The sequence below is a fragment of the Diadema antillarum genome, unplaced genomic scaffold (genome assembly GCF_040938485.1).
Source record: "Diadema antillarum isolate AM-2024a unplaced genomic scaffold, OU_Dant_1.0 scf00000003, whole genome shotgun sequence".
Classification (NCBI taxonomy): Eukaryota; Metazoa; Echinodermata; class Echinoidea; order Diadematoida; family Diadematidae; genus Diadema; species Diadema antillarum.
Window position 1 is genome coordinate 1,799,795 of NW_027270892.1, and position 121,896 is coordinate 1,921,690.

Here is a 121,896-nt window from a genome sequence, read left to right on the forward strand (position 1 = left end):
TTCCTGTTCGTTTTATGATCCAAAATTTTAGCATAATGTAGAAGAAGACTTGCTCTTTCAGAAAATATGGAAGAATCAAGATAGGCTAGGTCGACCAATTTCACCTATTTTGAGTCCTTACACAAAATCAGTGTGTGCAACTTTTTGTTCGTTTTACAATATTATTATTATGAGTTCCCACCATGGAAACACACATAGTATCCAATGAGACATTTTTAAAAGAGTATCATACAAAGTGTGTCTGTTGTCACTAAACTTTTTTTGTATGTTTTATTCACAAAATCAAAGACAACAATATAGTACAAGCAACAAAAGATAAACAAATGAATAAAAAACAGCATAATAACAGAAAATATAAATACTGCAGCATGAATAAAAAATACTAACAACTGGACTGCAGCCCGATGGTAAGAGAGTAATAGAGGAGATTGGGCAGGACCCTATATAACCCACCGCCAACTACCCCAAGAACGAGTCAGGTGGGCGGCCGACCAATCAGCCCCGCACCTGCCACGGCGCCGAGACAGATTAAGTTATATACATGTATTATACGAGAATATGCAGTGCAGGCATTGTGAGAAATTTATAAAGAAACACACTGCATAATCTACGACACTCTCCCCATGTACACTATTTTACGTGTATTTTTACATAAACAGAATCCATCACGCCCACTCGTCCAGTACAACACAGAAAAATCAGCCGCCCAACAAACACGAACGAAGAGCCGCCGACGGCCAATCACAGGAACCTACCCGAAATCTCAGAGCGGAGATTCAAAACATTAATGCTCCGGGTGAACGGGAGTCAGCCTGTTAAGCATTACACGCAACTAATATGATATATTAGTACAATAAAAATATACAGTACATGTATATGAGAATAATAACGGCGATACAAAACAGCATGTTATCAACTCTAATGGAACATACATGTGCAGGATTCCCACTTAAAATAAAAAAAGAAAAACAATGAAAAGACATTTTTAAAAAAAAAACATAAATAACCCCTTTAAGTAGAAGTATATGAAGAGGGAAAATGATGTACCCTTAAAACTTTTCCTTCAAAAGTATACTGTTGGTGAAAGCCGGACTGAACAAAAAAATCAATAGATAAAGAATTCATGTGCTTGATAGCAATATCGGTGTTCATATGTTAAATCTTCATTAATTTTCTGAAATGCATGGGGAGTTTGTTATTCTTTTTGGCGATACTATATTTAAGCTTTTTATTAATAATAATAAAGGTTTTATAACCTTCAAAACTTGGTGACTTATTTTGAAATTTACAGATATAAATATAATATTCAAGTAAGAGAAAGAGAAAAGTTAGGAATTTGTCAGATTCCAAACCAAACAATTTTTTTTTTCAAATATAGAGACAATTGTGGTTTGTCCATTTTTTTTAGCGACAGCCTTAATAGCTTCAACCCAAATGGGTTTTACAACAGGACACTCTATGAATAAATGATTATAAGTTTCAGGGGCAGCTTTACAAAAAGAACAGTTTGGGGAGTGATTTCTTTTGAGTTTATACAACAACAACAACAAAATCATTTAATCCTATTGCTCTGTGAAATAACTTTATATAAAAGGAACGAATACGCATACTAATAGTGCTTTTAAAATCATTTCGATGAATTTTTTTCCCAACTGACCTGACAAGGATAATAAAAGTCTTTCCAAAAAGTCATTTGTTTTTCTGGAAGATATGATTCTAATATAACATTATATGCATATTTTGGGACTTTGTGAGATTTCAAAAATTGGTTTCTTATTTTGTCAAATATCGTATCTGAGGTTAGGTCAGAAGTAACCAGCCGATTAGATGGTATATTTTTCAATAAAAAATTGTATTCCCTCCTATCCTGTTTACTGATATCATAATCTAGTACAAGTTCTTCAAAGAGTTTATAGCCAGGATGGGGAGGTTAAGTAAATCACTAATATACACCATTCCTTTGTCAAGCCAGTCTTGGTACAAAAAATAATATTTTGATTTTGAACAGACAGCCTTATTGAACCAAATGCACTGGCAAAAGCCTATTGAGGAAAATGTTACCTTGAAGTCAGCTTTAACAAAATTCTCTCTGAATGTAAAAAAACCATGTGGTTAGTGATTCGGCCAGTTGACAGGATGTTGTCACTGAACTTGTCTCCACTCTCTTGGCTGATTCATGATCAAATTTGGGTGTCCCTGCTTGCCAGGTCTCAGCAGATGCTGTCAGCAGCCTACAAAGAGATGTACGTCGTGTCCCTGGGCAAGTTGTCGGCTTCTGAGGATCCAGTGCCCGACTAAAGGACATATCTCGCCTTTCACCTTGACGACAGTCGCCTTGCCAACTGCGGCAGACAGCGGAGAGTAGTACGATGTAGTTAATCAATTAGTGGGGCTAACTGTGATGAAAAAGGAGAAAAAAATGTGCTTTACTGTGTAATGTGTGCATTTGTGTGTGTTTTGTCCAGTCAGGCTGAATGCACAGATAACAACTCACCCATGGGTGGGACTATGATGGCTCTTTGATTTTGTAGTTCCCACAAGATAGTAATGAGAAAAACAGTTACGTTTGTTCAAATGTACATGGAATCTGACTTTTAAAAAAACCCAATAACTGTAAGTGATTGATTTGTTTGTTTTTCTCCACAAAAGTTGTGTTTGTCGATAATGATTGTTTTACAAGGCATAAGTTAGTCAGGTAGTATTCCTCAGGAATTTCACCTTTATACATGGAAGAGAGTACATCGGTGAATTTGATTTTGTGTGTGTGTGTGTGTGTGTGTGTGTGTGTGTGTGTGTGTGGTTTGCTTGTCCTTTATTGGCTATGCATAGATTATCCCACCTTCTGGTTTGAAGGCAAATTTGTATTACTGTAAAGTCTTTTCTACATGTATGATTTTACTACATTTTTCTGATTGCTAATCCTGTAGAAACAGGAGCAAAAGATAGTAAAGTTGCCTGATATTGCATGATATTATTGTGTGGGTTACAAGTGTTCTATCGCATCTCAATAGGTTATAACATAATAATTACTCCAAACTATAAATACCTCTTTTATAGGACATCTAACCATGTCATGATCACCAAAGCTTGTTTTCATTGTCAAATCATAAAGGAATTGATACCCCCCATCGAGAGATCTTGGGACCAGGGTATGTTATAGTCATTAAGTTATATAAAGAAGATGATTCATATTATCATACCAGTTGTCAAAACAGTAAAAGACCCATCTTGGGATTTTGTATTACAAAGACTGAAAATTTTTAATTCATATATTGGGCATTTTATTGTATCAGGGCTCTATTCCATAAAAAGATGCAAGCAATGAAACACAAGCCAGAAAACCAACCAATCAGCATAGGGTATTCAGAGACTTACGTTTGATTTTCTGACTTTATGTTTTGATCTCATCTTTTATGCAACAGAGCCCTGACCCCTTATTGTGTGCCTCCCTCGCATCATGCCCTATGCAGTTCTGATGCCCAAGAATAGACAGCAGAATGGAGTGAAAGAAGTTGGGGGGGGGGGGGTTGCTCCTTATTGACTACTGCAGCTTTAAGGGTTGGTATGGCTTTGGTTAAGATGGAGATTCAGGTTTTAACTTTGTGTGAGATAATCAGAAACCTCTTATATATAATATTAAAGAGCATACAATTCTAAGATGAGTTAAAGGGTTTATATATTTGCCTAAAACAATAAATACCTATGTTAGCCTCAACCATGTCATGATCACCAACTCTTGTATTTCATTGTCTTCCTAAGGAAATGAAATCCTCCTTGAGATATTCTTGGGACCAGTGTATTCTGTAGTCATTGGGTTACATGTATATACAAAATAATTTATATTATCTTACCAGTTGTCAAACGCGATCAAAAACTTGGATTTTCGTATTACAAAGACTGAAAAATAAATTTTGTTGTACTGGGCATTTCGTTACTGGAAGGTGGATATTTTTGTGTGAGTAATATTTTGCGCTTGTCCGGGTAAGATGAGTTTCGCATGTTTTAAATTCCGCGGACTTGACACAAATATAGCAAGCAAATGTAATTGCGCGCTTTTATTTTGGCGCTGGTTTCTGGTTGCGCCTAGTCTGGGCTCCGTCCCCTTTTCCTTGGTGCGACCAAGAGAGGGCGCAAATTTTCTTATTGCGATAATCGAGTGACTGCGCGCTTTTCTCGGGTATCGCAATCCTCGGGTGTCACGCCCTCATACGGCTTGTCGCGTACAATCACGGCTACGAGTAAAAAGAGTCCAGAAGCTAGACTAGGTTGCGCCCCGTCTACAGTTCTGATGCCAAGAATAAATGGGTGCTGTTCGTTATTCCGAAGGTTCGCTATTCCGAAGGTTCATTATTCCGAAGGGTCGTTAATCCGAAACACGCAAATTCCTTATACCTACAGGTTCGTTAATCCGAAAATTTGTGGCGCTATTCCGAAGGTTCGTTATTTCGAAGATTTGTTAATCCGAAAATGAAATTCGGAACAATGAATCTTCGGAATAACGAGCTGTAACCGAATAAACAGCTGTAATGAAGTGAAAAGGGGGAGTGGGCTGTCATTCCTTAGTGACCACTATTATAGCTCTGATTCATTCTGTACATGGTATAGAATTTTGTTTGTTTGTTTGTTTGAAAACTCATCTCGTGAGTTCCAGTGCCCTCACCATTCTTATGATATCAATTCAAAATTTCAATGCTAGGAAAGAAAGCAGGAAGCAAAGAGTGATGCAAAAACAGAAATGGAAGTAGTGGATATTGTATAAGACAGGTAAACTAAGGACATGCATCATTTAGTTATCTAAATGAAATCATAAATTTGACTGTGCAACAATGTCTGAAAAAGGCAGCAATATGCATCAATGATGCGCAGTGCTAGAATAAATGCCCTTCTCTGTTTGCAAGAAAGCAGTGCAATTCAAAGGATAGTTATGCTGCTTTAATTGTTTGCCTGTTTTTTGTATGGATGAAGTTCAGGTCGATGGGCCTCGGGGAGTGAGTCTGGGCAAGATCAGGTCAATGAGAGTACACCCCGTTCTTTGTGAGAAGTGATGTAGGAGGTTTTCTGTTTGATTGTTTGTTTGTTTGTTTGTTTGTTTGTTTAGAGTGCCTGCGTGAACTTCAGCTCGCTCATACGTGATCGGTTATCCATAGTATGTATGTCCCGTCTGTGGGACAAAGTGCTCTATCTACTGAGTATTACATGCACTTTACAGTGCCTCAGCTGATGGCATCTTTGTTGAGTCTGGAACCAGGGACATCTTGTTCATGCAGCAGACACATATATCAACAGACCCATTGCCCTATTACCCACTTGCATAAAACATTGTGTACAACTGCAGTGACGCGGAGTAGTTGTGCTTGTCAGGTTATGAACAAAAATGCAAAGGATACAGCAAGGATTCTTCCAGTTACTTCGGGAAAGAAAAATGTTAAGAAATCTTCAGTGAGTATAAATACATTCATACAGTATTGCGGTGTATTGATATCACTACCAAGATAACTAGAGCACTCGCACAGGAGACCCGTTCGAGCACATCCCCCGAACCCGTCTCCCATACCCCATCTGGATTACTTTTTAGGCCAGCATGTTGTATAATATGGCAACTGTCGCAGGATACAATAAAATCTGACGAGAAATAAGGTTATATATAACACATACAAGGAATATGACATGTCATCCTATAAAAGTTTGAACAATGAGAGCGCTGGCAATGACAACTTTTGTTACCTAGAAAAACTCCCCATAAACCTCAATAGCAAGTTCGAATAAAATCCGACACGAAATGTGGCTGATAGAGCATGCACAAGAAATGTGACTGGCATCCAAGTTGACGCACTTAGGGCACCATCCACCACCCACAAACTGTTGTGTCCTATATGTACATGTAGAATGACAATCCGTTCACTGATCCTCAGCAAGTCTGAATAAAATCCCATGAGAAATGAGGTTACATGTAGTATAGCACTTACAAGAAATATGACAAGGCATCCTTAAAAGTTGGAACAATGAGGGCGCTGTCAATGGAAACTTTTGTTCAATTCAATTCAATTCAATTCAAAGTTTATTTCATTTTTCGACAAAACATATGTTTCACTTCCTTTGATAACAGAAAATAAGGTAAATAGAACGTAGTGGAATGAAAAGACTGTACAGCAATTGAGGACCTATAGTAATCATACATTGTAGAGTAAAAAAGAAACAGAAGTGATCAAAGTGAAGTACAAGTATACCGTTGCTTAAAGTGCGACAAATGGAGGGACCCGCTAAAAAGACAGAGCTTATGTGGGCCTTGTAGTATGTGGGCCCCTCTTGTTACCAAAAGTAACCCCCAACAAACCTCCATAGCAAGTTTGAAAAAAAAATCCGACAAGAAATGTGGCTTATAGAGCATATTGTGATAAAGGAAATGTGACATGGCCTCCAAGTCGGAACACTGAGGGCGCCGTCACCACAAACTGTTGTGTCCTTCATGTAGAATGACCACCCATACACCTCCTTAGCAAGTCTGAGTAAAATCCAGTAACAATCATGTTATTGCATAAATAAGCACTTTTGCAAATTTTGACATGATCGGGGTGACCTTTGACCCTGTAAAAGGTAGAACAGTGAGGGCAGCATTATCAATAGGTATAAGTGTATGGATTTAACTATACGTGTAATACATTTACATACCAAATTTAAAAAAAAAAATCGGTTAAAGGGGAAGGCTAGTAACCGATCAGTGGGAATCAGTGGGAATGCTGAGGGATGATTGTTCCAATCCTTGAGGGATTCATTTAAGAGTACAATATATATCTACTGTTGTGTTATTATTTGCTTCAGAATGGTCTCATAATCAGGTAATGTGCAGATTAATGCCCCGTCACTGACCAGGCACGCTAACCTGGAAACATTAAACTGCACATTACGTGAATATGAGACCATTCTGAAGCAAATAATTTTCAGTCAACAATAGATATATGATGAACTCTTAAATTAATCCCACAAGGATTGGAACAATCATCCTTCAGCATTCCCACTGATTCCCACTGATCAGTTACTAGCCATCCCCTTTAAGAAACAAGGCCGGCGTCGCACATACAAGCAGACCCTGTTAAATTTACTTTTTCATGTATAAAAACGGAACAAGTGAGGGCGCCACCACCAAAAAAAAAACAAACATTAGGCATCTTCATTTCACTGTAATGCACCTTTTTGCCAAATTTGAAGAAAATCTGATAAGAAATGTAGCTGATAGAGCGCACACAAGAATTGTGACATGGCATCCAAGTCGGAACACTGAGGGCGCCGTCACCACAAAATGTTGTGTCCTTCATGTAAAATGACCACCCATTCACCTCCTAAGCAAGTCTGGATAAAATCCGTTGAGTAACAATCAAGTTATTGCATGAAAAAAAAAAACTTTTGCAAATTTTGACATGATCAGGGTGACCTTTCACCCTGTAAAGGGTGTTACAGTGAGGGCAGCATTATCAATAGGTATAGGTGTATAGATTTGACTATAATGATACATTTACATACCAAATTTGAAAGAAAAAAAGAAAATCGGTCGAGAAACAAGGCCTCACAAGGACATACAAGCAGACCCTGTTAAATTTACCTTTTCATGTATAAAGACGGAACAAGTGAGGGCGCCATCACCAATTATACTTCTTCCTTTCACCATAGTACACTTTCATGCCAAATTTTTGAGAAAATCTGATAAGAACTGCAGCCAGTAGAGCGCTCACAAGAAAATCTCTGCGGTGGACGCAGGTACAATGTATATCAAGTAAGCCAGGGTTTTGTTACTTCCTGATACATCCAATGTGTACATGCTTTCGTTTGAAGTATACAATATCCTGTTTGTCATTAGAGGAATCGGCAAACGTTACCAAATGGCAGAGAGCTGGTCACATGATTTTCAAAGGTCACATGTTTCCTGCAGAAAGTCACTACATAAAAATTTTCATATAGGTGTTTGTTATTTACATGTATTTGTTATCGTCTTTTTTGACTGATTCAAGTGTCAGAAATCTGCATTGACTAAGAGGTCCTGATACAGTGGATATTTTTGCCCTTGCAAAAAAAAAAGGGGGGGGGAGGGAGTGCCCTGGCCATCCTCCCCAACCCACTTGGTGCACCCAAAACAGTACTGATACATTAATATCACATTTTACATAAAAATAATTACCCAATTTAAAAACAAAATCATTAAGAGGCACAATAAAAAATTAAAAATTTAGACAATTATTTCAATATAGTTTTCAAATTAACATATTATGTGTAACTTCCAATCTTTCTAACTCCATTAAGATATCAAAGGGCGTTTTCTATATAACAAAACTATTAAAAAAAATGATTTTATATGTATCTCAGCTCATGAATGGCTTGCATATAACCTGACTCGCATATGTTTCACTTCCTTTGATAACAGAGAATAAGGTAAATAGAACGTAGTGGAATGAAAAGACTGTACAGCAATTGAGGACCTATAGTAATCATACATTGTAGAGTAAAAAAGAAACAGAAGTGATCAAAGTGAAGTACAAGTATACCGTTGCTTAAAGTGCGACAAATGGAGGGACCCACTAAAAAGACAGAGCTTATGTGGGCCTTGTAGTATGTGGGCCCCTCTTGTTACCAAAAGTAACCCCCAACAAACCTCCATAGCAAGTATGAAAAAAAAAATCCGACAAGAAATGTGGCTTATAGAGCATATTGTGATAAAGGAAATGTGACATGGCCTCCAAGTCGGAACACTGAGGGCGCCGTCACCACAAACTGTTGTGTCCTTCATGTAGAATGACCACCCATACACCTCCTTAGCAAGTCTGAGTAAAATCCAGTAACAATCATGTTATTGCATAAATAAGCACTTTTGCAAATTTTGACATGATCGGGGTGACCTTTGACCCTGTAAAAGGTAGAACAGTGAGGGCAGCATTATCAATAGGTATAAGTGTATGGATTTAACTATACGTGTAATACATTTACATACCAAATTAAAAAAAAGAATCGGTTAAAGGGGAAGGCTAGTAACCGATCAGTGGGAATCAGTGGGAATGCTGAGGGATGATTGTTCCAATCCTTGAGGGATTCATTTAAGAGTACAATATATATCTACTGTTGTGTTATTATTTGCTTCAGAATGGTCTCATAATCAGGTAATGTGCAGATTAATGCCCCGTCACTGACCAGGCACGCTAACCTGGAAACATTAAACTGCACATTACGTGAATATGAGACCATTCTGAAGCAAATAATTTTCAGTCAACAATAGATATATAATGAACTCTTAAATTAATCCCACAAGGATTGAAACAATCATCCTTCAGCATTCCCACTGATTCCCACTGATCAGTTACTAGCCATCCCCTTTAAGAAACAAGGCCGGCGTCGCACATACAAGCAGACCCTGTTAAATTTACTTTTTCATGTATAAAAACGGAACAAGTGAGGGCGCCACCACCAAAAAAAAAAAACATTAGGCATCTTCATTTCACTGTAATGCACCTTTTTGCCAAATTTGAAGAAAATCTGATAAGAAATGTAGCTGATAGAGCGCACACAAGAATTGTGACATGGCATCCAAGTCGGAACACTGAGGGCGCCGTCACCACAAAATGTTGTGTCCTTCATGTAAAATGACCACCCATTCACCTCCTAAGCAAGTCTGGATAAAATCCGTTGAGTAACAATCAGGTTATTGCATGAAAAAAAAAAAAACTTTTGCAAATTTTGACATGATCAGGGTGACCGTTCACCCTGTAAAGGGTGTTACAGTGAGGGCAGCATTATCAATAGGTATAGGAGTATAGATTTGACTACAATGATACATTTACATACCAAATTTGAAAGAAAAAAAGAAAATCGGTCGAGAAACAAAGCCTCACAAGGACATACAAGCAGACCCTGTTAAATTTACCTTTTCATGTATAAAGACGGAACAAGTGAGGGCGCCATCACCAATTATACTTCTTCCTTTCACCATAGTACACTTTCATGCCAAATTTTTGAGAAAATCTGATAAGAACTGCAGCCAGTAGAGCGCTCACAAGAAAATCTCTGCGGTGGACGCAGGTACAATGTATATCAAGCAAGCCAGGGTTTTGTTACTTCCTGATACTTCCAATGTGTACATGCTTTCGTTTGAAGTATACAATATCCTGTTTGTCATTAGAGGAATCGGCAAACGTTACCAAATGGCAGAGAGCTGGTCACATGATTTTCAAAGGTCACATGATGTTTCCTGCAGAAAGTCACTACATAAAAATTTTCATATAGGTGTTTGTTATTTACATGTATTTGTTATCGTCTTTTTTGACTGGTTCAAGTGTCAGAAATCTGCATTGACTAAGATGTCCTGATACAATGGATATTTTTGCCCTTGCAAAAAAAAAAAAAAGGGGGGGGGGGAGGGAGTGCCCTGGCCATCCTCCCCAACCCACTTGGTGCACCCAAAACAGTACTGATACATTAATATCACATTTTACATAAAAATAATTACCCAATTTAAAAACAAAATCATTAAGAGGCACAATAAAAAATTAAAAATTTAGACAATTATTTCAATATAGTTTTCAAATTAACATATTATGTGTAACTTCCAATCTTTCTAACTCCATTAAGATATCAAAGGGCGTTTTCTATATAACAAAACTATTAAAAAAAATGATTTTATATGTATCTCAGCTCATGAATGGCTTGCATATAACCTGACTCGCTTACAAATGCATACAAATGATGTACAAGGTGTGTGTAGATTTAGTGATTCCATATAAGCCATATTCCCTTGCAGTATTTCACATAAACATAATGCATTGACACAATTAACAAAGCAGAACACCAAAAAAAAAAAAAAAAAGACCGCAAGACAGTGTGCAGCTGATCCCATACAATGGGATCCCATAAAAAGGCACATAGCTTTTTTGGAAAGTCTTTGTGTGCAGGCTTTCAGATGCTGGTACATGCAGATACTTTCATAACGATAACTTGCAGCCATTGATATTATGGGGTCATCCCACGAGACCGACACCCACGAGTCATACGGTCTACGAGACCGACATCAAAACTAGGTCCATGAGTTATACGGTTCACGAATCATACAATAACAGCCCATGAGTTCGACACTACGCACAAAAGGCTCACGAGACCGACACTACGCAATAAAGGCTCACGAGACCGATAGTACGCAAAAGAGGCTCAGTACGAGACCGACACTAGGCAAAGAAAGCCCACGAGACCGACACTAGGCAAAGAAGGCTCACGAGACCGACACTAGGAAAAGAAGGCTCACGAGACCGATAGAATGAACAGCGCCATCTACATATCAATTACAAATATGTAACTGTTCAGGTAGCCCGACCAGACGCTGTAATTACGTCGCGCGAATACACTGGCGCGACGTACCTACGTACAGCGACTGGGCTGTGTATAGTTACTGTTCAGGGTGTTCCATGAAGGGGAAAAGACATACTGGCGGGTGCAATTTCGTCACGCTATCGAGCGAGAGAGCAGTTTTGTCACTCTACGGGGGGGGGGGGGGGGGCGACATTGTTATCATAAAAAAAAATAATAAACTTGTCCACTTCATGGGACCCCCTCAAAAAAAAAATATGTTTGAACAAATAATAGAGGACAAGAACGATGTACAGTGTATATGGTTTAATTTTAGATGCCATCGTGCTATTTTTATTAGGCTTTCCTAATTTCTAGATAGACGGTGGACGTCCCGTTGATGCAAAGTTGAGTGGTGCATGTCAAAAAGCAGATTACAGTGATGCAGAAAATCGGCTCCGAGAAAGGGGAGATGGACTTAGGTGATGAGGAATATCCATCTCAAGGTGCAGAGAGGCAGTAGTGTCGGCAGCCATTGTTGAGGCAAGCTCGAGCGTGGTTGGAGTTGGAGTTGATGTCGTGTCAGTCATGATTGCTGCGTTGTTGTTCGTAATACGGGGTCACCAGTTTAGCGAGTGGTAATGATGATAATTGTGTAGTGGTAGCAACACCTACTCACTAATTAATTAAGGTCGAATACACTATAGGAAATGAAGACATCGAGCACTCCGAGCGTACGTACATTGTAGATTGGATGGTTTTATTAAATCGAGTTGTGGGAGCCAGTCACTGATGTGACGACGGTGAAATTTTGATACACTCTGCGTGTTTACATCAAGAGCAGTCGGTATTTATACATGTAGAACAGCAGAGAGGTGACTCACCTCTCTGGTATCAGACAGTGAAACAAGTGGTCAGTGTTGACAAGCGGTTACCTTGGAATTGTTTTAAAGAGAACCAGCGGGGAGGATATATGACCCACGGAGAGAGGAGGAGAGAGAGTGGGAAAGACGGAGGTATCGGAGCGGAGAGAGAGAGATTGTGAAGAAACTGGAGAAAAGTTGAGCTGCTACAAGCCTTCTATGCATAGTGTCGAACTCATGGGTTGTATAACTCGTGGGCTCATTTTACTTGATGTCGAACTCGTGGGCATTATTTACTTAGTGTCGAACCGGAGTCGTGGGCTGTATAATTAGTGGGTGGTATGACTCGTGAGCTGTATGACTTGTGGGCTGTATGACTTGTGAGCTGTATGACTTGTGGGCTGTATGACTCGTGGGTGTCGGTCTCGTGACGTGCACCCTAAAATCTTGGTATGCGAACATGTTTTTACATGTACATGTATTAGCTAAAAATAGAAATTTTCCGAAATTCATGTATGACATACATGAAAAATTGTGAGGGTATGACATCATCAACTCGCTCATTTGAATATTCATAAAGACCGCATGGTCAAGAATTGTTTTCCGAAAAAATATAAAATTTCACATATCTGATTTTCCCTATTTCTTGTCCGATTTTTGTATCGTTCTGTATGGAATAGTTTTCTCTTTCTTTTAGAGTGTATTTATTTTAGGGTAGATTTCCTCTTTGAAAAAAAAAGAGAGAAAGGAGGCCGTCTTCGATATGAGGATGCAATATTCTGTTGTTTAGCATCGTACAGCGGCATTTTTTTTCTCCGACAGTCTGTATAGCTAAACTCCGAGGGCAGTAAACGCATTGCAAATCATCGATCTGCTCTTTTAACCTTCTGCAAATGTGATTCTGAATATTATTTCACTTCTCTTTAGGCCCAATAGACAGGTTCTGTAAAGTATTCAGATTTTATGCATACTTTCTTCACAAATATTGCCCGTAACAACCTCAAAGCTTGCCGGAGGCTTGCCCTAACAATACCTAGCAACAACTATGTGAATTCCTGCCCAAAGAACGTAATTTAGGCAGGAATTGATCACTGATAAGATAAAACAATGAAGACAAGTAAGCTAAATTTCCCAAAAACTCGAATGGATGATCATATTTCACCAAATGTATGTAGGCCTATATCCCTATAGATCAGGCGCGCCGGAAGCAGTTTTGGATTGGGGGGGCAAACACTGGAGGGGGCTCAAGATTAGACCATGCATAATAGTTACACAATATACACATACACACACACACACACACACACATGCACACACATCTATTATATATATATATATATATATATATATATATATATATATATATATGTATGTATATATGTATATATATGTAAAGTGGCGTACGGTGGGTCGAAACATGGGGGGAACCATCAAGTAATTTTGACGGTCTGTATGCTTGTGCGTGTGTGCGTGAGCAATAATGGGACTACAATACATTACGGAATGTGATACATTCAACAACGCAGTCATTGAGGAACATTGTAAGTTTTCCTTACGTGGATTATGGACTGACGGTGTGAAACGATCGACAAATTATATACTGTCAGCAACATAAGGTGAATGGCATAACAATAAAATGCGAGCGAGCGAAGCGAGCGAGCTTGAAAATTTGATATTCTACAGTTCCAAAACTGGAGTTTTAATTGTAGCTATATATTTCGCTTTGGAAATAAATGGGGGCGCATCGGGCGCAACTGCTGGCAATTATTTGCAGCAACATTAGGAGAATGGCATAACGATTCAATACGAGCGAGCGAAGCGAGCAAGCTTGAAAATATTGACATTCTACAGTCCCAAAACTGGGGTTTGTAGCTATATCTTTCACTTTGGAAATTGATGGGGCGGTGCATCGGGCGCAACTGCTGGCAATAAACTGGCAGCAACATTAGGAGAATGGCATAAGGATTCAATGCGAGCGAGCAAAGCGAGCGAGCTTGAGAATTTTGACATGTTACAGTCCCAAAACTCCCGTTTGTAGCTATATCTTTCGCTTTGGAAATTAAGGGGGGGGGGGGCATCGGGCGCAACTGCTGGCAATTACTGGCAGTAACGTTAGGAGAGTTGCATAACGATTCAATGCGAGCGAGCGAAGCGAGCGAGCTTGAAAATTTTGACATGTTACAGTCCCAAAACTCCCGTTTGTAGCTATATCTTTCGCTTTGGAAATTAATGGGGGGCGGGGGGGCATCGGGCGCAACTGCTGGCAATTACTGGCAACAACATTAGGAGAGTGGCATAACGATTCAATACGAGCGAGCGAAGCGAGCGAGCTTGAAAATTTTGACATTTTACAGTCCCAAAACTCCCGTTTGTAGCTATATTTATCTTTCGCTTTGGAAATTAAGGGGTGGGGGCATCGGGCGCAACTACTGGCAATTACTGTCAGCAACATTAGGAGAATGGCATAACGATTCAATGCGAGCGAGCGAAGCGAGTGAGCTTGAAAATTTTGACATTCTAGAGTCCAACAACTGCCGTCGTAGCTATGTTTTTCGCTTTAGAAATTAAGGGGGATGCGCACCGGGCTCAACTGCTGGATGCGAGCGAGCGAAGCGAGCGAGCTTGAAAATTTTGACATTTTACAGTCCAAAAGCTGCCGTTTGTAGCCATACTTTTTCCCTTTTATTCATATATATATATATACATATTTATTTTATTTTCTTTATTTATTCATTTATTTTTATTATTATCATTATTATTATTTTTTTTTTTGGGGGGGGGGGGCTTTTTGGGGGGGCAAAAATGCGTTTTGCCCCCCCACTTTTTGGATTGGGGGGGCGGCCGCCCCCCCTGCCCCCCCACTTCCGGCGCCTATGCTATAGATGATTGTCTTGAAGAAATGATGATATGTCAGTCATGGCTGCTTGGCTGGGGTTTTCCCCTCTCTCGGATTTGCTCGTCAACTTTACTTAATATTCCTATGAATAAACTCTCCTTATTACCCGATTGCTGGCTTCCACTAATTCCACCACCATCTTATTCTACCAGGAGGAGAAAGGGTTGTCAATTGGGAAAAGAAAGCTGCTGGCACCGCGGTGAATGTTACCTTGGGTGACTGGAGCACTGTTCAGTTGGACGCAAGTCGGGGCAAAAGCTGCTGGCACCAGTAATGTTTGCTAGAGCTTTCATAATTTCAGCAAAAGTTTTCAGAGTCTGCCAGGCAAACGAGTCATAGCTAGGGACTTACACTGCCGCCATCCCACCCCGTGACTGCCGTGTGAAACAGGAGTGCAAGCTCCGCTATGCTTATACCAGAAAGAAGCCCTCACTTAATTTTCTCCAACAATATTTGCAATTCATCGGAAAGATGGATGGAAGGAATTTTAATTAACCAACTCAATTAGATTGAAATCTCATCAGGAGAGTGACAGGTGTCAAGAATCAGACTGGTTCAACCATAACGCGGGTTGGACAGGATTGTGTCCCCTGAATTTAGGGAACTTTTGATTTTCACGACGCGGACGTTCAGAGAGAGCGAGAAAGCGAGAGGGAGAATGAAAAACTGACCAGAAATGAATGTATTGATCATTTCTGGAAAGTTTCCCTTTGTTTGTGTTTATTTCATATTCAAAAAGCTGCATCACTTCGGTGATCCCTCGCATTTATCCCCAAGTTGATTAATATCTTTCAGATTTATGTCAGGTTTCAGTGTGTGTGTGTGTGTGTGTGTGTGTGTGTGTGTGTGCATACGTGTCACACACACGCACACACACACATATATACTGCAATAGCTTCTTACCACACGAGCACTGAGAATTAAAGAAAAAATCCATTCCAAAATTGTATCAATTTAACAGGAAAGAGGAAAAAATCCCTGCAGAACAGTACAAAAATGATCAAAATCGGATAAGAAATTAGGAAAGTATATTTTCAAATTTCATTTTTCTTTTCGGGAAACACTTCTTGACTCCGAATTTCATATACAATTATACATGAAAAAAATATGAGGGCATGACATCATTAACTCGCTCAAGTGAATATTATATGGACTGGTCAAGAAATGTTTTCAGTAGAAATGTGAAATTTCAAACTGCCATATCTTCCTCATTTCTAATCAGACTTTTGTCATTTTAGGAGCGTTATGTAGGGATTTTCTATCGCTTTCATTTAGAGTTTATTTATTTTTGGGATGGAATACAATGTATCTCCATTTCAGACGTTTAATGTAAATTTGGAAGTTCATTTCAAGATTGTTATTCTTCATAAGACGTCAGTGTGACAGGGGGTGTACTTTGAGTGGTCATTTGAAGCGGTTCTTGATCTCTGGACGGATATACAACCTGTAAATGGGCTGAATGTGTGCACACCTACATTCCTCGTTTGACAGGTTACAATGTTAATACCCCTCCCTTCGATCCGAGAGGTATCATGCTATTATGTAAGCAAATGGCATAATGCTATGTCAAATGGTCGATCATTTTTATCGTCAGAAATGTCATCATAGCAAACTGCCTATATCTATCAAAGCGAATCACTTTCAAACAGAAACAGGGGCCGAGGAACGGGGGGGGGGGGGGGGGGGGAGGGGGGAAATCAAACAATATTTATTTTCACACTGCTCGTTATACGTACATTGTGTTTTATACGGTTGGGATAAGCAGACAAAAAAACAAAAAAACAAATTCGGAAAGATAAAAAAATCACAACAAAACCAAAGGCACTCTTGAGGGTTCCGCGCCCAGAGTGTATATAATTCCCGTCGAAACGGGGGGGGGGGGGGCGAGGTAGATACCATGACCCTTTACCTACCCCATCAACACACACACACACACACACACACACACGGGCACACACGGGCACACAAGCACAAACACAAACACAAACACTAAAAAAAAGTTTCATGGCTAATATAGGCCTACGTAGAAACCAGGGAAGTGTTGGAGAAGAGGTATCTCTTCGCAATTTGTACAAATTTATGCAAAGGTATAAATTTTACCTGTTCGCGTGGGAATCCCGTTCGCTACACACTAGTTGATAATTGCTGCCAAAAATACTGGAAGATGAGGCAGCGAACTGCTGCTCGCTCAGTTTGATTAAAGAATTGATGCATATAACTTCAAGCTGTCTGTTATCAAAGCAATTGATTAACACCTGCTATATAGAGCGCATATAACTTCTCCACGCGGCACGTGATGAAAGGTGGCGTGTTTCGATCTTTTCGATCCTCTTTTGACTCCCTGGCAAGTAGGAACATCGACTTTGAAAAGTTTACTGGAAGCTTTTGGGTGCGTTTATGTTCAACTTTATGTTCAATTTGCGAAGGCAGAATCAGCGTTTAGAAGGCCGAATCGAAAACGACTATTCGAAGAGCTGATCTCGCGAACACGCACTGCATGCGCTTTGTTGAAAAACTATAGAAACCCCTATTGTATCAAGCTGTTCAGCATACGTGTTTACTTCACGTGAACCAGAGAGGTGCTGAGACGACGTTAGAATAAATGTATTTATACGTGAGATTTTGCAATTATGCTTCCGCGTTACACGCATTTGGAGAGAATCCGCGACCGCACTTTTTATGCGTTTTGAATCGGCGTTTTGAAACGCCGTTTATAATTATGTACAAATGAGTCGGGACCTTGAACCTTGAAGAAAATAATCCCGATGGCAGCTTGTCCATCAAGCTGAACTTAGACGCAACTGTGTTTTGAATTAAATGCGTTTCAAAAGCATATCTATGGTAAAGAATCGCACTCAAGGTCTGGAAAGGCGGCCACCGCCTTGATCGCATATGAGCGCGTTATTGTGCTCCCTCGCTTCTCAGTCATACCGCCACATACGGTGCTTGAAGCTTGCATCATCGCTTCCAGTTGCTCGTGGAAGAACAACACTCAGGTTGATAATTGGCGGCCAAGACAACGTGCCTTGCTGGTGAGCTTTACAACGGTTATGCTCTTTGTAATCTATTAGTGGTCAAAGGCCACGTATATAGGTGTTTACAAAAGACTCTGCGAGCCATTAATTGAAGCTATAAGCTTGTGTGGTTGATTTTGAGCGATTTTGATGTCGATATAATATATCTGTGCGTGAAGCTGTGATTGTGGTGCGTGTGTATAAAGTTTATAAAATAGGGCTGTCAATCCGGTGCCGTACAGTAGGACAACAAGCATTATGCAATCGTTTCGAAATCCTAAACGCTTCCTTGGGTAAAAGAATTAAAGTGCTGATGCACAGACCAAGGAGCTTGGGATGTGTATACTAATTTGTGTCTGCTTGACCAGACCATGGATCTACCGGAGACAAAGCTCCTCCACGGCCGCTGACCATGGGGCTCCCGTAGCTCCATGAATAACGGACTACCAAACCATGGACACATTTCATACCTCTTTGACTAGCCCGACCAGAAGCTGTTACGCTATGCGAAAACAACGTACCATGTACAGCGACTGGGCTGTGTATAGTTACTCTTTGACCAGACTGACCTACACAAAAAATGTTACTCAACTGTATTTCTGAAGGCTATGAGAGAGAATTTGTAATACACTAGTATCGTCTTTACGTGCTATAGCCAAGGCCGGTGCAATATCGGGTGCGTGGTGGATGCGTGTAGTATTCATGCAATACATACTGATAGGAATATTCTCCCCGAAGCGGTTTCATAAAAATGAATCTTCTCATTGTTTAATGGAAACTTGTATACGTGTTTATACACTAGACTGCCTACACTGTGTTTGTAACATTGATTCCTGTAGGCGGCCTGTGATATGATTCTGTGTAAATGAATAGTGTTGCCGAGCTCGACCCATTTAAAACCTGTGATTTACATGCTGTTCCTTCGTCGGCCTATTAAAACGCCAGTGTATACACTATTTGCCAACATGTGCCATGCAGACATTGCAATCAATATTTGTCTTTACTTTGTCGATTTCGATCTGTTTTCATACAAACTTTTCGAATTACTCTCTTCAAACAGCGAATTAAGCGCAGGCTGTCTAGTTGTCCTCGGAGGCAGGCCAGGACGTATATTACGTTAATTAGACTCGTCCTAGATGGAGGATATGCACGTGTACAAGTGGTCAAGGTTTAAGCTACGGTCAACGACTGCTGAGAATAATGTCAATTATTTTCTTGGTGTAAGAACTGATAAACAAAGAAAGGCATGTGAGGTTTGTGCATGCATTCAGCTAGGTTCAATCATGTCTTGGGAAGTGGGAGAGAGAGAGAGAGAAAAAAAACACATTGTTTGCCTAGCTTCTTTATATAACGCAGCACCCTGGTATGACGGTTCTTTCAAAACTAAAAACGTTTCTGCTAGGGGGATAAAAAGAGAGAGAGAGAGAGAGAGACCCGGCGATCTTGTGCGCACCTGAGTATCGTAAGTTCACCTTCCACACATTCTTGCAGACTATCACCCAAGAAGAATACAGAAAACTTGGGGAGCTTTTTGAGACATTCAGGAGGGCATGGTGTCCATTCGTATATTCAATAACACAAGCAATAATACCTGTTAAGTTTGTAGAAAATATCAAAAGAAAAAAATTCTTGAGATTCTTTCTGCCCCCCCGTAGGATGGGACGGGGGAGGGCACGGTGCCCATCCGAATGAAGATTATACCACCCTATAGGAAAGCTAGAGCTGCCAACCAAGATTGGTGAAAATTCTACAGGAGGCTTTCAGGGAGAAGCTGAAACGTAAAAAGTCTTAATTTGGCTATATTGGGCTCCGAGGGAGCACCTCCGATCCACCATGAATAATCTTGAAACTACAGGAAATAATGTACTTATAAGTACCTCCGGTTTTAGAGAGGAAGATTATTAAAGATTCCTTAAATTGGTGCTGGCTCAATAGCCTTTATCTTAGGTGAGCTGAAAACTTTTCTTGGTTACGTGGCGAAGAGTAGTTTGTTAAAGTAGAGATTATAGATACCCTATAGATCTAAATGCGGAATGTTGGTTTGAGCATATGGCCTTGTTTGGGTGTGTGTTTCTGTATGCGTGTCGCACACATTCTAGAGAGAGAGAGAGAGAGAGAGAGAGAGTAACCCTATCATACCCGAGCAAGACTATCATGTGTGACGGCTCTGCAAACTTGAGACTGTGGGTGTGAGAGGATTAAATAAATCTGGATCACATTAATTTGTTCAATAACGTGTTTGCTGTGGATGGGGTTGTTGATTACTTAATTGCCTTGACTTCAACGTTTGATGTGAAGATGGAAGAATTGTGAGAAACATTAAAAAATAGTTATAATTCTCTTTTCAAAGAAATTGAAATCACTCCTCGATCACGTATATCTAATTAGATTCGACCCTATGCAGCTCTACGTAATGATTATACCAAGGAGGTTCGAGAAATGGAGTCACAACAGTGTTATTCGCTTTGATCCCATGCTCGAAGCCGCCACTCAAAAATATTTGAAGACGTGTGTCAAACTGGATCTGCCGCTCAGATGCGAAGACAATTGACTCGTGTCTCATTGCATAATCACCAGCCACTTTCCAAGGAAGATATGTGATGGTAATTGCTTTTCGCTATCCCTACTTACAGACGATGGGCGGTAGACAATGGTAAAGGAATAAAAATTGCTCAAATATTGCTGAAATAGATATCAAAATTACTCGAATGTACGTGATTGTACGCTAATCTGACATATCAATTTATAAAGAACTATACTTGAAGATGATACCATATTAGTTTCATTTTGCGGAAATAAGGAGAAAAGTGATAAAACCGGATTTCCATGAGGGTAAAATTTCAAACACTTTCACAAAATACAGCTCAGATTTACACTTTTGCACATATTTTCGAACGGAATTGACTTTTGTTTTATATGCTTTATCATTAGGTGAAATTTCATTGCATTTGATATATAAACGAGCAGCATATACCCGCTATTATGTTAGCGTTAAAAATGAATCTTCAGATTGCTCAGAAAGATGGCGGCTTCAAGCATCGAACATCAAAGGCACAAATGCACCTGTGGAATTCTTTTGTCCATCCATAGAAAACTGACAGCTGATTGAATAATTATAGTCAGTTGTAACTCCATCTCTCGAACCTCCTTGATTATACTTGCACTGTAGATGTAAACATATTTTGTCTGTGCCACTGCGCATGCGTTCAAACTCGTCGACGAGTATTTAGATATCGTGTTTCATATTCATAACCGGAGGGCCAAACCCCCAAAAGTCGCTTACTTAACGAGTGAGTTGCACTCTCTCTACAAACTAAGTAGACCATGCTTATTTTCAAGTTTTTATTGTAACAAACAATATTCCACTGGTCTACCTCAAAAAATTTGTTGCGAAAGCCTCCAAATCCAAGATGGCGTCCAAGATGGCCGCCATATTTACTGAATTTGTTATTTGAAAGATAGAATTTGATTGAAATATCAGATTTCAACAAATTTGATGTCATATGAAAGAGAATAAAATTTTCTACAAGTTGATACCATTTTTGTGGGTTATTGTGATAAATGGATTGAGATTTTAAGGAAAAAAACACTCATTTTTTGACATTTTTCTGAAAAAAGGAAAATCATGAAAATGCTTGATTCATCATAAATCAGAGAAAGACTGAAGGATTATCCTGAAACATCTCAAGAATTTTGTTTGACATATAATTAATATTTGGAGAAAATTAGGGGTCAGAACCGTTTTCGGTTCAGGAGTTATAATGTCTCAAACTTGAAAACTCACTATGTAAAAATGGCCACTTTAGTTGTGACAAGACTTTGTTGGTCGTAAAAAGAGCCTGCGCGCGCAAAGACTACTACACGCACCACTGGCACTGGCGCTTGTAGCAGTGCCAGTGGTGCGTGTAGTAGTCTTGGCAAACGCAAACTTTTTCTTTGACAAACAAGGGTTTGTGCCTGCAAACTAACTTTTCATACCAAGTGGTAGCTCAGGTGACGCTGATTGCTATTATTTCAAAGTAGATTGTTCTGAAGCAGATGAGATGAAGCAAAAAATATCTTTCAAATAGAGGTAGAAGCTTGAAATAACCTTGCTAGAGAAAGTTTAAAACAAAATTTGGATCAATCACTCAAAAAATTCAAGATTGCAGGCTATCAAAGCTGACATAGTGTATTGCGCCAAAGTAAATGTATCGCGCCAAAGTAAATGTATCATTTCGATTTTCATACAATTTTGTCTGTTTTGGTGTCTTTTTATATGGTTGTTATATATTCTGAACATTATAATGCTATTTCAAACCATCTTAGGTTTTTATGGAGACATTTTTCAGAATGCACCATGAATATTTCTCTAAAAAGTAAAAAAAAAAATTAAATAAAAAATGTTTATGAAAACCATGCAGAAATTAAAATCTTTCCCATATAATCAATATTTGGAGGTCAGTATTGTATTTGGTTCAGGAGTTATAATGTCTCAAACTTGAAATCCCATTTTAAATAATATGTATTTGCACGCATCTGTTCCCAAAGACGTCACAGAGGGTCAAATCCAAGATCGTGCTTACTTTTCGAGTTCCACTCTCTCTATAAACAAAACCATACATAATATTAAGCACACTAAGCAATGTTCCGTAAGTACACCTCATTAGATTTGTTGCAAAAACCTCCAAAGTACAGATACGGTCCAATAGGGCCGCCATTTTTATTGAATTTAACATTTCAAACATAAAATTTGATAGAGACATTGGATTGCAACAAATTTGATGTCATATGAAGGAGAGCAAAACTTCCTAAAAGTTGATACCACTTTAGCTGTGTATTGTGATAAATTGGGGGGGGGGGGGTTGTTTGCTTCTCTTTTTTTGGGGGGGGGGGAATCCATATTTTTATATTCTTTTGAAAAAAGGAAGAAATGTAAAAATGCATGATTTAGTATTTATCAAAGAAGAACTGAAGAATTATTTTGAAACCTGTGATTGAGATTGAGATTTACTAAGATTGAGACATAATTCATATTTCTGGAATTACAGGCAATATCATACACTGTTGACAAGTTAACATCTAAAACTCGAAAAAATTATATTCATGCATTATAAATTTTGCATACAATGTGTTTACATGGTCACATGTAATACTGTAATGGTCTAGTGACTTGCAAGTACCTGCAAACTAACTTTTCATGCCAAGTGGTAGGTGACGCTGGTCGCTATTACTGTAGCATTTCATCACAGTAGATTGTTCTGAGGCAGATAAGATTGAACAGAACGTATTTTCCAAAAAGAGATAGGAGCTTGGAATTTGGCACAAATTTTTCCAATGTGTAATATTTAGCGATAAAAATAGTATCCACACAACATTCAAGATGGCCGTAATTAATCGAGGTTGTCGTTCAAGGCATTATTTACCATTAGTGCACGTAAACAAAAACCCAGCTTTACTTAAATCCCTCAAGCTAGTTCTAAACTGTGAGTTAGGGATAGAACAACAATGTACAAACTTAAATCAGTATATTTAATGCTAAATATTGTTAGATGTACTAAATAGATCTGATAAGAATGTTTTTTATATAATTCAAATTCAAAATCAAATTCAAATTCAAATTCAAATACTAAATTGTTAACAGTTATCATGGTTATGGTTTCTTGAAAAGAAATGGTGATATCTCCGTATGTTTTAGGCTTTATTATGATTTTTTTACATGGTAGAATGTTTTGTAATACAACTAACCTGCACATACAAATCGAATGTGATATCTCTCCCAATGGCAAACAATACCTTAAGTGTGTTGCGTCAAAGTTAAATCTCAACTTATAACTTATAATTTGATATATATTTTTAATCTTCTTATCTTTCTGTCTATTACATGTTTCTATACATCCGAACGATATTGTGCTATAGTGTAAACCATATTGAGGGTCTTTTTTTTTTGGGGGGGGGGGGTGGGGGGGGGGGTGGGGGGGGGGGGTTGGAGCTCATTCCTGTGTTTGGGTAAGGCCCAATCTTTGATAAAAAAAGAAATGCTTCTGTATCAAAGATACTTATGCTTTATTACTTGTATGTTACTCTGCTGTTGTAGACTGCGTGAATGATGATGGTATATGTGTAATAATGTCTGATCCGTAGATGTCCTTGAAAGCCCTTCTGATCCGACCCCCCCCCCAAAAAAAAAAAAAAAAAAAAATCCGACATGGCGGCAATTTCTCAACTTTGCTCTTAAATGTGTTGTGCGAAATTACTTTTCAGTATATTGTTCGAATAAAATTGTCCGAATTGATTATTCGTGCTGTATATTCACATTTACAAATAAGCATGCTGAAACTGTATTTACTGTTATCAGATTTTTCTTACATTGTTTTTGGGCTGATTTCATGTGGGTTGTAGTGTCACAATTGATCTGAACTTATGGCATTGGTAGATGCTTTCCCATATTAGATATCAGGATCACTCGAGAGTGAAAATGTTCATTTTCATTTATTTCAGAGTGACCTCGGGGATCACTCGAAGAGTGACGAGTGATCTCTAAGGCAGGTCTCGACACTAATGTTGGTCCGGTGGCCCGGGGCCACCAAAAACGCACGTCGGGCCACCAAAATGTCAGAAATGAAGAATTTGGTGGCCTAATCGGGCCACCAAAAAAGGTCGGATATTTGCCTTTGGGCCACCAAAAATAAAAGTTAGTGTGGAGCCCTGCCAAAGGTCACTCTAAAATGAGTGAAAATGAACATTTTCACTCAAAAGTCACTCCAATTTCACTCTAAATTCACCGTTTTCTGTTATTCACTCCTCACATCAAAAGTAAAAACTTCCACTCGATTTGTTTTTTCTTTTTCGGAGAGTAGAATATCACTGGATTTTTTTTTTTCGGAGAGTAGAATATCACTGGTTTTAGAAATGTGTCCATAAAAACATAAGGCGGTTTAAGATATCACAACAGACAAAATTGTATCAAAATCGAAATAATACATTTAATTTGGCGCAATACACTATGTCAACTTTGATGGCTGTCATCTTGATTTTTTTGAGCGGTTGATCTAAATTGTGTTTTAAACTATCTATAACAAGATTGGTGCCAAGTTTCAAGCTACTACCTCTATTTGAAATTTTGTTTGCTTTATCTCATCTGCTTCAGAACAATCTACTTTGAAATAATAGCGATCAGTATCACCTGAGCTACCACTTGATATGAAAAGTTAGTTTGCAGGCACAAACCCTTGTTTGTCAAAGAAAAAGTCTGCATTTGCCAAGACTACTACACGCACCAGCGCCAGTGCCAGTGGTGCGTGTAGTAGTCTTGGCGCGCGCAGGCTTTTTTATGACCAACACGGTCTTGGTCACAACTAAAGTGGCCATTCTTACGTAGTGAGTTTTCAAGTTTGAGACATTATAACTCCTGAACCAAAAACGGTACTGACCCCTAATTTTCTCCAAATATTAATTATATGTCAAACAAAATTCTTGAGATGTTTCAAGATAATCCTTCAGTCTTTCTCTGATTTATGCTGAATCAAGCATTTTCATGATTTTCCTTTTTTCAGAAAAATATCAAAAAATGAGTGTTTTTTTCCTTAAAATCTCAATCCAGCTATCACAATAACCCACAAAAATGGTATCAACTTGTAGACAATTTTATTCTCTTTCATATGACATCACATTTGTTGAAATTTGATGTTTCAATCAAATTCTATCATTTAAATAACAAATTCAGTAAATATGGCGGCCATCTTGGACGCCATCTTGGATTTGGAGGCTTTCGCAACAAATATTTTGAAGTAGACCAGTGGAATATTGTTTGTTACAATAAAAACTTAAAAATAAGCATGGTCTACTTAGTTTGTAGAGAGAGTGCAACTCGACCTCTGTTTTTAGCTTTTGGCCCCCCGGTTATCAATTGATTATTGGTTCATAACAGAAATTGGACAGAACAATGAAAGATAATTGTACAAAATAGTCAACAAATTTGCAATTGGAGTTCCTCGCATCGATTGATATATTATGGAAACCAAACGTAAGTCAGTGCTCTGTGAGAATTCGAGCGAAATCTGCCCCATGAAAGGAGACCGTGATCAAGCTGACCTCAGTTTCATACAATAACATCAAATTAAGGAACATGATACTTTTACACAGAATTTGTAAAGTTTTATGAAATGTTGAAAAAAATAATGAGAAATCCATACATCTCAAGAGTTTAACAGCAACATTGGGTACAATGAAAAGAAGCAATAATGATGTTGCTGCCGCACAATTCTCTCATTGACATATCACATAGAAACCTCGATTGAATTTCCTTGTGTTGAAGAAAATGAAAAAAAATAATCACTTTACAATTTCGTATTGTCTTAGTGATGCAGAGAAGTGAGAAAACATAACTTTGTATAATACATAGCAGCTTTAAATTTCATGTTTAAATTCTTCAGCTGTCAGCATTTATTTTTATGCATATGTAGGGTAAATAGTCACTGTCGGTAGCAATTTATTGGAAATACATCGTGACGTGCAATACATAAACTGGTCAAACTTTGCCTTTTGTTTCGCTTTAAATGCTGACGGAATTACTCAGCGAAAGGAAAATGACGCATTTTCAAAGAGACTTTCATTCCGTTCTGGGGAAAAGGAATACAAACCAACAAAGACGGAAAATGCACTACTATAACAATTAACTCCTTTCGGCGCGAATTCAACTGTGTGTCACATACTTCTTTATGAATATCAAAGATTGTAATCTAAATGACACTGTATAGGGGCTGCACCCCCCCCCCCCCCTTCGCGGTTCCGCGGCCATGTTACGTTAAGCATGGGTTAACACAGTGTGATGCAAAGCACAATACTATGTCTTAATGGTGCATAATTTCATTCTTTTCGTCGAAGAATGTGTTTACTTTTCACGTTTTATTTGTCTGTGGTCTCATGAATGTCGTAAGTGTGTGATTATGGTTATCTCGTTTCTCACTTATTATTCAGGTATAGGCTCCAAGATGAATCTCAACAAAGTTTTAGAGCAGATGAGGGAAAAGGACATACAGTATGTCCGATTTGAACAGACGGACATTAACGGGGTGGCTCGTTCCAAGACCATTCCCGCCCGCCACTTCAAAGAGAAGGTTACAGGCGGACTCAATTTCTATCTCGGCCATCTTGGTATGGACGTTAAAGCAACTGTCATCTCTGGAAGTGGATACAACGAAGAGGTCGGCTTTGCAGACGGCGTGATGTTTGCTGACCCGGATACTTTCCAGGTAATTCCGTGGCTCGAAAACATGGGGCGGATCCTGATTGAGCCGACCTTCAGAGGGGAGTATGTCTCGGGGCATCCTCGCGTCTTGGCCCGCAGACAGCTGGACAAGCTGAAGGAGATGGGGTACTCTTTACTCTCAGCGCACGAGCATGAGTTCTACGTCGTTGACAAGGAGACGCGCGAGCCTCTCAACGACGATTATAACATCCGCGCTACGATCCGCTTGGCTCCGGTGGAGAAGTTTGTGAAGCAGATTATGGACGACCTACCGGAAGTTGGCGTGGATGTTGAGGCTGTAGAGTCGGAGTATGGTCCCGGACAGATAGAGATAAGCTACAAACCAGCTTTCGGCATCCGAGCTGCTGATAATGCTCACACATACAAAACGTCCATCAAAGAGATCGCCCTCCGCCATGGTTTAATGGCTTCGTTCATGAGCAAGCCCTATCTTGACAAGTCAGGGTCTTCCTGTCATTTCTGTCATTCCCTGTGGGACGCGGAGGAGAAAGAGCCCGTCCTGCACGACGCCGGAAGTCCTATCGGTCTGTCTAAAGTAGCGCAGCATTGGATGGCGGGTATCCTCGCACATGCGCGTGCCATCCAGGTTCTAATGGCACCTACGGTCAACTGCATGAAACGTGTCAAGCCATGGACCTTTAGTCCTGTGAACGCTACCTGGGGGATTGACAACCGATCCTGTCTGCTACGGGTAAAAGTCAACGGCGACAAGGGTACATACCTTGAAAATCGTGCCGGTGCCGCTGGCTGCAACCCGTACCTGGCTCTAGCTGCGACGGTGGCCGCCGGTATGGACGGCATTGCGAACGAGTACAAGCTTCCCCCTGAGGTTACCGGAGTGGCATACGTTGCAGACGACCTCCCTCCGAAGACTCCAGCCTTACCAATCAACATGGAGGACGCCCTGGAAGCCTTGATGAGTGATCAGGTCATCCGGGAGGCGCTCGGCAACGACTTCATCAAATGCTTCTCGGCCGTCAAAATCCATGAGGCAAAGATGGAACGTAAGGCTCTGGCTGAAGGGGAAAAGAACTGGGACTTCGATTATTACTTTGAATATTTGTAAGGGTCAAATCATTTGCATCGTGAAAGAGCCTATGCATGTATGGGTGTACAGTATTAGGCTGAAGTCATAGTTTTATCGAACATCTTACTTTTTTTCACTCCTCCTATGGTATGGAGAATAAAGGCACAATGTACGTGTAACGGCTTATCCTCACAACGTATGAAGTACAAACAGGAAATGATAATATTGACTTCAATGTTCTACTATTTTTCAGCATGTCAGCATATGAAACCTTTTTTTTTTATACAACCTGTGTATTGTGTAGACGTCGCATTGTATATATCTTGTATACCGTGTATTCACAGCTGTTTGAATTGAAAGATGTGTGTAATGATGTATGTATACATGAATATGTTTACACATGCCGGCATATCGTGTAGAGCAACAGGTAATGGAAACTCGGGATGCCTGTCCCAGTCGTGGGAGCAAGCTGGTATATAGATGTTCACTTTTATCTCTTTCAGGGATGTTCTCTCTTTTTTTCTCTGTCTCTCATTAAATTCAGACGCTGTGTGCCTTGTAAAAGTTGTAGTGGCCGTGTAGAATTTATATTTCTTTCAGGGATGTGGCATTTTTTTCCTTCTATTATCATTATTATGAGTACAAATGCGATATTACTGCAATCAAATCTTTAATTTCTGTCGAAAAAGACGCCTTGCTTTGCGTATTGTACATTACGAGTAGGTTGCGATAGAATAGTGGGAACAGACGATGGATTATTGTGGTCATTCGGCGAGATACAGAGATTTTTATTTTCAGGGATGTCTCAAGTTTGTATTATAACAAACATTCTGAAATAAATGTTGTGAATAATAGGAAAAGGGTTTGAGCATGGTTTGCGGGTTTGTTAGGATCCCTCGTTAGGAGTAATCCGAATGTAAAAACTAGGATGAAGGAAGGGGCCTTAATGTACATGTGGAGCTTTATCTAGAATTTTAGGTCAACATGGAAACAATTGATGGAATGCTCTAGAATGGTAGCAAATACAAGGAGAGAGAAATGAAGAGAGCTGTTTGAAAGCACAAAAGAAAGACAAAGCATAAATGACTTTCACTGCAAAGGAACTGTAACAAAAGCAAAAATACCATTGTTCCTTTTCTAGGCCAAGGATCTAGACTACCATACATAATAATGGACTTCGAACTGAGGGCTTTCTTTGATCCCATCATTTTCGCCGCCACCTATTAAAGGACAAGTTCACCTTCATAGACATGTGGGTTGAGTGAATGCAGCAATATTAGTAGAACACATCAGTGAGAGTTTGAGCAAAATCGGACAATCCGTTAAAAAGTTACGAATTTTTGAAGTTTCTGTTCAGTCACGGCTGGATGAAAAGACTACTATAGTTGGTGATGTCACATGAGTACAACGATATAAAGAAAGAATAAAGAAAATTCAACATATTTCCATTTTTCTCGCATAACAAAAGAACACTCGACTTCTCTCTTTAAGAAGGCAGGGGGAATAATATTACCCTTAACATATGTAAGTAGTAAGTCGAAGAAATGTGTACTTTATTCAAAAAGTAAAGTTTTGTGAAATTCTCTTTTTATTTTCCTTGTATAGTTGTACGCATGTGGCATCATACACTGTAGTAGTCTTCTCTTCCAACAGTGACTGCGCAGATACTTAAAATATTCGTAACTTTTGAACGGATTGTCCAATTTTCCTCAAACTTTCCCTGATGTGTTCTAATAATATTGCTGCATTCTCTCAATCCTTATGTATATGAAGGTGAACTTGTTCTTTAAGTGCACCTTAACGAGTATGTTTGGACAATGGCGGTTGCGTAATCGTGCATCGTCATTGACAAAAGAACCGTTTCCCTCATTTCGGTCTTATTTGACCGAGGTGCCTTTTCAGACTCGAACGAGTGCCTTTGAATCGACACCAATGATTGTTAGGAGTAAACCTGAAAACGTGACAAATTTGTGTTGCAAAATTGGTAGTTACTAAAGTGGACACTCGTGTTATATTACTTAATGGTCAGACTTACATGTCGTCTACCGTTACTGTCCACGTTAGCACCGAAAAAATGCGCGAAAATGGGGAAAATGAGATTACAAATCAAATTCAAGGTGCCAAAAATTTGCTGTTCCTTGTAAGCTTGTGCATATTGCAAATTAAATTGCTTGTTCGATGATTTCCCAAGATACAGTACAACTGCATGTATATTCTCGATTTCAGAGAATGAATATCTTTGGTTTTTCAGATTTATCGGAAGTGCCGTCTTGCTTTTATACGCGCTTGCTGTCGGCGGTGATGATGAGATTAAAGGAAGAGAGGACGTTAAAAATGTTTTTGTAACACCTTTGACTGAACAGATGCATGAATTATTTAACGAGAGATGATTGTCTATGTGTAGTACAAAGTGTATTTATGTCCATGGTCTCAAATTAAATCTTTGTATACTGAATCACTTTGAGAAGAAAATAAAGACGATATGTCTGTTGATTTAACATGTTCTTCAAATTTTACTTTTATTAGCCTAGTGCATCCTACCTATTATGCTTTCTTATCATCAGATTCTGTCACTCGTCGGAAGTTTTGTGTTTTTTAATTCTTTTTGTAACCCACTGATGTGTATCGTATCACAATCCCATGAATCCGTCTTGTATCGATCGACCAATCATTGGTCGGAGTCAGACGTGACAGGCGTGATCTGATGAGGAGAGATCGTCGGATGTGATAGTCGTGGAGCCAGCGGAAAGACCTCATCGTAACATATGTTTTGAATCTCCCAACCAAGCGATGATGACCACTTCTGGATTTTCATAAGGTGTGTATCCATTGACCAGACACGCCCCACCCCCAAACACCACTCCCCTACACACACACACCCACACTCACTCACACACTCACCAAACTATGCACTGCATAATTGGGATCCATTGTTACGAACCATGCACCATCCATCAACATTTCTGAACTTCATTTCCCAATTCTATCTTCTCTTCATGTTTAATGATTTGAAGACCGATATTGGCAGATTTTATACCGTAGAGAGGAAATCCATTCCAGAACAAATGAACTCCAAGAACGAGAAAAAAACCCCACAGAACGCCCCCACCCCCCCCCTCCAAAAAAAAAAGAAAAAAAAATCGGATAAGAAATAAGGAAGGTATATGACATTCATTTGGAAATTTTACATTTCTTCTGAAAATATTTCTCGACCATTATTCAAATGAGCGAGTCGATGATGTCATGCCTCACAAATTTTTCGCGGATTCCGGCCCTTTTAGGGTTAATGCAGAATCCCTTGTCAAGTCGCATGTACCAATAACTGAATTTACAGAGCAGGAATGAACAGTGTTGTTAAGGAATCCCCTGCTATGTGGTTGATGGCATGGAAATGTGAATACAAAGGAAATATATTACAACGACATGAATACCATGTAGCGTTAGATGAGGATGCATTGTGATGATTATGAGCAAACAGTAAAGTCGAGATTCAACAAAATTAAATAGCATAGGCGCCAACACATACACAAAATGCCCAATCATGCAGGGAGTATTGATAGTATGGGGGATTTTTTTTTTTTTTCGCCAACCGCAAACTCTGTATGAGGTGAGTTGTACAACCCTATAGAGATAAAACTTCATTGGATCCAAAAGGAATGAACCCACGATGATCCCGGACAATAGAAGTAAGAATTGTGATAATAAAAGAAACACCTATCATCACAGGTAATGAACTGTGGAGCAAGATAAGATTTTGTTTGCCTGTCTGGTGGCTAATAGAGAATATAACCCATATCCGTTACCATAACAAAAAACGTTGAGTTTCCTATTTTTGTGGTCAAAAGTATCAAAATTTGTCCTTGAATGTTAAAACATCAAACACAGAGAGAAGAGATATTCTGAATGAAGTTCAGTGATATAATGGATGGTGGTTTAATCGGTAGTGAATTGCCAGTATACAGTGTAGTTTGTAAGTCTGTATGCATGTGTGTGTGTGTCAGGGAGGGGTGGGGTTGGGGGGGGGGGGGGGTTAAGGTTGATGGATATAATTATAAGACATCGCCTTAGTTGCCGGAAATCAAAAATTAAGTCACAACTGTTTTGCTTTCGAGCATGTTATTTCAGTTCACCGATTCGTCGTGTTAGTCGAATTCATATTTCATAAACTGACAAAAATCGCAATTGGTACATGTAACACGATTTCGTAGTCCAAATATTGTGTAATCTGATGTTAACTGTACCTCGCGTATTACAAGTCAGAGGTGTTCTCGCTGCGGCTACTTGATAGCACAAGGAGGTAGGCCTACTGTAGACCTACTATCTATAGGCGAGCTTGCCTAGTACCTCCTTGCAAAGACTAGACATGACTGCGTGATCATCGGAAATGAGGTTTAATTCTCAGCGTTTTGTTGACTTTACGTCTGCGAATTGAAATGTTGCATGCAGACACTTGTGTACGTGGCTCTGTGCCAAATGCATACGATTATCTGTTTGTGTGCGTCCCACCATGGTCCCACGAACCCTTCACGTGCACCGTACACAATGGTCGGCCATTGTGATTGTACACATTCAAATTCATGGGAAGCTATGTTTATTCAAATTCAAATTCAAATTCAAAGGTTTTATTTTCACTTCTTTCAACAGAATGTACAAAAAATATAAATTCGACATACGTTTGAAGGAATGATACATAGATAGCAAAGGATAGCATTTGTCAATAATCATTACAAATTTAGGCATTTTTCATACAGACATATTTATACATTCTGCCAAAAAAAGTGGAGGTACCCACTCAAAAGACTATGCTTGTACAACGTGGGCACCTCACAGGAAGAAAAAAAAAGGTGAAAACTTAACTACAAGTGTGCGGGATGAAAAAAGAAGTGGAAAAGGGGAAAGGGAAGAAGCATAAATACAAGTAAAGAGACGAGACAACTAAGAACAAAAAGCCTAGATCAATCGGTACATTCAAGATCAAACCAACAGAGACTATTAGCCATATTAGAAGTGTAGAGCATTAAAAGCGACGAGAAAGTGATATATACAATTGTATGGAATTGCTGATAGCAGAACGCATTATCTGTTCTGTGAAGGCACGTAAGTTTGCAATAGGAAAAACAGGGGATGCGATGCGGAATTCCGCGAAAGACGCGACCTAACAAGCCTATGAAAAATCAATAGCATCCTGGTGCTTACAAAACCTACTTACTGAAAAAAATAAACAAACAAAATTAATTTCTTTCTGTTACATTATAAGACTTAAGAAGGAATGATTTCAATCTTTTTTTGAATGAAAACAAAGAAGGAGCATTTTTTATGTCTGGACTAAGGGAGTTCCAGAATCTTGGGCCTGTATATATAAATGTCTGCTGAGCTAAAACCGTTCTAAGCAGGGGCAAATGAAATTCATTAGACTGTCTTGTTGGGTAACTATGGTATGTCAGGTTACGAGGAAACATAGAATCGAATATAAGCGGAAGACAGTTATTATTATAACTATACATAAATTGTCCTAAATGAAATAAAAACAAATCCTTAATTTTCAGAATCTTATTTTCAGAAAACAAAGAAGCTGTATGAGAGCAAGGAGCGGCATTACAAATGATTCGAAGTGCCTTCTTTTGTAACAATAAAACCCTATCTAATAATGTTTGATGCGTGTTTCCCCATGCCAAGATTCCGTAATTTAAATAAGGTAGTATCAAAGACGAATACAGTATGAATAATGAATGTTGGGGAAGAAACAATTTGAACCTGTTAATGACGCCTATATTGCGCGAAATAATTTTACAAACATAATCTATATGAAATTTCCAAGAAAGTTTATCATCTACTGTGATTCCAAGAAATTTTGTATATGAAACACTTTCTAAAACAGTGTCATCAAAATAAATATCCATATTCAAATTATCTAAAGTGTTACTAAAAAACATATACTTGGTTTTATTGATATTCAGGGACAGCTTATTAGCTCGTATCGAATCTCGTAAATTTTGTAACTCCGCATTTACTGTGTGCACAAGAATATTTGGATCTTCATGTGAATAAAACACATTTGAGTCATCGGCGAAAAGTATGAATGATAACACTTGGGAGGAAGCACATAAATCATTAATATAAACAATAAACAACAACGGCCCCAATATACTACCTTGTGGCACGCCACACATTAATTCTCTCATATCAGAGTTATAATTATTTATTGAAACATATTGTTTACGATCAGTTAGATAACTCCTGAACCACTCCAAGGCCTTCCCACGTATACCATAGTGGGAAAACTTATAAAGCAATATATTATGATTAATAGTGTCGAAGGCCTTGGAGAAGTCCAGGAAGATACCGATCAAATGAGAGTGATTATCTAAAGCATGTGCTACTTTATCAATAAAATTCAAAAATGCATGAGAGGTGCTATGCTTTTCTCGAAAACCAAACTGGGAGTTTGTCAGAACACAATGCGTCTTCAAAAAATTCATTGTTCTTTTATATATAATTTTCTCTAAGACTTTTGATATACAAGATAATAAAGAAATAGGTCTATAATTACTAATATCCAGGTTGTCACCATTCTTGAATATAGGAATAACTTTTGCTATTTTCATTTGTTCCGGAAACTGACCGTTTGACATTGACAAATTGAAAATATACACCAAAGGATCCACAATAGAATATATTGCTCCTTTTAAAATCATATTGCTTATATCATCATAACCTGCACTTTTTTTATTTTTCAAACCAGAAACAATATCAACAACCTCATACCTAGTGGTAGGAGTAAAGAATATAGAATGTGTATTATACTGATTCAAAAAATCAGTAAAATGTTTATCAGTATTGGGAATTTCTTGAGCAATATCTTCTCCAATAGTTGTAAAATATTTATTGAAAATATTTACAATATCTTGAGAATTATCAATAATCTTGTCATCAACTCGAATTTTTGATATACCAGAGATTTCGGTAGATGTATTCATAGCTTGTTTTAACACATTCCACGTACTTTTTATATCATATCTATATCTCTGCAATTGCTTATGATAATACTTTTTCTTTTCTATACGTAATATTTTTGTGAGGGTATTTTGATATGATGTGTATTTCAAACGTGCTTGCTCAGTACTTTTCATCTTAAATGAATAAAACAATTTATTTTTCTATTAATAGATCGCAAAATGGACTTTGTAATCCAGGGAAGCCTTGGTGTTGTTTTATAATTCCCCCGTTTGTATTTTCTTTTGGGAATACATATATCCAAATGAATATTCAAAACATCAAAAAAATTATTCAAAGACAAATTAATGTCATCTGTATCAAACACACATTCCCAATTAGCATTATCTAAAGAAGCACAAAAAGAAAACAAATTTTCTTGAGTTACTCTACGCCTTTCCTGACGATGAAATGAATTAACATTAATATGATTATACTTAAAATGCGTCATAACAAGAAAATGATCAGTAATATCAGACAAAATCATAGAAGAATCTGGGAGAGTTAAAACATTACAAAAAATATTATCAATCAAAGTAGCCGAATGACTAGAAACACGAGTTGGTTTGGAAATAAGGGGTAAAAAAGAAGAGGATAAGAATGTATCAAGGAATTCACCCGGTATATTGTCTGTTGTATGTTTTAACAAATCAATATTAAAATCACCGAGTATAAAGGACTCTGAGTTAGCAAATAAAGGATCTGTGAGCAACTCGGTGAGATATGATAAAAAATCTTTGTTATTAGAATTTGGGGGTCTATAAATGATACCTATCACAATATTTTTACTACTAGGAACATTAATTTGAACAAAAAGGGACTCCACAATGTCATTCATTTTACTCAACTTTTCACAAACAATACATTCAAAACTGCTTGAAACATACAAGGCAACCCCACCACAGAACGATCGGGTCTGTTATTCACAAAAACATTATATCCTTCAAGCGAGAAAGATCGTTTGGGGCATGAAGATAACCACGTTTCAGTTAGTCCTATCACAGTAAATAAAGGGTTATTTGGGTTATCCAATAATAACTGTAATTCATCAAAATGCTTACTTAAACTTCTTATATTCAAATGTATCAACGAAAATGTGTCTTTACATAAACCCTTACGAATTTCTTTAAATTGATTCATAGTAACATAAGTACATAATGGGGCTTGGGTTAAATCATCAAAATCATACTGCATTTCTTCAGCTGTTGAGTTCATATTATCTGCAACTAACTTATCATAAAAAGATGTATGCGAATTAGAAACATCATCTAGGAAATCAAATTCTGGTGTAGTAGGTCTAAATAGATCAAAAAACTCATCATCCAATACGGAACGAAAAGGCGCATTTATCCCCTCAGCCATTTTGAATGAGAAATTCTCTGACAATTGAGCGCGCAAATGATGCTAACAGGAAGAAACCAGCATAGGCATAACAGCAAAGTCGACGCGGCAGATACCGCACCGGATTCTGCGCAAAGTGAAAAGGTAGGCTGGCGCCATGTGTGACAATGAAGGGTAAGTGCCTCTCACGGGCATACAAACAAAATGTTCGGGCTAGTTGGCTGTCAGCAAAACCAGGGGTACTAGAGTAGTTAGAGGCAAGGAAATAAGAGGAACAGTGAACAATCAAGAAAACATAAAACATGGCTAATGTCTCTGTAGGCTTACACTTCGTTATAAAACACAACATACATAGAAAAGAAGAGAACAAAATGTTGAGAATACACATAATGGACAATGATCTTACACGATACACTACAGTACAGGTAAATTTCTCGTATGAAACGAGGGTGTAATCCCAGTTGCGGGTAGAGCTCCCGCCAATAAGTGCTAAAAAAAAACATCAACAGCTGATTTATAACGAGATACACGGAATGAGGTAGGCCTTTGTGAAAAGGATATAAAAGAGAGTGGGATAATCGATCAAGAGGGTGAATAGTGAGCGAGCATTATCAGAGCACCTTGTATTTTGAAAAGAAATAAGTGCGGCGGGGAGAGTCTCGTCTCAGTGGACTTGAAATATGCAGAATGAAACCGAATAAACCCAAGAGCTTCAAAAGGGTAAAGATTTGAGAGACTTTGACGTATTCAATAAAAACAGAAGATCAGGTTAAGAAAGATGTGCATATATCATGAAATAAAACATGTACATCTGAGCAATTTATCGACGTGTTGACATCAATCAGCGATTTTTGTTATCAATGTGCAGCTGTTCAAAAACTTACTCAACATCAGGGTCAAGGACTTACGTAAGACATAATATGAAGAAAGAAAAAAAAATAAGAAAGAGAAAGAGAGAAAAGAATGTGTAAAGGGAAGGTGTCAGCAAGTAAAACGTATAGAACCGCATACTTCCGAACTGGGTGTGGACAAAACAACACCAATTGAACCCGGTAATCTGCTACATCGACAAAGACTTAACAAGGATAATGAACTGAGGGAATTTGATCTGTTCCTAACTTGTAACAAGACAAACAAAAATCGGAGAAAAATTCCTGTGACAGGGAACAAAACGTTTGTACTTGAACATTGAATCTATTAAAGGGAATGTGTATCGGTTCAAAAACTTGCTAAGCATTAGCGTTTAGTCAGAGGACTTGCGTAAGACAAGAAACTTGCATATCAAAACGAGTGGTAAGTGTAGAATGAATGCTAGACAAACATCAGCAAGAAAGAGAAAAAATGTACATATATTTTGTGATAATGCACGTAAAGCTGAATATTCTGTCGATGTGTTGACATAAATCAACGATTATTCTATCAGTGTGCAGCTGTTCAAAACTTACTTAACTTCAGGGTCAGGGACTTACGCAGGACAAGAATATAAAGGAAAACAGAACAAAAGAGAGTGAGAAAAAAATGTTAGAAGGGAAGGTGTCAACAAGTAGGATACGAGGGTATGAATAGCCAGAAAAGAATAACCATTTTAAAATTGCAGAACCACATACTTCCGAACTAAGTGTGATGGGCAGAACAACTCCAAGTAAACCCGGTAATCTACGACATCGCCAAACAAAAGACTTAACAAATCTGGGACAGGGAACAAAAAAGATTGAACCTGGGTATTGGGTCAATTAAAAAGAATGCGTATCAGTCATGTCGTTTCAAAGACTTGCTAAGCATTTGTTGGAGGACTTACGTAAGGCAAGAAACTTACATGTCAAAAAAGCATGTAGGAAGCATACATGACAATGAAAGCTAGAGCAACAACAGCATGCTTGTTGCAGCATGCTTGTTGTTTCCCGTCACTTTTGAATGCAGTCAAAGCCTATAGATATTTGTGTTGATCGAATAATCAGCAGAAATTTGAGTAGAACACTTCAGTGAAAATTTAAGAGAAATCAGACAATCGATTCAGAGATATGAAGTTTAAAGTTTCGGTGCCGTCATTATAGATAAGGACACACAAAAACAACAACAACCGAAATTTCGTCACAACGATCAGGGGACCGTTTCATGAAACTATTTGTCAGTGATTTACACTGACAACTGTTAAAAGCTACTGAAATCCTTGCGTCTGATTGGCTGATAGCAAATTCGTCGGTGAAAACCTCCGATGAAATCGTTGATGAAACGCCCTTAGGTCTCAAAATTACCACCATTAAATGTAAGGAATGCCTACAATAAACACGGTTATAGCGAAATTGTCGTTAAAACAAAGTCATTCCGAGGCCATTGACAAAGAAATAAGTCATTCCGTCGACGAAATGACCGATTTCGTAACGAAATCGACCGTGCGACAACACTAGGCGCGCCTAGAAAACTTATCCTAGAAGTTGCGTATCCTCGAGGTTAAGGATCAAGGTCTGAAGTAACGATCCTCGAAAATAAACGATGCTGAGGGTATCACGAATCAATTATAACGTGCGTTTGCAACAAAGGTTCCTTGAATGGTTTGTATAAGAGTTCGCGTAAAGGATCTACTGTATATAGGTCGACCTAGGTATTACAAATCACTATGTTGACTCTTGTTGATTTATAATACCCTGATAATTTGTCCAAAAAATATCTGAATGTACGTCCTATATATGTTTCATAGAAATATTCTATTTTTCTTCAGATAACTTCCATATTATTCTATTGATCAGATGATATGCATATGTGAATCAGTGCTAGAGTATATCGGCCTAATATAGGTTTTCCCGTTCATTTTCAAACTTTTGTCATTCAATTTAATAGATTTGTAGTTCAATTTCGTCTCGAGAAATCTGGAATATGACTATCCTGGTTTCAAATTTGTCTCTTCGGATTATTTTCGAACAAAGTCTATTCATTTCAATAATTTGTCACACACAGTCGTTATTTACAATTCAAATTTGTCCGTTACACTCGCTGCTTACATAACAGCAAAAGCAATTTCGTCTTTTAGTGATCATTTTTGTCAAGTTTTTCTTCAAATTCATCTCATGTATTTTCTGTTGTGATTTCTTGGTTATTCAATTTTCCTACAACCGTTCACTTACACACGTGTACCCCATCCCCATACCAAAAAAGAGAAGAAACAAAAAAGAAACAAAAACAAAATAAAAAAATCACACACGGACACACATATACATTACGTACACACTTACACACAAACTTTATTCAACATGGAAAATGGCAGGAAACAAAGGTCTAATGTTCTCATTTTTTTTCTCTTACATTAAAACGGGCTGACACTATACACATGTAAAACTATCTTTAATCAAGTGTCTGGAAATCGTGGATCACTGGACAAAAGATTAAAATTGAATGGACTTTGTTCGAAAATGATAGACAAAAATGAATTTGAAACTAGGATTGGCATATTCCAGATTTCTCTGGACGAAATTGAACTACAAATCTATTTTATTGAATGAAAGAAAAAAGTTTGAAAATGAACGGGAAAACCTATATGATTGACAAAATGCATTAGAATGCAGCTTCCCCTACAAACTGAGCATAACTTGCATGTTTTTATGCAACGTTTTGTATTTGAGGCTGTTTTCATTGAGCGAGCAATTGATTTCCGTTGGACGCGAATGTCTCAAAAAAAGTACAAAGTTCAATATTCAGTGATTTTTTCCTTATTTCAAATGTGTCCCGACTTATGTCGTGAGCCATAGGCTCTGAACTATTCTTGTGCTATTCAGTTTGTGCATGGCTGTCACAACGTTCATGTTTGTGGCAATCATGCACTGTATGATCAGCATGCAAACAAGAACACGCGACTTTTGAAATGCAATGGTAAATGTTCCGATAACCACGAGCAGAATGTTTCCGAGGGAGTTGATAAGCCTACCTGTCTAGAATAGATGTCAAATCTGGTTTCTTTTTCTTGTTCTTTTTCGTCTACTTCTTTTTTCTCCCTCGATCTTTTATTTCTACCTGATGTTCTGATGGTTTGTGAACGCTCTCTTGCTGTGTGTATTTGTGTGTATGTGGTGCACACATTCTGTGCGTGTGTTCCGTTTATTTATTTATTTATTTTTGTTTTAGGATTTACCACAACAAGCATTTGCTTTGCCGTTCTAGCTTTCCTTACCCATCAAGATACGGTCGTATGGCGTTCTCTATACAGTAATTTAAATGTATTATGCCATCATCGTTACGTAAATTTATTCTCTACAAATGGTTTGTGTGTGCGACAGCGCGTTTGTGTGTGTGTGTGCTACTATTGTATCTTATTACAATACTAATACACAAGCCAGACAGTCTCCAAACGAAAGCAGTCGGGATATATTTCGGATTTTACGAAGATTTTGCAAACACTTCGCACGTCTCGAGTACTTATTATGTCGTGCACATTATGACCAACCGTTAAATACATTTTCGAGAATAAAATCAAGAGCAAATCACGCCCCGGGATGCTGAAAACAGTCAGAAGACTGTTTATACACCTGTATACATTGTAATTATTTTTAAACTCCCGCCGAACATAGGGTTAGGGTTGAAAGAGGTTTTTTTTTAAAGGTTAGATTTGATGTGACGATTAAGATTAGGGTAAGGGTTATGTTTGTGGGTAGAATTTATGTTTGGCTAAGCATGCAGATATTTCATGGGAGCAATTGTCGCAGGAGCAAGTATCATGTCTCATTAAGCCATAATTATTATTTTTGATGGTTTATTCTAGAAACAATTTCAATGAAACTATTGCTCACATTTTGTATACATGTATTTAACAATACTCAATATTAATTATACTGATTGACATTTTACAATGGTTGTTCTATCCCTATATCACATTTTAGAAGTACATGTATTGAAGCACTATAGCTGTGTTTTTGTTCATCAGCAAATGGTAAATAGTGCCTTAAAGAGTTCAAATTCAACTCAAGATTGTTGGGAAAATGGCGGCATTAAAGGTCGAGATCAAATGCACAAATGCACCTGTGAAATTTCTTTGTCTATCGCTAGAAAAGCAAAACTGACAGCTGTTTGAATCCCAGTAATTACAGCCATCAGTTGGAACTACACGTACATAGCTCTCGAACCCCCTTGGTTCTTGTAGTGCTGTCCCGACGGATTGTCATCGTTGATAGTGGTAGCCTTGAAATTGTACATTTCGGATTGGCATTCACACGTCTGCTTAAAACTTTACACCCATTGTGCTTTTCATAAACTATTGTTACTATAATATTGATCTCAATGGTGTGACAGTAGCACAATCTCAAGCTTCGGAAGAACAATAACAGCAACAACAACAACAAAATGTGTTGCATTGATTCAATTTCACACAAATTTATAGTGTATCGATACACACACAGATGTATATTCGGGGGCGAGGGTGCAGTAGACTAAGCTTATCAATGGCGGCAAGTTGTCGTTATGAATGTATCTGAACATGCTGAATGTACCAGCATCTGAAAGCCTGCACACAAAGACTTTTCAAGACAATGTTCCTTTTTCCCATTTTATGAGATCAGCTGCCCACGGACTTGCGCACAGATATTGTGCTTGTGATACGACTGAAGGCGCAATGTCTGTTCTAGTAGGGCCTATGCGTATGATTCACACAATTTGTACGGATTTTTTGTTTGTTTTGTTTTGTTTTGCTTTTGCTGTCTGCTTTGTTAATTGTGTCAATACATATGGAGTTGTTTATGTTAAAGGGGACATCCGGATGATTTTCAGACTTTTACATTTGAACAGCTATAAATCAGTTAAACTAAGTACAGAGTTTCAGAATCTATAGTGATTGGGATAAGGAATGAGAATGTTTTCAAAATTTATAACAAATTGCAATGAACAAGGATGATGACATGCCAGCCTCACCATAAGCATGATAAGAATGCATGAGTTGGAGCTCAAGGAAGCAGAACAAAAGAAGAAGGCATGCATAGATTTTACACAGGTGAACTTGTTGAGCAAGTGGTATTGTAATGGAATTACACTGCTACATTTATGAAATATATGAGGCTCTGATGTCATCAACACTGTTCAGTGTAATTTGCTTAAGATTTTCAATCTATTGGTTTCTCTGCTCATGGACCACAATAAATACCACGAATCTATACATGGAGCTGTTGATTTATGTACTTCATGATGTGAAATTATGAAAATCGTCCGGAATGCCCCTTTAAATGCTGCAAGGGAATATGGCTTATATGGAATCTCTAAACCTACATTGTACACCAATTGTATGCATTTATAAGTGAGTCAAGTTATATGCAAGTAAGGCATTAAAGAGCTGACATACACATGCAAGGTTTTTTTAAAGTTTTGTTATGTACAAAATGCTCTTTGATATTTGAATGGAGTTAGAAAGATTGGAAGTTACATATGTCAATTTAATAATTATACTGCAACAGTTGTTTAAATTTTTGATTTTTTTTAATGTGACTCTTATGAAATTTGTGTATACATGTATATATATATTTTTTTCGTATTGGGTAATGATTATTATGTAAACTGTGAAATTAATGTATTGTTACTAATTTAGGTGCACCAGGTGGGTTGGGGAGGATGGTGCGAGAGCCCAGGTTATTAAGTTGGCTCTTTCCAGACCCGGGCTGCCCAACCTGATGGTGCACCCATAACTCTCCATTGTATGTTTTGATTTTGTATTATGTAATATTGATGTTTGTGATTGAAAGCCAAATGAATAATAATAATAATAATAATAATAATAATAATAATAATAATAATAATAATTATAGTAATAATAACAAGGAAAAGTAGAAATTACGCGATGCGTAATATATGTCCCCGCCGGAAGTAACATTTTGTAGCAAAATATACAATATAGGTCAAAAATCAAGGTCAAAGGTCAAAGAAGTCAAAGGTCAAAATTCTGTGTAGAAGTTTTGAAGCCCTCACCTAGTGCCATCACATAAAGCAAACGGAATCGAAATCGGGTTAGAAATGGCGAAGGAGTAGCATTTTGTAGCAAAATGTACAATACAGGTCAAAACTCAAGGTCAAAGGTCAAAGAAGTCAAAGGTCAAACTTCTGTGTAGAAGTTTTGAAGCCCTCACCTAGTGCCATCACATAAAACAAATGGAATCGAAATCGGTTAGAAATGGCGAAGGAGTAGCATTTTGTAGCAAAATGTACAATATAGGTCAAAAATCAAGGTCATAGGTCAAAGAAGTCAAAGGTCAAAATTCTGTGTAGAAGTTTTGAAGCCCTCACCTAGTGCCATCACATAAAGCAAACGGAATCGAAATCGGGTTAGAAATGGCGAAGGAGTAGCATTTTGTAGCAAAATGTACAATACAGGTCAAAACTCAAGGTCAAAGGTCAAAGAAGTCAAAGGTCAAACTTCTGTGTAGAAGTTTTGAAGCCCTCACCTAGTGCCATCACATAAAACAAATGGAATCGAAATCGGTTAGAAATGGCGAAGGAGTAGCATTTTGTGGCAAAATGTACAATATAGGTCAAAAATCAAGGTCATAGGTCAAAGAAGTCAAAGGTCAAAATTCTGTGTAGAAGTTTTGAAGCCCTCACCTAGTGCCATCACATAAAGCAAACGGAATCGAAATCATGTTAGAAATGGCGAAGGAGTAGCATTTTGTAGCAAAATGTACAATATAGGTCAAAGGTCAAGGTCAAAGGTCACAACTGAAATTCTGTGTAGAAGTTTCAAAGCTCCTATGTAGTGCTATCATATAAAGCAAACAAAATCAAAATTGGCTCATAAATGACAGAGAAGTAGCAAATTGAAGATTTTGATCAAGCACGGACGCACACACGGACAGACAGACAGACGGACAGACGGACAGACACACACACGTACGGAGCCCGTTTCATAGTCCCCTGCTCGAACTCGTTCAATAATAATAATAATAATAATAATAATAATAATAATAATAATAATAACAATAATAATAATAATAATAATAATGTGTGGTCTCCATTGCCGTTGACACTGTAATAGCATTACTGCAAGGTTGTGGTTTGTGCTTACAGTAAAAGCCACCATTCAATCAGTTGGGTTTTTTTCCTCCTCCTCGTACAACTAGTAATGCATTAATGAAGCGATATATTATGACATCACAACCTTCACAATGTTTCAGCTGTGCAAGGTCCCACTACACAAAAATGCGAGGAGTGAGAAACTTTCAAAGCGGGGTTGAGGGGGATGACCCCTTTACACACGAGGGAGCTTTCGCATAATTTATAGAATTGAAATTAAAGGGGAAATCCTGGCCAAATATAAGCTTGAATATAAGTAAAATATTACGAGTTCAACAAAATTTGATCGAAATCAGATGAAAAACAAGGAAGTTATAGTCCAGGCTAGGCTCCATAGAAAGTGCACCTAACTTTTTTTTTTTAATATATACAATGTTTTTTGATGGGTTCTTGTCAATTCGAGGGTGCTGATTCCAAATCCGATTGATGCCACTCGCGTAACCTTGAGCATTTTCGGCAAAATGCAAAAATCCAAAATGGCCGCCAGATATGCTAATTTGGCCATGATAATCCCAGTTATGTCAATTTTATGACCAATTATTCCATCAAAGTTTTTTAAATGTTTGTTCCTTGAGTAATTCTACTTGCACATGCAAGAAACTTTTCTTTTGAAGAGGTACATTTAGTATTTTAAGCTTATTTTCAATTCAAAATGGCCACCACTCCTATACTCATGTACTATATGAATGGCAAAAAATATGCATAGAAATAGAAGACGAATTTTCAGTCACATACCTACGCTTTTATCAAGTTTTTCATGTGCAATGCAAATCTGATGAGTGCCACTAGCAAAACAAGCAAACAAACAAACAGAAAATTTATTGTTTTTAGGCTTATTATATTCTTCTTAATACAAAACTTCAAAATGGATGCCACTCATATACCCCTACACAATTATGAACAGCAAAGTGTACATGGAAATAAACAAATTTTCTTCTTTTTTTTTCTGTCACTCAGGTACACTATTTATCAATTTGTGTACTGATTATAAATCAGAAGGTTGTTCCTAACAAAAGCTGTTTTATTTTTTGATGCAAACATCCAAATTTACTACCTCAATCTGAATTTTCCCCTAGGAATTTGGAAAAATCCACCAAAACTTGAATTGACGCCAACATCAAAATCGTTTATCAGGAATTATTAGATATGAACGTTTGATACTTACTTACCTTGAGATGTTCAACATCATAATATTCACTCTGATTTACTGAATTAAAAGGTTGAATCCTAGATGATGACACAAATGAAATTCCCTATTAACTGTCCCGTTCTTCTAAAAGCTATATTATACCAACTTTTCAGTCCCCTCATCCGAGAAAGAACAAGGGGCAGGGGAAATTGGAAAAAAGGGACCACCTTACTTCCTGTCGTCAAATCTCTGAAATGAAAACAATTGCCAAAAGTTTTTCATGTTAACCCAGATGAATTATATATGGTAGATTAATTTTACCACCAGTTTTTTTTTTTCGGAGTGAATGTGTTTGCGTATAATATGATGTCAAGGAAGACTCTGAGATCTGTACAGTGCTGCCTCATTCTGAAAGCAGTGTTATAACAACTTCACACGGGGTCATCCCACAAGACCGACACCCACGAGTTCGACATTGAAAACAGGTCCATGAGTCATACAGCCCATGAGTTCGACACTAGGCAAATAAAGCCCATGAGTTCGACAATAGGCAAAAACAGCCCACGAGTTCGACAGACTCAACACGGGGCTTAATGTGTCGGTCTCGTGAGCCTTGTCAGCTTAGTGTCGAACTCATGGGCTGTATGACTCGTGAGCTGTATAACTCATGGGCTATATTACTCGTGAGCTGTATGACTCGTGGGTGTCGGTCTCGTGACGTGCACCCCTTCACACTGCTTGTCTTTAATCTACAGAACTTGCAGATTCAGGATTGCTCTAGGTAACCAGACCAGCTGTGTTACGACTCTGAATGATGGCCTCCTTAAGGTGGCTGTAAACTAACTCCACTAGATACATGGTGACATAACATTCACTTCACGTAGGAAGTTTGCACATGATCTTGCCTTTACGTCTCATAGAAAGTCCTTGGATGACATGAGCTGAGTACTGACCCATCTTTGGAGACTTTGCCCCAACCTTTATAAGATTATCATCAGACCCATGCCTTCCATCTTCGTAACCATTTTGCCAACGCTATCAGTTCAAGGTAGCCCTCTGTGGCAAGCCTTCCAAGCATAGGCTAAGGAAGTCCACCCTCCTTCACTGGCACTCGATCACTCTCCCTCACGCTGGAAGGAAATGATGGCAAGTGTCACCAGTGCCGTCAACGCATACCCTGACCTTCCAAACACGATAGCATTGGGGGGGGGGGGGGGGGCATTTCATGAAGCGTTTTGTCTGACAAATTTGCTCTCAGCCAATCAGATGCAAGGATTTAGTAGCTTATAACAGTTTGTCAATAAGAAAAGATCAGACAAAACGCTTCATGAAATGCCCCCTTGAACAACCTGCCATCAATGCGTCTGAAATCCCACAAGCCTAGATTTCCCTCCTGTAACTTGAAAGCTTTGACTCCAAAACATTTTACAGGTTGGTGCAGATGCTGGTCTGATGTCATCTCTGATACCACCCAAGTTACCTACAACACTGTCTCTGGCCTGGCAACAGGCCATAGGGCTTCAACTGGTGGTGATCAAGCCAGTCTTCACGTCTTCATTCTGTTTCTATGGCAAATAATCGCCCTCTGACCCCTGAGGAAGTGCTGAACATCATAAGATGTGGTTGCAATTAAAGCAATTGCAGGACTAATATGCATCTTTAGCCTGAGAATTCTGCAAATTTGGGGCTGATGTCGCCTGCTGCCAAACATCCAATTAAAGGGTTCTTTAAAGACAATAAAAATGACAGTTTTAGTTTTAAGACAAGACTGAATGAAATCATGATGTCAAAGTGAACACCTGGGAACTGTGAGAGAACTGAAAGAGGTATCTCACATTGCTCCTTGATTGATGTTTAATGAATAGTTTGTACTGTATTGCGTTTGGACAGTTTCGTTTATGCCTTCACCAGTTTTTGTTGTTGTTTTAATTCAAGAAGAAAATCAAGTTTGCTCGATAATATCAAGGCGGTACTTTTAAATTATATCATATCAAAGTGATGGAGGTTATGATCCATTTCAAACTCGCCTCAGGACTCCTCCCTCCCCCCCCCCAACTCCTTGCTGAAAAAAAAAAACAAATCTACAATGTAAAGGTTTTTTTAGCTGTGTCATTAATGTCCAATGTTTTTTTGTCTGCAACCATGTATCTCTGCATTTACTGTACAGGATTTTTCTGTACTTTGTTAATATGGTTTTAGGGGAATGCATATTAGAAACTTTGCTTTCTAGCTTCCCCTCCATTTTCAATATTATTTGATAAATACCATGCATCTAGGCTTCTTAATATATAGTGTTAGTATTACATTTTAATATTCAACCTGCATGTAGAATATGATGGTATATTGATTTCTTGCGAGACGTTTAGTGAACTTATATTCGTTGTAGAGACAAAGTGAAATATATAAGAAATTGTGTTAAACATCGTAAGGTTTATGAATATCAAATGCTCAAATATACATGTAGGCCCTCAATATTGTAAGTGACACCCAACACATTAGTATTGCACATGCAACACTTTATGAAAGCGTAGGTACGGGACTGCAACAGTAAATTTGTTCTATATGTCCATGCATATGTTTTGCCATTCATATATAGTACATAAGCATAGGAATGGCGGCCATTTTGAATAAAAAATGAGCTTTAAATACTAAATGAACCTATATGAAATGCACATTCTCTTGCAAATGCAGATTGAGTAACTCTAGGAACAGAAAGTTTGGTGGATTAATTGGTCATATAATGCACATTTTTGTGTTTATCACGGCTGAATTAGCATATCTGGCGGCCATTTTGGATTTCTGCATTTTGCCGAAAATGCTCAAGGTTACGCGAGTGGCATCAATCGAATTTGGAATCAGCACCCTCGAATTGACAAGAAACCGTCAAAAAACATTGTATATATCAAACTAGAAATGTCGCTAAGGCGACTGCTATGCCTCCGCCATAATGCATGATTCTCCTAATAGGTCTATAGGACAATGCATAATTACATTTTCACAATATTGGCAATATTGTCACAAATGTGTTGAATGTTCACCTTCCTTTACCTAGGTTTAATTAGATGAATAGGAGAGCATGTATTTGGGGATTCAAGGACTTTAACTTGACTTTGACCCATTCATAAGTGTATGAATACTGTAATTTTCAAGGTATGGAGAAAAAGTGTAATTTCTGTATTGAAAAGTACACTGTTACCATTTTCTTTTGGCCTTTGACCCTAAAATTCATAGGATAATCACTGTCAGGCAGAACATGCATAAATATGTAGTAAGTTTCAAGATAACTTGAGCCACTTCTGAGATATGGAGGAAAAAGTTAGTTCAGCACTTTCCCTTGATCTTTGATCTTTTGACCTTTGAGGCAAACCCCCACCCCCCCCCCCCCAAAAAAAAAAAGAGAAAAAGAAACTTTTCAGATAATCTAGGTTATACATGCATACACCAAGTGTAAAAAAAAAAAAAATTGCTGGCATTACATAAATGTGAGGGAAATAGTAACAATTTGAAGTGTTGCACTTGACCTTTGACCCCTGACCTTTGACCCTATGAACCCTAGATTCTCTAGATAATAACTGCCAGTCAGTACATGTTTATATACTATGTTCCATGAAGATACCTTGAACAATTTCCAAGGTACGGAGAAAAAAAGCGAAGTTTTAATATTTTAACTTGACCTTTTGACCTTTGACCTTTGACCTCATGACCCAAAACTTTCACCAGAGAATCTTAATTGGGTAATACATGTATACACTAAGTTTCTTCTTAATATCTTCAGGCATTGCATAGATATGGAGGAAATAGTGAAATTTTACGTATTTGACCTTGACCTTTTGACCTTTGACCTTGACCATGTGCACCCAAAAGTTGATAGGCACAACTTCACCCCCTCATACACATACATGCCAAGTTTCATTAGGATATCTTAAAAGGTTTTGATAGTTACCCTGTCCACAAAATTTATTACGGACGGACGGAAGGACGGACGGAAGGACGGACGGACGGACGGACGGACAACCCGAAAACATAATGCCTCCGGCACCACTTCGTGGCGGAGGCATAAAAACAAGGTTGGATGCCTTCTAGCCTGGACTATTATGACATTTGAAAGTTTCGCTGTTTCGGGGGGAAATAGTTCTTGAACAGTCAATATGAATATGCAAATGGCAAAGTGAGCAGTCATTCCCTCACAACTTACCATATAGTTTGTACATAAAATTTCAAAATTTCCAGTTTTTCATTCAAACGCAATTATGCCCAAGGCTCAAATCCTCGTATGTCTAAATGATCACTATTCTGAAGTTATTCAACTAGGAATAATGTCATGTTTCAGACTTCAACGACAAAAACATTGCGTTTTCGTCATTTTTTTTTTTTTGTACACGATCAATGGAAAATTGGCAGGGTATGGCATGTGGTTAGCTCACTCATTTGCACAGTTATATCCACTGTACGAGAACTGTTTTGCAGCAATTAGCAAAACTTCAAAATATCATAACTTCCTTATTTTTCATCCGATTTCTGTCAAATTTTTTTTACTGTTGAACTTGCAAGATTTCACTCTTTTTTATCAGACTAATGTAAATTTGGACTGGATTTCCTCTTTAAGTGATCTTGTGCATATTTTTGGTGATACATTTGGACAAATTTCAATGAAAAAAAAAAGTTAGGAAATAGAGATATTCATGGAAAATGGGAATGGTCTACTCTTTCTGCTAATCATTCTTTCATTCAAAGTTCTTGCCAGCAGTCATGAATGGAAAACTATGTGGTGGGCCAAAGTTCAGTGACCTTAGATTGTGAGAGATTTTTGTCCAAATTTTCATTAGCCTATCTACATTGTACACCAAATGGTCTGTAGCTTACCTCAGCAAAGTATCAAGTAAATCAACCAAAGATCATTGTTTGTTTGTTTGTTTATCTTTTTCATTTGTTCATTTGTCTTTGGTATTGTCGTGATGTGATTTGTGGTGTGTGGATGGACAGACACGCAAAGTAAATAGTGGACCCAACACCCCACTCCTTTTTTTTTTTTTCTTTTTTTTTTTTGCCAGGGCAAAAAAATAATGTAACCACTGTCTAAGGACCTCTTAGTCAGCCCATATTTCTGACACTTGAACCAGTCAACAAAGACAGCAACAAATAAATAAATAACAAAACACCTATGAAAATGTTTGTGCAACGGCTCTCTGCAGGAAACATCATGTGATCTTTGAACATCATGTGACCAGCTCTCTGCCATCTGGTAACGTTTGCCTATTCCTCTAATGGCAGACAGGAAATTGCATACTTCAAACGGAAGCATGCACACATAGGATGTATCAGGCAATAATAAAACCCTGGCTTGCTTGAAATACCAGTTAGATCAAAAATCACTCAGGGGGGGGGGGGGGGGGGGGGGAGCATGTACAATGCATTTGTGTGTGTAGGACAGTTGCTTTGAAATGTAGTTCTCCAACAAACGATTCATGCTGTTTTGCCGGCTTCTTTACATGTAGATTTAAAAAAAAAAGAATCTTGATAATTTTCACCTTAGAATTTCTTAATAAGAGTCATCGCACTTTAAATTCTCACTATATCATTATCTTGGTAGTAATATCAATACACTGCAATACTGTATGAATGTACTTATACTCACTGAGGATTTCTTAACATTTCTTCTTTCAAGAAGTAACTGGAAAAATCCTTACTGGTAGCAAGAATCCTTTGTATTTTTTTTTTTCATAAACTGACAAGCACAACCCCTACTTTGCGTCACAGTTGTACACATTGCTTTATGCAAGTAGGTAGGGCAATGGGTCTGTTGGTATGTGTGTCTGTTGTATGAACAAGATATCACTGGTTCAAGACTCAACAAAAAGGCACGCTGAGGCACTGTAGAATGAAAGTTCCCCTCTAAAGTGCATGTAAACGTTAGAGCACTCTGTACCACAGACGAGACATACATATGGATAAACGATCACGAATGAGTGAGCTGAAGTTCACGCAGGTACTCTAAACAAATAAACAAACAAACAAACAATCAAACAGAAAACCTTCTACATCACTTCTCACAAAGAACGGGGTGCACTCTCATTGACTTGATCTTGCCCAGACTCACTCCCCGAGGCCAACCGACCTGAACTATATCCACATACAAAACAGGCACACAAAACAGCATTATCCTTTGAATTGCACTGCTTTCTTGCAGAGGAAGGCATTTATTCTAGCACTGCACATCATTGATGCATATTGCTGCCTGTTTTAGACATTGTTGCACAGTCAAATTTATGATTTCATTTAGATAACTAAATGATGCATGTCCTTTTTTACCTGTCTTATACAATATCCACTACTGTGCTTCCATTTCTGAGTTTGCATCATTCTACACTTCCTGCTTAACCGCTTTCTTTCCTAGCATTGAAATTTTGAATTGATATGATAAGAATGGTGAGGGGACTGAAACTCACAAGATGAGTTTTCAAACAAACAAACGATCAAAATTCTATACCATGTACAGGAAAATTCATTGCTATAACAGTAGTCACTAAGGAACGACAGCCCCCCCCCCCCCTTTCAACTTCATTCAGCTGTTCATTCTTGGCATCAGACTACTGTAGAAGGGGCATGATGCAGGCGGTGGGCACACAATTAGGGACCTGATATACTGTTAAAATGAAAATTTCTGCAGTGTTGAAATTTTCGCCCATTTTGCACAACCACAAACCAGCGTGAAAATAAAAGCATGCAATATATTTGCTTGCTATAGGTCTCAGTTATTTGTGAATAGATTCAGCGGAATGTAAAACATTCGAAACTCATCTTACCCGTCCAAGCGCAAAATATTACTCACACAAAAATATCCACTTTTACAGTAATGCCCAATACAACAAACTTTATTTTTCAGTCTTTGTAATAAGAAATCCTAAGTTTTTGATCGCTTTTGACAACTGGTAAGGTAATACTATTTGGCATATACATGTAACCCAATGACTACAGCATACCCTGGTCCCAAGAATATCTTAATGAGGATTTCACTTCCTTTAGGATTTGACAATGAAATATAAGAGTTGGTGATCATGACATGGTTGAGGCAAACAGAGGTATTCATTGTTTTGAGTAAATATATAAACCCTTTAATTAATCTTAGAATTGTACGCTCTTCAATATTTCATGTAAGTGGTTTCTAATTGTCTCACACAAAGTTAAAACCTGAATCTCAATTGTAACCTGAATCTCAATCGTAAAAAGCCTCCCCCTTCTTTTATTCCACTATGCTGTACATTCTTGGCATCAGAACTGCATAGGGCATGATGCACGGGAGGCACACAATAAGGGGCCAGGGCTCTGTTGCATAGAAGATGAGATCAAAACATAAGTCAGAAATCAAACATAAATCTCTGAATACTCAATTCTGATTGGTTGCTTTTCTGGCTTATGTTTGATTGCTTGCATCTTTATATGCAATAGAGCCCTGATATAACAAAATGCCCAATACAACAAACTCTATTTTTCAGTCTCCAGGATACAAAATTCCAAGTTTTCAATTGCTTTTGACGACAATTATGATATTAGGGAGCTTTAGATTTTCGCGACGGGGACGTACAATGTACAGAGGAAAAAAAAAATGTTCTGAGCATGCCAAAAGCGCTCTCAAGTCGATCTATTTATAGCTCTCGTCGTCTGAGTTTTTCACTATGCGTTCTGGGCTATTTTTAGGTCTACTAAATTTATGACACAGAGAGCTACTTGATGCACCAATCATCTGGGGGCGCCATTTTATTTTTTATACGTTGCATCCTAGCGTAATCTAAAGCTACTTTTCAGCACAACGCAGGGAGAGAGGAGAACGTGCAACGCACTCGTCGTCTCGAAACGTCCGCGCCGTAAATCTAAAACTCCCTTATAATCATACATTTATGTAGAACCTAATGACTATAATATACCCTGGTCCCAAACATCTCTCAGTGAGGATATTATTTCCTTTATGATTTGACAATGAAATACAAGATTTGGTGATCATGACATGATTAGATGTCCTTTAATAGAGGTATTTATAGTTTGGAGTAAATATCATATGTTGTCACCTATTAGGATGCAATAGAACACCTGCAACCCATGAAATAATATTGTGTAATATCTGGCAACATTAGTATTTTTTGATCTGTTCCAATATGATCAGCAATCAGAAAAACTGAACTCATACAAGTAGAAAAGACTTTACAGGAATACAAATTAGCTTACAAACTAAAAGGTGGGATAATCTATGCAAAAAAAATCAAACTCACTGATGTACTCTCATCCACGTATAAAGGTGAAATTCCTGAGGAATACTACCTGTGTAGCTTGGGGCTTTAAGAGAACACAAATGTAGCTTCTATTCTCATCATGCCTGTCAAACAATCTTTATTGACAAACACAACTCTTCTAGAGAAAAACAAACTACTCAATCACTTATTGTTATTGGTTTTTTTTAAGTTAGATTACATGTACATTTGAACAAAAGTAATTGTTTTTCTCATTACTATCTTGTGGGCAACAGCTACAAAATCAGAGCCATCATAGTCCCACCCATGGGCGAGTTGTTATCTGTGCATTTAGCCTCACTGGACAAAACACACACAAATGCACACACAACACAGTAAAGCACATTTTTCTCCTTTTTCATCACAGTTAGCACCACTAATTCAGAAACTACATCATGCGACTCTCTGCTATCTGCGGCAGTTGGCAAGGTGACGGTCGTCAAGGTGACAGGCGAGATATGTCCTCCAGTCGGGAACTCAGACTGAGCTGATCCTCGGAGGCCGACGACTTGCCCAGGGACACCACGTACATCTCTTTGTAGGCTGACAGCATCTGCTGAGACCTGGTAAGCAAGGATACCCAAATTTGATCATGAAATCAGTCAAGAGAATGAAGACAAGCTTAGAAACATCAGACACACTTCGTATATACCTTAACCCGTTGAGGACGAGTCCCGAGTATACTCGGGCAGGTGTCTATGGTAAATGCATGTTGTAGCAAAATCAAACCGTCCTCAACGGTTTAACTGCCTTACTGGATACTGTGCGTGTCGTATGTTTCAAAATCTTCATTTTCACACCAAAATATTGCATCTCATAATACGAATACAACATACAGTTTATGTCACCCTCCATGCTGGGAACTCATAATAATTTCTCATGAGAGAAGACAATATTTACATCTTATCTTGTCATTGTGGTTTTTAACAGCAAATTCAGCAAATTCCATCACACGCAAAATTGTCTAATGGGTCCTAATTCCTCAAATATTATGCTTGCGATATACGTGCCATACAGAGTGTGAGAATATTTTATGAAACAAACTGACCTTTTCTTCCCACTGTTTGAGAGTTTGACAAGTTGGAGAAGGACAAACTGGAGACGAGATTCAAAAATGGCCAGAAGTCTTTTCACCTCTTCCATCTCAGACTTGCTGCCTTCCGCATTATCGTCGTCCTCCTCCTCCTCTTCCTCCTCCTTCTCCTCCCGTTTCTTCTCCTCCCCCTCCTCTTTCTTCTCCTTCTCCAGTTGACGTTCATGCCCTTCTCCCTTTCCCGAGACTTTCACTTTTGAATCTGCGTGCTGCTCTTTACAACAGTCTGCATCACTTAAACCAACTGCCTGATCTCCCAGGTTGGATCTGTCCTGCTCTGTCCTCCTCATTTCATCATCTTGCTCGAAAGATGATGTGGCAGGAGGCGACAAGGCTCTTCCTTTGGGCGCGTGCCTGACCCTACCCCCTTCCTTCATCGCTCCATCTTCTCCCCCCTCTTGTCCTGCTCCCTCTCCTTCCCCTCCAGGGCTGCGCCCTCCGTCTCCAACCCCTGCAGTGGTGACGTCTCCCACTGTTCTTGCCACCCCTGGGTCCAGCGTGACCTCCCTCGCGGGGACCGCTGCCTCAGCAACGCCACATTTTGATGTGCTCATCCGAGATGACTGCTGGGCAGGAGACTCTGCCTGCTTTGCAGCACCCTGGTCTAGCTTTGTTGCGGTTTGTGTTGAAGGCATGGACGAGGGCACAATGTAAAAACTCATTTTCTCCAGCTGGGGCATGACTTGCCTACAGCCAAGCAGGATCGCTAGAGCGCCCTCTAGTGTCTTGAAGCGTGTTGCTGCTCCTGTTTGACCTGGAAGGGGAAGAAAATATAACACTATGATTTCAAAAAGTGGATATGGGAATGCATAAACTTAATTTTGAGACTTTGTAGGTGAGCCATGATGTCACTGATTACAACTGCCTGACTGTTTATAACTAACAAAATGAAAACCATGATAAAATTTTGTTAGACAAGTTTAATTTAACAACTTTCAACATGCTCTGTTTAAAAGTCATCCTTGGCAACTAAGGCAAAAATCTACAATGATTTCATGCCATGGGAAGAATTTGGTCTTTTTTTAGTTCATTTTAAGATAAGAGCAAATTTGGTGAAGATTGAGGCTAATGTCACTTGGACACATACAACATGAGAAAAGCATCCTCATATCCAAATTTGATATGTGACCAATATAACAATATCGTTTCAAAAAAACATGCACAGCTTTCATATTCTAAAGTTGATTTCTAAAGCTTATTCTATGAAACTTCTGCAACTTCTGTTTCTTTGATATTACTCCGTTCATTAAGGTTGTCTACAGCACGAGTCCAGCATTTTGCCGCAGGCACGTTGCAAGCACTAGGCTCTCACCTTCCAGCTGGTGCTCCAGCAGGGCCACTCTCTCCAGCTCCACCCGTAGGAGTTCCACCGGCCGATCCAGTTCCCGGAAGAGCTTGACCGCCTTGGCGTAGTGCAGCTCAGAGAGGGAGCGAGTGTGCTTCTCCTTCTTCTGGGAAGACTGCTAAAGTGGCGAAAGGAACACAGAACATAATCTCTCAATACGTGGCAAGGGGAAGACATCTCAACTTCTTAATGCAATGAATCTTGTGAGACATTGAATTCCATTTTTTTTTTTAAAATCAGTTCTCATTTAGATTGCAAGACTTACTGTCAACTATGATTGTTACAGATTGTTGTGCAGGGTGTTTCAATGGTTTTAAGCAGGCAAGGATGCCAATCTTGCTAACAATGTTGCCATACATCATACTTTCATGTACATATATTAAACATGGGTTCATTTGCATGTTAGATGACATTTTAATCATAATTTGATCAAGGGAATGAAAGTTGGCCATCTATATCCATGTATATCGGATAAGCTAAGCAGGTGAGTAAAAGACACTAACTTTGAGAAGGCTCACATCATCATCATCATCATCACCATAATCATCAATATCATCATCATTACCATCTATATCATCACCATCATTATTATCATCATCATCATCATTATTATCATCATTCATAACCATCATCAACATCATCACCATCATCATCATCATTATTATCATCATTCATAACCATCATCATCATCATCATCATCAACATCATCAACATCATCATCATTATCATTATCATCATAACCATCATCATTATCATCAATCTTTATCATCATCATCAACATCATCATCATTCATCACCATCATCAGAATCATCATCCCCGACATCATGACCCCTGGCATTAACACTTTTATCAATCACCTGACTTCTGTTTGAGTTGTGGTACATGGATGCCAGGCGATGGTGGATGGTGGCAGCCCTGTACTGGTAGAGAGGCTGTCGGCTGGTTGGCATCTTCTCCGTATCACACAATGCCAGGGCTTTACTCATACCCTCCAGAACCACCTTCTCAATCTAAGATGCACACACAAAAAAAAGAGATACATGGTGAAAAACCCAGATATATTAAAAGAAAACACAAAATTAAGTTTGCCACAATGGCACTGCATCAGTGAACTGATCTACAATCTCTTCAGTGGTGAGTCATAAGAGAAGATGGAGTCTTTGGAACCCGTTCTGTTCTTCGTTAAGGTGTTTCCAATATCAAATTTGCCTAAAGATTACTGTAAAATCAGATATTTTGAAGTGCATGACACTTTCACTAATTTTGCAAGGAGCCAAATTTCATGCGAGTAAAATGCATGAGAAAGTGTTTGTCGACACAACATACTAAATGCAGTGGCGATTAGCAAAAGCTTCATGATTTTTTCACGAAAGTTTCATTTCAGTTTCATGCTGCGAATGTTTACAGTACAGTACACTCCCGTTATAACGAACATGGTTATAACGAAATTCCGGTTACAACAAAATAAACATTCAGGTCGCAAAATTATCCTTTCTATGATTTTCAGAGTTAATTTGTTCGGTTACAACAAAATAAAAATTCAGGTCGCAACATTATCCTTTCTAAGATTTTTAGTGTTAATATGTTCGGTTATAACAAAATTTCAATATAACGAATGAAAATTGCTGGTCCCATGGACTTCGTTATAACAGGGGTCCACCGTATATCATTACCAGGTAAGCTACAGGTGATGATTGCTGCAGAAATGTAAGAAGACAATCCATACACAAATGTTCCCCGAAGATTCAATTGCAAATACGCTGATAATTGCATAGGAGTAAACACAATTGCTGACACAGGTTCTACTCTGTCCTCTACATTATACACAAAAACACATTTTTCTTATGGATCTCCAGTTTTGCCTAAATGAGACAAAATTGTCAAAACCAGGGTGTTCTTTCCATGTATACCATAAAGGTCCTTGAATGTTGAGACACAAGAACAAACAACATCTCAAGACAAGAAAAAACAACAGCTCAAGAAAACGTCTGTGACCTCTTCATAGACCTCCTTCTCATAAAAATATCTGTACATGAAACGACAGCTTTTATAGTGTTGAGACATAGTTCTCTTTTAACCCTGTATGCATCAAGGCACTTGCCAAGTTTTTTTAATCAGCATGCAGTAACCCATCCAAATTTTACTCGGGTGTAAAGTTACCAAGCCCACTGAGGTGTAGCAGTGTGCCTCGGTCCAAAAGGAATGCCACGACAACACAAGGGGGATTAGGTGGATTAGGTAATCTCTATTGAATTAAGAACTATTTTTAGGACATCTGTACCAATCTGCACAGAAGGCTCTCCAGCACGCCTGCCAATATTAATTAGACCGGAAGTCGAGGAGACAAGCATTGGTATACCTCTGCCAAAGATTGCGTAGATATTGGGGGATGGTCCTGCAGAAGACAAGCCATGTTGAAATACGTCGTGCAGAGCTCCCAGGTGATCGACTCGTGCAGCAGGGCCTGGCCGCGCTTGCTACCCAACATCTGCAGCGCCCTCGTGTAGCAATCTGCTGCCTGGGATGCATCAGAACCAGTCAAAAAATGTTGTGAAGCTTGTTGCTACTTTCCTAGTCTCTGTGTTCTATTTTCTTTAATTTGGTTGTTCCAAAAAGCAAACCTTCAACACTCCAGTTACTTTTGAGTTGCTCAACTCCCACATATTACATGCACATTTGTTTAGAGTTTTAATCATCATTATAGGTTTTAGAGAAAAACTCAAGATCTTGATGCCTTTCAACTGGTTAACTTTGACTTGGGACTATCATTTCAATGCCTGCAAATTTTCCTTTCCGCTTTTGTCATTGGTAATTTTAAACAGGTGATAAGCACAATCAGGGTATGCAATCATGACTTTCTCACTTTAAAAAATTGTAACTTCTAAAAGAATGTACCAACTGACTTAAAAATTCACATGCAGCATGCTAAGACATCAGTTATCACATGTGGTGAGACAATAGCTAATTTCTTCTCATTTACTGTTAATTATTAAAGATTAATTACCAAAAAGTCCCCCCAAACCCATGTAATGCGTCAAAAAATGCAAGATTTGAGGTCCATATCTTAAGTCTACTCCTATGTGTTTGGTATCAAATTAATGTATTTTTTCCTGGCATTGCTTGCATGCAATAAACTAGATATATCGCTACGGTGACTGATATGCCTCCGCCATAATGCATGGTTCTCCTAATAGGTCTATAGTACAATGTCTTGACAATGTGTGATGACAGTTTCACACAATTGGCAAAATATTAAAATGACAGGTTTGCCACAAATGTGCTGAATGCTCACTTTCCTAGAACTAGGTTCAATTGGATGAATGATTAAAATGTCAGAGTGCAGGTATTTGGGAACAGATGATTTTTACTTGACTTTTGACCCTTTTATAAGTTTATGCATTGAGTAATTTTCAAGGTATTGAGAAAAAGTATAATTTCAGTATCAAATGGGAAAATAGCATTATCTAAACCTGGCCTTTGACCTTTGACCTCACAGTTCCAAAGAGAATCACTGTTAGGTTGAACATGCATAAATATGTAAGTTTCATGATGATACCTTGAGTTACTTTTGAGATATGGAGGAAAAAGTGCAATTCAACACTTTCACTTGACTTTTGACCTTTTGGCAAGAAACTTCCCACAGAATATATATTGGGTAATACATGCATACATCAAGTTAAAAAAAAAACAACCTTCAGGCATTGCATAAATATAAGGAAAGTAGTGATATTTTGAGGAGTTGACCTTGACCTTTGACCCCTTGACCTTTGAAACATGACCCCCAACTTCCCTAGATAATCACTGCCCATTGGAACAAGCATATATACTGAGTTCCATGAAGATACCTTGAACCATTTGAGAGATATGGAGAAAAACATGAATTTTCAACCTTTTTTTTCCACAAAATCACCTGTGACCTTTGACCCCATGACCCTAAAATCCAAACAAAGTATTATCCCCCCAGTATATACCCTCATACCAAGTTTGATGTAAAACCACCACACGGTTCTTGAGATGTCGACAAAAACAAAACAGGACGGACGTACGGACGGACAGACGACCCGAAAACATAATGCCTCCGGCCACTTCCTTGGCGGAGGCATAAAAACTGTGGTTCTTTCAGCTGGAGAAAGTTATGAGGTCTGAAGTCCCGTCCTGGTAGGAGTGTAATGCTGGCTTATTTTTGTGACATTGTGACCTTTTAACCCATGCTGCACAGGTATACATGGAGAAACAGCTTATTTTTCTGCCTTTCCCTAAAGTACTGAAGACACACTACAATATGGTGTGCTGTTTGCCAATAAATGTTCAGCCAGTTTTGAGTTTTGAGCCATTTTCAAATGCTGAGGAAAATAAGTGCAGCCGTTTTTCAGTATTTTCAGTGAGGTATATCCTAATTTGACTACTTAAAAGAATCTTTTCCCCTTATTGAATATCCTTGTTTTTTTACCCATGAATTGTACATATGTAGAAATCTATTGTGTGAAAATTTTAGCAAATGTGAGCAATAAGAACTTATTTTTTTATATTTTTACAAATTGCTGAGGAAAAAAAAGACCGATCCACGCCCATGTTATACTGCATGAAGGTCATATGATAAGTGTTCAGAGTTCATATTTCAATGCTTGTTCAATTTCTAAAGATATCATAAGCAAAAACATAGTATTTTGGCTTAATATGTCATTGTTTGAGTGTCACAGCTTGGATATCAACTCAAGACATCATAAATCTCACATTCATTCTTCTATCTGTGTTTACAAATATGAGAATGGATCCAAACACTGTGCGCACATTAAAGGTCAAACTGTACAGGTAATTTTTTGATGAAAAATATCATATCTTCCAAAGTACCAGCCCTAATTTCATAAAACTTTGTAATAATAGCCACTATATGTCTGTTACCTATTCCTGAAAGTTTCACTTCTTCTCTCTTTGGCAAAAGTGAAATATGATAAAATATGTAAAAGTGGTTTTATTTGAATTCAAAATAATGCCTACAAAATTGATCATCCATTTCGAGAAGTGAAAATATGACATTTATTCATATTTTGTGATATGTCATGGCTATGTGCTGGTGGTGAATGAAAGGGATGTTTATCAGGAATATCTAACAACCATATCAGATGAAAAAACATTCTCCTTTTTTTTAATGAATTTTTCCAATATATCAGTCATTTCAATGTAATTCGACACCCCTAATTAAAATGCTAATTTATGCGCAGTTTAATGCAAAATTTTGACTCTTTCTTTACATGAAATGAAAATTTGAACACTCAGCTACAACAAACAGCAAAAAAAGCATTTTCACCAAGTTTTTTTCATTTTTCCCCTGTTACACAATTGCATACCCTGATTGTGCTATTGACCAACAATGCTCTCTGATATTTGATATATGCAATGATCTGGTGATAGTGATATTAAACAAATTTCCTACATCAGGGCAGAAGTATAATTCATGCTTTCAAGTTTCATAGAATATACTGCATGAGAAACTTAAACACATCTCTGATTTTGCAAGGCTGATTACTAGATCTTGCAAAAATGAAACACCTTAGACAAAATATACCGTAAACTATGCACAACAAATCGAATATCAGTTTTACTATTTGAAGTGTTTGATAAATTTTTCCTGCAAGCTAAAAATGAGGTCAATCTCACAATACAAAATCAATTGGTTAAAAAAAAAAAAAAATATATATATATATATATATATATATATGTATATGATAAAAAACACTTAAATCTGCACATCCAACATAGCATTATGTTAAGAAGGCTATCAAATAGTCTTAACACACAAACACAAATGCCCTTATTCTAAATAATTTATTTGTTTTTACCTTGACATAATAATGCTTCTCCTGGTTGCTGAATTCCCCCTTGGGTCCCATGCTGCCACCGGCCCCATAACTCTGGGCACACAGTCTCATCAGCCGGCCCATGTTGCTGTTCAGGAGGGCCACATTGGTCATGTCTGCCACCTCCTCAAAAGTCTTGATCCCGGCGTCGAAATACATGTAGCTCTCCTTCCACAACTCTTGCTGGAAAAGGCTGGGGAGGGAGTCTAGTCACAGAGAGATTGAAAGTGAAAGACTGTTTTAAAGCTTTGGCAGACAAAGTGCTCTGAATAGACAGTGTGTTGTTGTATTTTTCTTGTATTGTCCTTCAAGTTGCTTAAACATCTCTAAAACAGTTAGCTCATAATGTGTAAACGGTCTTCCTTGTCATAAGAACTCCTAAAAAATCTCAGCAAATTCAAGCAACAGGTTCACATGTGTATTGATACTGAATTACTATTTGTTTCACATGGCTGCTATTAAAGGGAGTATTAAATGCTTGCAAGTGAGCAATACACGACAGACTGCTGTCTAACTCTCTAGCGAATGACTAGGAAATGCGGATAAAGTGCCTTGCCTCGGGGCGTTACTACTGCAGCCACAAGAGGTACACCAGGGACTGCGGAGATTACCAGTCCATAGTCTTAGCTACTAAGCCACCAATGGCTCCTGTAATGCATTGAGCTGACTCCATGTCCTTCAGCAATGTTCAATAGTACATGTCTCAACACTTCTTGTGCTCACTCAGTTTAAACACAAAATTTGTGAAAAGAAATGGAGCAGGGGCAAAGTGAGTGTTTCTTTTACAGCATCATGAAATGTAAGACATCAGCAAGGTGGTTCTCACAGTTCTGGTCTTGAGGTAATTGATTTTTAATAGTAAATGTTATGTGTATCAATACTTGCTTTACATCATCTCTTCTTTGAAAAAAAAAAAATATGAAAAGAAGAAAGAAACTTTGTAGTATGTTTATAGAAGAGATTTTATGAATACCACAAGGTCTTCCAGGTGCTTTGATTAAAGCTGATATCAACTCATCATCACCAGAAATAACAAAATGAAACAAGGGCCCCGTTTCATAAAACTGTTTATCAATAACAACTTAAAGCTACTGAAATCCTTGCATCTGATTGGCTGAGAGCAAATTTGTCATAGAAATGTGGCAGTTGTTACTAATAACAAGTTTTATGAAACAGGACCCAGATATCATCATCCTGGTCAACTATAGAGGGGGAAAATGATACTGCATCTCAATGCAAAGTTTCAACTCCATAAGCTGCAGAACAAAAGTTAAAGGGAAACAAAAGCAAAACGGCCAGTGCTCCCAAGAAAACACCTACCGTCCTTTGGCGCCACATTGGCCGCGGTGTTCATGAAGAAGACGCCCAGCTCGTTGCAGGCGTTGCCCAGCTTCTGGCTGATGTTCCTCCTAAAGGCCTTGCCCTTCTTGGAGGCCTCTTCCAGACACGCCTTGTAGCACCTGATGCTGGTCTCCAGGCAGTCCTCAGTCTCACTCTGCATCTCTGTGACTCGCTCGTACTTTCCCACTGAATGTCGAAAGTAGACACAACCGCCCAAAAACAGGTGAATAAGACACTCATGACCATGTACAGAGCACTCCCATTATACGAACACGGTTATAACAAAATTCGGGTTACAACAGGGTAAAAAATCAGGCCGCAAAGATATCCACTCCATGTATTTTCTTGTTTATTTGTTCAGTTATAACAAAATTTCGATATAATGAAAGAAAACTGCCAGTCCCGAGGACTTCGTTATAACGGGAGTCCACTGTAAGTTACAGGACACTTCCCACATGGGAAGCATAATGGGACAAGATGAAGAGGGGGGGGGGGGGGGTTGAGTAGTCCAGTTTGACCCATTACCACAAAGCCCCAAAGTTGGCTGACCACTGATCTTTTTCTGACCTTGGCATGACTAGCTCTAAGAGACTCTGTGCTTTTCACTGATATATGCTATTGCTCCACTTCATTAGAAAACTTGTGGCCTGATGGAAAATCATGGGGAAGTTGGCTTGCAGTTAAAATGCGATTTAACATAGCAAAGATTAGGCAACTAAGCACATTAAAAAGAAAAAAAAGAAAGAAACATAATTATTCAAATGCTTCACAAAGTTAAGAATGCAACTTGCACATCATCTTAGACTTTGCAATTTGGACTGGAGATGGAAAAGATATGAAACTTTCCATTTTTGTACAAATATCACAATTTCTCACCTTTTTCCTTTTAATTCATCCTACTTTCCTGCATCCCCACCAAGTGAAAACACATCATCATCATTATCACGTTGTGGGGCAATGTGCCCAAATGGTCTAGCATGAAGTTACAATGAGGTACTTAAAGGTATTAGCCCACATTAGCAAACCCACGAAAATCAAAACTGCATAAAATAGGTCCAATATGACTTCAAGTACAAGTTATAACAGTAACATACCTCACCTGTTGCTCTTTGTCTATACCATTCGATAAAAGAGAGAAAATCATTGTTTTAAAATCAATCTTCAAACCGGGTCAACCCGACCCAAAATCGAATTACGAGCGCGGGCTAGCTACGTACATGTAACTTACACATGTATCGCATGCATGTAGTACGTACACTTGTATGTGGACCGGAGCTAGCGAGCGTTATACGCATGCATACGGTGCATTTTCATTTATTTTTATGAAAGCAATGGACTAATTGGAACGAAATTTTGCACAGGTGTTACTGCAATCATACCCACACTCCATGCTAACTATGAGACCAATTGCTGCAGGTATACAAATGTGGGCTAATACCTTGAAGACAACATGAATAGAAAAGATAATGGAAACTTATCAGATGTTTTCTTCCCATTCAGGTGACATGTGTGTGACCAGACCAGACTGCAATAGCTTAATTTTCCATTGAACACATGAGGGCTCACACTGACAATCATTTAGTGTTTGGGATAAAACTTTCCCAAGAGTGATATAAATGACTACCTCACACCTCTTAATCTAGATTCAGGGAGGGGAAGCCAATAGAGATAGATAGATAGATAGATAGATAGATAGATAGATAGATAGATAGATAGATAGATAGATAGATAGATAGAAAGAAAGATAGACAGACAGACAGATAGATAGATTATAGATAGATAAATTGATTGATATATAAACTGATAGATAGATAGATAGATAGATAGACAGATAGTAGATAGATAAAGAGATAGATAGAAAGATAAATAAACATATAGAGAGATAGGTAGATAGACAGATAGATAACAAGATAAAGTGATAGCTATTACTGGATAGATAGATAGCTGGACAGATAGATAGAGAGAGAGAGGGAGAGACAGACAGACAGAAAGAGCGAAAGAGGGAGGGAGAGACAGAAAGACATATACAGAGAGAAAGAGAAAGATAATGCCTGCAATGCTCGCATCACCATCTGACGTCTGCTGGAGTACAGCTATCTCCAGAATGGCGGTGTCGACGTCGGACATGTTCTCGTAGTCGTGCCGGTGGAGGGTCTGGTTTTCGAGGTCGTGCGTCAGGAGGAGATGGGAGTCGCCGCACACCGCGAGGAGCTGACACAGTTTTCCGTCTGGGTCATGGATGGAGCTACATGCGCCTGGGTGGGAATCGAAACAGCAGGTGTACAAGCTGTCAGACCTTTGGCAGTGGCTCCATGCCAGATAGAGTATCAGGAGACCGCGTCTTGATAGATGTATGGACCCAGTGTGGGTTGAAGTTTACTACTAGTCGGTGGGGTCAATGCATCCAAACAATTGGAACCACGCTAGCAATCTCATGTTTTACGCACACATCTTGAATTCACTCATCAAAACATATCAGCAAGATGCAACGTGTCTTGAAAGAGAGTAGAGTCTGTAAGACTTCAAGACTTTTTCGTTCTTTCTCACATATTTTACTTTCCTCGTGTTTTCTCTGATATTTTATTTCTGCCTGCTAGGTTCTTGGATGGTTTGAGCTATGATGTGACACATGTTGTCCTAATGTTAGAAAATATGAAAGACAGTAAAAGGGCCTGATAAAAAGGGATCACCCATCAAAGAGATATAACAATGCATATCACCCATAACTGATTGCATTTTGAACTTGGTACATTGCCAATTTCCTGATATGAAGATAAGATAAAGGTATACCTTAATTTTCAGCTACATGGGAAATCATTCACTGTTCACAGCAAAAACAAATATAGATTGTATGACAGTTGATGACTTCAGGAGTAAGCAAGAGTTTTAAGCACTTTGACATACATTTTGCGCTGAGAGCAGTATGCAATGCTTACATTGAGGAAGAAATCTTTATATCTAAATATACCAAGGAATATTTCTGGCAGTTTTCCAAACTTTCTTGAAGATCTTTTTTTCCTTCAATAATAAATTTATCTATCATATACATATATTCTAGTTTTATTTGCAATTTTCCCTCCCTTGCCTTAATGTGCATTTGATATCATTTTGTGAAGTGCTGTGAAACATTGTTGTAAAAGCGTTATTCAAGTACCAATATTGTACGGTTTCGTACGAGGGATAGAGATAATTATTCATGCATGTACCCCATTACCTCCCCATAAGTTAACCTGTTCAGGATGAGCTGAATTTGCTATAACACGCATTTCCTATAGACACCTGCCCGAGAACTAGTCTTCAACAGGTTAAGGGGATAAGGAGTGGGGCTACAATGCAGACAAAATATAAAATTAACTATGTTGTGTGTGGACTACGCATCCTAAAACATACAGTATAGAAGTTCTCCAGATGTACTGGATAGGGCAGTTTAAATCCCCATGCGTTTGCAAAGTAGTGGATTTACTGCAAAACTAGAAAACATTCACTGCATGCAACTTGAAATAAACTTTTGCATGCATTTTACTTTTGCTAATCTTGGCTACTCACAAAATTCACCAAAGTTTCATCATGCAAAAATTTCTGGTATTACAGTAAATGGCTGCAACTCACCAAGACATTTGATGGCCAGATGGCTTGTGAGGAGCGCCCTCCCATGACGATGCTGTCGCCAGGCCACTTCACTCAGCACACAGTAAGCCTCATAGGCCTTCTCTAGGAGAAGCAGTCCCGAGGTCTCCTGCCACGAGCCCTGCGGGAAGGACTTCTCCTTCACCACCACCCTATCACTGGCCACGCCCCCCGCCCTGCCCTTGTCCGATGACGGAACCCTCGGCACCAGGACGCCGCACTTTCCTGCGGCAGCATCGTCAACATCTGAGCTCTGACTGTTGCCTTGGCAGACTGTCCGCATACTGCGTATCACTATCTGATCCTCTGTCCTCTCTTCCTTGAGAGTACGAGGTTCATCACTTGCACCGTCCCCATGAGGACCTCCAATTGTACTTTCCCCCTTCCTTTGTTTGCCATGTCCATCACTTTCTGATTGCGGAGTCCCCTGAGTATCATCCAGCATGCTGTGCGGAGGTTTCACAAATGGATCGCTTGAAAGTTCGCAACCATGGTCATCTTCTTCTTCTTCCTCTTCTTCTTGTGTCGATGAAGCCTGCCCCCTACCATCTCCGCCAATCTTTCCGCCGACTTCCAGGGGGCGTTGCTCTTTTCCCGGTTTGTCCGGCAAGGGTATGGCTTTACTGGTCTTCTCTGGAGACAGTTGTGGCAGGAGCATCGTGATTGGGGCCTGGGTGGGAGAACCTGGTTGGCGGGTGCTGGCCTTGCCATCAGACGATTTGGCCTTGAGTACCTCCAGGCCCTGTACTCAAGGAAGATATATGACAACAATTTTAAATGCTATGTGATAACATGAAGTACACATTCCTGTCTCAAAACATACACATATCATGCTCTTGACAAGATATCTTAGGATTCTAGAATGACAGCAAACAGGTGTTCTTCACTGCATGAATGTTTGGCTCTTTTACTTGCTGTCATTTATCTGCAAATAAATATAATCACATTTTGGATAAGAATGCATCCTTTAGTGATTAGTTGAAAGAGCTTCATGTGACTGATTTTTTTTTCAACTGCTGGTATTTAACAATGTTGGCCTGTTTGACACTTCATGGCATACTATTTGGAAAATGTCACTTCTATACAACATTTTCCAAATTGTAAACTGATTGTGAAACAATGTCATGAAGCAACTGTGAAAGCGTGCCCTGCTTAATACGGTTACTGTACTATGGGCCTCGGTGAATACAAACTTTCTATTTACTTTAGGGGCTGCAGCCCTCAGTGGAAAGTACTATTTTGGGGTCATGTCTGCCTACCCTCAAGCGAGGAACTGTGGCTTTAAATGCAAGCATCAGAAACAAAGAGGATCCAAAAAGCTATAATCCACACAAAGTGAAAGTAGGATGATGAGTGATTAAAAAAAAGTGTAAGGGGTGCAAACAAACAAGAAGTCACTACTCTAAAGAATGCCTGCACAGATGATTTGGTGAAAAAAAAAAACAGAAAAAAGATATGGGTGGGTAAGTGGGCCTGGATTTGATGACATACAATGTGAATTCCTATGTATTGCGCTCAATGTTTCACTTAACAACTTAACAGTTCAAATTCTCATCAATCTCTTTCCTCACCATCACCAACATATACTGTATACGGCATACATTTTTAGCGAGTCTAAATTTCCACGAATCGGGACTTCCCAACAATTTCGCAAGTGGTTAAATTCGCGATCGTGGAGTACTGTACTGAATGGAGAAATGCATACAGTATAAGTCTGTGTCATATTTATATCGGAATCAGAGTCATTATTTTCGTGTGTCTTTAATTTCACGAATAGCACCTGACTCACAAAATTCACGAAAGTAAAAACCTTGCAAAATATTCGGGGGATACAGTACTCACCCTGACGACGTATTCCAAAGTCTGCATGGCTTTCTCCTCTCTGGAGGCATTCAACAGTTTGACCTCTGACCTCCTGCGCTCGTCATCCCGGTGGTTCTTCCACGCCTTTTTAGCCGGCTGCTTGAGGCTGGGGATATCGATGGGAGGCAGGACGTAGTTTCCATCATCTTTCTCTCCGGTCATCCCTCCATCATCGTCGTCGTCGACATCATCGTCTTCCACTTCGCTTCCTGTGCTAGATTCGCCTGGGAACACAATAGAGGATGGAATTTTAGAGAAAATCAGTTCACTCTGGTCAAAAAAAGGAAAAGATGAGACAATCACAAAGATTTTCATTTCTATCCGCTGATGGTGAAGAATAATATGATTCACTCCAGTCTTTTTTGTAAACTCAAAACTACTGAAATCTCAAATCATCATCATGTTGTGCATGTATCAAGAGAATCACGAGGAAGGGTTTCTTTGTGCCATAGAATTGATCCAACACAAAAACAAGGCTGGTCCACATCAGGTCCACATCAATGTGTCATAATGACAATCACTCATATAAGTTTACCACTATCTATTCACAGAATATTTACATGTTTTCATAACAAACCAAAAAAAAAAACACCCAACTTATGGAAATCAGGCAGATTTTGAACTGTCTTCCAATGAAAGCTCAGAAAAGGTGTCATCTTTTCTTGATATGCCTTTTATTTTTGTCTTTTGTCATCTTGACAATATCGCTCATTTTCTTCAAGCAGTAAGGTTAAAAGTAGTAAAAACTACCTGTCCAGTCCGAGCCAACCTCATCATCGCTACCAGTGTTGCCATGGTTACCTTTCTTGTTGTTGTCGTCCATGAACATCTGACAAAGGATGTAGTTGGCCGAGACCACAATCTGTTTGACGAACCAATCACGACAGATCACGCATTTAGGGCAAATATCTACAACAGACAATGGTGCCAAAAAAATTGAGGCTACCGAGACTGTGAGTTTGCAATACTAAATTATGCTGCTGTAGCCAGAGATATTCATAATGTGCCTGCTGTTGTAATAGAAGGCCACACATGTGCTAAGATCATTCATAACTACAAAAGCACTCGGAGACTTCCGCCAAGCAGGTCATTTCCACCCATATACACATGCTGAAAATCATCCAATTTCCCTAAAGCCACATTTACACATAGGTCCTACAAAATAGTGGGATAACTAACACAATCTAAATCTCGAGATTTGTGTAAATGTGAATCCCACTAAGGATAAAAACACCTTGCGTGTACCTCATTAGCTTCCTGCAAGCTGTGTGGCACCTCAAGCAGAGCACACGCTTTAGTACTGGTATGCATATATGCACACCTCAATACGCACAGCTTGAACTCCCAAATTCATTGACCTTATTTGCCAAAAGATAAGAAATCCTTCAAAAATTCATAAGAATTCCCAGATCACTGCTAAAATTTGACCATCTGTTCCTTGTGTCATTATCAACTTTTCCTATAAGTTTCATCCAAATCCATTTGCAACTTTTTGAGCTATTTTGCAAACAGGCAGACATACAAACCCATGCTGACAAAAGCATAACCTCCTTGGCGAAGGTAATGATATCAACAAGTAGTGTCAAAAGTGTGCAGGCACACACCCTGACTTTTTGTCTTTGCAGAAAGAGTATGTTGAGCAGATTGATAACCACCTAGTAGACTTCCAACTCCCGATATATTATTATTGATTACTACCTTCAATGATCTTATTCATATTAGTCATATCTCACAGTACCTTTCTCTTCAAACAACTATGTGTTATTACACAGATATCGCAACCTAACTGTAAACAAAACAAATCACCTTTGCTTTTGCTATCTTATGAGGGAGACATATTGCTATTGCATCAAACCCACATACTCTTGACTTTCTTCCATAAAATCTTGCATACTCAGTACAACAGACATTACACTTCACATATACATTTAGCACTGAACGCGACATTGTCAAAACCTCTTAAGGCATGTATACAGAGCAAACATGCTTTAAATGCAGAAGTTGGAAACTTCCCAGACAATATGGTTGGCACTATCAAAAGCAGGTCATTCCTGTGACCCCTTCATTCTGCCCTACTTTACCCTACCACTATTCAAAAATATATATATATATATATTGAAGTGTTTACACACTAGCATGTTTGCACTTCCACACACTCATTGTACACATCAATCACTTGAGAATTTCACACTAACAATGTGTGAAACCCGAGGCTGCATGCACACATTATGTGTCACTGTCTGGTGAGCATGTGGAGCAGGGGGGGGGGGGGGGGGGGGCTGGGAGGGGGACAGGATTGTACATTGTATGATGTAGAGTCTAACTTTCCAGGTCCACAATATCAACACTGGCAGGCTAACAATGAATAGAGCAGTCTTATTCTGAAAGCAGACGGAATGTTCCCAGCACTGCCAAATCAGAGATCCATTATTATCTGACAACTAATATTTGCTTTAATGGCTCACTAGAAATATTTCACCTTTCACACACATCATTGATGATAAACAATGCTGATGCGCTGTCTAGAAGTCTCTCTTGCAATGATGTTTTTTAAGCTATTTTTTTTCTCTCTCTCTGATCTTGGGGTGCAAAAAATAAATTATTGCAGTTGAATTGATGAGGAAACCACCATTCTAATCAAGCTTCTCTTATAAAGGTAGTCTCCTGCTTTACTTTTTTTTTTTTTGGGGGGGGGGGAGGCTGAGGTTGATCTGTGATTGTAAGATGCAATCAGTTTGTTGTTATGATATTGTACAATGGCTCATGAAATTGTCATATGAATTTACATGCAATAAGTTCAGACTACACTATACAGTATGTCCCCCCAAAATATCGCAATCAGATTTTCTCATTGATAACACCCAATATGATTAAACTGTCTGAATGCTACTTCAGGGTCTTAAAATATAACATTTTAGCTCTATTTTGCAGAAAACCCCATTCGATTTGATTAAGCGGTCACAGAGAAATGTGGATTGTTGTAAAGCATGTCATGAGTCTAATTCTTCCAACTTTAGCACTTCGATGATCTTGTGTGTGAATACAATAGACAGAACTTGGAGGGAAGAGATTCCCAACATCCTCTACAAAATTCTTAATTTCTCTTTGACCACTGAAGCAAATTGAATGGGATTTTCTGTAAGATGTGGACAATCAGTTATAGTTTCAAACCCTGAATTTGTATTTAGATTGATTTAATATTTTTAAAGATATCATTGCGGAGGGTCCCATTGTAATTTTTTTAGGGACATACGGTATTTATATCAATTCACAATATGGCTATTTGTACATCATTTTATTTCTACATTTGTGTCGATATTGTTTTGAGAAAAAAAATACAGAAATAAATGTAGTAAACAAACAAACAAACAATCAAACAAACAAAACAAACAAACAACAAACAAGTGTTTACCTCTGGATGGGGGTCGCGACCCTGACCCAGCAGAGCCAGACACTTCATCAGGAGAGTCACTATGATGTGCTTGTCTCTGCAAGATGTATGAATTTGAGTCATTCGTCATTCATACTCTTGTTTAATGTAACTGCTCAGGGAAGTGTAGAATGCTTGTAAGCAAGAAAACAGCCATAGGACCCACTGCCTTATTAACTTCTTTATGTGCTACATTCGCACACCCAACTCAGTCAACGCCGTGCCAAGTTCGCATATTTTGCTCAAACCTGCCCAAATCGATCAATAAATTGCCAAATGATACCTTACAATGAAACCATCACTCACGATTCCGTTCCTGTCACATGTAGCCTGGAAGTGCATAATGTTGCGATTAAATATCAAACGGTGTTACCTATTGCGTTTGCAAATAAATTCAATGTTAATGACGCTGTTTTGAGTGCAAAGGACATGCCTGGGAAATGATGTAGCTACTGATCATTTGAATGAAAAAATAATCATGGATTTATGATAAAAATGTACATCAGAGCACAGCTTCCCATTTTCCCTAGAATTTTGCTCATTGCATGTCCAGCATAACAAAAATATATAAAAACTTACATAGACTTGAAACACAGAATTTTTACTCAAAGCATGCCTATGTTGCGGTCTCAGAATGGAATGTGACAAATAGGGGGTTTAAACCGTGGCGCATATAGAGTTAAAGGCCCCTCCTGAGGACCAGGCTACAAAAATAAAATGCCTTGTCATAGAGCACTAACCACTGCAGCCATGGGACTTGAACCATGGAGGGACTCTGTAATTTATAGTTTGCAGTATTACATGTATCTGCTGAGCTACAGAAGTTCAGTGGATAAGGCCACAGACAGTAAAAAAAATTGACATGTCTTCATCAGACTGAAGTTCACACAAGCAGGCTATTTTGCAGTTTATGAAAAAAGCCCAGTATTATAAATGTACATCTTCATCAGCTCGAAGACAGCTAGCTCACTAGGGAAATTAGTTTGAAATTGACGCATGAGTACTTTGCATCATTACTTGGCTCGCTCAGTCACAGAACTTTTAGGCTGATGCAGACGCAACCCAAATAGCGCGCTAATTAACAAATTGGCGCACTATTTCACAAACTAGACCAAGGTTTTGGGGAAATTTTCTCGATCAAATAGCGCACATTTTGCTTATTCATTGCAGGCTTCTTCAATAGCGGGTTAATTTGACATTGGGCTAATTTCCTAACCACAAAAGAGCTGTGCTATTTTGTTACTTGGGTCTGATGAAGACAGGCTCAATGTGCAGTCACAGTGGGCGGCAGTCATTACTGAAGTCTTTGTGTGTCCTCCTACGCACATCCAACTCAGTCAACAGCTTGCCAACTTTGTGTATTTTGCTCATAAGGCGAAGCACAAACTGATTTGTTTCGAATACTCGCCATTTGCTAGAAAAATAGCAACAGCTCTGTCATAAAATTTGTATCACAGTAAAGCTTGTAATTTTTCTCTACAATTTTAGAACTGCATTTCTGAGCAAAATGCTTCTCCAAAAAGTTGCAGGGCTTTGAAAAGTAGAATGTTTTCCAAAAGCATTGGAATAAAGTGGCACACAGGGGGCGTACACTGTGGCACACTTAGAGTTAATGGATTCAATTGATAATTTCAGCTGATGCTTACAGTGTCTAATGATACCAACTACTAAAGGGGGCAAAAAGAAAAAAGAGAGAGAGAAAAGAATGGAATAGATGAATCACATGATCTGCTGGCAAATCTCTGAGACACAACAGAATAGACTTGCATAATATTCAAGCTAAATCTCATCAAGACTAGTAAAAAGAAGTAAAAAAAAAAATAAGGACCTTATCATTGCTAGAACTATGTTGTAAAAACATTAGCAATATCCTTTTCACCATTTTGCAAATAAAGGGAAACATGTATATGAGCCTTTATACATTATTTAAAATAAACAAGCCAAACTTTTGAAGATCTTGGCACACGAAAAAGACGTGTGGTATGTGGTAAATGTGTTGGGGTGTATTCAGAAAGTAACCCCAAGAATTTGACATGATGAAATGCTGCATTGAATCTCAACCCGTTGAGGACGGACTGAGTTTGCTATAGCACGCACGTCCCACAGACACCTGCCCGAGTATTCTCTGGACTCATCCTCAATGGGTTAAAACATTGCAACATGTTTGATGAAATTTCAAGCTTCATGAAGGATTTCCATGAATGACAAACCTTGACCTTTGACCTGGACCATCCTATCTATTATCATCATCCAATGTCTCTCTTTCTTCCCACTCTTTGAGGTTGGACTAAATCCCTCACCTTAAAACTAGTGACTTTAACTTTCAGACAATTCCTCATCATCACATCATACATCATACATCTATAGGTGCGGTCAGACTGGCAAAAGATTGAGAAGTTTAAGATCGCAAAGTTTGGGCCTTTGGTACGCGCGCAAGAAAGAGTGCGCCGTCCGATGGTTAGTGATTGTGACGTAACAAAGCACATTTGTACATGACAATGGCCTCGCACTTCGGAGACACCGCCCGCAAACAGATCGAGAAGTTTCGCGGGAAGTTTTGCGGGAAGTTTGCGGTCACACTGGCAAAACTTAGAGATCTTGAAGATCCAGATCTTAAACTTCGCGATCTTTTGCCAGTCTGACCGCGCCTATAGTCTCATATTTCATCAAGACAAACAGAGTGGCATGCATGTTGTCTCATGGTAGCAAGAAATTATGTGCATGAACAGACAAAGAGATGGCTAAAAATAAATACAGTGCATCTAGCTAGCAACATTCTAGTGATGGAAGTTCGAGGACATCTAAATATCAGGTTCTAGATATTCCACCATTTCATACATACATTCATTCATTCATTCATTCATTCATTCATTCATTCATTCATTCATTCATTCATTCATTCATTCATTCATTCATTCATTCATTCATTCATTCATTCATTCATTCATTCATTCATTCATTCATTCATTCATTCATTCATTCATTCATTCATTCACTCACTCACTCACTCACTCACTCACTCACTCTCTTTCCTTACTTGGCAGTGGTGGCCGTCTGGGACATGTTGTGGGCCACACGGTACAGCAGCATGGCCACTGGCACAACGTAGGGGTTGTCCCAGGGACAGTCCGGTTTCTGGGTCATCAAACTGCTCAGGTCGTACAACTTGACCACATCATCACCTTGACCTAATCATTGACACGAGCACAGATGGACGGACAGTTAGACAGACAGACTACAGATATGGAAGGATGCCTTCCACCAGAAGTAAATTGACGAAGAAGCTGTACATTGTAACTTCGAGCTTGAAACCACCTGTTGTGATGAAGACTTTTGATTTCAATGCTCTGTACTGTTACATACATGCAGCTTTAAAATCTAGCTCCAAGTCACTTCTGAAAGGTACAGGCATTTCTATGTTTATGCTGTTAAAAAACATAATATACTTTTTATTGAAACATTAATTTTCCATATTTCCACAAATCTTGGAAACATACTATTTTGCAAAATTTGGAGATGGCATCGACTGCATTTTTGTTTTGTTTTCACTAGAGAGATGTTTTCACTAGAGAGATTTTTTTTTTCATTATTTCTTGAATAAGTCAACTCACAAACTTGAAAATATAGTAGCATCACAAAATAAATGCCAGTTACTGCATGTTACTGGTAAACAAGGCAATTGTCCTGTAGATAATTATCTCATCTACACAATTCATGAGTGAGAATGCTCATACAATTTGTGACCTCACACCCATCTATTTCGTCACCAACGATCCGACTTTGCAGTTGTTATCAATAACTAAGAAACGTGACATTATGTCTGAGCATAAATAAATGTATCAAGACAAAAATTGACTCCATGAAGAAAGTTGTTTCAAATTGACCGTGGTAACACATAAAGCACTGATCACTACGAATGGAGCTTACTGCACAAATAACAAAGTAAATTTAAGCCAGCAATTCAAATGGCACTATATCAGTAGCTGAGCATTCCTTGCGAGTCATCAGTTACCTTAGATTTCCTAACCATCGATCATTTTCCCAAATTTACTGAGATCCAGATATCTCTACAACATCTATAATACAGAAAGCATCTACACCATCATTAGAAAAAAATCCTCCACCAAGTATCATATCTACATCTAGACTCCATGAATAATCAGCAAAATGAGTATGATTATAGCAAATTAAAGCATAATGACATGACTATGATGACTACACTGCATGTGAAGATTGCCCTCGGGCTTTCGACAAGATCATTCCCACTACCACTTAAATGATAAGTAATGTAATCACCCTACAATCATATATTTACTGTTCTTCTCACATATAATTCAATTTTTTCACACAAAACAATTACTGTTCAAGATTCCTTGAAAATGCTATAAAAAAAAGAGAAAGAAATGCTGAGACGAATCAATGTGAAGACACATCACCCTAAACTGTGTGCAACGGGGTCGTTGAACCCACGACCCTGACTGACCTTTGAACAGCCAATAAGTGTGGCCCTCCTTGGTGCAGTTGCTGTTGATGAAAGACAAGATGTTCTGGGCGATGTCCTTCACAAGCTGAAGGTCAACGGTGTACATATTAGCTTAATCAAGACTTGTAGTTTATCTCACTCAGTTACCACTTGTTCAACAAGAAAGCTCTCCCCAGCAAAGATATGTACATATGTTTGTTTGTTTTTTAATCAAAACTATTGAAGGTATTGTTTACCATTGGGAGGAGTGATTTAAAAAATGTTCAAGTTATCACATTTGATGCATATGTGTACATCAGTTGTATCACAAAACATCCTGCCATACAAAAATTTCGTATTAAAGCCTAAAATATAAGATATCACTATTTTTCTCAATAAACCATAACTGTAGATGGTTCAGTCTATAAACAATTTTATTATAACTATTGTTCATATTTTGTATATTTAACAATACTTAACATTGATTACACTGATTAACAGTTTAACATTGTTTGCTCCTATTCCTAACTCACTTTTTAGAACCATTTTGAAGCACTAAAGCTAGGTTTTTGTTTCATCTGCAAATGGCAAATACTGCCTTTAATACTGCACTCACTGAAAAGCCACTCTCCGACACAAACATTTTTTTCTAGTAGGCTGACATGCAATGTGCAGTAAAAGTGAGAGTGTAACTAGCCTATGTTCAAGCACTCTCAAAACAAGCACAGAACATGTACTAAACATGCAACCCCTGACCCACATGATGCTCCAGTCCTCTTCATCTCTATGTGTATCATTCTTCTATAATTATACATTTTCTGTAATTATGTTGCAATTTGGTTGTCACATTCTCATTCTCTTTGTTCAAAAAAGGATAAGAATAATAATGTACTCATTATTCTCATCTCAACAAAGTAAATCCTGCCACAGAGAACAAAGTGTTACCACATTTCATAAGACTTGACAGTCAAATACAGTCAAAACCTGTCCATAACGGTCCCCAAGGGAATTGAAAAAAGTGGCCGTCATAAAACAGGTGGCTGCTATAGACAGGGCTGTTTACGTGGTTTTTCTCGGGGGGGGGGGGGGGGGGGGGGAATAGTGTTTAGTGGTCGCATATGGCAGGTGGTCGCTATAGACAGGTTCAACTGTACTATCAGAATGATGAATTGTTCTGTACACATATGTCGGGGAAGCCTGTAAAACTTTCAGGGTAAAAACTCAAAGAAAGCTTTCTTTTAAACATACTAAAGACGTTCACCTTTTGAGAGAACTGGGCATTCTCCAGCTTGGGGATGTCCTCCGTCTTGATGAGCTCATACCGCTGGACAAAACCGTCTAGGTGGTAGCACATGACCAGCTCTGGAACGTTGCACATGAGATTGTCCAGCCAGTAGTCCATTCCGGTCAGTATGTTGATGGGGCTCTTCATGTCCCTGTTTAGGACAGGACGGGGCCGGACATTTATATCACTCATCAACACTGGACTTCTTTTTCAGTTCCCTGTGTGACCGAGTATCTGCTACCTCTCTGACTTTTAAGCACTTATCACCAGTGAGTCTTGGATAATTTTCTATTACATGTCAACTCGTTTCTTCATGGATTTATACATTGTCAGTCTTTGAATGTGATTGATGATATCAATGATATTATTGATAAATTGGTAACAGCAAGATAACAAAAACCAAATGCAAGGGAAAAGTGTTTTCTTTCTGATTTTGTATCAAACCTGGAAAGTTAGGAATTGCAAGGCCATGGTATCAGTATCTCATCTAACTTGCGTGATGTGGTTGCTAATAAGAAAAATGTGTACCACTGTTTCCTGATAACAAGGCACAATCTTATGTCTGGCTGTAATAAAAATTTATATTATTACATTTGTATTAGTTTTTCTCCATCTATTAAGCCAACTTGAACATTTGGGGGCACTCAGGCATAGTGGATAAGACTCCTGACTCCCAATCGCAGGACCAGAGTTCAAATCCTGCCTAGTGCTTACGTCCTTGGATAAGATGAGTTACTCACCATGTCCCTTGCGGCCCAGGTGTATGAATGGGCACCCTAGCAACGTAAGGGTTTTAATAATGGCAGGGCCCTCCTGAGAGAATTGACAACAGGACGAGGCAACCCTGGATAAATAAGACCTTATTATTATCATTATAACATTTCACAGACTTGTACTTTGAACCACCAACCCTCGTCTCAAAAAAAGTCTCTGCCCATACTATTTTGTGCTCCTTGTAGACCATGATATCTTGAAATGAAACATGGGTCTTAATTTTTGCCTCAACTCATACCAGTGTTTCGTCTTTTGGGCTGACACAACGATAAAGAAATTTGAGAAAAGGGTACCTGAGCCTGAGACTGACAGCAGGATAGTTCCCTCCTCCGAATATGGGCAGATCCGTTCCTATCAGCATGCGGATGTCCTCAAACTGCCAGAACACTTGACGAGCAAACTGGCTAACCTCATCCTGGTAGAAAAAAAAAAAACAGGGTGAAATAAAACATGACAGAACAGTTGGAAATAGGGGCAGGAAGGGGAAAATATGTGCAAGGAATCACTGAGTATGGAACACATGTGCTGCTTCTTAAGACATATTTAGAAAGGCGAACAAGTCTATGACATACAGTAACAGTGATTCACTAAGTAGGTCGGGTGCGCAATGTTATTCATTTCTAATTGCACACCTTTTGAGCATGTCGCAGGCATATCATAGTTGAATAATGTTTTCTTCAGGTTGAAACATATCCTTTATTTTCTGATTTCATATACAAAGGATTTATGTTATGGTTGGCTACATAGTAATGAATTCAAAGATGCTACAGTAAAAAAAAAAAAACAAAGATGGAAAGGAAATGGAGTAGCTAAAAGTCTATCTCAGCACATCACTCTTAGGGATTCCAGCTTTGTCAAGGATGTGAAGTTTTGAAAATACCAACATTTTCTTACGAAGCACGTCTGGCAGTAATGAATCACTATGACGTCATATCGTTATTCTCTAATAGGTCGAATATCACAAGAAGCCCAGAAGATGATCGCTACGGTAACTGACAACATACACAAGATGCAAACAATGCGTACGTCACCCCGTGATTGTGTAAGCTTTTCAGGCCGTCGTCAGCACGACCGATTAACCGGTTGTACGGTTTCGAGTGGACCGCCTTGCATAAGGCGCGACATGCGTTTCGTAAACCCCGTCGAGAGCTACTTGTGACGTGAAGGGGGGAAAACTACCAACAGACCTTTCATACACATAACTAGCAATTACAAAGATGATTACAGTAACCTCCCTCTCTATTTGATAGAGTACTTGGAATTAAAAAACATGTCCACCCTACATCTTGGGTTGAGACAAAAAAAAGGGAAGAACGAGATCACCACCCCTCCAAGGTTGAAGTGCTACTTATCTCTCAATGCAAGAGCAAGACGCAGTTCTGGTAACTAAGGGAGTATTGTTCCGCAGCAACACCCTCAAGAGGAAAGTAGTTAAATCCCGTTCGTCAAGAGATGATGACTCAGAAATGAATAATGTGCAGTGGGAGATAGTGTATACAAGGGTCTGATGGGATCATTTTGGTCAGCCACAAGTGAGTGATTTTATAACTTGGCAAATAATGGCATCAGTGTGTTAGGCTCGTCACTCATATAGCCAAAGATTTCATCTCAAAGTAGATATCTCATGTTCATGAATATTTCAAATACAGGAATGTATGATCATCTTAACTGTCAAACAACTGCTAATTATCACAACCATGCTCTTGTCTATTCAAGTTCACATGCTGGTATGTGAATTTGTGTGCTAATTTCCATGGCAAAAATTGCAAAGAACTCACCAACAACACTTATTCAAAATGTACAATTATCTAAATAGTACAAATTCACGGAGAGTCTTGCACAACATATTTCAAAAAATGTACAAACGGTAATCCTTTATCAAAGACATCTCGCTTTCTACTGCATGTCAACTGTGGCACTTTTGGGATGCCCCCCAGACCTCATTTGACGTTAAAAAGCAGTGTTTATGTTTTCAGGAGCCGCTGAGTGGAGTGACCATAGAGCTTCACCTAAGGCTGCATGGATGACGCATTACTTCTCCCCGAGTGCAGCAGATCCTGCATGGACAAACACATGCACCGCAAGTTCCCCCTTCCCTCCCACACACAAACAGCATCACAAACAAATTAATGCTTATGCTTATTCACTTTTTTCTTAGTGTTTCTCTGACAAGGATTATCAAGGGCATATGCTGCAAGTTCATAGACCTGCTCTTCAGTACAGATTTCTGAAAATATTTACAATTGATATTTGAAAAAATATATCATGTGATGTCTCCAAGATGGTTGATATTTCTGGGTGATTCCTCACATTGTCTATAAAACATGACAAGTATTCAAAGTTCTCAAGAGCACTCTTGGTTAAACATGCAAACAAACAAACAAACAGGGAGTTAAAGCTCTTTGCTGACATGGAAATACATTCATCTCGATGATTTCAGAAGATAGTTGAAATCAGGAAGATGTTAGCTTAAAGTCAAAAGGACAAAAAAGATTTAACTGCATCTTCATACGCAGTTCACAAGGCTAGTCAGCAGCATGAAGGTTCAAGGAAATGAAAGCTTCAACAGCGAGAGAAATTATGTTTTCCATTCTAACTACATGGATATCAGAGTTGCCAGTAATAATTGATCTCTCTGTCTTTCTTTCTTTCTATCTATCTATCTATCTATCCATCCTTCTTTCTGTTTCTCTCAATCTCTAACTTTCATATTGGATGATACAATTTCAAGCACACTGCAAAGAGGTAGCTAGCAGTCATTAGATTATTCAAGCTAGGCTACAGGCTGCTTTGCCACTCGTGCGCAAGATTGTATCACAAATTCTGGAAGTAAGAGCTAATTTCCGTCTTGTTGGTACAGCAATGCATTAATCAAATCTCTTGTTTAAGATGGACAGACAGACAGACAGACAGACAGACAGACAGACAGACAGACAGACAGACAGACAGACAGACAGACAGACAGACAGACTGACTGAAAGCCCAAAAGTATAACTGGTCTGGTATTCTAATACTCTATGCAGAAAGTAGTCATAATACAAAACTTGGAGTACTATGCCTTCTGTTTGTATGTTGGTAAGAAGACTTTGCAGTCCATCGATTAGGGACAAACAGATAGACTGAAAACGTAATGCCTCTGATGACGCTTTGTGGCAGAAGAATAAAAATGAAATGATTTCACAGAGATGATTATTGGAATGGTCAAGATGTGACAGGCACCTGGCATCAAGATTGGCAACTAAAACCGGTCAGTCCAGACAGGGTCGAATTGGAGATGACCTTGGATAATACCACATGCTACCCACTTCTTTCCATCTTGATCTGATCAAGGGAGGTTGGACCCAATCAGTGTACCTCCATCAATGACTTCATCAGCTATTCAGCCAATTTCAAACCTCTCCATGATAATGACCACTAGTAATTGAGAATAACTTTGTCTCTGAAGAGTCTTCGAGTGATATGGTTACTACACATTCACTAGTTCAATGATAATAATTCACACAGATTAATGACAAGATTTTACTATTCCATCAGACATAATCATCACTCTAATGACAATGACAACATCAATCACATATCAAAAAGTAGCAAAAAAACCCTTGAATAATGAACAACAATTTTCTCATTATATCATACATGCATACTTTATTTTACTTCTTAACAATACGAATTGACAAATTTATAATTTGCATCACATTAATTTTTGTGGGATGGAAATAAAATACAATTGAATTGAAATCAAAACTGAATAGATCAGCACATCTTCAACAGTGTTCTGCAAATACGAGAGGGGGAGTTGGAAGAGGGAGGGAAGAGTGAAGGAGGAAGAAGAAGAGAAAGATGGAGAGGGAAGAGGGCATGTGATAGACCTTCACTCAAAGTTGACATTTATAAAGTGATGAGTAAAAAGATCTTTTAATTCCACCCTCTCAATCTAGGCCACAGACGGCCCTGCGGTCTGTTCCCTTGAAACCATACCTCTGGTGATTTTGGGAGTGGCCTGATGGCTGTTGCTAGGTGGGGCTTCTGGCTCTCCTCCGGCTCCTCGACATTGTAACTGGGCTGACTGAGGAGGTCTCTGTCACTCCCCAGGCTGTTGCCATGGTAACATGAGATGGTGACGATAACAAAATAAAAGAAACGTATAAGCAAAGTGGATATGAATGCAAACCATTCTAGACTTGCATTACTGCAAAATGTCAAATTCTGTTGATAAGATATTAGGTTCTACAATTGTGCGTGATAAGGTTCCTCTCAGTGACATATGCTTTGAAGAATCATCATCATCGTCATCATCATCATCATCACCACTATCATCATCATCACTATATTGAAGGTAGGCATTAATGAAGCTACTCAATGATAATGTTTTTAAGTCTTCTTTGGCTACCTGAAGCATGGCACCCATAAGCTCATGATTGTGAAACATGGCTCAACTTTTGACTTTCTTTCATACTGACATACAAGATATAGATAGCATTGGTGATATGAATACCATGAATGCTTGGAGGATAACCAACAGGTGTGCCAAGTTCTAAACAAAGTAACTCAAACAAAAACTACACAAACCTAGTACTAATGAAAGGCATTTCTTGCTCTCTCCTTGACTAAAAAGTATACTCCTGGGTGCTCATCCTCCACAGCCACTTCAGTCCTTGTAATTAGTATCAATCACAGTATGCAGCAAAAGTTTAGAAATGTGTTGAGTTGTTGTTGTCTTAAACAAGAAGTGATTGCATGTTCATCCATTTAGACCAAAAACATCATTTTTTTTTCTTACAAATACAGCTCAATCATTGAGAATTCTCAGGCTGACCTTCAGTAAGGAGGGGGGGGGGGGGGGGGTTGGTCAACTCCTTAAAAAATCCTTCAAAAATGGTTTAAGACATGTTAACAAGCGAGGTTAAACTGGCCTATAATCTACAATGGAACCAACAGCCTACATTCAAAAAGATATTTTTAATATCATCCACGGTTTGAATTTCAGTCATGGACAAGAAAAAAAAAAAGAGAAAGAAGACAAACATGAAATAGATGCCTCTTGCTTATAGACGTGTTCTCATGCATTTATCCTGGGATGTATGTCAGTGCATGAGATGTGTATATGTGCATTTATGAAGTAAAAGACTGCATGATCCATAGCAGCCCCCAAAATATCAAAATTCAATCATTAAAATATCAAAACTTTACAACAGATTGTCTGATTTTCCTCAAATTTTCACTGATGTGTTTAACATTAATACTGCTATATCCCCTGAAATTATATATATATTTGGGTCTCATTCTCCTTCAAATGGTGACACGACATTTGCTCCTGCGACAATTGCTCCTGTCTTATTTTCTCCAAGAACTTGGAGTTTAAAGGGTTGTGATAGGGTTTTAGGTTCAGTTTGATGTGAGGATTAAGATTAGGGTTAGGGTTATGTTTGTGGGTAGAATTTACGTTTGGCTTTGCATACAGATATTTCATGGGAGCAATTGTCGCAGTCCTGAGCAAATGTCATGGAACCACTGGTGATACGACATTAGCTCCTGTGACACTTGCTCCCTTCTTATATTCTCCAAGGTCTTGGGGTTAGGGTCAGGGTTGTGATAGGGTTTTAGGTTTGGTTTGATGTGAGGATTAGGATTAGGGTTAGGGTTATGTTTGTGGGAAGAATTTATGTTTTGCTTTAGTGTACAGATGTTTTCTGGGGGGCAATTGTCGCAGGAGCAAATGTCATGGAACCCCTTCAAACAACCCTAACCTGTGGTAGAGGAACTTGGAGAGGAGGTTGGAAGTCTGGAGGCTCTCGGTAGTCTTGTGCTGACCCTGGAACGGGGTTTCCCCTTCCTCCTCCTGGAGGAGTCTGATGAAGACATCCTTCAACCACTGCCGCTCATTCTGGTTTGGGAAAGAGACATACGGGTCAACAACAACAACATCAACAACAACAACAAAAGCACACTGCATATATTTCAGATTTTTTGCAGGTCAGGTGCTATTCGCTATTAAACTGAACAACCTGTGAAAATATTCATTCTGATCCCGACATGAATGCAACGTGCATGCATACATTTCTCCATTTATTTACTGTACACCACTAATTGTGAATTTTAACCACTTGCGAAATTGTCGCGAAGTTCGAATTCGCAAAAAAAAATTGACTTACTAAATATGTGTGGCATATACAGGAGTCATCCCCATGGCAGACTACTTCATGTGTAACAGCAGCCTGTTTGAATTGGGTGATTGATAGTGTTGTGTATATTACATGTTGCTATCAATTACATTTTGTCAGCTGAGAACCAGAAGGGCGCCGCTCTCGCATTCTAAAATTTAAGCACAAATAAAAATGAAACAATCAATTTTCACTAAATAAGAAGTTTATTTCAGCAAAATCTGGTAGATTTATAAGCACTGTTTTAAATACAGGGTAAAATAATGCCCTTGTGGTTTTGATTTTTAACATTTTACTGAAAAAAAAATAATTGAAAACTGACACCATGATGTTGGGGAAATCGAGCCCTACAAAATTGACACACATAGAAATTGAATACAACTGCCTACACGGCTCTACACAAAAAGGCACAGTTGAACTACAAATCTAGCTATGAACTGAGCTGCTTCTCAAATTAGTTTGGAAGTGAAATGACAGAATGTTATTATGTAAATACAAAATGTGCCAACAGCACGATGTGTACGGTCTTCAAGGTATGGTGAAAATAAAGGAAATGGGGCTATTAACAAGAAATAAATCCGTCTCTTATCATCAAAGTAACAGTTGCTGTTGGAGTTGGGGGGGGGGGGGGATTCTGGAAAGCTGTAACTTATATTTTGCCTGCATAGTTCATCTCATACCTGACTCTTGTGCAACATGGTTCCTAGAACTTTGTTATGACGTTACAATTACTATGTATATTTACTGGTTACATTACAGGAGGTAGTGACCTGAATTAAATTCTACTGAATTGAGAAACATCTTCATTTTCACTTTCTCTTTATCTGTATCTTTGTATTTGTCTGTTATCTATCTATCTATCTATCTATCTATCTATCTATCTATCTATTTATTCATCTTTATCTACCTAGGTAGCTACACTTGTGTATCTACCCATGTATACACATATCGTAAAGCAAGATATTTTCATGGCATGAAATTTTTGCGAAGTGCCACTGGCATTCAATTCAAAATAGCATCTATATAGAGACAAGAACATTTGTGTGCATTCAAATTCTGCAAATCTTGGCTGTCGCAAAAGTTGCAAAATTAAAATGCATGCACACATTTCCGGTTTTACAGTAGACATTCACATACCTCATGGAACATGCAGAAAATCAACACATTATGTATTGATTCCACGGAATGAGTTACAGGCCATGTTATCAGTGTTTCATGTTCGAACATGCATTCTTGGCCAGTAGACTGCAAAATGCTCATTAAGACATATGTACCCCTACTAGAGGCCGAATGTGCAACTCTGTGATTAGGCAGCGCTAGGGCCTTGCTGTTTTCATGATTCATATGAAGAGATGTGACATATTGAGTACATTGCATAAAAGCAAAGATGACATGGGGAATACAAAGTGGACTTGTAATGCATTATTTCGCCAATAAGAATGAGTTTATTGTACTCAAATTTTCGGTGGCCTCCACCTTCTTCAGGAGTCTCGACGGGGAATAAAGGGTACCAAAACACAAATTGAACATTAAGAGCATAATGCATTACAAGTTTATTTCTTGATTCTTTGTTATATTGGAGCCAATATGTGAATTCGCAACATGTTTGGACCTAGACTAAATGCAGCAACTCTTCACGCCCGACGCGCTTGTAAACGTACCTACACCAAACTCGCTAAAACTAGATCTGACATCTTCTTCCTTTCACGAACTAATTGCGTCTACATGGCAACATCATTGTAAAGGGTGCGCACTCTCATAGCAACCAAGTCTGTGTATGAGTGCGCGCTCTTAATGTTCAGTTTGTGCTTTGGTACCCTTCATTCCCCGTCAAGACTCCTGAAGAAGGTGGAGGCCATCGAAAATTTGAGTACAATAAACTCATTCTTATTGGCAAAATAATGCATTACAAGTTTATTTCTTGATTCTTCGTTATATTGGAGCCAATACGTGAATTCGCAACATATATATCGTCGCTGGGGTGATAAGACCTTGTATCTGCAATTTTGGTGAAAATTACTTTTTTGGATTAAAGGTCAAATAATGGGTTAAGTGATGTCCTGTCCAAATCCCAACCGAATTACTCCAAAAATGAAGCCACCACAGCATGTCAAAGGAAAGGCCATCCCATTAGCTACAGTGCTTTGGCCGCCATGTTTTTTTGCTCTCCTGAACATTTGACATTTTGTAGATACGAGGTCTTGTTGCCCCAGCAACGATATATATGTGACCCTGCACCTCAAAACAAACAGAAAGTCGCCAGCCATGAATTTTTAGTTAAGACCATATTCTGAAAGAGAAGACTTTAAGCTTTTAAATGATGCATAACTCAAACCAAATGGACTCTCCTAACCTATCTAAATATTGGAGAGAAAGCACAAACTCAGGAAAAGTGTGAACTGAGAAAAGAGGCTTTGAAGTACAGTGTCTATTCAAGCGCTTAATCTTTACCAGACCGTGCTGGCTGTGCGATGAATGGGACAAAAAACAGGAAGTAAACCACCAGAGTAACAACAATGAAAGGATTATCAGATTAAACTGAAATTAAGCATGCCTCATTAACACATTCCGTCCATAATTAATGCCAACTTTCAAAGCAGTAGCACTATCCTTTCAAAAGTTATTAGAGTTGAAAGTGAAGAGTGTGTACAAGGTTTTTCAGAAATGAAAAAAGGGATTCTAAAGACACATCTAATCACACTATTCTACCCAAAATGTTCGAGATAAATTGCTAAAAAAACACACTTTCCTGCCCGTTTTATGATACCAAATTTTAGCATAATGCAAAAGAAGACCCGCTCTTTCAGAAAATATGAAAAAGTCAAGTTCGGCTAGGTTGACCCATTTCACTTATTTTCAGTCCTCACGCAAAATCAGTGTGTGCGACTTTATGTTCGTTTTGAGGTGCACGGAATGCTGTTACAGTGCTGCAGTCTAAACAGGAAATAGAATGAGAGAGACACACACACACAGAAAGAGTGAGAGAAAGATGGACAGACAGACACACAGACAGACATAGAAACACACAAAGAAGAGAATGGTGATATAAACAAGGACAAGGTTACTGGAGATTCAGGGATACTCGGCTGTAAATGGACATCGGTTTCCCTGTGGATATATATCCTGTTTGTCAGATAAAGTGTGCTATTTTCCGTAAATAACTTACATTTATGAGCAAAGAGGAGGGCTCACTCCTTTGCAGTTCTGGTTGAGAAGGGGTTTGAGGTTTCCAATGTTTTTGATGAAAAAACCTCTTATGAAATAGCATGTATTATTCTGAGAGGAATTAAATCTAATTTCATGAAAATCGATTTTGAAATGGCTGCGATATCCAAAACAAAGCGATCCTAATAAAAAGTGGGACACACCTTTTCTCAGGATCGCTTTCTTTTATTTAAATTTGTTTTTGGATATCTTTGTCATTTCAAAACTGATATCATCAATCATGCTTGAGCAAAAGTGTATTGGCACACATATGTAAATGTAGATGTTATGAATGAATGCATGTGTGTATGCATGCATTTATGTATGTTGGTATGTTTGTAGAAGTATGTAAAGTGGGTCTATATTCTGGGTTCGTTTTTTTTTTTTTTTTTTTGTAAGTGGAAAAAATGACTATATATATATATATATAAACATATTTCTTAGGTAGATATGAAACTTGTATAATGTGTCTTTTGCAGTGGTATATCTCTTACAGTGCTCAGCAGTAAATATTAATACACATAATACACATGTAAATGTGCAATCACTATTTCAATTAACAAAATTGTAAATCATACACTGCAATTCACTTGAAGGTTGCATACAATACACACAACAAAGCTAATCTGCAGATACCATAAAATCTTATATACCTCAAACTCAAACTGTAGAATTGAATTACAAGACTTTAAATCAATCTAGTTTGAAATCACATCTATATCTTTCTATGTTTGTATGTTGGTATGTGTATACATATATCTCAAACAATATAACAAAATAAGTGTCTATTAAAAACACTACACATGAATCCATTAATCAATTACCTGCAAATGAAAGTACTCTTTGAAAATTGAAATGCCGTACAAATGCTCTCTAACTTTTTCTTCCACTTTGTTGGGTAGCTACTCTCATGATTTATCACTCACTATTAGCTTTATTACTTCCCTGGCAAGGCAAGTAGCATTAACAATGCTCCCTCCAACCCCCCCGCCCCCAATAATGAAGAATCTTGTAGGGTTTTTCTTCCCCTTTGTTTTAGCCAAAAGTGTGTCAAGATATGTGAGGTATGCACACAAGGATCGTCTTGTCACATTCCAGAACTACACGCCTCAGGTTTGGGCAGATCTCATGTATACCCAAGTAAAAAATTCTTCAGGGAACCATAAATATTTTAGATAGTACTTGAAGTTGCTTTGGGAAAATAGACAAGTAAATATGTTACTAGAAATTAAATGAGTCTCTATTTTTAAAGTGTACATACCTCAGCAACAGTTAAAGGAAGGGGGAAAAGGGATTGCAATACACAAAATAAGCAGAAGAGATATAAAATTGTTTCACTTTTTATGGTAAACAGTAAATCCAAATTTTGATGGGCATTTAAATAAATTTACGACTGGCACCAGTGTCTGGAGATTATGCCGGTAGGGCAACACTTGCTAGTAAGAGCAAAACACATCACCCTCCCACATCCTCCCCTCTAAAAAAACCCACCAAAAACAATGCACACACATATACACACACACACACACAAACACACACACATGATCACACACACACACACATGCACACACGCGCACGCACACACACACACACACACACAATAGTGAACTACTTTACATTGCTAGTTATAAACCCCATTCATACAAAGCAAAAACTGGGTTCCAAAGCCTCGTCGAGCAACCTTTCAGCTCAGTACAAACAGACAGAATACCGAAGAGTTGATCACGTTCTGAAATCACCCCATGGGGTTGCATGGTTTCAGATGCTCCTATAGCAGCCTTGAAGAGCCTTGGCTATAGTATACTTAAACACTACGGGTTTTGAGAAGCTGCTTTTTTGCGATGCTAGTTAATAACTAAAGGTCATTGCCAGTAAGGGTAAACAAATCTGTCTTCGTGACCGACCACCACTGATTAATGCCGCATAACATGCAAACTCTCACACTTAAATCACATTTGCGGTTATGTAAGAAAGTCAAAAGCCTACAGCATTTATTGGAGGGGAACTCATAGCCCGTTTATACTATAAAAGCAAAAAGGGGGTTCTGAAGCATCCTATAGCAGCCTTGAGCAGTCTTTCAGCTCAGTATAAACAGACAAAAGGTGAGCCGACCAGGTCTGATCAGGTTGGGTTCTGAAACCACCTACAGGGGGTGGTTTCAGAACCTGCTATAGCAGCCTCTGCTGCAGTATAAATGCTAAGGGGTTCAAGAAGCCGCCTTTTTAACCGCCCTGGAAGATATCGATAAAAAGGTCATCGCCTGCTAATGTAAACAACCCAGCCATTGCGCCAAATTCCAGCTGATAAAACCCATGCAACTTGCACACTTTCGCACAAAAGCCAACGCCATATATCAGAGGGGAGCTATAGGATCTGTTTGGTCTGCTAAGGCCAGCTTTTGGTGAGCAGTATAAACAAGACTCGAGGCTGCTTTTTCAGAGCGGGCTTTTGAACTTCCTTGAGGAGACATGCAGGGTGTCAGACGCAAAAAATTTATACTAGAACACAGTGTAGCTATACCAAAACGGTATAGCTATACGATGAATTTATACTGCTGAAAGCTGACTAACAAAACGACATATAGTGAAATGACAGAGCATCGTTTCAAACTAGAACTCGATAACGAATCAGGATTCCATTGTGTCCATTGTGCGTCTGAACTTATGGCGACCATAGAACAGTATAACTGGGCAGGGCTTAATGGGAGCGAGAACGAAAGGTGGCCTTGTACATGTGCAGTGAGAAACTGCACATTTATATGACGTTTTTCCGGAATGGTCGATATTAGCGTCTGAACGGTCTGTCGTCTATACGATGATTCTTTATACGTCGTTTCTTTATCGAGTGTTGGTACAAACTGGCTTGCGTCTGAACAGGGGGTATAAAACTTGCTCGCGGTATAAACGGGGTATCAGTTATTATGAAAACAGGGCCAGTCAGGGCCTGCTTTGGGCAGTCAGCCCTGTGGCTCTAGCAGTTATAAAGAGACATAAGATCACTTCTTGGAATCCTGGTTTTTGAAAGTGTTCGAAGAGGCTTTAAAATTTTGGCTGCAGTATGAATGGGGTGGGTAATGGCACACTGTATATCATCTTCTGTTTCAATAGTCACTATGATATTCTTGGGACTATAGTGAAATGCAGGGAGCCGAAACCTGCATATCATATACAATTGTACTGTAAAACGAGGAATGTTCGCATGCATGTTAATTTCACGAATTTCGCGAGCGGCAACATTCCCGAAATTAAAATGCACGCAAAAGTTCTTGGCTACACAATATGCATTGGATGAAAGTGGCAAATCGCGAAAATTTCATGCTGCGAGAAAGGCCGTCAGCTCCAATTCGCAAAATTTTCATTCCGCGAATATATCGTGTTTTACAGTAGTCACGTTCACACAACATTTGTAATCTTTGAAGTTTTAAACTTTGACGATTAGCTTGTAGTTTAAAACTATGATGCGCATCCATCCACAAGACACCCAATCTTAAAGATTAAATTTTCAAGCAAGTGTTCCACGCAATGGTTAAGCCACAGAACCAGAAAAAAAATACAGGATACATGCAGCGCTGGCAGTAAGTTTGATTATGTCTGATGACACAGTAGTGTAGAATACCCACTGGAGGTTGACGTGGAACTGCATGATGCACCTCCACAAGCTAGAGTTCCATAAATTTCACTGGCATCCGCAGAAAAAAAAACCAAGAAGAAAGCAAACTCAACTGTAAACAATTACCAGTAATAGCAAGGGCCAAGTGGAATATCCCTGAATGTGCCCACCTGTGAGTTTCTAAATACTACCAAGGGAAATGTACCTGCCTACCTTGACTGCATGCAAAGATAGGTCACTGACCCTCAATGGCATCCCCCAAATAAAAATAAAACTCAACCATAAACAATTACTGGTGATATTAGTGATATCGGTTGTGATCTTCTTTACCTAGGGGAGCCGCATCAGTGCTGGCGATGCTCTTGGGGAGAGGGCCCTCATTTTTATGGCCAATAATAGTATATAGTTGTTCTTACAATATACAAGGGTTGTTTTTTTTTTGTCCCATAAAATTTCAAACATGATTGCAACTGTTGGCAAAGCATGATGAAACCTTAAATTCACAACATTCCCAAACATTGAGATACCCCCTTATAATAAGTGACTGCAGTACCATACCTGTGAGGCACTTCTCAAGTGCTTGTAGAAGTCCAGTTTGTCCAGCAGCAGGGTTTTGCCGATGCGGTGGACGGCCAGGCTGACCTGGTCGTCGCTGAAGGGAATCTTCAGTAGTGTCTTGATGTTCTGGGAAAAAACAAAGACATGAAATCAATCATATTTCAATTAAATCATGTTTTTTTTTTATTTCATGTATTTATGCTTTGCAAAGTCTGATCACATACTGTGAAACCAGTAATGTTGTTCCTATTGTCAGTCGCAGGTGACTTAAAGGGTGCGTACAGTTCTGGTTGAGGTGACGATTTAGCTTTTAACGTTTTGCCAGATATTCAGAAACCACTCTCCCAAGATGTCAAAGAGCATGCAATTCTAAGGGGTATTAAAAGTATATTTGATGAAAATCGGTTTTGAAATGGCTGAGATATCCAAAAACAAGGTGAAACAAAGAAACCTAATAAAAGGCGTGGCCCGTCGCCTTTTATCTTTATCACTTTTTTGGATATCTCAGCCATTTGAAGACCAATTTTCATCAATTAAACGGTGAATCCTTCTTAAAATTACATGCTCTTTCATATTTCTTTCTCATTATCTCACTAAGGAATGTTCAAAATATGAATCCCCACCTCAACCAGTACTGTACACTCCTACGACTCAATTTCCTCTTATTGTGAGCTCATGCACATACACACAAACACACACACAGATGGACACACACAGAGACACACACAAACAGATGGACACACACAGAGACACACAAACACACAGAAGCACACAGAGACACATGCACAATACCACTTGAAGTCTCCATGCTTGCATAAAATCCCTCTGGACAACAAATGACATCTATTTGCTTTACATACTAGGAGGCCCATTTGCATTTTTTGACAAAATTTTGTTTTAAAAATCTGGATTACTTTTTCAGTGCCAATCTTTCCATTCCCCCCCCCCCCCAACACACGCACACCAAAAGAGAGAGAGAGAGAAAAAAAAAAGGCATAAAAATTGGAGTCTGTTTGCCATCCACAGCTTCTAGCTGAGTTCATACAGTGTTGGAGTGTCACATGACCGTGTACTGATACTTTGAGACTGAAAATACAATGTAGATGTACATTGTCAAAAAACTCATATACCTATAGCGTCGCTGGGGCGACAAGACCTCGTATCTACAAAATGTCAAATGTTCAGGAGAGCAAAAAAAAACATGGCAGACTATGTCATATGAGAGAGCCTTTCCTTTGACATGCCGTGGTGGCTTCATTTTGGGGGTAAGACAGCTAGGATTTGGACAGGACATCACTAAACTGAGATACGAGGTCTTGTCGCCCCAGCAACGATTTACTACTACTATAGAAGGGATAATTGCTTAAAGATAATAAAAAGTTTTGGTACCTCAAAAGTTTCCTTGAATTTCCTTGTCTTAGTTTGTGTTTCAGGTTAAAGTACCTTTCATATAACTAACACTGTGAGACTTACTCGCCCCAAAGTGCTCTCATGTCTTAGTAATCATGCAATTAACTGCAACCAGCAGCCCCATACGCATAGCGACCAGCAGTCCCATACGCATAGCGACCAGCAGTCCCATACGCATAGCTTAATCGGGCTTCGCATTGTAGCATTCAGGATCATGACAGATTTAGTATCGCAGGATAAATGTCAACTTAAAATCCCAAAAATTCTTCAATTTGAAGACTTACCAATTAAGGTGAAGTATTGAAAACAGGCTTCGGGCAACGTTTGGTTCTGCCTATAGTCCCTTTCTGTTCGAATTGACGACTGAATGTGACTCGGTCGAGAGGACCTTGGGAGAGCTACCATACACTGAATACTACAGCCAGTGCATGCGAACACATCACATGCGCACAAATTTCAAATCCATCAACGGATAAGATGTTTGTGTGCGCATGCGCTGGCCGTAGTAGTCAGTGCAGTAGCTCTCCCAAGGTCCTCTCGACCGAGTCACATTCAGTCATCAATTCGAAAAGAAAGGGACTATTGGCAGAACCAAACGTTGTTCGAAGCCTGTTTTCAATACTTCAACTTAATTGGTAAGTCTTCAAATCGAAGAAATTTTTGGATTTTAAGTTGCCATTTACCCGCGATACTAATTGTCATGATCCTGAATGCTACAATGCGAAGCCCCATTACGCTATGCGTATGGGGCTGCTGGTCGCAGTTAGCTATGCGTACAATGGGCTGCACGCTGCTGGTCGCAGTCAGTGGTTTCGTACAATATTTATCGACGCCGTACGGCGACGGCTCTGGTACGAAACCATTATTGCATGATTACTAAGACATGAGAGCACTTTGGGGCGAGTAATTCTCACAGACAACGTACTTTAACGTGAAACACAAACCAAGACAAGGAGATTCAGGAAAACTTTTGAGGTACCAAAACTTTTTATTATCTTTAAATGAAAAAAACCAATGATTGTTAGTTTTACACAATGCTTTTATGCTGGTCCCCTTAAACCCAGTGAGGTCTGCAGACTAATTTTGTTTTTTTCATTTGTCATTTCTCTTTTGTTTTGTAGTCATTTTCCCACATACAACAATACACAAATTGTACTGGAAATTCAAAAATACAGTATGCTCAAAATGTTGGGCCTTCTCTCAAAATAACATACAAATGGAAAAAGGCAAGTAAACACTCTATAAAGATGAATAAAAAAAGAAAAGACTGACTTTTGTTCAAAAATTTCTTTGAATCCTTGCATCCTATTCTGTTTGTCTGTTTTTTATTGAAATCACAAGAATGCCAAAGCCATTGGGATTTCAAAGCCTTCATAAACAATGATATGTGGAGTTTTAAATCTGGTAATTACAAATATCAAGGGATTTCCCCTTATTCTCATCCAGCACACTTGAAGTTGATTTGTTACACTGGTAGCTTACACTGCTGTAGCATTTTCATTATTATGATATATATATATATATATATGTATATATAATGATTTTTTTTAAACGAATCGGGACATCCTGATAGTGAAGTACAGTGCTGTACAGAGAAATGTATCACAGCAAATCACATTTGTCTTGCGATCAGAGGCGATATTTTCGCATGTTTTTGAATTTGTGAAATGCACTTGACTAGCTCGTAGCGAAATTCACAAAAATAAAAACATGAAATATTCAGTGTATACAGCAATCAATAAAAAAGGTACACACCATTTTCCCTTCTTCAACAAAGAGGATTAGAAGATAGCATTTACTTATTACGTTTAAAAAACCTCATAATGCATAATACATTTCACACTAACAGCTAGTGGAAGAATCTACAGCAATTCCACGTATTGAAGCGACTTGTTGTATTATTCAATGACAAATGCTCCAGTATGAGTGGTGTGCATGGGCTGGGTTTAATCTACTGGCTCACGAATAAAAATCATATTTTACAGTTCTTGCAGGGTCGTAATGCAGACGCACTCGAATTTAGCTCTCTTTGCTCATGACTAAATGGCAACAAAAGTATAGAGACTTTTACAGAGGCTGGTCGCTCTTACAAACTTTTGCTGAAAGTATTGCAGTTTTGCCAAAAATATTGCAGTAAGTAATGAAGACCTTGATCTAAAAACAGGTTAAGCATCATTTTTATACATTTCCAAGTAAGTCTGTCATCAGACATATCAAAATGAAATATTTCCAGTGATATCTAACATGTTGCATAACAAGGAATATTTTTGAAGTTATGGCTAAAAATATCCAATATTTCCTCATTATTTTCCTTGTTTTTCAGCAACTTGAATCACAAATACGATGTATCTCAAAATAGCATTTGGAGTCAACTTAGTACAAAAACTCTTGACAAGTAATCACAAAATATGTCATTGATATCGATGTTTTTTGCAGCAATACTAAGTTCACCTGCACTTGTCTTTGCAACAAAATTCTCATATTTTTCTGTAGAAACACTACATATTTATGCTCCACAGCCAACTTACTATTATTCTCCCTCCTATCTATAATTATCAAAGAAAATGGTACCTAGACATGTACCTAATAATCAAGAAAATGCAAATCTGCATAACTGGAAACTATCTTATTTGTTGCAGCTTAAAGAGTGTAAGCTTACTTTAAACCTTAATATTTCATCTACCCATTAAGATATGTTGAATTCTTAAAAGGTACTGTTTACCATTGAGAGCAGTGAATTAAAAAAAAAACATGTTTAAGTTTTCACATTAATGTATATTAAGTCAATAATATCACAAAACATCCTACCACAATATTGTATAAAAAATTTGCAATTAAACTTAAAATGTAAGGAATTATCACTGTTTTTCTCAATAAACCATAACTGCAGACGGTTTAATCTAGAAACAATCTTATTATAATTATTGTTCATATTTTGTATTATATCTAACAATACATGACATTGATTGTACCAATTAACATTTTTCCACCAATTGGTAGTTCCTATCCCTAACTCACATTTCAGAACTATTTTTTGTTTCATCCGCAAGTGGTAAATAATGTCTTAAATCTGTTGCAGCTTACAGAGTGGTTCAGTCCATTAAAACTTTATGAGATGAATTCTTAAATATTTTGTGCATGTACACAAATGCTAGCAAAACAAGATGTAGAGCGTAATTTGAAGTGGCCACATTAATTGACCTATAATCTCTATTGTCACCACATGATGAACAGGTTGCTATCAAGATGGACCAATCAAAACAATCCCTGCGTTCTTGCACACCACAGGAAAGCGTCTTATCCAATCCTCTTACCGAGCTTAGTTGGCTGATTGGCATGCACTCTAGAGTACTGTTACTCCTCCTCCCCCCCCCCCCACCCCATTGGCATAGATGTCTAAAAACTAATTGTCAATTAGTATCCCTGATTGTTATGTCACATAGCCCTCCTGTTGGACTACAAGGCACATTGCTATACCTGAGTGGGTTTGACACTTGATAATCTACAACAAGGTCAAGTTCTGATGGCTAAATAGATGCTAATGAATTAAAGCTGGGCAAGTTAAACTGCGTGCCCAGGCACATAGTGGGATAAAGTAACTCCCATCACTATTGGCAACCTCCTTGTGCATGATGTCAATGGCAATTCAAGATGGAGGTCTTTAGGGGCTTATTAAAGGGACCGTACATGGTTTTGGTTGAGACCCAACTTCAGGTTCCTAACATTTTTTGGTGAGATAATGAGAAACCTCTTATGAAATATAAAAGACCCTGTAATTCCAAGAGGAATTCAAAGTTTATTTGATGAAAATTGGTTTTGAAATGGCTGAGATACCCCAAAAAGAGTGATCCGAATAAAAGGTGGGACCACATTTTATCACGAGGGCTTTGTTTTACTTTGTTTTTGGATGTTACAGCCATTCAAAAACCGATTTTCGTCAAATACACTTTGAATTCCTCATAGGATGGTATGCTCTGTACTACTGTATTTCATAAGTAGTTTGTTGGTATCTCACAAAAAGTTAAAAGCCCAATCCTCACCTCAACCAATACTGAAACATCCCTTTAAACTGTAGGAATACACGGTATCGCACGATCAATCTTTGGACATGATGTGCAGGTACCACTGTACATGCCAGTGGTTATGTTCACTGCTCACACAACACATGCAAATATCAAATTGCATATCTTAAGTCATGAGCAATCAAGCTCTTTTTTCTCCCTTTTTTTTAGGACTAGTTCACCTTCATAGACAAGTGGATTGAGTAAATGCAGCAATATTAGTCAAACACATCATAGAGAGTTTGAGGAAAATCGGACAATTCATTCAGAACTCATGAATCTTTAAAGTTTCTGCTCAGTCACTGCGGCATGAGTAGACTACTACAGCTTGTGATGTCAACGTCAATGTGAGTACAACGCTATGAAGAAAATATTAAGAAAATTCAATATATTTTCACCTTTTTTGTATAACAAAAGGGGTAAGCCATAAATAATAATAACAATAATGATAATAATAATAATAATAATGATAATAATAATAATAATAATAATAATAATAATAATAATAATAGTGTATACTTTTATAGCACAACAGTCCATCAAAAGATGCTCATGGCGCTATTAAAATCAATTTGAAGAAACCATGATAAATACAAACTTTACATACACTGGAGTAGCACATGGTATAGAAAATGACAAGATATGTCACAAAAAAAGTGATAGGCACATGATACAAACATTGGCCATCCTATGATCACAGTGATCACAAGACATTGCCAGCATATCAATTTATGCAGCATTGTAGAAAAAAAGGGCATGAGTTTGTGTGCCATGATATTATCTCCATTCTTTGCCAAGCTGCATGTTACTAGTGATTCAAAACAACCACAGAAAGTGAGCTTTGTAGGCATTTATAAATGTAGGCTATGCTATGAATCTTCAAACAAGGCAATCGCCGAATTGTGTCTCGCCCATTCGCGTACAAGGAATTAATATTTTTTATAACTCCCACAAGTTAATTGACCTGCTTATGACCTTTGACCTTGTGGTGACCTTCAACACCCTAAGGGACATTCACCATCCAAGTTTGGTCACAAACGGACAAAGGGATCAAAAGTAATGAGCCATAATCGAAACGCGCCATAAAAACTTAACATTGGGCCCTAAAAATTTGTTGACCCCTTTCTGTGACCTTTGACCTTGTGATGACCTTTAACTCCCCAAGGGACATCTACCGTCCAAGTTTGGTCACATACGGACATAGGGATCAAAAGTTATGAGCCACAATCAAAACGTGCCCTAAAAAATAACATTGGGCCCTAAAAGTTTGTTGACCCGTCTGTGACCTTTGACCTTGTGACGACCTTCACCTCCCCAAGGGACATCTTCCATCGAAGTTTGGTCACAAACGGACAAAGGGATCAAAAGTTATGAGCCATAAACGAAATGTGCCCTAAAAACTTAACATTGGGCCCTAAAAGTTCGTTGACCCCTGTCTGTAACCTTTGACCTTGTGGTTACCTTCAACTTCCCAAGAGACATCTACAATCACCCAAGTTTGATTGCCATTGTAGCAACATGTGCTGAGTTACGTGTGATAAGAGAGTCTTGCAAGTAAACTTAAACGTATGACCTCAAATGACCTTTGACCTTATCATGTGACCTCTTACGGCACCATAACATGAAGGTACCCCTAGTGCATCCATCACCCAAGTTTGATTGCCATTGTAGCAACATGTGTCGAGTTACATGTGATAAGAGAGTCTTGCAAGTAAACTTTAACGTTTGACCTCAAATGACCTTTGACCTTATCCTGTGACCTCCAACGGCACCATAACATGAAGGTACCCCCAGTGCATCTATGACCCAAGTTAGGTTGTAATCCAAGCAACTTATGTGAAGTTATTTGTCAAAAGAGAGTCTTGCAGGTAAACTTTAACATAGAAAAGAGAGTCTTGCACATACTCTTTAATTTATGACCTCAAATGACCTTTGACATCATCACATGACCTCTGACAACACCATAACATGAAGATACCCCTAGTGCTTCTATCACCCAAGTGTGGCTGCCATTGCTGTAACAGATGCCAAGTTATGCATCATAAGAGAGTCTTGCAGGTAAACTTTAACATTTGTGACGGACGACGGACGGACGACGGACGACGGACGGACGCCATTTGGATCCCTTAGTCTCGCCTTCACCTCCGGTGGGCGAGACAAAAATTCAGTAAGATTTGAAATAAAACAACAACCATAACATGATTCGTGAAGCTTTCCATGGTATGGAATGTGGACACAGAATTTCACTGTACCTAGCGTGGAATTAAGTCCTTCAAAGGTCTTTTGATATTTTACAATTATAAAAAAGAATGTGAGAATAAGATTTAGAGAGAGAAGTATTTCAGGCTAAAAGTTACTGGCACAAGTTCCAAGTGAAACCGATTTATGTGATGGAGGTGTACAGAGAAAGAAATAATTTTTCCCTGGAGAGTATTGTGTGGTATTGTGCAGTTCAAGATGTTAATCATCATGGTGAACAGATGAAAAAAAGTCAAGTTAATAAGTTGTCTCAATGCGGGGTAAATGAGAAAAGTAAGTACCTACATTGCTGCTGACAATGCTAGATGAAGGCTAGCAGATCTTGCAGTCGAAACATCAATATTTCAGTTGTCAAACAAGTTATACTTTACTTAATGAGCAAAAAACAACACTTGAGGTACAATGTTTTCTGCAAGGTGCTTTACGAAAGCTCAATGCCATACAAACTATTATTCTAATTTGTAAAGAACCATGGCTATCAAAAAAGTCTACCAAAGACTACACCCATCAGTAGCAGATTTTTTTTAAAAATAGCATATCTCACCAAAAATGAATTAAGATTCTTAGATGTGGCCTTCTTTCACAATGCAATATATTTCAAAATGTGAATTCTTTGGGCTCTTCTAAAGGTACATTGCATGTACACCATTCTGTGACATTTGAATTCAGAATCAAACACAGAAGTTCCTGAAAATGATATGGATCAGTGGCACAACATTACATAGCAAGTGGCATTATATCTCTACATATATTGCATCAATCCTAGCCATTAAAGGACAAGTTCACCTTCATAAACATAAGGATTGAGAGAATGCAGCAATATTTATAGTAGAACACATCAGTGAAAGTTTGAGGAAAATTGGACAATCGATGCAAAAGTTATGAATTTTTAAAATTTTTGTGTTGGAACCGCTGGATGAGGAGACTACTACAGCTTGTGAGTCATATGCGTACAACAGTATAAAGAAAATATAAAGAAAATTCAACATATTTTCACTTTTTTCGCATAATAAAAGAGCACTTGACTTGCCTCTTTCTAAAGGCAGGGGGAATAATATTACCCATAACATTTGTCGGTAACGAGTCGAGGGAATGTGTACTTTTTTCAAAAGATGAAATTTTGTGAAATTCTCTTTATATTTTCCTTACATTGTTGTACGCATGTGACATCTAAGTTATTCACACACTGCAGTAGTCTTCTCATCCAGCGGTTACTGCACAAAAACTTCAAAAATTCATAACTTTTGAACGGATTGTCCGATTTTCGTCAAACTTTCAATGATGTGTTCTACTAATATTGCTACATTCTCTCAATCCTTATGTTAATGAAGGTGAACTTGTCCTTTAAGATATCTACCTTTAAATCACTGATATTTTACTGACCATAATTAACAGGAAAACCGTCGGCCCATAGTTTGAAGGAGGTAGGGATCACACAGAATAAACTTCTATTAGATTCTTATAAAAGATATTGCTATCTTTTGATGACAGCAAAAATGATAAGCTGAAGTACAGTCAACACAATTTGGTTTACTTATTGCCTCAAGGTCATGCCATACATGACCATTTACATGCCACTGCGAGCTACGACACGACGTCACCTAATTTCTGAACTTTCACACAGATTGTCCACTTGGACACATCCCAAATGCCACAGGATCAATGACAAACAATATCAGAGAAGCTTTTCACCATAACTAATAGCGTTTTGTTGAACCATGGAGCTACGTCCAATATCTATCAACTCCTCATGCATTCCTGCGAGAGCAGGAGGGAAAGTGCCTTTTATAGTATATACAAACATTTCAAAAATCGAAAGTATCCATACTTCAACAGATGCATGCAGCATATGTAATTTTGTTCTAGAGGCAGTTAATAATGATAATATCAATTTATTAAGTGCAGGACCAGTCTACATTTAATTTCTCTGATCTGTGCTGCATGAGCTCCTAAAGAGCTTTTAAAAATGATACTGAACAGTTATATTTGATTCAATTTCATTTATTTATCAATTTGATTTATTGATTTGTATATATGAAGAGATGTGTTTACGGTCTTAACCCGTTGCTTCCGAGACTACTCGAATTCCCATTGCTTCAAAACAGGGGGCACCCAGTTCCTGTTGACAACAGGTTAATTTGACTGACAGTAAACTTAGGGATATCATGATTTCTAAATGCTATTTAATAGTTATACCAAAGTTTGTGGGCTGCACAGGCAAATGCTCAAATATGATTCAATGTTACAGTGGCATGCCACTACTCTTCTCTTCTGCATTCAAATATCCATTCAATGTGCTTTGTTCAACTCAAGTCTAGAGTTATATGATTTGGGCCCTGTTTTATCAAAAGATATAATTGATTATAAATGTCCTTACCACACAGGCTGCCATAGACTTATGAAAGAAATCAGCTATATATCAATCAATTATAACTCTTCATAAAACAGGGCTTTTATATTGGATTATGATCATTTACCCACTGAGTTTTTAACACTGTATCCCCAAATTTCAGCTGTAACTTGGAAACAGTAACATTCAACATCCTTGTATTTCAGTTCCCGCACCTAGAGTGCACCCGTCATACTTCTTTCAGTAACAGTACTAACAAACTACTAGTATAGGAAACACCTGCAGACTCCTTACACTCCAAGCATCCAAAGAATAACTTAATAGTGATATCAAAGTGTAAGTAAATAACCCCTTGGGAACAATAGACATTCCACTCAATTGAAGTTGTTATATTTAACAGTCAGAGTTGGCAAATAGCCTGTCACACGCTCACACTGAAATATCAGATTAAAACAACTCCATCCTTCCCTGAAAAAAAAAAATGAATAAATGCCAAATATGTACGGATAAAACAAAAATGACAGAATGACAGAATGGCAGAATTTTCATCAAAATCTGATTGTAGAGAAAAAGGAAGTTAAAATGAATGTTTCACACATTTTCAAGAAACAATGATATTGCTCACGCCAAGTCATACATTGATGTGTGCAAACGAAGAGAGAGGATGAAGTTATATTCCTGCAAGGTTTCCACTGCCCGGCACAAAAATCTCGACTCAATTTCCTTCTTTGGTGCTAAGTATTACAAAAGGAATGATGCGTCGCCTTCACATCAAATCCATACTGTGTTGTGATTAAGTGGCACTGATGACTTTTAAGACAGGAAGAGCTGTCATTGCTCATTTATCAACCAAAAGGATCTTTTGTGTATAAATACAAAACATTTGGAGTGTTGCCTCGACAACTTCTCCTCTGTCAATTTCCACACATGCATTTTGTGACAGATATCACTGCTTTGAAGAAGAACCTATGAAACTTCAATATTTAGAAATGTTTATCTTTCCCAGTTTCCTAGTGGAGGGGTTGTGGTGAAAATTCTACTATTCTGTTCTGATTTGCTTGAAAATCGTACTTTATCAAACTTGATTCAAACACAGAGTGCATTACAGTATAAGTAGAAATGTTCACACAAGTAATCATGTTCAGCCTGGTAAAATGTATTTAACATGTCTTTAAATCTGTAATATCATAAAATAAAATGGCATTCTATATCACTAGCATATAATTTGTGTGCTTTTATTCTTATACTGGTTACAAGTCGCGCAAACTGCACGAGAATTTCCGCACTGCGAAAATATCCACTAGACAGAATAAGGCTTTGTCACATACAGTGCACACTCACCTCAGAAGCTGATATGACATCTACATCATCCAGAATGTCTGCATCAGCCATTCCAAAACTGCATATGAAAAAGGAACAAAAGTGACACATTTAATCACACCAATATTGAAACAGACACAATTTATCAATGTCCTCACTGCTAATGCAAGAGCCCATAAGGATATGAACACCTCATAGAGCTCCAGCATAATGGAGAAAGTCAACATTTTTTTGTTCACAAGTTGTAGGGGGAAAAAATTCCTCAGAGGGTACGGTATTTTATGCACAGAGTAGGTGGTAATAGGGAACAACTCAATATTCTAGCCTGCACATCACATGTCAAAGTACTTAAAACACATAATGTATACACCATATATTTAGAGAGTCAAACTTTTTGCATTAAATCGTAACTTCCCAAGAATTTCGTAAGTGGTTGAATTCGCGATTGTGGAGCGCGACAAGGGACAGAGAAATGTCTGCATGCACATCACATTAATGTCAGGATCAGGGTTTGTATTTTTGTGTTTTTAGAACTTGTGAACAGCACCCGACTTACAAAATTTGCGAAACTTTGCCCCTGCGAAATATGTGACACATCATGAATTTGGTCATAAATTTCCATCATTTGGATTTGCACTAACATGCTATTTCTGTCACAATTTCAATGAAAAACATCTCCCTTTTTTTGGAGACAATGTTACCTTTAATCAAGAATTGACAAACCTCTCAACGTTGAAAACTTATGGAGAGCATCTGACGTCAGCAACTCTCTTGTGGAGAACTAGATCACACGAGACTACTTTGGTGAAGCCAGAAAAAATAACTTTTTCACATTCCCTCTCTCTTTTCTTCTAGTGTCTCATACATTTGCAAGTAATCCTATAAGGAAAACAATTAAGCACTCATTCTGGTACAACATGAGGTGAAGAGGTGATTTTGATGAGATGACAGTCCCGGAGACCTTGCTATCAAATTGAATTTTGCAAATTGCTGTTAATAAGGGGGTGCTTCTCAAAGAATTTATGTCAATCCTCACTTTTAAAATCTACTTTCCAATCTTATGGTATGCCACTGGTTTTCCTATTCAGTTTTATTTCATCTTTTCAGAATCCCTTTCAAATTGATATACAAAATTACAGAAAAATCCTTTGTCCCTTATCCTATCTTGTAATGCCTGCACAAAAAAGAAGTCTCCAAATTTTCATTTTCATTTTCATTTAGAAGTTAAAACAATTTGAAAACACATACAGCATACCATGATTTTAAGTTGATCTTACAATGAAAGATCAAGTTAAAATCTTTTGTGAAACAACCCCCGGAAGATGTATTGTTCAGGCACTGTCTAGTGGTAGTATGGTATACCAACATCTTTTATAATGTAAAAAAAAAATCCTGAATCCTACATATTATGTAGAATTCAGGATTATTATCATTATAATTTTTTTTTTTTGCTTGGACTCAGACAATTTTCAGCTCATGTGACTTTGACTCATGCAGACTTTACTCTGTGTGTGTGTGTGTGTGTGTGTGTGTGTGTGTGTGTGTGTGTGTGTGTGTGTGTGTGTGTGTAAATGTGAATGTTTCATGTGACTGTCTCATGTCAATGACCAAGAACATCTGTGTCGATAACATGACAACTATTGATGACATAGCAAGATTAGTGTGACTATATCATCAGTTGGGCACACAAGGGCTTTCTAACTTGATTAAGCCTGGAAAGTTACCATCTGTTTCTCTTTGGGTATCCATTACCCGCATTTTACTACTGCCACTCAAAATTTCAGATATTGTCAATGGGTTTTAAAAACATCTGTCTATCAGATACTCACAGTCTATGTAATGTGTATTTGTTCTGATTTTATTTTGTTCTTTATATCTAGATCTAAGTCTCATGAGTTATGCATGACTGCTATATGATGGTTACAAACTTTATATTGAAAAAAAAAATAGGAGTAAAGTTCACATTGAAAAATATGTGATAACTTCAGACAAGGTGCTACGTAAGCACTTGCCGATGGCCAGGGGCAAGTGAAAATCAAAGTTGGGCAAGTGTTCTGAAACAATGAGAAAAAAAAAATAACTGCCAAAATTGGACAAGAAAAAAGTTTTGAAACCATTTTTTGTTCACTTTTCCCCCCCTACAAACCTATGAAGTCAACCATATACACTATAGCAGCCCACAGAAAATGATTGTTTAGTGATGCAACACACTTAGATTTCATTTCAGCGATTTTCCCACACTTACATAAAGAAGCTCTAATGCAATGCAACACCAACACTTGATCAAACCACGTTTGTAAATAATCTAATGTAAATGCGAGCAAATCAATGTGTGCTGTTCATTCAAATGACTGTGTTTCATTAAGCCATTGATTTAGAAGTGATTTTCTTTATCATTTTCTTATTTTTCTGACTCTCTTTTCAGGCAAGTAAAATTCATGTTCAGGCAAGTGTTCTGCAACAATTTGAAAATCTGCTGTGCCCAACCGGGCAAGTGGTAAAAAAAGTTGTTCAGCACCCTGTTCAGAGTTGATATTTTCACATCATATCCTGCACAGGGAAATATTGTTGTTGTTTTTTTTCTTGTGCAAGGCTCCACATCCTACAGAATATACACTGGCAGAAGAATTATTTCAGAGTTTTTCGATTGCTAGGTATCCAGACATACTGCATCCTTGAGTTTCTGTGAAGTGTTTTAACTTTGTTATAATAGGTAGTAACTATTATTAAAGGAAACCAAATGCCCAAATATAAATGTGGATTGAGTGAAAGCAGCAATACTAGCAGAACATATCAGTGAAAGTTTGAGGAAAATTAAACAATCAATTCAAAAGTTATTAGTCTTTATAGTTTCTGCATCATTATCACTGGATAAGGAGACTACTACACTTCATGACATTACTATGGTCAACAATATTTATAAAGAAATACTTTAAAAATTCAACACATTTTCAACACACTTTTTGAGCTTCATGAAAAAGCACTTGACTCACTCCTTTCAGAAAGCAGGGGAATAATATTATCCTTATGTCAGTAACAAGTTGATGGAATGTAAACTTTTCATGAAAAATGAAATTTTGTAGAATTCTCAATTTGTAGAATGACATCACAAAGAGTAGGAGTCTTCTTATCTAGCAATGGTGGCATCAAACTTTGAAAATTCATAACTTTTGAACGGATTGTCTGATTTTCCTAAAACTTTCACTGATGTCTTTTAATAACAATATTGATGCTTTCACTTAATCCACAATTATACTTGGGTCTTGGTTTCCTTTAAGTTGTGCAGACACTAATACCCCATTTAGAGTCCCCCAAAACATGGCGAGAGTTGCGCCGCATTTAATTACCTCAGATGATGGGGACTCGCCTGTGGTCATGGCACAAAGCACGAGTCTGGAGCGAATCTGGCATAAGGCCGAGGTAATGATGGTGCAAGACAGCCTAGCATGATGAGTCTAGCACAACAAACTCCGAGAAATGCGCTAAACGCTAGACGCGTGCTAGATGAGGGGACTCTAGACAGTCTCGGCACGTGAACACGACACACACTTCAGGTGACCCGCGCTGTTAGTGGCAGAGTATGTACGAATGAGAAACTGCCACCTCTCTCAGGGAGAGAATGCCCACCCACTAATTTCCATAGAAATGTATGTTGACCTCACACTAGACGATCAGGGAACTCTTAGAACAGGGGTTCTCTCACCCCCGCTGAGTTAGTATAAAATAAATGTTCACTTTTGTCTGGCATGTCCTCCGGAGGTCCTCCGGAGGTCCTCCTAGACAGAGGGACTCTAAACGAGGTACAAGATAGGTTAAAGTACACAACACTTGAAATGGTAGGGGTCATGCAGAGATACATATTGGTATTTCTATGTTCACTTCACTCGCTTCTGATCACAGCACTCAGGTACAGAGGAACACACTCATAAAAAGTAAATAAATAAAAGGATGACAAGGAAAGCAGTCATTTAATTTTAACTCACTTCCTACAAGATTCTGCAACCTCCCACCCCCCCCCCCCCCACCCCCCAACAATTTGCACAGGATGCAGTCCACCAGATTCTCTGTGGGGTCTATGCAGTGTATCAATATGGCAGCATTTCTCAAGCTCAATAAAGTCAGTTTCCATAGACTCAACAATTGTAATTTCCCTAGCTGTACTACAATGTACATAGACATGTGCCCGAGCACTGCCAGCTTTATCAAATCAAAGCTTGACCTGTCATGCATTCAATGAGTTTGCACTTGTTCCCCTGTCAAGTATCAGAAACCACGGTTCTTTGTTTTGGTGCCGTATCTGATACGCATTATTCATTTTTATTTAAAAAAAAAAAAGATCGGCCGTAACACACAGTACCGGGTGACCTTCTTCCACAAGACCACGCAAGGTGATTTCCTTTAAATATGCATGCGAGATGAGTATGGGGCAATCACCGATTTTAATGCCCCCAGGTTAAAGATCTGTTATCTTGAGCGTTTGGGCTGGGAAAGGGTGACTGTGCATTTCTAAGCTCGGTAAATATTGAACCTGGACAATGTTGACAGAACCACAGAGAATGACAGAGAAGGACAGAGGAAAAAAAGTTAGCATGGATATCCTTTCAAATAGATGCTTGGAAAACTGAGGCAATTGACCATGGTTTTGTTTACAGTACAGTAGAGATATACAATACTCTTATCTTTGAGATGCCCATTTTGCTCTTCTTCTTTTAATTTAATTATGGAATTTGTCAAATTGCCCAGCAAGTTGGCTCCACTATGAAAGGCTTTTACACAGCAGCAACAATGTGCCATAGACTGCATTTATCGTCTTTTCCATGTTTAAATCATGATTCGATACCCACTGACAAACACGTTTGCTAGGGCCTTTTGGGATTGCGTTTCTTGAGTTGTTGCATTTATCATCTCTATTGCGAGTCAAGACGACTTAACGCCTTGTCACTACACAGCTCCATCATGCTGTTTGACCCAAGGAGCAGACATCATGTAGTTTTTGCGGGAAGATCCGAGCTATATTACAAAACACTTTTTAAAATGACTTTGCCTTTATCATCATCTCCAAAGAAATGCATTTCTGACCCACACACATTATAGATCGCACTATTTCCTGGCATTTTAGAAAGGCATTTCTAACACTACATAAGTAGAACAACTTTGAGTTATCATCTGCCCAAATCTCCCTGGAAGTTGTTTGGAAACTTTTATTCTTCAACAGAAATGACTTGATAAACAAATCCAGGGTTTAATTTTCACATGTACATACTCTTAGGCTTGCTGGCAAACCTCATGGATAGTCCAAGACTATGTAGCACTGCAATTATATAGACCGATTCGGGTTCATTGAGGGCAGCAGACAATTTGTGGCACTGGGCGCAGCCATGAGCTCATTTGGAGGTGTCTTAGCCGACCCCCCCTCCTCTCCCCCACCCCCAGGCAACATGTTTATCACGCACTTGTAACAAAGGTTCGCGCACTAAGCAAGCATTTGCGCACTCAGTACGAGACGCCTATTGGCTAAAACGACCATGCATCAGTTTTTCATTCCACGTGCGGAAGGGGGTGGGGGAGAGAGGAGGGGGGGTCGGCTGAGACACCTCATTAATGGCGCTGCCCATGCCAAAAATACACATAGCGCGTCACAGAATCGGTCTATAGAGCAATCACCGCTTTGCAGTTTTGCAGTGCTTGTGAATAACTTTACAAGGCAGGGCTTGCACCAGTGAAAACAGAAATCAGAGAATCAAGATGACCGATGTAAGATGAAAGGAAAATTTCATTGGATGACATTCTGTTGCTTTGCATTAAACCAGAAAAATCTGAGAAGTAGACCTGTGAAAATTTGGGGGGAAAAATCAGAAACACAAAAAGTTATGGCTGTAAAAGTTTAGAGAGTTTTCAAAAACAAATAGGCACTCTGTGTGATCTAGGTGATGAGGTGCACTCCACTTGATTTGTAGGCAAAATATAATCAATTTTCACTTTTCCCCTGAGAAAACTTCAGACCTGTTCTTGAACATCTTTAACATCTAAAAGCGTGGGGAAAAGAACAGCAACAAAAAGATAAAGAAAATACAGGGCTGAGAAGAGTCCCAAGCTATGGTTGGGACAGGGCAACAACTTCAGAAAACCCAGAGAGTTACAAAAGAACTTTATATCATCCTATAGAATTTTGCAGTCAGCAGAGTTGTTTACTGTTATCGGCCTCATATTAGCTACGAGCATAAACCTACAGTACAGCTTTCTTGGGTGGTATGCTAGATACAATGTAGATCCCGATAATGTACCGTAAAAGTGGAAATTTTTGTGGTGTTGAAATTTTCTTGCATTTCGCGCAACCAGAAACTAGCGCAAAAATAAAAGCACACAAATATTTTTGCTTGCCATATGTTCCAGTAGTTGATGCCTTGATTCTGCGGGATTAAAAACACTCGAAACTCTTCTCACCCGGCCAAGCGCGAAAAATTAGTCATGCGAAAATATCCACTTTTGCAGTGATAGACTGCTTGAAATGAATGGAGAAATAGAAAAAATACAGAAAACACAACAACAAATAAGATACTTTGACAAACACATTACATCTAAGATGGAGGAAAATGTCCCATTCACTCTGGAAGTAATTTCTTATGATACACATGAGAAGTTAGACAATTGCAACAATGTGCAATAGAGAGCGCCATACTCTGCTAGACACTCTTTTCTTTTTATCTTTATTTTTTTTCTTCTACATAAAGACAGTACTTCAGCATCAATTGTTTTAAATGCTGCTTCTAAATACTACATTTGCCATGCACAAGCTGTACTCCAGCAGTGTAACATATCATCTATACAAAGCAAACAGTACCAACAAATGCTATACAATGTAATACCATACTATGGGCATAAAATAAAGTAGCCTTCATAATTTGGCCAATTAGAAATGCAGCAGCTTTTGTACCGTTCCCCCCCCCCCCCCCCCCCCCCCCCGCCCATTATACACTTATAAAGTACACTGGCATGCTGACTTTCTTCAAGTCATATTCTTAGCGGAATTGTGATAAAAATTAAAAAAAAAAAACAACCATAAAAATAAAAATAAAAATAAAAAAAAAAATAATAATAAAAATAATCACTCTGTGAAAAATAATAAAAAATAATAAAAATAAAAAATAATAATAAAAAAAAATAATAAAAATAATCACTCTGTGATGGGCTTAAATACAATACTATACCAGTCTTATTGTCGAGCTTGTTTCTTTGTAAGCACGATCACATCACATGATAACAAAAGAGCACATTATGCCCCTAACCCCAGCCTTTTATGGCTAGCTTTTCCTGTGGAGTTGCTGGTGCATTGGTACCTTATCTGCTAGGAGGTAGGTTTAAGAAAAAAAAAAAGTAATTTGTATTGAAATCATATATCACTGGTAGCCTGCAGTGAAATGACGTCTTGGAAGTGTAATTCTAAACCATGCTCAAATTGCCTTTTTTATTAAACCATGAATGCTACCACAAACAGAGCAAAATCTCATAAATGAAATGGGAGACATTTGAGTCAAAAGCAGACATGTAAGTGTGTAAAATACAAATGATATGGGATTGTAGATTTTCATGTTTGCATAGGACAGCCATACTGGTTTCAACTACATTGGGAAATTAGAGTAGGAGCTGATATCAATGTCATCATTTAAGATGGTCGCCACATGTTCATACACAATTCAGTCTTTGTTTTTTTTTCTTCTCTCAATCATCTAGCATCTATGACCCCTTCTCTGTGCTCAACAGTCAGACTGTTCAGATTACAATGCCACAATAAGTCACTTACAATTTGGGGTATTGGATGGTTGTTTTTTTGTTTTATTTCATTTTGTTTTGTTTTGTTTTGTTACCTCCGCCAAGGAGGAGGTTATGTTTTCGTTACCGTTGGTTTGTTTGTTTGTTAGTTAGTAATAGTTAGTTTGTTCATGTGCAAAATAACTCAAAAAGTAGTTAATGGATTTGGATGAAACTTGCAGGAAAGGTTTAGAATGTAATAGAATGATACAAGTAACAGATGATTAAATTTTGGTAGTGATCCAAGAATGTTTGGGGAATTTATGAAGGATTTTTTATATTTTGGCAGGTAGGGTCAATGAACTTGGGAGTTCAGGCTGCGCGTATTTGAGGTTTGCATGCGTGCACTAAAGTCCGTGCTCTAGTTTCTGCTAGGGCAAGGCGCGCCGTGCAGCTGAGGGTTTATGATGTAACAAAGGCTTCTATATTGGAAAATCGGGCGACTTTCAGCACACAATGCTATAAGTACGTATGGGTGGAAATCACTGATATCTCTATGGAAGAACAAGATCAGTGGTGGAAATGAGTTGCACGCTTGGCGGAGGTCTGCGCTCTCAGAGCGCTTTTCTAGTTTTGTTTTGTTTTGCTTTGTTTTGCGAGATGTGGAAAAGAGTTTGTCGGGTTTGTGAGCATGAGAAAGACCCTTGAGACGTGAGTCCCAAATCTAATGAATGAGACTTGGTATTAAAGTCTGGCAACAGCACCTACATGTACTTTCACCTCAACCATGTCTCTTAATTTGGCTGACTTTCCTCCATAAGGTTGTGATCAACATCTTCACATTTCAAAACAGTAAGCAACATATTGTATGCACCATACATTTTAGGGTAATAGCAACTTAAATTTTTTGTGAACCCGGATTTCAAGCCAATTTTGCAAGAACATGATTTCGTTAAATTCCTGTTTGTGAAATGCATACACTGAACAGAGAAATCTATGCATGCAAGTCACATTCATATTCGGGATCCAAGTTAACATTTTTTTCGTGCTTACAAATTCGTGAAAGCACCGGACTCACAATAATAAAAACCTCGCAAAATATTCGCATATACAGTATTTGACATCAGAAGAGCTTATCGCTACCGTACATACTTATCATACCGTATGTCCAAAAAAAAATTACAACGGGACCCTCCGCAATGATAACTTTAAAAATAGTGAATCAATCCAAATACAATTTCAGGGTACGAAACTATAACTCATTGCCCACATCTTACAGAAAACCCCATTCAATTTGCTTCAGTGGTCAAAGAGAAATGAGGAATTTTGTAGAGCATGTCAGGAATCTCTTCCCTCCAAGTTCTGTCTATTGTGTTCACACACAAGAGCATCTAAGTGCTAAACTTGGAAGAATAAGACTCATGAAATGCTTTACAACAATCCACATTTCTCTGTGACTGCTTAACCAAATTAAATGGGGTTTTCTGCAAAAATAGAGCTAAGATGTTATATTTTAAGACCCTGATAGCATTTATACAGTTTCATCATATTGGATGTTATCAATGCGAAAATCTGATTGTAATATTTTGGGGGACATAGGTCCTATTGCTAGAGGGCAGACACCAGGGGGCATTTCATGAAGCATTTTGTCAGATATTTTTTTCTGACAAACTGTTATAAGCTACTGAACTCCTTGCATCTGATTGGCTGAGAGCAAATTTGTCCGACAAAGTTGTCTGACAAAACGCTTCATGAAATACCCCCTGAAAATGTTTGTCACATGTGCCAAATATCAAGTCAAATTGATGCTCAAAAAATGAGGGAGTTTGCTTAATCCACTGGCAATTTGCACGACTTTCATTTGAAAAAAAAAATGCTGTTAGAATGGCAACACAGTGTTCAACCTTCACGAAAGATGAAGTTTGCACGTCAGCATGATATCATAGTGCCAAATTTTAGTCAAATGCTCAAAAACTGAGGGAGTGAGCTCAATCCACAATAATATCAAGACGATAATCCAGTGACATCATCAAGCCATGACTCAGCTTGCTGGCGGTGAAAAAAACTGCGTATGGGAGCCCCAATTATGCATTATGGGCAAGCGCATAAGGGTCACATGCCATATTAAAGTTATGCGCTTAATACACACCAGATTTGTTTATATGTCCCTCAGGCACACATATATATATATTTTTTGACATTACAGAACCTCGTCTATACTTTTTATCTAAAAATGCTATCATCATAAAGCGTGTTGTTCAACATTGACAAAATAAACAGTCCTTTTGAACATCCCTCAGTATTTGAGCATTTGGCTTGAGATTCGGCAAGTATGAGATTCGGCACATATGACTATACGTGCCAAATCTCAAGCCAAATGCTCAAATACTGAGGGATTTAGCTAAATCCACCGATAATTTGTATGATTTTCAATAACACATCTGTCAACCTACATAACGAAAGATGAAGTTTGCATATCGACATGTCGCTGTCACATGTTCCAAATTTCAAGTCTAATAATACAAATTTCAGGGAGTTATATTAGTCCACATATTTTTGTATGATTTGTATAAAAATGCTGTTGTCATGGCAACAGATAAATTGAAAAAGACATTAAAGAGTCACATAATAAAACAAGGCAAGCGCCAAATTGTGTCTCGCCCATTCGCGTACAAGGAATTAATATTATTTATAACTCCCAGAAGTTAATTGACCTGCTTATGACCTTGTACCTTGTGGTGACCTTCAACACCCCAAGGGACATTTACCATCCAAGTTTGGTCACAAACGGACAAAGGGATCAAAAGTAATGAGCCATAATCGAAATGTGCCATAAAAACTTAACATTGGGCCCTAAAAATTTGTTGACCCCTTTCTGTGACCTTTGACCTTGTGATGACCTTTAAATCCCCATGGGACATCTACTGTCCAAGTTTGGTTACAAACGGACATAGGGATCAAAAGTTATGAGCCACAATCAAAACGCGCCCTAAAACATAACATTGCGCCCTAAAACATAACATTGGGCCCGAAAAGTTTGTTGACCCCTGTCTGTGACCTTTGACCTTGTGACGGCCTTCACCTCCCCAAGGGACATCTTCCATCCAAGTTTGGTCACAAACGGACAAAGGGATCAAAAGTTATGAGCCATAAACGAAATGCGCCCTAAAAACTTAACATTGGGCCCTAAAAGTTTGTTGACCCGTCTGTGACCTTTGACCTTGTCGTAACCTTCAACTTCCCAAGAGACATCTACCATCACCCAAGTTTGATTGCCATTGTAGCAACATGTGCTGAGTTACGTGTGATAAGAGTCTTGTAAGTAAACTTTAACGTATGACCTCAAATGACCTTTGACGTTATCATGAGACCTTTTACTGCACCATAACATGAAGGTACCCCCAGTGCATCCATCACCCAAGTTTGATCGCCATTGTAGCAAGATGTATCGAGTTACCTGTGATAAGAGAGTCTTGCAAGTAAACTTTAACGTATGACCTCAAATGACCTTTGACCTTATCCTGTGACCTCCAACGGCACCATAACATGAAGGTACCCCAAGTGCATCTATGACCCAAGTTAGGTTGTAATCCAAGCAACTTATGTGAAGTTATTTGTCAAAAGAGAGCCTTGCAGGTAAACTTTAACATAGAAAAGAGAGTCTTGCACATACTCTTTAATATATGACCTCAAATGACCTTTGACATCATCACATGACCTCCAACAACACCATAACATGAAGATACCCCTAGCGCTTCTATCACCCATGTGTGGCTGCCATTGCTGTAACAGTTGCCAAGTTATGCATCATAAGAGAGTCTTGCAGGTAAACTTTAACATTTGTGACGGACGACGGACGGACGGCATTTGGATCCCTTAGTCTCGCCTTCACCTCCGGTGGGTGAGACAAAAAGGTGTCTTGTACAACTACACATTCTACTGATCAAATGTGCTAAATTTTAACTGAAATGCTTTGTGAATTAAGGGGAGTTTGATCCACAACATTTTGTATGATTTGTATGAAAATTCACCAATACCATGGTAATGCCCCAGTCATATATAAACACGGATGTTCAAGGATTTACACGGTGATCCGGGGAGATCCGGGGACGTCCGGGGAGATCCGGGATTTTGATATGACTGTATACACGGTATCAACACGGCAGCTACACGGATAAGGCCGGAAGAGTGCGGCGTCTACACGGACAAACACGGCATCTACATGGATCAACACGGCAGCTACATGGCAGCCACATGGTCCACCCCAGATTGCTCTGCCAACACGGCAATCCCCGGATGACGGCGGATGTTTTTGACCTCCAAAAGTTGCTGTGTTGGCCTCTCGGCGTCAACACGGATCTCTCCCCGGATCAGATCCAGGGTGGTCCTGGGTGATCCGGGATCTCTATGTGACTGGGGCATAATGCATTACTCAATAGAAAGGTGTTTTGCATACCTTTGATAGTGGTCACACATGCAAAGTTTAGGTTAATTGCTCAAAAATGAGGGGGTAGTTTGGTCCACAAGTTTTTTGCCACGAACAAACCGACCTCAGAGTGACTCCTATCCATACACACAACCTAGTGTGGGTGGGGGTATAATTAAAGTTAAAACAGGGTGCACAACTTGGGCTCGGCTCTGAACGTGCACAGCCTTGAACAGCATAGCATGTGACCTCATACCTTGGTAGTAGGCATAAAGTTATAAAAACTTATTTATAAATGCAGTTCCATGGTAATTGATGATATAAAGTTGTCAACATTTTCATTTTATTTTTGGAGACTGTAGTTAAATTGGGTAATGAGAGTGAAGAAATAGGTTAAAGGGGTGGTATAGTATTGTTTCAGATAGAGCTTTAAATTTCAAACATTTTTCAAAGATAATTTTTTTTTATATAATAGGAAACCTTTCAAATGAAATATATGAAAAGCATATGATTCTAAGAGAAATTCAAAGTTTATCTTAATGAAAATTGGTTTTGAAATGGCTGAAATATCCAAAACAAAGTGATTCTAATTAAAGGTGCGACCAACTTTTATCAGGATTGCTTTGTTGCACTTTGTTTTTGGATATCTCAACTATTTCAAAACTGATTTTCATCAAATAAACTTTGTATTCCTCTTTAAATTGTATGCTCTTTAACATTTTGTAAGGGGTTTTTTAATTTATCTTACAGAAAGTTAAAAGCTGAATCTTCGTCTCAATCAATACTATATACCATCCCTTTAACAGAGAAAGTAAATGTGACTGTGCATCACAAAATCAATGAAAATTTGCAAAACCTAATTTTTCAATGATGACTCAAAACAGGTCAAAGGGGAAAACCTAGTCATTTTTTTTTTACCTGAAAGAGCAATTCTTCTTTGAGATATTTCTAAAGTTTGGGATCATAAAATAAATAGGAATTTGTCTTTTCTATTGCAGTATTTTCTAGAGCGCACTTTGTTTTGTTCTGACATAGGCTTTCTCAGATTTACAGATTCAGAGCACTTTCACTTTCAACCCTAATGATTTTTGAAAGGATGATGTTATTGCATTGGCAGGAAGTATTGGTCACAAATAGAATGATGTCCAAACTTTCAGTTTAGTTTACTGATCCCTTCGTTGTGGTTGCCACAGAGTTTTTATTCCGTTTTTTCTTCTTTTTTTTTTCTTTTTTTTCTCCATTCATTGCAGAGAGCGCAGCTGGGTTAAATCATGCACTTGACTAGACTCTAAACTTTAAAAAACCTCTTTTCTCAGTACATACTTTTTCCAGAGTATGTACTTTCCTTCCATTATTTAGATGGGTTTGGAAAGTCTATTTGTATTGAATTTATGTCACTTCAAAGCTTGGTGTCTGCTCTTTCAGAGTAAGTCTTTCACTAATCCTTGTCTGGTGCCTTTTTGGTATCTTTGTGATACAGGGTCACAAATGGAATATAATCCACCTAGGGTAACGAATAGAATATAATCTACCTAGGTTCTTGATGACAAAAAATGCAAAACAAGAAGTAGTTTGTGCATTTTCCTTTTGTAGACTAATGTATACACTCACTGACTTAAAGGAATTTAAGTCCACCTTTATATACATGTGGATTGAGTGAAGGCAACAATATTAGTAGAACACATCAGTGAAAGTTTGGAAAAAATTGGACAATCCATTCAAAAGTTATGAATTTTTTAAGTATCTGCACAGTTATTGCTGGATGAGAAGACTACCACAGTGTATGATGTCACATGCGTATAACGATATAAGGAAAATAAAAAGAGAATTTCACAAAACTTTATTTTTTCAATAAAGTGCACATTTCTTCGACTTGTTACCAAAGACGTATATTATGTGTAATATTATTCCCCCTGCTTTCTGAAAGAGAGAAGTCAAGAGTTCTTTTGTTATGCGAGAAAAGTGAAAATGTGTTGAATTTTCTTTATTCTTTCTTTATATCATTGTACACATGTGACAGCACAAGCTATAGTAGTCTTCTCATCCAGCCGTGACTGAGCAGAAACTTTGAACAGATTGTCCGATTTTCCTCAAACTTTCACTGATGTGTTCTACTAATATTGCTGCTTTCAAAAAACCCACATGTCTATGAAGGTGAACTTGTCCTTAAATCTAAATCATTAATGTTGCATACTTACCGGTACTCAACGACAGCACTAAACCATTGTAATTTATCAACTTGTACTATTTCTGCTTTGATAGTGTTTGTACCAGGAATCTTCAACTTTGGCTGCTGACAAGATACTTTCAGTACGCATTAGCAAGCAAAAAGTAAAATGGGTTGTTTTCACAAGATGGCTGCCATACTGCCAATTACTGTTTAAACCTCTTGTTCAAATAACCTACATTGTGCTACACAATATTTTTTTAATTGTCCTTGATCATTTTTCATTTCAGTCACTTTGTTCCATGGGGCCTAGAGATACAAGCCTTGCTCCAGAAGGTTCCTCATTTCCATCATTCTCTTTAATATTACATAAAATATTTAATATGGAAAGGACATGTTTCTGAAATAACAATAGAGATACCTGTGCAAAATAATATTAAATTAATTCTATGACTCCTACACATGTATATGAAATGAAAATGTCAACTCTTAGATCTAATCCTGCACAGTTACAACCGATATCACTATTCCATGAAAACATTGGAATATTAAAGAGTTCCCCAACTTTCTTTCTTTGTGAATGATTTTGATGAAACTTCTACTATCCTGTCTGGCCAATCTTACTCTATAGTAAACATCTACTTGATCTCCATGTGGACTTGGACTTCAAAGCAGTGCTGAGAAAACAATTGCAAAAGTACTTGGTCTTGGAGCAGTGAGAGGGCAAGCTCACTACAAACGAAACTGGTAAAATCACAAGAAACCAGACAAAACTAAAGCTCAAGAGGTTGGTGGGACTGAGCGGGTAAGGTGAGCCCTGCACCAGAGTTTCTCTTACCAGGGATTTTAAAGGCCTTCACAGGTCATGATTTCGACTGGACTTTGGCACCCGTGATGTCTTTGAGGGAGGCCATGATTCCAAATTACTTCATCCTGACAAAGTTTTCGGTTAATTTCACACAGCTAGCATGTTTGTCAAGGGCATGCCAGTTTTCATCATGTCATTAGTTTGAAACATCACAATTCCACTACATGATCTAATTTCAGCATGCAAGGATTTTAGCATTGAAATATGAAATATTTACCAGACTTTCTTCTCTCTTCTCAGAGATGTTTTGATAGGTTCACTCTCCTGTACAAGCTGTTATTTTTGCAAGAGTTTAATTTTTCATGAATTTTGTGAGTCATAGTTGGACCGTGAATTTAACAACTCACAAAAATTTCACCAATTCAACATGTTGGAATGTCACCATGCGCTAGGGTAATGGTGAATTTACGATAGCCTCGGTGTCAATTCGCGAAAACAACATCTCGAAAAAATGCCAATGACCTCCTCATTTGCAAAAATATCTGTATGGGGAAATAACAGCTTTTATACAGTATCTTGATAATGTAATGCTATGACTACAGATGGGATATTTTCTTCTTAAAGGTTTTTAAAAAGTGTTACTGAAAGTTACTTTAAACTCTGATTTTTCTTGAGATTGGTTCTCCTCCCTTTCTGTGCCACCCCCCCCCCCCCCCAAAAAAAAAATGATGGCTACTGAACCTTTTTACTCATTTTAATTACCTTGATATTTCTGCCGGCTCACCCCTGATCCAGGTATTGGGCACCTGAATAGTGGGGCCATTCTTCAGCCAGTTGGGGGGAGGCTGACGCAGGTCTGTGTTGAGTTTCAGTTCGGAGTACGGGGACAGCCGTGGTGTACCCGGCGGAAAACGAACCACAGCCTTGGATTTGATCACCTGCAAACCACACCCACAGGAATACATAAATATATTGCACTACTTTTAACGGCTAGCACGTCAGTGCAGCAGGTGCAGAATTTACACACTCTGGTTTACAGACACATACATACATGGTACTTTGCTTTGAAATTCATGTGGTATCTACATTAAAAAGGCACTTATCTGGACCTATCCTTACTGTGAATGCAGGATGGGGGAGCTAGGGAGGAGGAAATGCATGGATGATATAATGTCCCCTTTTTCTCATTTTTCCATTGTTTAGGGAAAGTCATCTTTTTTTTTTAATATGCCTCCCCAATGTGATTTGGAGTGTTGTGCACACTTGCCTTGGGAATGTATCACATTAATGCACCCAGGGTGTACAGTTTACAATAGTCAATACACATGTTTGTGTTTGAGCATCTGCTTTCAACATACAACAAGAATGAACCTAGATCTACCCATCCATGGCATGGGCATTTGACAAAGCAAAACTTTGGACATGCCTCCTGAGTCCTGGTACTGATAACTTGATTGGGCTTGCAAAATACTACTTTACTGATAAAGCTCATTAACTGGTTAATTAATCAGGGCCTTATGTTCCCTTTGCTCTTGTAAATTTAGATACATACATAGGCTATAATAAATGCTAAAATAGACTAGATCTAGATGTCCAACGTTAAGTCTAGGCTAATGAGGTAGACGGTGCTAAGTTTTCCACAACTGTTTAGGCAAACCAGCATAAAAACCTACAGGTGGGACCGAATAATTCATACTCCTCCAGTTATCACACTTTTCAATCGATATATTATTACCGATGTATCTGTTCCTCCATTCCCGGTAGAATCCCCTTCACAAGACGCACTAGCTGCTGCTTCTCCAGGCTCCATGCTGATATAATTCAGGTGAATGACCCCGACGATAATAAGAAAACGCTGCTGTTCAGCAACATTTCAGACCGCTCATCATTCAGTACCGGTACTAAAAAATTGCACCAGCACTAGCAGATAGCAGTGCGAACGGTTTGTTTGTGTGCTATTAAAGCTAGCTGTATGAAGCCCGGGGGTGGGGGTCGGCCGCCGGTGATGAACAATTTCCCCACGATGCGCAAGTGCCAGCACATGGCATAAATCCAGGGGCCACAGGCCCAAAACCGGATTTGGAGGGGAGGGGAGGGCCAGGGAGAGAGGAGATGGCTGGGGCTCGTTATACATGACTAACAAAATCACAATGCAATAATTGTATTAAAGTATGAGTATCTCGTTAGGTAGGGGTTAGGTAGAATGAGCACTTTATAAGAGTCTCTCTCTATTATTGTTATTATTATTATTATTATTATTATCATTATTATCATTATTATTATCATCATCATCATCAATATTATTATTATTACTACTACTACTATTACTATTACTATTACTATTACTATTACTATTACTATTACTATTACTATTACTATTACTATTACTATTACTATTCCTATTACTATAAAACCCATGACAAGTAACATTGATCCTTGACGCCTGCCCTTTCCACCTTTGCTAAAATGCTTTCCGCTGCCCCAGAATTCTGGAAATCAATGGCTTCAGAATCACTTGTATATTAAGGCCCTATTTTTTTACAGTGATTACTTCCCACTGATTTTGCTTTTATTTTGTGGGACTATATTG

General features: G+C 38.4%; 2 protein-coding genes across 2 annotated transcripts; one reads left to right on the top strand and one right to left on the bottom strand.

Annotated features, from left to right (window-relative positions):
• Positions 1 to 17,893: 17,893 nt before the first annotated feature.
• LOC139738956 (lengsin-like) lies at positions 17,894 to 28,956 on the top strand. The gene is made up of 2 exons (XM_071649607.1): positions 17,894 to 18,107; positions 27,048 to 28,956. The coding sequence occupies exon 2, from the start codon at positions 27,062 to 27,064 to the stop codon at positions 28,403 to 28,405; it is 1,344 nt and encodes a 447-aa protein (XP_071505708.1). The 5' UTR covers positions 17,894 to 18,107; positions 27,048 to 27,061; the 3' UTR covers positions 28,406 to 28,956.
• A 25,628-nt stretch (positions 28,957 to 54,584) lies between these two features.
• LOC139734388 (erythroid differentiation-related factor 1-like) lies at positions 54,585 to 121,166 on the bottom strand. The gene is made up of 23 exons (XM_071645211.1): positions 121,042 to 121,166; positions 120,069 to 120,244; positions 104,178 to 104,235; positions 92,757 to 92,882; positions 84,972 to 85,108; positions 83,203 to 83,317; positions 79,518 to 79,639; positions 78,427 to 78,601; positions 77,187 to 77,271; positions 75,741 to 75,891; positions 72,686 to 72,761; positions 70,024 to 70,135; positions 69,253 to 69,497; positions 67,393 to 68,152; positions 65,853 to 66,038; positions 63,763 to 63,969; positions 62,425 to 62,648; positions 58,944 to 59,102; positions 57,442 to 57,594; positions 56,551 to 56,701; positions 55,484 to 55,992; positions 55,194 to 55,240; positions 54,585 to 54,708 (listed from the first exon to the last, which is right to left on the bottom strand). The coding sequence occupies exons 1-23, from the start codon at positions 121,114 to 121,116 to the stop codon at positions 54,585 to 54,587; spliced, it is 4,173 nt and encodes a 1,390-aa protein (XP_071501312.1). The 5' UTR covers positions 121,117 to 121,166.
• Between the last annotated feature and the right edge of the window lie 730 nt (positions 121,167 to 121,896).

Excerpts from the sequence above, each read along its gene's own strand:
- LOC139738956 (XM_071649607.1), top strand. The coding sequence starts at position 27,062 with ATGAATCTCAACAAAGTTTTAGAGCAGATGAGGGAAAAGGACATACAG.
- LOC139734388 (XM_071645211.1), bottom strand. The coding sequence starts at position 121,116 with ATGGAGCCTGGAGAAGCAGCAGCTAGTGCGTCTTGTGAAGGGGATTCT. Across the intron at positions 92,883-104,177 it reads ATGTCATATCAGCTTCTGAG|AACATCAAGACACTACTGAA; the intron begins GTGAGTGTGCAC and ends GTTTTTTCCCAG. Across the intron at positions 83,318-84,971 it reads TCCAAGTTCCTCTACCACAG|CCTGGGGAGTGACAGAGACC; the intron begins GTTAGGGTTGTT and ends CCATGGCAACAG.